This window comes from Trifolium pratense, linkage group LG2, assembly GCF_020283565.1.
Source record: "Trifolium pratense cultivar HEN17-A07 linkage group LG2, ARS_RC_1.1, whole genome shotgun sequence".
Lineage (NCBI taxonomy): Eukaryota > Viridiplantae > Streptophyta > Magnoliopsida > Fabales > Fabaceae > Trifolium > Trifolium pratense.
This window is the reverse complement of record NC_060060.1, coordinates 63,824,322-63,946,217: the sequence shown is the minus strand read 5'-3', so window position 1 is coordinate 63,946,217 and position 121,896 is coordinate 63,824,322. Positions and strand designations below refer to the sequence as shown.

Here is a 121,896-nt window from a genome sequence, read left to right as displayed (position 1 = left end):
AAAATATGAATAGGATACAAATTAAAACAGTTGTAAGCTATATATTAAAATATTGGTAGAAGAGTCCAAGAGATGAAAATTGAATTGTGACTTAAGAGATGAAAAATATATTATCGTGAGTTACAAAGTTAATTAGTGTGTATTTTTGTATTCTCCTTATTATAATATAGTAAGCAAAAATTATTATATTCACCAAAAAAAGTAAAGGCTAAGTAAAAGCTTGAGTGAGTGTATATTAAAAAGGCATAAGTATATAAATGTAGAATATGAAAAGTATAGAGATGACAATAATAATTATAATAATAACTAATAATAATAATAATAATAATAATAATAATAATAATAATAATAATAATAATAATAATAATAATAATAATAATATAGATGATGTGGCTAAATGAAACAATTTGATTGGTCTAAGTGGATTAGGGTTAGGAGAACTATTTAGGAATTATATATATAGATTCTACTGTAAGTGCTTTCCTATTCTTCACACTTGTTTTGTACCATTTGCTAAACTAACTACTCCTAAGTGCAATGGAAAAATACTTCTCTGCATATTCATTCTTGTGTATTTACTTTCTCAACAAGAACATACAGTATATGCCAATCTGGTATAACATATTGCTTAATGCTTAAATCATGCTAAGACAAAAGGTGATTTAGCATAGATAGAGCCTAGATTCCATTGTTACAATCTAGTGATTTGATTGCGATAATATTCTATGTGAAATCTCGGATTCGAATCCTAGTCACCACACTAGATTAAAGAAGACATTTTATGTGTTGATCATTATAGCTGAATAAAAAAATTAGAAATATAATCATGAATTCAAATTGTGTATAAAAATTAAAAATATTTTTTAAAAGATGTACAATTAATAGCATTTCATTAATAATAATGTGTTAAAAAACTTACTGCATTGGTATTGGTTTGAGACAAGGGAGTGTGCTCCTCTTGAAGTCTGAGGTTCAATTATCTCCTATGCTAATTTGTGTGCGCTAATTTAACTTCTTCAAAAAAAAAAATAATAATAATGTGTTAAACACATGTATGAATTTCTATCAATTGTGTGATGACCAGATGTTGTTATCCTTGCTAAAATATTAGCTAGCTCGTTTGTTTGTCTTCTAATAAACTCAATATTAGACTTTATAAAACAAGGGTATAAAAGATGTTTATAGTTTGTAACTACAATTACTAAGTTTTACAAAAGAAAAAATTTGTTTTAAAAATTTAACCTTTGATTATTTTTTTATATTTTAAAAATATTTGACTTTTATTTATTAATGTTTTTTATATCTTAAATTTATAGTAAGAATGAGAATTTAGTCAAAAATAAATTAGAATAAGAATGATTATTCACAAAAAAAAATTATTAGTAGAAAAAAAAATTAACGAGTCAATTTATCTAAACTCTAAACCCTCTCCATCAGCCGTTGGATGACAGCATCTACATCCAACCCGACACGTACTTGACATATTCACCCTTATCATCCCTGTCAACGTCACTCTGTTTTCCAACTATAGGGGTTTTCTGCTATATAACCCTAGCTAGTAGATACTTTCCACAAACAAATCATCACCACCCACGTGTCTCGACATTAACCTCCTAAACTCTGACAACCGTTAGATCTTTACCACTTACAAACAAATCCACTTTTTTAAAAATATTTTGATTCCATCATTTCTATCTAATTTTCCTCCCTTTGCAACAAAACAAAATATTCGACTGTGCCTTTTTTCTCATCCAAACAATTTTAGAAGAAAAAAAAAATCGATTGCGAATTTTTCATTTTTCACACTCTCGTCGGAACCCTAATTGAATTTGTCAGAAGTCGAATCTACCGGTGAGTTTTTCAATTGAAGTTTGTTGATTTAGTTTCGTTGTGATGTTGAAATTAATTGATTAATTATTACAGTGACGAAGTGATATTTTGTTTGTGTGAGTAGATGAGTGTGCGATTGAGGAATTTGTGAGATCAAAAGGGCTGGATTTCATCGCCGGATGGAGGGAGGTAGCGTCTCTACACTTACTTCTACTGGTACTGTACTGTTCATATCCGACCTTAGGTTTTTTTTTTTTTTTTTAATTTAAATTTTCTTTATTTTTTTGGGTATGATTATTGATTAGGGCTAAAGGTTTTGGTTATTTTCATTTCAAATTGTAATTTTTATTCGAAAAATGATTGCTTTAATTGTGAAGAATTGTTCAAGGGCTGATTTTTAATTTGACAAGTTTGTTAATCTCTGAGTTTATAATTGTCATAATTATAGCTTGGTTTGCTATTAAATTTTTGTGGTGCGCGTGCTGGTTAGTTAGTTGGATTTTTTACTTGAGTCAGAACACTTCAATTAGTTCTAGATTCTTTTAAGAATTGCTTGATCTAATAATTTTTTATAAACCGGCCATTTTTTTGGGATGAGACAAGGCATTGAAGAAGCCGTCAAATGTTTCTATGGCTTCTTCATTGAAGAAGCTTTCTCACTATATATACGACGACGGCTAAGGATTAGCATACCTGAATGATTTATGAAATCAAAATTACTTCGACTTTTTCAATTATTTAGGATTATTTTTGTAAACTGTTTTTCGCACATAGTATTCTCAAAACGATTTTGAAGATCATAGACAGTCGACTAAAGGCATTGTTCTCTTGTGTTTCATCCTGCAAAGTGCATCAATAGTAGATTCGAATATTAGATAGATATATTACCATCCAGTAACCTTAATTGTTTTTGATATGGTAGTTTTTATTTTATTTAATTAATCTATGTTAGGTAATATGTTCATTTTTGCTGGCAGCCTTGAAATTGGAATTTTGGGGTAACTATTAATTGCTTAGAAATACAAGTTTTTCTCCCCTTGTTAAACTGAGGTTCTGTGTTTTCCTGCTTTGTATTTGGGTGGTAAATTGTTGCGAGACAAGACAACAAATTTTCAATTTGAATAACTGTCTCTATCTTTGGGTATCCGTTTGTCTATGTATGTATCACATGCATGCATATAACTATATCAAGTTTTAGCACTATTCTGGTTGTTTATCTTATTCTAACAAATTTATTTGATTTAGGGATTCATCCATGGATTATGATGACAGTGATTTTGAAAACCAGAATCTCCATTTAGCCGGTGAAGGGAGCGCCAAGTTTCCTCCAGTATTAAGACCATACGCTCTCCCTAAGTTTGATTTTGACGAAAGCCTTCAAGGTAATTTAAGATTTGATAGTTTGGTTGAAACTGAAGTTTTTCTTGGCATTGAAAGTAACGAAGATAACCAGTGGATTGACGCATTCTCCCGTGGGGGTAGTAGCATAGAGTTCAATTCAACCACCGCTGGATCTTGCTCTATATCAAGGTATGGCAACGTGTGGTCTGAGGCCACTTCCTCAGAGTCTGTTGAAATGCTCTTGAAATCTGTTGGACAGGGGGAGTATATTCCTAGACAAACTGTTATTCAGGAATCGGATGCTTTTGATGAACTGGCCTGCTTAGCTAAGCAAATGGACTCCAATCCAAAACCTGATGATAGAAATGAATTTAAAGATAATGTTACAGATTTGCATCCACCTGATGGTACTCATACAAGTTTTTCTGAACTGAAGAAGCATGTAGGAATGGAGCAGTCTCAGACTGGAATTCCCCAAAGTCACGGAGGTGAATTATCCATCGACGGAAGTTCAGGTATTCTGGAACCAAATGATGTGTTCCGAAACATTGACTTACCTATGCCTGGGGGTAGTCCAACTATATTTACCGATGATAAAAGTAACATTACTAACCAAAGGGAAGTTGAGATTGTGGCTGATGAATCGGATCGCGGCAAAGTTCATGAGACATCAGCACTTGTGGTGGAAACTAATATTACCGAATCATCTATGCAAAATATGGTTGATGAGAATCAAGGTCCTCAGCTAACACAAACTAATAATCAAAATTTGGAATCTTCTATGACAAAGGAAGAAACTGTTGTAGAGACACAAACTCTGGATCATAATGCAGTTGATTTTGATGAACATCGTCCGGATAAATACCTTTTTTCAGTACCCCCACAAGATTCTTTGGAAGAAGGGAGTGTAGTTAAAGGACCTGAGACCGGGTTAAGTAGTTTAGAGGATTCCATGGGAATGGGAACTGTTGCAGTTTCTGACACGCAGAAAGAAGAAAGACGCAGTGAAGATACATGCACATCGCTGAAGGTTTCAGTTAAAGATGATTCTGTCTATGACGGGCAGGTGGTTGAGGCTAGCAATTCCATAACTGGAATTGCTCCAAATCTCCAGCAAACTGTGGATGTCATTGAGAAGAAAACGTCCAGTGTGAGCAATGTTCTTAAGGAAACCGAGTTATTGAACACTGGTGGTGACCACATGGATACAGGGATTTTATCTAACAAGGCAGATGTATCAACATTTCCTGCAGAGGAAAACAGCATTTCTGTTGTTAGTGAAGGAAATGATGACAACAGGGTTGGCGGAGGTTTTCCCGGTTTCAGTTTGGTGGCTTGTTCAACAAACTCTTCCATTGTGGGCGAGTCAACTCAAATATGTGTAAACAATGAAGCTGATAGGCAAAGTGACATAGAAAAGTTTGACCAAGATATTTCTGTCAATGAAGAGAATACAAAGATTCTTTCTGATTCTAGCCAAATGCATTCCGATGTTGCCCAATCCCATCTTGGTGATAAGGCAGTTGTTTCATCACCTCTTAGTGCAGGTAGTATGGAATCTGAATTGACAACTTCCCCTGTATCAATCGACGTCAAACCTGTCAGTAATTCAGGTATATTATTTTATTGGATTTGTTTTGTTACACCAAGTCTACAAAGTTGTACACTATTATTATTTGAAAAAATGTGAAGAACTTCACTAAAAAGGAAAAACCATAGTTACCATATTGATGCATCACTTCATAACTTTCTGGTTTACCAATTTACCAATGAATGGTTGTGGATTGAAAACTTAATACAATTGGTTTAAAAATAAAGCTGGATCTTAGGACAGAATTCTTAATAGCCCCTAATATTAAGGTGTTTTTTCATCTTATTTTCAGCTTCACAAGTTATTTCAGAAAACATTAGTTTGACATCCTGTGAGGTAATGAATGATCCACCTCCTAGTGAAGTTGTTTCAATTCACGGAGCCACTGGCGACAACGATATTCAAAGGGTAACAACTGTTGAATCATCTTATGCCGAGGGAAAAGAAGAAAATGCAACGGAAACAACAAAGGAAGCTGGAATATCTGCTCTTGCCGGGTCTTCTGAACAGGAAACTGCTCCTTGTCCTGTTAAGGAAACAGAAAAACTTCATCCTTCTGATACTTCTGGACATTTGATGGGTGACATGGCAAGTGACAGTATTCATGATATTGGGACTCATGGTGTCGCAAAAATTGGGGAACCGCAAAGAGCAATAGATGAGAAGGTTACCCAGGACTGCACAGAAGAGATTAGTATACCTCCAGTTCTATGTGAATCATCAGAGAAACAGGGTGATGGTGTCACAATTTCCGTCATTAAGGATGACAAGGAAACGTTACAGGAGATTCATGACAAGTCGTCCTCAAAAGAATTAGGTAATCAGAAATCTTTACCTGTCCACTTAAAAAAAATGTCTTTGAAATTATGTATTTTGTTGCAAGGTTCATTTGTTACTTCCTTACCATGGAGAAAGCATACATAATAAATTGTGGCAACTGTTCAAATTTCTCATGTTTTGTTGCGAATGATTTGATTATTACTTGCGTAATGTACTCATTATCAAATTCATGTCTGTCTGATTGTACCATACAACTTAAAGGAACACTGATTTTCTTTATCCATTCATTAAATTAAATGTCATGTTGAAGAGCATCTCATGATTTCCCATAGTTTCTTGTTGCTATGTAAAGCAAGAATTTTTATCCATAGGTAACTTCTATCTTCTGCTAATCGGTCTTTCCATTCAGTTATTGTTAACGGACTTGTGATCTAACACAATCATAACCTCCTAGTGTATGGTGTTTGCACTGTCACTCAAATTGATAGAGACTTGAATTATGAATTGGGCCTTGATTATGATCCTAAGCCCAAAGTAAGCGTGAGAAAGAAATAAGGGAGGATGAGCTGGCGAAAAGAAGGGATATGCTTGAGTTAGTTACTATATAGTGGGAAAGGGGGAGTGAGAGGGATTAGCTAAGAATTTTGTTATTTGCTTGGTAGGGTCACCTTTGGTGATTTGGGGAGCACGCTGTGCTTTGTGGGCTAGCAGCACTTTTGCTGTTAGTTTGTTATCTTCTTCTATTCAGTTTTCTATTGTAATCACTATTCCATTACTATCCATTAATACAGTACCTTCATTCATCGTCATAATATCATCGTTTCTTTGTTTAATTCATACACCTATCCATCAATTGGTCCGACCTGCCGGATCCAACGGAGAGCCAGTGATGGAGGAAGTTTGGACTATGAAAAAGCAATTACCAGATTTTATGGGAACCGATCCTGTTGGCTGGATTGCTGCGGCTGAAAGGTTCTTTGAGAAGAATGAAGTTCCTTCTCGCGATAAGCTTCAGTGGGCTTTTATGAGCATGGAGGATAAACAAGCCATGATGTGGTTTTATTATTGGTGTGAAGAGAACCCAGATGCAGATTGGAAAGCATTTTCCATTGCTATGATAATTCAATTTGGAACAGAGTATTTGACAGAAACACACGATGAGCCAAAGTTGAAGGTGATCGAGGCATTCACGGATGACCGAGAAGAAATTCGCATCAAAGAAACTGATCGCGAATCGGAAACGATCGTGATCGCAGAAAGGTTAGAAACAACTGAGACACAAAGAAATGAGAAAGAGAAACAAATGTTTTGTGACCTGACGATGGTTCCACCACCTTCGCCGAACTCCATCAATCCTTTGATTGCGATTTCAAAGCGTGGACAGCTGCCTGAGCCGCAAGACTCCGAAACAGTTGTTACTATTACGACGCAACCAAAATCATCAGATGTGAATCTTTTCATCGTGGTCGGAGGGGTTCCAGTCACCAATCGCGTCAAATCGTGGAAGTCAGAGATGAAGGTGGAGAGACGACGTCCTCATAGTTCAGATTTGCAACCGCCGTCAAAACCACCGAACGTGGAGTTTGAACCGAGCTTGGATCAATTTGCAAAAGTTAGTTCACGGCGAGAACTGCCGGCCAAACCGCCAGATCGAAGCGTAGCTTTGGATAGGGGTGGATATTTGAGAGAGGATGCAGAGAGAAGGAAGATACAAACGTTTTTGCTCAGGCCACAGCCTCCACCGAAACCACCGTACGCCGGTGACAATTCCTTTCATGTGCGTGGTGGTGGTACCGTTACTAAAGGCGAAGAGATCCTGGAGAAGGAAAGGGCAAAAGTGGTATTTGGTGAGTGGGGTGGTGTTCTCCTAAACTCAATGGGTCAGATGCACAAATCCTGGCCATACATCTTACACAATAACAACTTATCACACGTGTCTTCATCAGGTCAGCACACATCTCTTTCTTCTCATGAGTCACCAAATGGACACTCATTATCAGCTGTTATGTGTCACCAATACACAATACAATGTGAGTTGGGCCAACTCTATATGATAAGGGGTCAGGCCCAAATAAATGCTAGTTTGTTGATGAAAAAAATTAAAAACTGTGGCAGAGTAGAAACACAAGAACTGGTTCCTTTATGCAACAACACTTGGATTCATGGAAAAGAGGGTTCAGTTAGCAAAATTCCTAGTCTAATTTTATGGGGCCCAGACCATAATTTTCTATATTGTTCTTCTATCGATTGGAAAATCTTTTTGCTCGGTGAATATGAGCTTCTTATACAACAAGCTTTGGAAATTAATAGTGATAGGGTTCATGATATGCATATGTATAGAAGACCCTTAAGTGTTGATATCTCTTCATTAGTAGTTTTTGAGAAGATAATTGATATATTCAATGACTCTCTTAGAAAATTATTCGGCTCAAAGCAAGACAAAGATAAGGTGTTTGAATTTCAAGGATGGAGTAACATGATTTCCTGCTTACATGGTGATTTAGTTCCAAAGGAAAAAATTGATTTGTTATATGAGTTGTTTCAAAGTCAATCAACATGGAATAAAGGTGTCTACAAAATATTCAATGAGCATTCAAGTAAAAAAATAATTTACCTTGGTTTTCTCAAGGGTTCAGTCAAGGATTCTGATGGATTTGCAAATAAGAAGTTGAGGAGAGTTGATGAAATAGAGGTAGAAAATATTGTTGGAGTTGGGTATGGAAATGGAAATTTCAAGATAACATTCCTGCCAATGTATCTGAAGGTGTATGATCATGAACAAAGATTGGAAAAGTATACAAGGGCAGCTATTATAATTCATTACATGATGCAGCCAAGTTTGGATAGACATGATATTTCTATAGTGGCATATGGTCAAAACCATTCTGAAAAGACACACATTATGGTGGATGTTGCAAATGAGCTTGATTTTCTTCTAGCTTGGCCAAAAGGGAAGGAGGTAAATGTGTGTTCATGGAGCTCTTTGATTGATAGAAATGATTGGCTGACAACTATTCTAGGCGAGACACTGGCGCAATTTTGGAACACATTGATGGGGAGTTTAGAAGAAATGAAGACCGGGTTTCCTTTTGGCACGTCGTCATTGCGTGCATTCCGACAATGGGACCTAGGAGAATTAAATTTTTCTATGGCAACTGGAACTTGTGACTGCTGCTGGAATTATTTGATTATCTTTTATGGATGGTTCAACCTTGTATTTGATAGAGGCAAGTTGGATGGATGCAAATACGCAACCTTGAGGACAAGGTTGATTTGAAGGGGTCGGTATTGATAGAGACTTGAATTATGAATTGGGCCTTGATTATGATCCTAAGCCCAAAGTAAGCGTGAGAAAGAAATAAGGGAGGATGAGCTGGCGAAAAGAAGGGATATGCTTGAGTTAGTTACTATATAGTGGGAAAGGGGGAGTGAGAGGGATTAGCTAAGAATTTTGTTATTTGCTTGGTAGGGTCACCTTTGGTGATTTGGGGAGCACGCTGTGCTTTGTGGGCTAGCAGCACTTTTGCTGTTAGTTTGTTATCTTCTATTCAGTTTTCTATTGTAATCACTATTCCATTACTATCCATTAATACAGTACCTTCATTCATCGTCATAATATCATCGTTTCTTTGTTTAATTCATACACCTATCCATCACAAATCATCCATCAAATTGATTATTTTGTATATATGTTTTGATCATTATAAATAAACAATGAAATCTAAAACTAGTAACCCATTAACGGACTTGTGATATAACACAATCACAACCTATTGTATGGTATTTGCACTGTCCCTCAAATCATCCATCAAATTGCTTATTTTGTATATATATTTTGATCATTATAAATATACTATGTAATCTAAAACTAGTAATTATATATAGTAAATATATGATAATTTAAATTACTATAATTTAATATTATTTAATTTTTCACTTGAAAATAATTTAAAATCAGCATGGTCTTTAGGGTTTGATCTTATTTAATTTATTTATTTTTGTTTAGCACTCACATTAATATTTCTTACTACATATTGGTAGTTTTAAATTTTTAGTTTTTGTTAAATTTTTCAGGATATGTGTGTGTGTGTGTGTGTGTGTGTATGTTGAATTTAATCATTTTAATAGGCGACGGCGTATTTGGACAGAAGGACTGATTGATCATACAGTTATAGCCTAGTGATTAAATAAAATATTTTGAGAAAGTCATGTGTCAATTTGCAAAAGGGTCGACATTTTAGGTGTTATTATTTTTTCAATTCATCAAGATAGGAGAATGTATAGCTCTGGCAGGTATGGAGTCCTCTTAAAAAAGGAGAAAATCAGTGTGTAATCTCTTTGAATATGAGATTAATAAAACTCCTATCACAAGCGGATACCCATAAGGAGGGTAGAAAAACAAGCCTATCACATAAACGTTCTGGTCATAAATGTCTATGACTAAAAAGAAGTCTATAATTGCCACTTTTATAAGCATGCTATATTGCAACCCTTATTGATGGCTATAAATAACCTTGTCATGATGGAATTTCATTTTATGCTGGGTTATTTTGTTTGTAATGCGCATGTCATGCTCTTTCTATTGTCAAATTTATTCAGATCTGTCCATGTGGATTACATGATTGACTCTGTACTTGCAGGTGACATTTTACCAGGGAACAAAGATTCCATATCTTCTGCTCCTTTGTCCGACTCTTGTGTTGAGTTGCCTGAGACTGGAAGCTGTCCTGCCAATAGTATATGCAGTCCCTCTAGTACATTCAGAATCCCTTCACAAACTGAAAAATATGTGAATCGAGGTAAGGTTTCTGATAATCAGAACACCCCAGCATCTGAGTTAAAAAACAGTGGCACACATAATACGTTGCCTACTGCTCAAGTTCTAAAGAGGAATACTGCATCTAAAGATGAGAGAAGCTCAACTCCCGAGGTAAACTTTGTGGTTGTTGATTTATCCAAAAAGGACACTGCAAATCTCGCTACAAGTGTTGGCAAGAGACAATCAACCCCTGTTATCGCAACCAGCTTATCACCAATAGTAAGTCTTGTAGTTTATAATCCAAACTATCCGAAATTCTGAATGGCATTTTATTTATTGCTTATATTTTGCAACCGAGTTTCTTCTGGGATTTGCAAGGGGTTTTATTGAAAGGTTCATTATGTGATATATTTTGTTGTTTTTTATTATGAATGACAACGATCTTACAGACTCATTCTTACGATTTTTCTTCCTTTGGTTCATTATTGAAGGCTTTCGGGGAATCTCCTTCAACTTCTGGGCTAGGTCCTTCAACAACCAAACCTGTAGCAAATATCCCCCATGGAACTCCACAAATATCAGATGCAGAAGTAGCTTTAAGTGCTTCTAAAGCTACGCCAAAACGGAAAGCTAGGCAATCGTCTAATAAGGCAGTTGGAAAGGAATCTGCTAGAAGAGGAGGTCGTGTGAAAAATGCAAGTCCTGCTAGACAGTCTGAAAAAGGTGATAAATCAACCAAAGTTTCCCTCAGCCCATCTCCTGGTTTCAAGCTGATGCAATCAAATGAAGTGCAACAGTATGGTCATGTTGATTCCAATAGTGCAAAGGCATTTTCTCTTGTAAATACTTCAACGTCTAGCCTTCCAGATTTGAACACTTCTGTTTCTCCACCCCTCCTGTTTAATCAGCCTTTCACAGATCTGCAACAAGTGCAATTGCGTGCACAGATCTTGGTCTATGGAACATTAATGTGAGTTCAAGTGTTGGTTTTGTTGCATTCTATTTAATCGTAGTGGATACTAATGTTACGTGTACTTACAAATCAGCAGTCCTGCATTTCTTCACCTATTACCCATACAAGACCTCACCTAACATCTCCCTCTCCATAGTCTGATGGCTAATAGGAAAATTGGAGAATCATTGGTGATTGTATTTTTGCCCTGTTATAATTTGTATGTTTAAACCTGTTGCTTGTTCAATCACAGTGCGATCCAACTCCAAGGTGCATGGGAGACATTTAGATCTGCATGATGTAGCTATTAACTATCTAAGTTTTCTAGCATGATAATCAATTGACCCAATCATTGCTTTTACTTGCTGCAGTCAAGGCATAACACCGGATGAGGCACATATGATATCAGCTTATGGGGGGACAGGTAAATTTTATTTATTTATTTATTATGAATTACTTGCATATCTTTCTTTTCTTTCTGTTCTTTGTTCTTAATACAAGATATTGAGTTCCTCTACATTGTGTTGTCAGATGGTGGAAGGAACCTTTGGGAGACTGTCTGGCGTGTCTGCATGGAAAGACAGCGTAGTCAAAAATCTCATCCCATTACCCCAGAAACACCTCTACAATCACGATCTGGTAATTTTTTTGTGATTTTTTCCTCTTAATTTTTCTTGCTAGTTTTGATTATTTAATGTGATTGGTTAACTCTTTATAATTGAGATCTGCAGTTGCCAGAACATCTGATTCGACAGTTAAGCAAAGTGCACTTCAAGGGAAAGGTATCTCTTCACCTCTTGGTAGAGCTAGCAGCAAGGCTACTCCAACTATTGCCAACCCCTTAATACCTCTGTCATCTCCTCTTTGGAGTCTACCAACTCTCTCTTGCGATTCCCTTCAATCTAGTGCTCTTGCAAGAGGTTCTGTTGTGGATTATTCCCAGGCACTTACTCCATTGCATCCTTATCAATCTCCACCTCCGAGAAGTTTTCTTGGGCATAACACATCCTGGATATCCCAAGCCCCCCTTCGTGGACCATGGATTGGTTCTCCAGCACCTGACAACAGCACCCATCTTTCTGCATCATCTGCCTCAGATACAATTATGTCAGGTTCAGTCAAGGGATCTTCTTTGCCTCCTTCCTCAAGCATAAAAAATGTTACTCCTGGTCCTCCTGCCTCCAGTGCAGGCTTTCAAAGTACTTTTGTTGGGACTGCTTCTCAGCTTGATGCAACCAATGTGACAGTATCACCGGCTCAGCATTCTTCAGATCCGAAGCCCAAAAAGAGGAAAAAGGTTGTGCCATCTGAGGATCTTGGTCAGAAGCAGCCTTTGCAGTCTCTGACTCCAGCTGTCGGTAGCCATGCATCTACTTCCGTTGCTGTTGCGACCCCTGTTGGCAATGTGCCGATATCTAGTGCTGAAAAATCTTTTGTGTCTGTATCTCTAGCTGATCAACCCAAAAATGATCAGAGTGTTGAGAAGAGGATTCTGTCAGATGAGTCTCTTATGAAAGTTAAGGAGGCTAGGATACATGCAGAGGAAGCTTCTGCTCATTCTGCTGCTGCAGTGAATCATAGCCTGGAGTTATGGAATCAATTGGATAAGCATAAAAATTCTGGATTTATGTCAGATATTGAGGCCAAATTAGCTTCTGCAGCAGTGGCAGTTGCAGCTGCTGCAGCTGTTGCAAAGGCAGCAGCCGCCGCTGCTAACGTTGCATCAAATGCTGCATTTCAAGCAAAATTGATGGCTGATGAAGCTTTGATTTCATCTGGCTATGAAAATTCCAGCCAAAGTAACAAAATTTTCCTTTCTGAGGGTACTAGTAACCCAGGACAAGCTACGCCTGCTTCCATTTTGAAGGGTGCTAATGGCCCCAATAGCCCTGGTTCTTTCATTGTTGCTGCAAAGGAAGCTATTAGGAGGAGAGTGGAAGCAGCTTCAGCTGCCACCAAAAGAGCTGAAAATATGGATGCCATTTTAAAGGCTGCTGAGCTTGCAGCAGAGGCTGTATCTCAAGCAGGAAAGATCGTAACTATGGGTGATCCTTTGCCATTAATTCAGTTGATAGAAGCTGGCCCAGAAGGATTATGGAAAGCATCCCGAGAGTCTTCTCGGGAAGTTGGATTATTGAAAGACATGACCAGAGATCTGGTGAACATAGACATTGTCAGAGATATTCCCGAAACTTCTCATGTACAAAACAGAGACGTCTCATCTAGTGGAATTTCAGCTTCTATCATGATCAATGAAAAGAATTCAAGAGGACAAAAGGCTCACAATGTTTCTGATATAGTCATGCCTGTTGACATGGTTCCTGGAACTGGATCTGAGCCTGAAATACAGGCTCCTTTCTCTGTTAGTAATGGATCTGAAAATCTTGATGAAAATAAATTCAAGGAGGGCTCACTTGTTGAGGTTGTTTCAATGGTCCTTTATTTGTTTATTCCTTTATTTATTTGTTTTCATGCCAATGGCTTCATTTTTCTAATATCATCTTTGGTGCTTTATTAGGTATAATTAATCAATTTTACCATGTATTCTTTACTATTTTGAAGATTAACGTGATGCTCTTAAAATTAGATTTTTGGCTTTTGCTGATTTTTGCTGCTTTTGAATTAGAATTTTCACAGTAAACTGAAGCTATCATGTGTATCAGGTCTTCAAAGATGAGGAAGGTTATAAAGCTGCATGGTTCGTAGCCAATATTTTAAGCTTGAAAGATGGCAAAGCTTATGTATGCTACAATTCACTTTTAACTTTTGAAGGTTAGTTGAGCTTATATGTGATTGTACTTTGATAAGAATGGAAGTATCATATTGATTAGTTGACAAATTACAAAAATTGTGACTGTATTTCCAATCTTTGGCTATTAATGGAAAAACCAATGGATTATTGATTTGGCTCATGTGTGTACATTTAGGAGGATTTTTCTAAAGGAGATCTTCGGAAAGGAAATGTTTCAAAACTATATTACTGACTTGCTAGTATCTTTTATGAATTTGTTTATCATAAGCAATTGTTTATAACTGGGGCTTTGAAAATAAATTTTATGCATTGTGAATAAATCATTAAAATGTAGGTGTTTATAATATGTTCATGTTGTCTCCCATGGCCTGACTGTAAAAGATGTGATAGAACTATATAACTGATTGGTATTTTTCCGAATTTGTTTGTCAAAATGCATCAAATTAATTTAGAAAAACTTCAATTATGCACCCCATCCTTTCCCTCTTAAGTCTTATGCTAAAAAGATCTGCACTCCTTGTCTTGAGCTATAAATATGTATTATGGGCTGATCCATTTAAATATTCAATCTTATACACACATTTCTATTTATCTTTGACTCATTACCATTAGTGTATAGTTTTAAAATTTGAACTCCTATCAACCATGGAACAATAAAAAATAAAACAATTTTTTAGTGAATTTCAAAGCCAATAATATGGATTTTAGAAGTTTGTTCCATCTTTCAAATCTTGAAAGTGATAATGATGAAATGTTAAAAATTAGTTATCAATGATATTGGAAATTATAAACAGAGAAACATTCAGCAGGGATGATCATTCAGAGTCATTCCCCACCATCAAGTCCCTCAGGCCCTCTTATGTTAAAACAAATTAAAGTGTACATATTTACATCTCAAAGGAGAGAAGTGTAGACTGACATACGATGATTTGTGTGTGTGTGTGTGTGTGCCCTTTCGGATATAATTAGGACTATGAAAATAGATTTCGTTCATTTTGGATGGAAAAAAAAAGGTGTTCATAAGATGTTCATGTTAATCTCCCATGCCCTGCTGTAAACATCTGAATGCTATTGACTTGTGATAGTTATGACAGATTTTATAAAAGGAAACGTGGGCAGAAGGATACAGCTAATCATTCCCTTATAGGAATGTTTCCTTATTCAGCGAGGGAAGAGAAAGTAAATCTAGATCTGATTGATTAAATAGGAGAGTGTTTCCCTGCCATTGTTTTTTATGCATGATTTGAGTGGTGAATTTTACCCTAGGAGAGCTAAGGCCTCTCGAAGTGCCTCATTTATCATTTACAGCTTATTTCCTTACATTTTAGTCTTCTGTTTGTATTGTGAGCTAGATCCTACATGAACTCTAGCTATTTCCAGCAATAAGAATTTCTATTCACTACTATATTCTACTGTTTTATTTTATTGATCAATGTTTAATCGTAATCGAGATCGAGTCCTATCAACTTGTCAACCCCTCGTTTGGCCCTCTATTTTCTACTTAAAAGAATTAGAGAAATAAAGTAAAGAAGTAGAAAATAAGGAGAAGTTGGGCAAACACAATTTTTTACCTCTTTACTACTTTTAAGAAGAAAAAAAGTAGAAAATAAGTAGGGCCAAACGGACAGCAATCCTTTTCTATTGTGTATTGTGAGAATACTATTCATTCATTGTGAAATTAAGAAAAGTTGTTGTTTCACTTACAGGGCCTTTAAAGGAATGGGTGTCACTTGAATGTGAAGGAGACAAACCACCCAGAATACGCACTGCTCGCCCTAGTTTGCAACATGAAGGAACAAGAAAGAGACGCAGAGCAGCTATGGGAGATTATGCATGGTCTGTCGGGGATAGGGTTGATGCATGGATACAAGAAAGGTATCCGTTATGGCCATTACTTCTATACACTATTACCTTAGTATGTATATGCAATATAATATCATCGGTATGGAGTTTTCTAACATTGTTTTTAACAGCTGGCGTGAAGGAGTAATCACAGAGAAGAATAAGAAAGATGAAACAACTTTAACTGTCCACATTCATGGTATGTATATTGTTTTATTTACTTTTTTTATTGCGCCAAGTTTTGTTTTTACCAAACTATAGCAAATTAGCACGTGATTCTTGGAAATAACAAATTGATTTTGTTTTGTTTTTTGTAGCTAGTGGAGAAACAACTGTTCTTAGAGCTTGGCATCTCCGTCCATCCCTTATTTGGAAGGATGGGCAATGGCTTGAATTTTCCAAGGTGGGAGCAAATGACGATTCTACGCATAAGGTACTCTGTTTCAACTTCTCATGATGTCCCAACTGCATGCCTGCCTGTGCTAAGTTTTACAATTTTGTACACAGGGTGATACACCGCAAGAAAAGCGACCAAAGTTGGGTAGTAATGCAGTAGAGGTGAAAGGGAAAGACAAGATGTCAAAAAATATTGATGCTGCAGAGTCAGCAAATCCTGATGAGATGAACTTGCTTAATTTGACTGAAAATGAGAAAGTGTTTAACATTGGTAAGAGCAGCACAAATGAAAGTAAACAGGATGCACAGAGAATGGTGAGATCTGGTCTTCAAAAAGAAGGGTCAAGAGTTATTTTTGGAGTTCCTAAACCTGGGAAGAAAAGGAAATTTATGGATGTAAGCAAGCACTATGTTGCACATGAGAGCAGCAAGGCTAATGATAAAAATGGTTCGGGTAAAATTTCAAATTTTTCAATGCCTCAAGGTTCAGAACTCCGAGGATGGAGAAATAGTTCCAAAAATGATACTAAGGAGAAACTTGGAGCTGACCCCAAGCCCAAGACTAAATTTGGAAAACCACCACAGGGTGTTTTGGGTAGAGTGAACCCACCAAGAAACACTTCTGTATCCAATACAGAAACGGCCAAGGGTTCTTCAAATCATTTCAAGAATGCTTCACAGAGTGAAAGTCAGGCAGAGGTAGCAACCAACACTACAACCGATGGAGTGACACAAGTACCAATGGTATTTTCATCACTAGCAACTTCAACAGATACTCGTCCTACTAAGAGGACATTCGCATCAAGAGCAAGTAAGGGAAAACTTGCACCTGCCAGTAAGCTGCGAAAGGGTGGTGGGGGAAAGGCTTTAAATGACAAACCCACAAAATCAACATCTGAATCTGATGTACTTGAGCCCCGAAGATCCAATCGTAGGATCCAGCCAACTTCCAGAGTATGTTATGTCTCTATAACTTATAATTTTCTTTTAACCTTTATCCTAATTGTTAACCCATTTTTACTTTGTAAAGCCATAATATACCCCGTGTTTTAATCTTATGCTGTGTTTGACTTGTGGCAGCTATTAGAAGGATTACAGAGCTCTTTGATAGTCTCAAAGATTCCTTCGAGTTCTCATAATCGTAATATACCTAAAGGTGAGCATCCATGAGTGCTTTTGTTGGTAGTTGAGTTAAGTCTACTATATTTTAGCATTCTAACTGATGGCATGTAAATTGTAACAGGTAATCAGGGTTGACTGGAAGAAGTTTGCAATGGCGTACAGTTATTAGATGACCGACATACCCAGCATAGATTTGTATATTTATTTATTTTATAATAGGGAAAACCTAGGAATGGAAATTCTTGTTTTCTTTGTTTTAGGCAGAGACTATAGCTCAATAGATGGTTGGTCATATTGATTTAGTAATATTATTATTTAAATGTGATTTGATCCTTTAGTCTTATGGCACTGTAGGCTGTGCTGTATATGAAAGTTGCCATGTTTGTAGATGTTGATCAAATTTATGCGTGATTCGTCTCACGCCTTCTGGCTATTTATCGACTTCCATCCGCTCGAATTCAGCTCCTTTTCCTTTCTGAACTTTGCTAGGGTATCATTTATGCAAATCTGCAGACTAATTTGTGTTGGAATCAAAATGACTTGCTGGTGTGTTTGGCCTGACTTAATTTTAACTTTTTTCTACTTAATTTGAGAAGTCGGGCCAAAGAGATTTTCATAAAAGTCCTCAAAATAAAAAGTGGCTTATTAATAAAAACTTAAAATAAGTTACTTCTACTAAAGTTAATTTTACCAGCTTTTAGTGCATCTCTTCTTAACGTTTTGACTTGATCATCCTTCGAGACCCATCCATGCCAAAATATTGAATTTCATTTTTTTTTTTTATTTATAGTCATTTTTGCTTTTTGCAGGAAAATTAGTAGTGAAATTCCCATGCCATAAGTGGCAAACACATTTTCGTGAACTTATTAAAATTTAGCTGTTGTGTCACGTGTCAATTTTTTAAAAAAAATAATAATCATGTGTCAATTTTTTTTGATTATATTAGAATGTTTATTTTTATCGTTTTGGTTCTTAAAGAGAAGGAACTTTAAAAAATATAACATTGTTAAAATTTATATAAACACATTTAATATGAAGGATGATAGATTGTATATACTTTGTATTAATAATTTATCAAAAATGTATCAAATTATTAAAAAATAAAATTATCAAAAATCATCACACTTTAATCTAGTGGCGACGAGTTTCGGTAGTATGCATGAGGTTTTAGGTTCAATCCCTATTAGTAATATTGTGAACAAAAAAAATTATTTAAAAAACAAATTAATTTAGAAGAAATTTTAAATAAAACAATGGTTTTTCTAGAAATATTTTATCAAAGTTGAACAATTATTTTGAAAGTAGCTTTTATTTTAAAAAAAAATTTAAAAATCCAAACAACTTTAACTTTAGCTTTAAAGTTATATTTTTTAACTTTAAGCTAAAAGTAACTTATAGGTTGAAAAAAAGTCAGGTCAAACGCAACATTTACGGGTGTGCTTTTTCATACCGGCTACGGCTTTTTTTAGTCAATATTTTGATTTGATAGTATACTAATCTATACAATCTCATCATTTACTAGTCAATCTAATAAACTTCATTTGTCCATTATTAGGTTTTAATATATCACTCCCTCCTCAAAGTCTCAATTGCAATATTTATGTCAATTCACTTTAGAGTATCAATGAAGCATTAATTTGTTTTCAATAATATAAATTTATTTATTGTATTTCAACTTGCCTAACTACACTATTTTCAAATATCATGGATGGCGATGCTATGGCGTTGGTATATGTCTAAGAGGTCATAACAGAGATTTTATAGCAGCAAAAACATGCTGTCTAAGAGAGTCGATAGTTTGACTTGGTTATCGAGGTTTAACGGTGGTGTCTATCACGTTCTAAACTCAACTCACGTACCTCTTGAATTGGCGAACAACTGAACCCACCTTTCTTCACCCAACTATAGTGGATGATTATTAAACTTGATTGTAAGCAAGTTGTTGATGGCATCTCCCATAACATTGGTACCAATTATGAATTAGGAGTCATTTAAAATTTTTGTAAAGCTATACTTTCTATTTTCCCAAACTTTAAAGATAAGTTTCGTTAGGCGACAAGCGAACAATATTGCCCATATGTTACCAAGGGTGTCATTTTTTTATGTTCGTTCCCAGTGTCATGATCATATGTCATCTTGTTGTATTGAACATGTTATTAGTAATGAAATGAGTTAATTTGTTTTGTCAACAAAAAAAAATAGTAAATGGAAATAATTTCAACATTAAAACCCATTTCTTTTTCCAAAATAAGAATCAATTTAATTAATCATTTTTTTAATATTTGCATACAGTCCAAATAGTATATTTTTTAGTTCCAATGAACTTTTAGCTCCAATTCAATACCTTAATCTGGGAACTCAAATTCAATTTATACAACTTGTATGATAGTTTCGATAACATTTGATATGCTAAGACACAAGTTTGAATCCGCGAGAGTTCACTTCTCTGCACTTAATCTGTGAGTTTTACTTCTTGACATTTAAAACCACGAAAAAAATACAAGCTGTTCAAAAAAAAAACTTTTAGGAGATGATCTAAAACTCTATCACATTCTGCAACTATAAACTTGAATGTAATGTACACAAAGCATATGTATTATATTTATCTATTAACATTTGGCAACACATTGATGTCTCTAGAACCTAAAACTAAGCCACCCATTTATCCTAGACCCTCCTAATGATTTACAATTACAATTGGAGTGTGAAAATGGAGGCATGGTTGCATTTCATTTATCAACTGATGTTCTCCTGACGAAAACAAGCGAGTGCGGATTCTTAACAATTTTTTCCCCCACACAATAACCTCCCTGGTCCAAAATTGCTAACTTTATCATGTGTCGGTCGTACTACTTCCTTTGAACATTGATTCATCTTTGCAGTCAGGCAGTCAGTTGTCAATCTTTGTATCGAGTTCTTCATCCACATATTGTCTCTCACACACACAAGAGCTGGGAAATTCATGATAGTCACCTCGTCCAGGTCGCATCTCATCTGGTTCTCCCAGGAATCCTCTTTGGCATGCCTTAACCTTTCTGGCGAAGGTATGCCAATCCATCTGATGCCTTCCTGCGAATAGTGTGCTAAGCTTCTTTGCATTTGGTCTAATTGTTCTTTTGTGGCCCATATATCTCCTATTATTAACAAAAATAAATGTTTAACAAGAGGCTGTTTAACCAAAAATGAAGATTGAGGGAAAAAAGTAGACAGTAAAAGTAGTTAATATTGCACTAATTATAACCCACAGAAGCACATGTGCATGACAACTCAAAAGACTCTGATATACTGTATACTTTAGCATCAAGTTTGGAATTTTTTTTGTTTGTAAAAGGAGCCAATCCATATTCCATAGACAAGCTTTATAGAAACCCCTTGTAACAAGTTATACTTTTCATAGGAGAATTTTTGCTTTAGGCAAAGAAAAATCAAATCAACTCAGAACACTTTTTTATAAAGGACGAAGTGGAAAAGGAATGGTAAATAAGGAAATTTATAAACTTTTCAATTATTGACTATTGGGGTAAAACAAATTTTGACTTAAGATTAGTATGTTAGTGCTTAAATTCTACAATTTGAATATTAGCAAAGTAGTTGCATTTACGTCATACGAGATTTGAATTGACTGTTACCTATTTTACTATCCAATAACCATCACACTTGGAGAATGGTCATTACTCCTTAGCAGAGGGCATTGTGGGCTAAAGCTAAAATATATAAACTTAATTAACAAAAGTTATGGTCTGGGAACTGGATATATTATACTAATGCAGCCTCAACTTTCTTTGGAATTTTCAAAATATGCCCTATAATTGGACTTTGCTAACTCCAAACAATACCAAACATGCAATTGTTGTTTCCAGTGCAAAATCAACTGCTCCCTAAAACTGTTCAAGTTGTGAGTGCTAACATCTTAGAAGGCTCATAAAACAATCAACAGAAGAAAATTGTGCAGACAGTAGGACCATAACTCATTTGAACACATTACTTGAATAATTGTTAACACAATTATGTATCCAATACTATGTACTTTCGAGAACTTTGATCCTATAATATCTTGCTTTTTTTTTTTTAATATAAGACTGCTGGTGAAAAAGTAAACTTAACAAGTTTTCCTAAATTCAAACAAAATAACACAGCTCTCCCACCTATTCTCAATATAATTCAAGAGTAAACAATACAACATACTAACCACCTATCATAACAGAATAATCATCCCTATGGTTCTAAACAAACAAACAAAAGGAGGGCACCAGAGTAATTTTGTATAGTCTTACCTTCGCCCAGCTAGAATCTTGGCCATGTTGCCATTGTTGTTAGTGACAAATACATCGCTTTCATCGCAAACAATATAGTCTACAGCAGCAAGGCGGGATGAGAACGGAAGGAAAGGTTTCAGCTCTTCATTGGCAAGCATCTCCTTTGTGTAAATGTTAGGGAAAAGATCTTTGAGAGGCTGCATAGTCTCGTCCCCTCCATATATTTCTCCCGAGGCAACATAGAGGTACGTGTCGTTTGTAAAACCAAGTGCACGCAACATCAAACCCACTTCATGAGGAGTAAGAGGACATTTACCTCGCTTCCGTTCTCCATCTGGGCTCAAATCCTGTTTTATCATGAGGCAACGACTCAGTCTTTTCATATCGACATAAAGATAAATTAGCTTCAAATTTAAGTATTGCATAGCAAAATTATTTGTACTTAGAAAGTATATCAGGCTATGTGTCATTAAACAGTGTAGATTTCAACACATTCAGAAAGTCAGAACAGTTGAGAAAGAACAAAATGCCACACTCTTGCTAGTCGAATGGTTAGGGCTGTATCATTAGAAGACAATGGATAGTAGTCTTACAGGCAATGTTGTCCACCTTTTTCTGATTTCACCAAGCTCGTTTCTTTCTTTCTCTCCCCCACCAAAATAACAACCTGAAAAAGCTAGCATATCTGGTTCAAACCTGCAATAAATCAATAATGAATGAGGTTGTTAGTGGCAATTACCATGGATTCCCCGTGCATCCCAAACTCTTGCCATCTATTCCATATCAAACTTTGGAATGAAACAAGTTATTAATGTATTGTGATTATTGAGTGGCTTGACAGGGTTGTTTTTGAGGTCCCATTCCGTAGCACCACAAACCCAAAGTATAACTAAACAAACTCCCAAATATTTTGCATTTGTTCACATGATTAGATGACTTTCAATTTCAAAACATTGTAAAGAAGTTGTGAAGAAAAAGCAAAACATCAAACAAACCTCAAATGGACTGCTATGAAACGGTGTGCCATCTTTTGCATTCTCGTAACAATTGTTTGGCCAAGTTCTTGTATAGGTTTTGTAAATCTCAAAGCATGATAATTAACACGGCATCGTAGTTTTTGAAGCTCGTCATCAAGGTTATTTGCAAGTCTAAAATCAAACTTTGTCAATTGTACAACCTGCAACATTTCCTAAAATGTTAGTTACTCAATTACCTTACTCACCACAGCCAAATTAACAGAGAAATTGCAAGTTACCTGTCGTCTCAAAAGTATTGGCAAAACTTGATCAAGATAATAATCCGGGTCTGATTTCCTTGGGACACGCATTGTATAGGGGGGTTTTTCCATTGACCTCATCGTCTTATCAGGAACTCTTTTGACAATAGTAACGTCTTTTGCGAGATAAGATATGAACCAATCAACATCGAAAATATCGACGAAGTCACTGTAAATTTCAAGCAAAAGTGTCCTCATTAAATGAACCATTGAACTTGATTCTTATATGGACTGCATGATAGAATCTGCAAATTACCTGTCATCCTTCCAATAAGAATGATGATCCAACTCGGGTACAACCAGCGTAGCATTAAGAATTCGAGCAACAACTACAGCATCTGTTATCTGAATGAAGAATCAATCATAATTGTCATTTCCACAGAAAGAACTTATTCATTCTTATTAAAAAGAACTTAAATTGTCTGCATGACTAGGCAAGATAACCTAAGCAAAATCCCCATATTCACACAAAACAACTGACTCAGAGCCAACTAGATAAAACAAAATTGTATAAAACTCATCTTGTTCTATTAATCTATAGCTCTGAGCAACTAAAGATGTCAGATCCTAAACAAAATTTTCATTTCATGACGTATATCATATCATGAAATTCACGTCCTACTTACCCCAGTTCTTTGTTGATTTAATCCTCCACTAGCCGCAATAAGCAAGTAGCCATTCGACATCTGCTCACGCACAGCAGCTATTTATCCAGTTACCAAAATAAGCGAGAAACAAAAAAGTTAGTACATTACTCAACCCAGTCTAAAGAAGATCATCTGTGTACAAAATGGAGCTCTTCGGTCGGATATAAAGTTACCCAGTCTAAACAAATCAAAACACAAAATGGAGCTCTTCGATCGGATATAAAGTCTAACAAGAACAAAAATCATTTCGCTCGCACTCAATAATACAAACATATTTAGAATCATAAGAATTAGCAGTTCCACAAGTAATGTGGTATAATTAGACATAAATAGTACTAAAATGCATTTCAAAAACTAAGATAGAAGAATCAATGCAACAAAAACCAATGATATTATAATTCGAAATCGAGAAATAAACTCACGAGCATAATTGCGACCGGGGTCACTGCATCCATAATAATATTTAGACAATTTAGATTTCCAAATATCAATTGGTGTGCGGTAATTGGCAACCTACAAAAAAACATTCACATTAAGAAATCATCAAAATCTAACGCATTTGTGTGTGATTAGCATTAATCACAATAATTAAATTAAACAAAAAAAAAAGCAATTACCAATCTAGGATGAACCAATCGATGTGAATACCATTCAAGATCAGAAAGCATGTGACCAGTAAGAAGAGAAATTAAACCCAAAACAAAAAGCATAAAACCACAAACAAGAGACCAAGAGATCGTGTTGTTGTTGTTGTTGTTGTTGTTGTTATTCTTCTTCTGTTGTTGTTGAGAACCACAAACATGTTTTCTTTTGTTGTTTGGTAACAAAGCTAGATTTGTTGATAACATCCCTAACCTCCAAGCTTTTCCTATACTCACACCCATTTTGTGTTGTTTGTATTTAGGTTTGGAGTTAGGTTAGGAAGAAGAAGGGTTGGAGACACAAAACCCTCATTGTGGTTTTTAGTAATGTGAGAAAAGTGTGAGAGAGTGTCTAGTCTAGTAATAGTAGTAGTGTTGCTTGATTTGATTTGGTTGTGTTGTGTTGTGTTGTGTAGTGTAGTGAAGGCCCTGAAGGGAGTATGTATGAAGAGGAAATGGCAACAACACAATTACACAAACATAATAAACACAACAAACAAACAATTGTCCTTTCTTACAAAGGCAAAATTTATTATTTTCTGTTTTTTTATTTTATTTAATATATCATAATATAATATTGTATTTTATTACTAATAGTTAGTTGGTATGATGATTGACGATGGACTTGACAGGAAAAATCATGTTTGATCCTCGTAACATCTATCGGGAGGGCCTAAAATCACTCGAGTAAAAAATTGACTTACAGTCCCCGTGAGCTTAGCTTAGTTAGTAGGGCCTTATATGTACAGGAGTGGATTTTCTAGCTATCAGGTTACTTGACAAAAAAAAAAAACACTGACTTCAAAATCAGATTAGACAGATTAGTGGACCGAATACTGATGTATTTTATTTTTGATTTTTGAAGTTAGCTCTAGTCTTTTACGATGAGGTTAAGAAGGAAGGAATGAAGAAAAGGTATGATAGTGGTAGTGTTACTAAGATGGGATGGGATCAGATCCGTGAGTGTGTGTGTGTGGTGGTGAAAGAAACAAACAAGGACAAAATAATGAGAAATTAGTTTTGTTACTTAGTTCTTAGTACTAACTAATGCTACTAGTAGTAATTAGGTGGAGCTGGAAATAGGAAAAATGGAATAACGTGATGGCAATGGGAAGAATGTGCTGGTAGTAGTACTAGTATGTGGAAGTGGATGGATACATCAAAAATACTTTACTACTGCTTTTATTAATTATTATTTCTCACGGTTGAAATGGGCCGAGAATAATTGCCGCATATAAAGTGCCGACTCCATTAAATGAAAGATAAATAAACAATTAATTTCGCTCTAAATCATCATTATTTCTAAGTACTACTACTAGTGTTTAAACTATTTTTAATTAGCTTTTTTTCTTTTAATTAGGCTAATTATTTCATTAAGTTTTATTAATAAGAATATTTTAAAAAATGAAACTTATTTTAGAATTGAAAAACACACTAATTATTTATTATATTAACAAAAAAACAATCAAAGGTCAAATGAAATATATATATATATATATAAAAAGCCACTAGATTTAGTCTAGTAGTGAGGAATTTGGATAGTACGCTATGAGTTCGATTTTCAGCTCTTTATAAAGAAAAATGTATACAATGAAACGGAGATATTTAAATTGTTTGTAGCCTCGTAGGTTTTCAAGGGTGAAATTGGATCAAGAAAAACAATTTCACGGAGAAATGTCACCCTATGAATATGACAACCGTTTATAGGGAATATACTTTACTACATGTGCAGCATGCTTCTAGGGTGGGTGTGCTTCATATTATTATAAAAAAATTTAGTGGATCTCTTCAATTTTTTATATCATTTTTTTAATTTAATGGTCGGTAAATCACAAAGAGTAAAAACATAAAAAGAAAAAAAAGTGAATGAATAGTTAAAATTACTATAACATGAACAACATAAGAAAAAAATATTAGATAGGATTCAACTCCTTTTCATAGATAAGATATTAGAGTTCAAAAAACCTTTATAAAACAACTTTTTCCATTTATATCTACTAGAAGATACTCCTTTAAATTCGAAATCTTTCATATTAAAGATCTATTTTTTTATCATTAGTTCAAATATTTAGAGTTGGTGTGTGTTCATTTAATATTAGTATTTATTGTGTTTTTACTTTTTGTTTAAGGAAAAATTGTGATGTTGATGGATTAATCTCTGCAGTTACGCGTGGAGAATACCCTTGGTTTAAAAAAAAAATTGTGGTGTTGATGATGTGTTTATTTTATGCATAAATGAATTTGTTTGAGGACCAATGCTCTAGGACCATAAGAGATGGAGACGTCATTTCTCCATCCAAAAATTTAAAGCATTAAGTTAATGAATCATTTGTCTTATAAATCCAACATTCTTCTGATACACAGGGCCCGTTTGGATTAGTTTATTTTTGAGCTTATGCAAACAGCTTATACAATTTTTATGTATTATTATAAGTTTGTCAAGGTAGTTTATGATAAAATAGCTTATAAAATTACAATTTTCACTAGTGTGAACTTATAAAATAGCATAAAACCTAATTTATATTGCATAAGCTGTTTACATAAGCTCAAAAATAAGCTAATCCAAACAGGCCCATAGTCAGTGTAAGACTTAACCACTCACACTTGAAACCCAACACCAAATTCACAAGTAAATTATCAAATCGAGCTTCAAATTATTCATGAGTTGGCTCGGGTCATTGTCAGCCCTGCCCGAAAGGAGTGCATATTTTGACTCTTCGAAAATGAAACCAATGCATACACTAAATATGTTTTGGCTTGTGTAAGTGTGTTATGTCAATATTAGTACGAGTAGCAATTAACTTTGGTACTGTCACCAATCATTATTATGTGAAAACGAAATAAGGAGCTTCATGTTTGACCTTGCTTTTTTTAGATGTAGAAACTTTTTTAATCATAAAGCTAGAAATAATAGCTTTTTAACTAAAGTTAAAATTGTTTCGTAAATCTTTAAAAAAAAATTATAAAAAAAGTTAAAAATTGTTGTTTTTTATTATAATAGGGTTAAAAGATATATTTGATAATATATTATTATTATTTCTAAAATATAGAAACTTTTTTTTTACTATAACTTTTGAAATTGTTGTTTGGCCTAACTTTTTACTTTTAAGTAAAAGGAAGAGAAAAAAAGTTTGGCCAAACGGACCATAAGTAGCTATCGTGTGAACGTTGTTCAAAATTATTTTCGATAGAAGTGTTACACAAAGTATAGACATTTGTAAAATGAAGAACACAGACATATTGAAGCTCACGGTGGACGAAAGCACCTTGCAAGCTATAGTCAATTTTATTTGGAAGAACTTTAATTATAAACCACGGTTTTTTGAATGACTAATGTATTTTATCTTAAATATAAACCAAATATATCAATTTTATTTTTTATCTATTAATTATTTAATAAATTTAAAAAATACATTAATTAGTGAATATTTAATTATTTAATAAATTAATATAGACCAAATACATTAATTATTTAATATAGACCAAATACATTAATTATTTAATAAATTTAAAAAATGAATATTTATTTATAATTTTTTGATGGGGAATATTTATTTATAATTAAGACTGCAAAATATGGTATATAATGAAAGAAGAAGAAAAATAGGAAAAAAAAATAGTTGCACACCTCCATAGAAAGTGCGCTTGGTGAGAATGCGTTAAGCATAGAGACCAATAAATCTTTTTCATCATGGTGGTCCATTTAACCACAACAATTCAAATGTGTCTACCTTTTTTTGGTACAAAACAAATGTGTCTATCTACAATGGATGTTTCGGATTTTTATTACAACAGATGTTTAATAAATATTTGGTTCATGTTAACAAGTATTTTAGGAACTAGATCCTTACCCGTGCGATGCACGGGTGTGATGCGTTGTCTTATATTATAATTGGAGAAATTGAAACAATAAATATTATTAAAATAATAAAATAGAGAATCCGAGATTTAAATTTAAATATGTGATTTTCATATAGATCATTTTTTTTTTTGGATTTTTTTTAATAATTTAGTTGTTTCAATGCAGCGTTGTTTTTTTCATCGTCTTGATCATCAACAATTACAAATTAAAAGATATAAAGATTCCAATCATTTTAATTTTTTTTACATTATTTACAAATATCTACGGGTTTTATACTACTAACTTAAATGTTGTAAGTTTATTATCAAATTCATTATTTTATTTTTTTTGTCAAGTAGCTTAGGACTAAAAAATCTACCTTAAAGATAAAATAAGTGGACTAGTTTGTTTTGGATGTACTCATATATTAATATTAATTTAAATAAATAAATAGTACTACCTCCGTCCCTAATTATAAGACCCTATTTGACCACTACACGTACGCTAATGCGCAATTTTGATCACTAATATCTTTAATTATCTATCAATAAAAATTATAAAAATTTAATATTTTGAAAATACTCAATAAAACAAATTGAACAATATCTTATATGCTAATATTTACATTTATATATTATTAAAAAAATACGGTCAAAACAAGGTAAATGAATAGTATATTTTTGACAAACAAAGTCTTATAATTTGGGACTAAGTAATAATATTATTTTATTTTTTAGTAAAAAGAAAAGAAGAAAGGTACTACTAAGATTGCCAAACATTCCACCCGTTCAAGACAGACGCATCAAATGCACTCTTGCTTTATTATTCTCTCCCCCCACACAAAACAAAACCCTCCCTTCTTCAATTTATATCAATTCCTTCGATTCCATTCCCTTCATTTCATTGCTCATTTTCCGATTGTTAACCAAACTCATATTTTCTTCTTCTTTTATGAGACGGGAAAATAGATTCTAGGGACGAAACCGATAGAATCAAGTCTCAAAGTAGGAATTCTAACAAATTGAATAGAATTCGGTACAAATGAGATTATGCAAACATAAATGAGAGAGTTTTGAGAGAATAAGATAATTGTTCATTGATTGATTGATTATCAAATGAGGCTCAAAGCCTTTAAATACAACCCTAGAGGATAAAAATGTAAAATGACATAAAATAAACTATTAATTGATACTTAATTCCTGTCACAATACCCTCCCCTTCAAACATCCTTATCCTCAAGGATGAAAATTTCTAAGTACCATGCTTAGGAGGTAAGGTCTTTCATTTGAGCACAACTAAAGGGACATGAACACTTCCCCTTTCGATCATTTTCCTATGTAGAATAGCCACAACAAAATATTCTTGATAGTCAAACATAATCATAGAGATGAAACCATCTTCCTGATAATGCTGAGCACATTTGAAATTCAGCTCTAGAGTTTCACCGTCACTTTCTTTGTCCGTAGAAGCATCACTCAGAGAAGCAAATGACTTTGCAACTTGGAGATAGCTTGTGATATATAGCCCCATAAAAAATTCAAAGTTAGCATAAAACTCCACACCCATCACAGGGTAATAATTTCTCACCCTCTTATTGATAATTAAGGTAACCTCATTGACTAAACCCACATGGTTGCTACTGAAAAAACTGCAGAACTGGTAGCTTGGTATATTGTGATTCCAAGGGAGATTGGTATTTCCTCAAGACAGCACGTGCCCTTAAAATAATTCAGTTTCATATGAGCAGACATGAGAGCCCTCCAATAAATTGTCTCCCTATCATGGGGGTATTCTCTAAAGAAATGTTCAAATATGATCCATGTGTTGAAAACCAATCCTTCCACTTGCTTAACACTTTTAGAGCATAAAAACGACCATTGTAGATCATCTTCCTATGCAAAACGATCACCAATTTTGTGTGTTGAAAGATTAGCAACAATTTCTTAGTTAAACAGTGATAAGTATCATAAAGTGGTGCTAAACATGGTTTCCACGCAGGAGAATTATAGACATCAATCAACCACTTTTTTGCACTATCCAAATTAGCTTCAACCCACGAGTCTACATAAATCATAACCATCGGTAACAGAAAACCATAAGTTCTCGCTATCATATTATAAGAGAATGCAACACCATCAATTAATCTTACACTACGATCAAAATAACCTTGACGATCCACCAAAACATAACCATAATCATCAAGAAAAAGAGCATTCAAGTAATTCCAAATGTGAACGTGTAGTGCAATTGACAACTCATGGAACTGTTGCAGATTAAATTCATTTATTTCTAAAGAATCAAAACTACCATTATTTTTAATGGTATTAGCATGCTTTTGAATACAAGCATAAATATTTGGCACTTCAGTCTGCCAATTTGTACCCAAGAGTTATGCACCAGTGCACAACAATTTAATAGGAATTTGATCAAATTCAAATTTTGGAGTTTGATCTTGAGTGTTAGAATCACTGTCATAATAGAAATAGGTGAACCTAGTCACAAACTTGACATTGCTGAACATGGATGTAAGTTCAACAAGATTAGGTGTATCTTGTAATGAGGCTAAATTAACAAGTTGTGTTTCCAAAAAATAGCAAGACATATCAAACACTTGGAGGGTATAATCAGGGTCTTCAAGTAGATTATGGTAAGTACAATTTATAAACAAATTTGCCTCCACACAGTTCAGTAAATAAATCCACATCCTTCTTAAAAGCCATTTTGTCATTTCATCATAATAAATCCAAACACAATTAGAGTCACAACCATTAATAAGGAAATGGTATTGAAAAACCTGGAATAACACTTTCATCGACTGAAAATGTTGATATGGTGGTATTGGCGGTGATGTCGGAATCTCCGTGGCATTATAATTGTCGTTCGGTGGTGTGTTGAATAACAACCTTTCAAATATGACACGTTTAAGCTTTTCCAATCCAATATTGGGTCTGCAATTCTCAACTCCTTTACCAAAAACCATGGCAGTTTCATCCTCCATGTTGGTGCGAGGCTTGCTTGCAACTGCAATAGATTTTCACACGTTGTCGAATCTCGGGGTTTGGTCGTTGGCAAACTCTCCTCTATAGCAGCTTGGTGGATGTTTCTCGATGAAACTGAGGCGGCGACCTTGTCTGGTGGTTCCGGCAGCGGAATTATTGTCGGAATCGAAACGGGGAGAACACAGTGGGTGTGGTAACAATCGCTTAAGATGGACGAGGTTTTGTCAAGACACTCCATTTTCGTGTTGAGTTCCATGATTTTCTCTTTACCATGCAATTTATCAGTATCGTTGTCACCGAACTTCAATGGGTCGAAGGAAAACATAGTTGAATCGGTGAGGGATGGAGATTTTAGTGGAATTGTGGTTGAACTAGGGGTTTTCTGAATTTGCTCGTCGGTTTCTGGTTCATGAACATTTGTGTTGTGGTTGAATGTGTCTATACCTTGTGATTTAGGAGTAACTGTGGTGGTTCCGGTGGTGAGGGAATAAGCTTCTGCAGATTTAGAACCATGTCCCTCATTCTGCTTCTGCTCTATAGGACCTTCACTGTCCAGTTCAGTTTCTTCTTCATTTTCCTTCATTATCATTTGAATATTTGTGTGATGAAGCAATTGATGTTCTACAGTAAAAGGTTTATCACATATGAAACATATACCCATTTGCATCTTTTCTTCAGCTTCCTCAACGGTACAAATTCTCACCAATTTGTATTTTGCACCCATTAGCGCTGAATCGAAGCTCTAGATACCAATTGAGACGGGAAAATAGATTCTAGGGACGAAACCGATAGAATCAAATCTCAAAGTAGGAATTCTAACAAATTGAATAGAATTCGGTACAAATGAGATTATGCAAACATAAATGAGAGAGTTTTGAGAGAATAAGATAATTGTTCATTGATTGATTGATTATCAAATGAGGCTCAAGGCCTTTAAATACAACCCTAGAGATAAAAATGTAAAATGACATAAAATAAACTATGGCAAATGCTAAATAGTGCCACAGGGGCACTTGTTAAGGATTCAAATTTAGAAAGTTTTACTTGGAAATAATGTAGTCAATACAACAAAAAATTATATTTTGATGTTTTCCATGCACAACTTTTATTTTATTTATTCTTTTGGTTCCCCGGAGGCACTGATTAGAAAGACCCATAAACTATTAATTGATACTTAATTCGTCTCACATTTTCCCTCTTCGCACGCACGTCGTTACGTTACCTTCGTTCGTCAATCTCTGTCTCGTGTCGTGTGTGTCTCTAGCCTCTAGGGTTAATTTTCCCTTCTTCAACCTCTGTCAACGAACAAGTTCTTTTTCCACACTCTTCGTCTAGGGTTAATTCCCTTCAATTTACATTCAAAGTTTCAAGAAAGAAAGAACAACGACCACTAATCTCTTCGTTTAGGGTTAAAATTATCTTTGTAATCTCTTCTCTCGTTCATCAATTCTGTTCGATTCAGTTTCCTATTTGGGAATTTTTGAGAAAAACCAGAATTCGAATCAAAAGAAGGAAGAAATTTGTTCGAAATTACTTTTACGGTTGCTGTCTTCTCGGTATCTCTCAGGGTTCGACATTCACTAATCCACTTGACGGTAATTTTTTGATCTTTTCTTGAAAAATCAGTTGTTGAAATTCGATTAAATTGCATTCTGATGCATTTCAAATTAAATTAATTTTGTTATAGGTCACAAAAAATGTAGAAGTGATGTAGAATACTAACATGTGTTCGAATTGACATAACACTTTATTGATTTGATTCCATAAAGAAAAAATGCAACTCTGTGAAGAATGTGGATTTGGACCTTCCTTTCAATATGTCAAAGAAAACAAAGGATTTGACTCTCGGGTGGTCAACTCCTATGTAAAACATGTGCTAGGGTTTGTGTAACTTACCTTTTTCTTCTAACAATTTATATTTAAGTCTGAAATGGAAAAGTTATAATTGAAGGTTTATCCATTATACCACCACACTTGATATCTAACTGTTTTATTCTGATTTTCATTATCTGTTTCTTGAAGAATCTTGGAAGCAGTGATTATTTCTGCCCTGCATGTGAAGTGAAGTTTAATTTTGAATTATCTGATTCTGAAAAATCACATACAAAAAAGTCAAGTAAGTTTATAGACATGGTTTGTGTTTTTTCTCCACACCCCCTATTTGTATCCTAACTCAGGAATTCCATGTAACTTTCTTATCAAGCTTATCCCATTTAAGAGTCAACCATGTCTGCCATTTTAACATATTTCTCTAGGTTTTTGAATAAACATCATTTTGTTTTGCTTCTTGTAGTTTTTATTTTTGACTATATTGGAGGTTTTTGTATAGATGGAACAAAAACAATGGGCAGTTAGTACTTCCAAAGAAGGTCACTGTTCTCTGCAATGGTGTCTAAGGAATATATTTTCCAAGACTTCACTTGTAAGCATAAACTCCTTCGTAAGTGTTTTACGTAATTTTTTTTTTCCTATATTGTGCTCTGTTTATCATCATAGATTTTGTCTGTTATAGTTATTATCTAAATAAACTTAGTTTGTTTGTTTGTAAAACATGTGACAAGTAGTAACAGATTAGTATCTTTTTTAAATTGGTAATTGAAAGTTTATAACAACTACCCACAACCCACAATGCTATTTGATTTTGTGTTCTTCATCAATGGAATTTTCTTTTTTACTAAAATGAAAACCTGATGGGAATTTTTGATATGTAGTTCACTGTGATCAGTATTCAGTACTTCGTCACAAAATTACATCCAATGAATTTTATTTCTTGCTTTTGATGTTGTTGTGACCAAATAGAGATGCATCTACTGATGTTATTGCCAATGTTGCACTTTTGCCACATGAGGGTGTGAAGGTGATGGGCTCCAAAATTTGTCAAGTCTGCAAGAACCTTGTGGTATGCTTATAAACTTGTTACTTGTTAGCCTCTAAACTGTGGCAGGGTTGCGATGCATCTCTTATCATTTTTGTAATGCCAATATTTTTTTTCAGTAAATTTTCACTTTGTTGTCTATTGCTTTGTTCTCAAATTGAGAACCCAAAATCTGCACTACTCACTAACTCAAGTTGTTTTGCATATTATGTTGTGCAATACTCTTGATATATTCAAAGTTCATGTATTTTCATATCATCCTCTCTACCTCTTTTGTTTTTTTATCTAAATCTTTTTAAATCACAATACTTTGGTTTTTGTTTGTTTACAATGTTTGATCTACTTCTACTATATTTTAAACGTATAGCTTTTGTCTTTTCTATGATCACTTGCGCTTGCAAGTTATTATCTTTCACCTTGGAGTGAGACTACATTGATTAGAATTTAGAACCTACCACTTTTTATTTTCTAAAATTGTTGGAAAATATTTAGTTTCCTAGTTTGTTATTTCTAGGAGATTCTAAGCTTATCTATTATTTCCTTTTATGTTTGTACTCTTCCTATTTAAACCAGCCTTGAGCTGAGGAATAACACACAACAGTATTCACTTATTATTTTCTACATGGTATCGAGAGCTCCCGATTTTGGGGGTCTCGCTTCCGCAAAACCCTAGCCGCCGTCGTGTTTACAATCCGACCACGACAATTGATTTTGTGCGGCACTGTTCATCCGCGGTACTGTTCACCAACCGCACTGTTCACACATACTGTTCACGGAATCACTGTTCACGTGTACTGTTCACCGGCGTTACTTTTTCTTTGCTGCTTCCGGTACTACTTGGCTAAGATTATTAATTATGACGTTTTTTTATTCTCGACGACGATCATCCACTTTCAAATACCGTCGTGAATGCAAATATTGTCATCGTTTGGGACATACTATTTTTCAATGTTGGAAATTACATGGTCTTCCGCGACCTTCAAATCGGAAGAACAAAGGTGGAGGTGAGGGTCATACATTCCAAGCTAGTAATTCTGATCAAGAGCAACAGTCTTCTTCAATTCAGCTTTCATTCACGATGGAACAACTAGACAGACTGTACAAAATTCTTGAATCTAACACTCTTTCTGGCTCTGTTGCCCCAAAAGGTACTTCTGCCCTTTTTAGTGTCAGTCCCAGTCGTGCTTGGATAGTAGATTCGGGTGCAAGTGATCACATGACAGGTGATTCTACTCTGTTTTCTTCTTATAGTCCATGTGCAGGTAACCATAAAATAAAAATTGTAGATGGATCCTTTTCAGCCATTACGGGTAAAGGTTTGATTGTGTTGTCTCCAAGTCTAACCCTTAAAGATGTTCTTCATGTCCCAAATCTATCTTGTAGTCTCATGTCTGTCAGTAAATTAGCCCAAGATAGAAATTGTCAAACTAATTTTTTCCGTACTCATTGTGTTTTTCAGGATTTGAACTCGGGGAAGATGATTGGTAGTGCTAAGGAGAGTGGAGGACTCTACTACTTCGACATTGAACCTGAATCACAACTACCTTCCAAACCAATAAGTTCATGCTTTGAATCCTTTTTAGTTCTGAATAATAATAATGATGATGTTATGTTATGGCATTCACGATTAGGTCATCCTAGTTTTCCTTATTTAAAACACTTATTTCCCGAGTTATTTCGTAATAAGGATTTGTCTTTGTTTAAATGTGAAGCATGTGGATTTGCAAAACATCATCGTTCTCATTTTCCATTACAGCCCTACAAACCATCAAAACCTTTTTCTGTTATTCACAGTGATGTTTGGGGCCTTAACCGAACGAGTACACTTTCTCATAAAAAATGGTTTATCACATTTATAGATGATCACTCAAGAGTTTGTTGGGTGTACTTGTTAAAGGGAAAATCTGACGTTTGTCAGGCCGTAAAAGATTTTGTTAAAATGGTGCAAAATCAATTTTAAACAAATATTCAAGTATTTAGAAGTGATAACGGCAAAGAATATTTTAACACAATGTTGAGTGATTTTTTTCGTGAAAATGGAATTGTGCATCAAAGTTCATGTCCTAACACTCCCCAACAAAATGGAGTTGCAGAAAGGAAAAATAGGCACTTGTTGGAGGTGGCTAGAGCCTTACTTTTCGCAAGTAAAGTACCAAATTATTTGTGGGGTGAAGCAGTTTTAACTGCTGCATACTTAATTAACAGAGTGCCCTCCAAAGTTCTTAATTTTCAAACTCCAATTCATATTTTCAAAAAATGTTTTCCTAATGATCGTGTTTCAAACGATTTGACCTTAAAAATCTTTGGTTGCACTGCATTTGTTCATGAACATATGAATATTAGCAAACTCGAACCGCGTGCTATAAAATGTGTTTTTGTTGGGTATTCTCCAACCCAGAAGGGATATAAATGTTTTGATCCAAAAAACCAGAAAATGTTTGTCACCATGGATGTTACATTCTTTGAAAACAAACTTTTTTTTGACACGCATCTTCAGGGGGGGAATTTAAATGAAGATTCGTTTCAAACTGAGGACATGAGTTTTTTTAATAATTTATCTTTGCCGATATCACAAAGTTCTAAGACTTATACTTCTGCACCAACGAAAAATGGCCATGATTCTTTATCTAATCCTACTCCTGTTATGAGTAGTGAACTTGGTGAATCCGAGCCTAAATTTTCTCATGAAGAAAACAATGAGAATCTTGAAAACGATGATAATGGTGATCTAATTGAAATGCCACAAAATAATGAGTCATATAAAGATAATAGGTTTGAAGCAGGAAACAAGACTTGGAAAGGAAAGGTTTTTGTGAGAAAGAATCACAAAGAAAGTGATGAGTCCACATCTCAACACTGTCATGAATCTGAACCGGGGGATGATCAACTTCCTAAAAAAAGAAAAGGTAAGTCTATCTCTGTTTCTGAGAGTCGTATTTTGTATCCTGATATCGATGATCCTGTGGCTGTTAGAAAACCTGTTAGATCTTGCACTAAATACCCATTGTCCAATTTTATATCATATTCAAATTTGTCTTCTTCTTTTTCTGCCTTCACCTCAAAATTGTCTAGTGTAGAGATTCCAAAAAATGTACAGGTTGCTCTAGAAGTTCCAAAGTGGAGGGAAGCTGTACTTGAGGAGATGAAAGCTCTTGAAAAGAACAAAACCTGGAGTGTTATGACACTACCGGATGGCAAGAAGACGGTTGGATGCAAATGGGTGTTTACTGTGAAGTATAATTCAGATGGGTCAATCGAAAGGTACAAGGCTCGATTGGTGGCTAAGGGTTTTACTCAAACCTATGGTATAGACTACTCAGAGACTTTTGCTCCTGTTGCAAAATTGAACACTGTCAGAATTCTCTTGTCTCTTGCTGCTAACTTAGATTGGCCCCTACATCAGTTGGATGTTAAGAATGCTTTTCTCAATGGTGATTTAGAAGAAGTATATATGGACATTCCTCCTGGCTTTGAAGACAAGTTTGGATCAAATGTATGCAAACTAAATAAGTCTTTGTATGGATTAAAGCAGTCTCCTAGAGCTTGGTTTGAAAAATTCACTTATTCCATGAAGAAACAAGGGTACATTCAAGGACAAGCTGACCACACCTTGTTTACAAAGTTTTCCCAAGATGGAAAAATTGTTGTCCTAATTGTTTATGTTGATGATATCGTCCTTACTCCTTACTGGAGATGATATAGTTGAAATGGCAAGAGTAAAAGAGAAATTAGCATTAGACTTTGAAATCAAGGACCTGGGATCCATGAGATATTTTCTTGGTATGGAGGTTGCTCGATCAAAAGATGGTATTGTAGTTTCCCAACAAAAATACATTCTAGATTTATTGAAAGAAACAGGAATGAGTAGATGTCGACCAGCAAATACTCCCATGGATCCTAATGCAAAACTTTGGGAAGAAGGTAGTGTTCCTGTTGATACTGGAAGGTACCAGAGATTGGTTGGAAAACTGATTTATTTGTCACACACTAGACCTGACATTGCTTTCTCGGTTAGTGTAGTAAGTCAGTTTATGCATTCTCCTTTTGAGGAACATCTTGAGGCAGTCTATAGGATACTGCGATATTTGAAAGCAAATCCTGGAAAGGGATTATTTTTTAAGAAGACTAGTGAAAGAAATGTGTCTATCTTTACCGATGCTGATTGGGCAGGTTCGATTACTGATAGAAGATCAACCTCTGGATATTGTGCCTATGTTTGGGGTAATCTTGTGACATGGAGGAGCAAGAAACAAGGAGTTGTAGCAAGAAGTAGTGCAGAAGCTGAGTTTAGAGCTATGGCTCAAGGTATATGTGAAGGATTATGGATCCACAGAGTCCTAGAAGAGCTTAAGATGAAAATTGAGCTTCCATTGAAATTATACTCTGACAGTAAAGCCGCTATTAGCATAGCTCATAACCCAACTCAACATGACAGAACCAAGCATATTGAGATCGATCGACATTTCATAAAAGAGAAGTTAGATGCCGGAATCATATGTCTACCTTTTGTAACTTCGAGTCAGCAAACTGCAGATATCTTAACCAAAAGTTTGGCAAGACCCACCTTTGAGCATTTGATCGGCAAGTTGGGCATGACAGATATCTATGCACCAACTTGAGGGGGGTGTTGGAAAATATTTAGTTTCCTAGTTTGTTATTTCTAGGAGATTCTAAGCTTATCTATTATTTCCTTTTATGTTTGTACTCTTCTTATTTAAACCAGCCTTGAGCTGAGGAATAACACACAATAGTATTCACTTATTATTTTCTACAAAAATCAACATTGCATTGTAGTCTTGGAAAAGTGAAAATAATGAATCTAAAGAATGCTCTGCCTTTGATAAGGTAATTTAGGTTTCCATTACCTCTGTTTCAGGCTTGATTTTTATTTAAACTGACGATGTTTGATTCGAAAACGATGCTTCTACTCTTAAACTAAAATGTTTTCCTTTTAATTAGTCTGTGTTGTTTAATGTTACTGGAGATTTTATTGTGTGAATCAACTTATATTAGAGATATCCAAATATTAGTCCCTAAAATTAATCATTGTATTTTTTATTTTGCACGGGCATACTGTAAACTAAATGACGATCGTCTGTTTGCAGTTGACATAGAAGAGAGGGTGTGAAAGGCATAAGTTACTTGGGTTAGTATCTTTTACAAGCCTATCATGATTTCATTTTCACACTAATGCCTTTTCAGCTATGTTTGCAATTCTACATGGATTTAATGTTTGTTTTTTGTGGCTTATTGTTTTTTGATGCAGAAAAATTTGCATAGAAAGAAGCGCAGATAGTTGGAAGCAGATAGAGAGATGTTGGAGGATGACGAGCAAGATGACAAACCAAAAGTAAGCCCTCGTTACCTGTTAACTTTATATGGTTAAGGCTGGGATGTATTTGTTATTCCTCACTTTCTGTTCCGCTGAAATTGAAATGCATAAAATTGCAGGGTGAGGGGACAGATAAGAATGAAAAGGCTGGATTGACACATGCTGATCTTGCTTACCGACCTGCAAACGCAGGAAAGGCCACCACCAAGAGGGCACTAGACTCTGACAAGATTTTGAAGAAGCCTCAAAAGAAATTTAATAAATCTAATCCTTTGCGAAAGCCTTCCTCTTCAAGGACAGAAGAAATGCGGAGCTATTCCAGATGAAGGATAAAAAGCCATAATAGAGAGGTTCTGGAACAGGAAAGAAGGCGAAGAAGTCATTCAAAAGCAAGTCACGGTATCAATTAAAAAATCTATCTCATTTTTTAAACTCTTATCTGATCCTTTTAGTCATCGATAAAGATATTAATTTCGTTCTTGATCAACTCATAAAAATGTCTTTTGTTTCTGTTATGTGATTGATGTGAGGCTTTCTAGAGGGGAACATAACAAATAATGATATAATCCTTTTCATGATCTTGGTGCTAAAAAAAAGGTCTAAACATTTTTACTTAATATCCACCCTAACTCTCCCAGGTATTTATGTGCCTATAGTAACTATGATGTTCATAGTTGTAGTTTCCATGTGTTTTGGGTTTTATTTTTGTCTGTCCCCATATACTACCTAGGAGATGCTGCTTTGTTTTCCAACTTTACCCTTTTATCAAAATTCAAATACTTTCATACCCCTCCAATCAAAACAACATCTCGCATAACATATTAACCTCTAGGCAGCGATTTCCTTTCCTTTATTTCTCCAATTCTCTAACTGCTATTTTCTTCTTATTTTCTCGAAATTTCGGTTGCTGAAAATTTAGAAAGATGAGACTTCAATTTGAAGGAATTTTGAGAGGAAGAGAGGGATCGAAAGAGGGTGACTTGAGATTTGAAAGAGGTGATCTGAGATACTACATTTTACGTTGAGAATCATCTAATTCCCATTATATTTTTATTTTTTTCCATTTTCAGTGTGGAAAATTGACATAATTTCTATTGCATTTCAATCTTCTAACTTTAATTTGTTTTCATTTTCTCCAGAAAAGTGGTTTTGTTTAGCAATCACAAGTTTCATAACACTGGCAGGGTTGCAAAGCAGCTCTCTTGTAATTTTTGTAATGCCAATATTTTTTTTCAGTAAATTTTCTCTTTGTTGTCTATGGTTTTGTTCTCAAATTGAGAACCCAAAATTTGCACTACTCACTAACTCACGTTGTTTTGCATATTATGTTGTGCAATACTTTTGATATATTCAAAGTTCATCTATTTTCATATCATCCTCTCTACCTCTTTTGTTTTTTTATCTAAATCTTTTTAAATCACAATACTTTGATTTTTGTTTGTTTACAATGTTTGATCTACTTCTACTATATTTTAAACGTATAGCTTTTGTCTTTTCTATGATCACTTTCGCTTGCAAGTTATTATCTTTCACCTTGGAGTGAGACTACATTGATTAGAATTTAGAACCTACCATTTTTTATTTTCTAAAATCAACATTGCATTGTAGTCTTGGAAAAGTGAAAATAATGAATCTGAAGAATGCTTTGCTTTTGTTAAGGTAATATAGGTTTCCATTACCTCTGTTTCAGGCTTGATTTTTATTTAAACTGACAATGTTTGATTCGAAAATGATGCTTCTACTCTTAAACTAAAATGTTTTCCTTTTAATTAGTCTGTGTTGTTTAATGTTACTGGAGATTTTATTGTGTGAATCGACTTATATTAGAGATATCCAAATATTAGTCCCTAAAATTAATCATTGTATTTTTTATTTTGCATGGGCATGCTGTAAACTAAATGACGATCGTCTGTTGGCAGTTGACATAGAAGAGAGGGTGTGAAAGGCACAAGTTACTTGGGTTAGTATCTTTTACAAGCCTATCATGATTTCATTTTCACACTAATGCCTTTTCAGCTATGTTTGCAATTCTACATGGATTTAATGTTTGTTTTTTGTGGCTTATTGTTTTTTGATGCAGAAAAATTTGCATAGAAAGAAGCGCAGAAAGTTGGAAGCAGATAGAGAGATGTTGGAGGATGCCGAGCAAGATGACAAACCAAAAGTAAGCCCTCGTTACCTGTTAACTTTATATGGTTAAGGTTGGGATGTATTTGTTATTCCTCACTTTCTGTTCCGCTGAAATTGAAATGCATAAAATTGCAGGGTGAGGGGACGGATAAAAATGAAAAGGCTGGATTGACACATGCTGATCTTGCTTACCGACCTGCAAACGCAGGAAAGGCCACCACCAAGAGGGCACTAGACTCTGACAAGATTTTGAAGAAGCCTCAAAAGAAATCTAATAAATCTAATCCTTTGCGAAAGCCTTCCTCTTCAAGGACAGAAGAAATGCGGGAGCTATTCCAGACGAAGGATAAAAAGCCATAATAGAGAGGTTCTGGAACAGGAAAGAAGGCGAAGAAGTCATTCAAAAGCAAGTCACGGTATCAATTAAAAAACATATCTCATTTTTTAAACTCTTATCTGATCCTTTTAGTCATCGATAAAGATATTAATTTCGTTCTTGATCAACTCATAAAAATGTCTTTTGTTTCTGTTATGTGATTGATGTGAGGCTTTCTAGAGGGGAACTTAACAAATAATAATATAATCCTTTTCATGATCTTGGTGCTAAAAAAAAGGTCTAAACATTTTTACTTAATATCCACCATAACTCTCCCAGGTATTTATGTGCCTATAGTAACTATGTTGTTCATAGTTGTAGTTTCCATGTGTTTTGGGTTTTATTTTTGTCTATCCCCATATACTACCTAGGAGATGCTGCTTTGTTTTCCAACTTTACCCTTTTATCAAAATTCAAATACTTTCATACCCCTCCAATCAAAACAACATCTCGCATAACATATTAATCTCTAGGCAGCGATTTCCTTTCCTTTATTTCTCCAATTCTCTAAATGCTATTTTCTTCTTATTTTCTCGAAATTTCGGTTGCTGAATATTTAGAAAGATGAGACTTCAATTTGAAGGAATTTTGAGAGGAAGAGAGGGATCGAAAGAGGTTGACTTGGATTTGAAAGAGGTGATCTGAGATACTACATTTTACGGTGAGAATCATCTAATTCCCATTATTTTTTTATTTTTTTTCCATTTTCAGTGTGGAAAATTGACATAATTTCTATTGCATTTCAATCTTCTAACTTTACTTTGTTTTCATTTTTTTCAGAAAAGTGGTTTTGTTTATCAATCACAAGTTTCATAAAACTGGCAGGGTTGCAAAGCAGCTCTCTTGTAATTTTTGTAATTTTTGTTTATCAATCTACTCACTAACTCAAGTTGTTTTGCATATTATGTCGTGCAATATTCTTGATATATTCAAAGTTAAACTATTTTCATATCATCAACTTTTTTGTTTTTTTATCTAAATCTTTTTAAATCACAATACTTTGGTTTTTATCTAAATCTTCTACTATATTTTGAACGTATAGCTTTTGTCATTTCTATGATCACTTGCTTGCAAGTTATTATCTTTCACCTTGGAGTGAGACTACATTGATTAGAATTTAGAACCTACCATTTTTTATTTTCTAAAATCAACATTGCATTGTAGTCTTAGAAAAGTGAAAATAATGAATCTGAAGAATGCTTTGCCTTTGATAAGGTAATAAAGGTTTCAATTACCTCTGTTTCAGGCTTGATTTTTATTTAAACTGACGATGTTTGATTCCAAAATGATGCTTCTACTCTTAAACTAAAATGTTTTGCTTTTAATTAGTCTGTGTTGTTTAATGTTACTGGAGGTTTTATCGTGTGATTCGACTTATATTAGAGATATCCCAATATAATAGTACGTAAAATTAATCATTGTATTTTTTATTTTGCACGGGCATACCGTAAACTAAATGATGATCGTATGTTGGCAATTGGCTAGAAAGAGACTTCTCAGGTATTTCCACTTCTCTGGTTCTTGCTTATTTTTCTTCATCTGGCACTGGCATATCTGAGTTATGACCCAAACTTTACTGACAACTTGGAGGAGGATATTGATGATGAAGGTCATGAAGAGGAGGAGGATGAGTATGTGGCTATGTGGTTCACTTAATTGCCTGTATGGTATTCATATTTGCACAATATTTTTCTTGTTTATAATGTCATATATGCAATATTATTTTCCAGCGAGAGTGCAAATGAATATACAGATGATGAAGATGCCAGCTGGAAAGTTATGTAACCTATGTCATTATGTAACCTATATCATACCTCAGATTTTCCATGTTTTCCAGAAGATTTGTAAGCTGTCATTTGTTATCTTAGAGCACTTCTGTTATGACTGGTATCTATGGCTTCGTTGCTGCTGTTACAGATATAGCACTATACAAATTTATATCTAAACATTGTTCCTTAGATTAAAGTTACAAGAGAATACCCATTTTTGCATATGACCTTAATAGTTAGCTAAAGCTCCTTGTATGTGCGAACATGCTTCCAAATTCTATTATATATATATATATATATATATATATATATATATATATATATATATATATATATATATATATATATATATAGGGAGGGATCAAATTACACCGGTGTAATTTTAAAATAATTACACTCATTAACAACCCTTGATTTTATTTTGATCTAGTGGCTATTAATGAGTCACTTATAAAATCACAACATTCTATATTAATAAATTAAAAGATCTCTTTTTATCTCTCACCCTCCTTTTCTTTCCTTTTTGGTTTTTATTACACCTTTACAATACAAAATTACAAAGTCATTTTTGTCGCTACTGTTCTCAACATAGACAATGAAACAAAAATTACATAGACAAAATTCTACAAACTCTGTAGTACGTAACATTGCAGTATTATGATTATCTAGGATTAATTCCGGAAAAATAAAACTTCCATCGAAAAGAAACAAATGAAAGGCTTTCATAAAAATTCTCGTAGATTCGAGAATGAGATTTTCATCCTGTACGTGTCAAAAGATTTTATAGCCCACGTATCATTATTCTTTTCTTTTGATACAATGAGTGATACTGGACATCCCATGTGCATGGTTGAACATTTTCTCTTCACTTCCAAGTTGCCATCGTTTTTACTTTTCTCAGGTAGTTTACCTTCCCTAACACATACCAAAATGCAATAATTTGGCTTTCTAGATCGGATACGAATCCCAAATCCTTTTATCTTTGCAAACGATTTATAGAACTCTGTAGCCTCTTCCAATGAATTAAATTTCATTCCAACATGAGGCTCGATATTCTCATCAATAATTTGTAGCTCACCATGAATATTAGAATGTGTTTCTAATTTAGTATCATCAGAAACAGCCACCATCATCATGTCAGAAAAATTGATAGTATCTAAATCCATTGTTAGCAAACCTAAAAAGAAATTTGAAAGTAATAACTTAAAATTACTACCACCGAAATGTCCAGTACTCTGTAAGGCAATGGATAGATACAAGGTGTATTGTTCCCCAAAAAGGAAAGAAAAAGAGGGTAAGAGAAAAAAAGAGATCTTTTAATTTATTAATATAGAATGTTGTGATTTTATAAGTAACTAATTAATAGCCACTAGATCAAAATAAAATCAACGGTTGTTAATGGGTGTAATTATTGATAAAATTACACCGGTGTAATTTGATCTCTCCCCATATATATATATATAATAATAATAATAAGCTTTGTCAAGAGCAATACGATCATTCACTGTGGCTATCACTTCAACTTTTCTATAGTCAAGCCCAGTTTTTACAATTATTACCTCATAACTCATACTGTGTCACAAATTGACTATCTCAACACTGACATGCAATGCAGTCCTAACTGGTTGTTGAAGCAAGAACTGTCAGATATTGTCAAGTCTATCAGTAGGTAGTTGCGTGAGAAATCCATCAAAACAAAGGTACGTAGTTAAATATATAACCAAAAAAAAGGTAATTAAATATTTAAGCATTAAACTTGGTTGATATCCATTAAACTCAAGTCTAAAAAATTATAAGCATAGTTTGTCCTTGCAGGGTGGTGCCTTTTCTGTTTTGAAAGAACTCGTTGTTGTCTTGCCCAACTGTCTTGCAGACCACATTGGGTCACTGATTCCTGGAATTGAAAAAGCATTAAATGTAAGCAATACTCTCTTGAGTTAAACCTTTCTGTACTCTTACGTGGTTTTTGCTATTGATCTATATTTTGTCATTATTTTTCTTTTCAGGACAAGTTATCTACCTCAAATTTGAAGATCGAAGCGCTGATATTTACAAGATTGGTATTATCTTCGCATTCTCCTGATGTATTCCACCCTTATATCAAGGTAAGAGTATGAGGATTTGTTTGATTTACTCTTTGAATTGGTTTAACCACTTGTATTTTAGGGGCCCAATGGCGGTGCCTTGAAATTCTTTATTTGTTACGGTATTAACTTTTCTATTTTATGATACTCAAAATTTTTAAAAAAATTACGATAGTATGTATGATTTTACAGATTGGATGTTTGTTGTCCTGTTTCACATAATTTGGATTGGAAAGTTACAAAATTGAAATCCTAAAATCAAAACGCTACCCCCTTTCGTTTCCCTCTCCCATTCGTTTGCACGCAGACTAAACTTGAAATCCTAAAATCAACTTAAACACCATGAATCCTCCCCGCTGCACATCACTCACTCACTGATTCATTCTGTCGCATCAATTTTCAGTTTCGACTTCCTTTTGGTTTCAATCTCTTACTTTCCTCCTATCTGATTATCTTCGACTTTTATTTTTCTTCGCACATCTGAAATACTCCTCCTCATACGTGCTCTCCGTCACCGATGAAGGTAAGGACGACCCAAACCTTTTTTTTCCCTGTTGCATTATTTTGTCCCCAATTGCTATTTTTTAAATCTTTTTACGTTGTCCATATGGTTATGTTAAAAGTTATATCATTTTATTGATTTGCTTTCTACTCTAATTTGAAACCTAATTTCTTAATTGTTGCAAATGGTAAAGGGAAACGGGAAGATAGAGCATGGTTGAGATTTCCCAAAAATGATAAGAGATAGAATTTGTTATCGAATAATCGGGTGAGTATATCCAAACAAACCCATTCATTCTCTTTAATTTAATATTTTCTAATGTTGAATATTAATTGAATATTCATTCTCTTTATCGAATATTTTCTAATGTTGTCTCCTAGTTAATATTCACATTTTTTTAATTATGAATTTGGGGATCTTTGATTTTGTTTCTATGAAATATATGGTGACTAAACCCGTTCCTGGGAGTCAAGGAGAGCATGGTGTTATTGGATCAACGAGCAGAATTCCTTTAAATGATATTGCTAACGGTAATGAATCAATTTAAATGCAATTTTTTATAGTATTGTAATTATTATTAATTGAAATATACTTCTGCAACTGCTATTTCAACCTGCTGTAGTGATTTTGGACGTACCTTTTTTTTTGCAGCATGAACTGTGTTGGTTGTGTCTGTTTTATAACAATTGTGCTTTGAACCAAATCTGCCCTGTTTTTGCAGCATGGTTATTTTTCACTATCAGAATATAATTAGCCTTCTATGAAAGAAATTAAGTTATAGTTTTTATAGTATACACATTCTGCAGAATATAATTAGCCTTCTATGGTTATTATTCACATTCTGCAGCATGGTTATTTTTTATAGTATTGTAATTATTATTAATTGAAATATACTTCTGCAACTGCTATTTCAACCTGCTGTAGTGATTTTGGACGTACCTTTTTTTTTGCAGCATGAAGTGTGTTGGTTGTGTCTGTTTTATAGCAATTGTGCTTTGAACCAAATCTGCCCATGATTTTTGCAAGGGATTGTCTTGTTAACCCGAAAATGTTGGATGATGCCTTAATGCGAAAGCTAGTTGTTGCGTTAAATGCAATTGTGCTTTGATGAAAAATATAACATATGTTTACTATTGTGTTTTGATGACCCTAGTCCCTTAATTCAATTATGTGAATGCAATTAGAAGTGATTTTTCATTAATGTTTCATAAGTTTTGTAAGGGAATGTGAAAGTTGGAATCGATAGACACTTATACCCTCATAAAATCTCAATGAATTGATGTAAGTATTTTGTTTTTAATGATATATTAGTATTAATATCTTGAAATATTATTAGTTAAACAATTTAACTATTAAATCGTTAATCTTTGTTAGTTTATTTGAAACATGTAATCTTTTTCAAAAAGGTTTAACGGCGCAACTTGTTGTCCGCTTACCTTCCATCCATGTGTAATTATCTTGACTATATACATGAATGAAAGACAATGGATTATATAAAAAAAAAGGACTAAAATTAAAAATAGTAAATTTAAAAGGAAAGTTCATATAAAAGTTGTTATAAGTGGGATGACCGGATTTCGAACCTCGATCCACTGCATATATAATGCATTGTGCTTGCTAACTGAGCTAAACTCACGGAAACGACCAAAATATATTTAACGGTATGTTGTATCATAATATACGCTTGAGGCACACTACTAACACAATGAAGTGTGGGTCACCTATTTTATGAGAAAATAAGTATCATAGTACTTAAATATATGAGATGTTTTCAATAGGAGACTCACACTTCATATATAGAGGGTACTATATTCTAAATTATATGTTTAAAATAGGAGACCCACACTTCATTGAAATTATTTTAAATTAGGGGTATATATGGAACTAAATTATTAATAAAAGATATAATTTTGAATATGTTTGTAATATCATGATATATGTTTATAAACATTACTTAAATTATTTTAAGGGTTTGTCTAACATGTGCGGTATGTATGGAATACATTGAAATTTATAGGTTTATTAAATGAAAATAACTATTTACAATGTGTTTTCATGGTTTTGATGATTATGTCTTTTGTTTCTTATAAAAATTACTAGAAGAAGTATAAAATTGAGAGTTATCTAGATTTTTTTTTTTATTTTAATCAAAGAGTATATCAAGACTTAATAAATTTACTTTTACTCCGTTGAGCAACTTTAGGATACAACAAATGAAAGGTTTTTGTTGCAATTGCTATTGAGTGCATGATGCACGCTGAACATGATCATGATTCATTTGCAGTACTTAAGCCAACCAACATGTCAACAAAATCACAAACTTGGCGATGCTTCTTATTTGATACACATACCAATAGATTTACTTAATAACGGATCTTCAAGAATAATTCCTTATAATAATAATTGAATTAAATGATAAACAAACATGCCTTTGACTTATTATTACCTGTCTTAGTTTGTTTCATTTGTCACCCTGCCTGCAATGCCACATAAATCCTTTCTTTATATATCCACCTTCCAATTAATTTTCTTAATATGTACGTAAGTATGTTAAAGGACAATCATTTAAAACAAGACATTTGACTCAAGTGGTTAATGAGCTCTTAGATCTTAGATCAAAAAAAGTGGTTAATGAGCTCTTAGATCTTAGATCAAAGAATTCCCCTTACTGGGTAGATCTAAGTTCTAACATCTAAAATATTAATCATCTTCTTCAGTGTTTATAATCATCATTATCTTTAAGGTCAACATAAGATTGAACAAATAATATGCTACAAAATGAGTCAATTCCTAAATATTAGGATAAACAGAAGTAAATTGACAGATTGTTCTGTGAAGATTAATAACGCAGGAGCATCGTGCGTAGAAGTAGACAAGGAGGGTCTAAAGGAAATAGATGCCACAGTGAAAAAATTTCTGTATGATTTTAAAGGAAATGCTCTTGAAGCTAATGGGTGGGGAATGATGCTTCCAGCATACAGCATATCAAAGGCCAGCCTCAATGCCTACACAAGAGTTCTTTCCAAGAAAAATCCTGACATACTCAATAACTGTGTTCATCCTGGGTTTGTAGGCACTGATCTCAACTGGCACAAAGGCACAATGACAGTAGATCAGGGTGCTAGAGGACCAGTCATGCTGGCCCTTTTACCAGATGAAGGCCCTACAGGTTGCTATTTTGATTGCACTGAATTAGCAGAATTTTAAAGGATGATAGTGCATTATAATTTATTAGATGATACAAGTCGTAACCATATCCTTATGTTATCCAAACAAAATTATTGCGATTAAAGTTATTACCAATTACAGCCGACATTGATATATATTCTCATAGTTCTATACCAACCGAATAAAAAAGTAATATTACATCAAAAACATTTCCAACATAAACAGACATTAGAATGTGTTTGAGGGGAAAAAAATGCCTCGCAGGTAATCTAGTAACATTCATCCGTATGAAGCCTGCAGGTAAGCTCTATTGATCATCAACTTGTGATTTTCACCTAAAATGTAATCTAGTAATATTCATCCATATGAAGTCTGCAGGTAAGCTCCATTATTGATCATCAACTTGATATTTTCACCTAAAATGTATACTATAGGCCATGAGCACAATAATACTATAGGCAAACTTTTACATTGAAATCACCGTACTTGAAAACAACATTGAGAACGGTACAAATTACCAAATCAAAATAAATCCATGAATGGGGGACCAACCAATAATATATTTTAACCCAGCACATCAGCAAGATTTTAGGACAAGATACCTAGCAGCTGTACCTTTTATTTTTCTTTAAATTCACGGAACAAAAACTTTTCCCTCAAGAAAATAAATCCTGAATATCCACAATATCAGCAAGGACACCAGCTGCAGTCGTGTCATTTCCTGCTCCAGCACCTTGAATAACCAGAGGTTGGTCACTATAGCATCGAGTGTATATTTCCAACTGTCATTTGCATCAACATACAAAATGGTCAAGTCTTTGAAGTTATTGCTCTGCAAAGCTGAATTTGTAGTATATGGAAAAGCAAAGAAATTGAGAATGAAAGCATATTGTACAGGTCAACCCTCTAATATGGAAAAGAATCCTAATCAAAAGTACATGACAGCAAAAAAGTATTCTAATAAAAGAAGTTTACCACATTATCGCTTCCTCTTAATCTTCCTAAAGCAGAATTCTTTGGAAGCTCTTGAATACCGACTTCACACCTAGGAAAAGGAGAAAAAATAGAATTAATATAAAAGGTGCCGATGTATTTAATATTAATAATTTTGAGCAGTCAAGGTTACCAAAACATATGCAAAGATTGAATTGAACATGAAATAAGAGAACATAAAATATGAAGGGAGGAAAAAAAATAGATACCTTTGACCCTCAATGACACAGACATGAGACATATCGCAGAACATTTCCGTTTGAAGCAGCCTTCTCAACTCTCTCTTGAATATCTTTGTCTAGCAACAAGAGTCCACGGTCCAAAAAGTCTTCAACATTCATTACATCAGGCCCCATTTCTTTGGGATACAAGCTCTCAATCTTCCAAATTCATATAAAATTATTAACATAGGAGGAAAATAAGCAAAATATAGGAAAGGCGGGACATGGAAGTAGAATGTTAAAAATGCCTAACAAACCTGAATGCTATCCATATTAATCCGATGTCCAAGTATTCTAGCAAGAATCAAAGCCTGTTTCAATATCAAAAAGCAGAAAGTTTGCATTAGACCATCTTAAATTATTATTCATAATAATACATCCAACTTCATTCAAAAGTAGTGCAGAAAGTCCCATGATAAGAAATGGTCAACTAAAAAGTTTAAAAAACTCCAATATCACAACTTTGGAAATGAAACTGAAGCCTCATTAGTGGCATACAGCGCATGAATTTTGCTAACGTGAACCAGTGAAACAGATTTGCGAGGTTTTGGATAAAGCGGAACAGCTAATGAAACTAATTTTTGGAGAAGAAAAACAAACATTGAACCTTTCTAGCAACATCCATTCCACCAAGATCGTCACGCGGATCTGCAACAAGACAGTGCACATAAGTAGTCCACACGCTTAAAGGTAAATTATCAGAAACTAACTGTGTAGCAATTAGCAAAAGGAGCACACTCAACAATACAATTTCAAAAGTAGTAGTCAATAACCTGGTTCAGTGTACCCTAGACTTTTAGCAGCTCTTACAACTTTGCTCAGTGGCTTTCCATCTTCAACCTCACTCATTACATACCCCAATGTCCCTAGTAAGAGTATACAACATAAAATACAATATTAACATAACAATACCTTACATTTATGTGGAAGACTGCCAACTATGAATATGTGATCAAGCATAAAGAAATAATATCTAGAAGATGTAATCGTACGACGACGAAAGATATTATACCGCGATGAACAGGATCACCAGAAGAGATTATGCGGTTCAGGGATGCTATCACAGGAAGACCAGCCCCTACCTTTGAAAACATCACAACCAGATAAGTCATAGCACTTCAATCAATGATATTTCAATATTCCCATGAAGCCAAATAAGATTTTGTCGATAGGCAAAGCTTCCTATTCAAATTTCACTTCCATTAACTAACAACCTAACAAATATACACGGCCCATTCAAAGCATAGTTCTCATTTCGCTATAGTAAGAAATTGATCACTTTACATGCAAGTGTATTAACTGATTGATTGAAGCATAAAATCAATAAATACAACATTGAAAAAATTTGTCATAAAGTAAATAGATATAATATAATGACTAATTCAAAAACAATGGATGAGACAAACACATAGCAGAATCAAACATATATAAATTATAAATCCATACAACATCCAGAACTCATACAGGCTCTAATTTGGTTACTTTGAGATTAGAGTTTATGACAGAAATACAACCAATCAAAGAAATTCTAGAAACATATTTGCAGCTTATATAGCTCTTTACTGAAAATTCACACTTTCACGATCACGACTATTTTTATACAGTCCCACCATGTTGCGATAACAAGTTGATACATTTGTAATCTAGCCAAGGCAAGAATTAACATCACTTACAGTTGACTCATGTCGGATACGACGTGGATATGTCAGAAGTTTTTCAAAATCCTCCTGTTCCATGTAAGAGTTACTATTTAGATGAGGCAAACACAACAATATAACAAAGAAACAAAGTAAAGCGGGAGAAAATAAAACCATATCTTTTACTTGATAGAATAGTCATAACAAAACTCTTTTAGGGAAAATTCTAATTTACCATCTTTAACCAAGGGCCACGTGCACTTCGGTCGGTCTCAAAACTTTGAGACAGGCAATGTCCTAAACTTTTATAGATGCACATTTTCATTGTTGTATTTGATTTTCTGTCATATGTTAACAGAAAAAGGAACATTCAAATCATGTGACCACTTTTTTTTAGCGAATTTTATGATTAGAAAAGTCCACTTCAAGGAGGATCATATATGGTGCTGAAGCTTCAAAAGCATGATACCAGAATGACAAACTATGTTAATAGCTTAACAGAAAATCAAACAGAAAGACAAAATTCCACACATTATAAAGTTTAGGGATCATGCAGCATGATTTCTATCTATTAAGACCGAAATGAACATGACAATAAAATTACAGCGGATAAATTGGACTTTTTTTGCCTTCTACAACATGGCAAATTGTCAATAAGTGCCACTGGTTACCCGTAAGGCAAAATGAGACATAAATAGGATTTTTCTACTTGACATTTATGTATTTCCTACCCTATCATTTCAACAATCATTATGAAACAGTTGTAAATTTGTAATGATCTAACCATTGTAGATGTGAGAGGCTTTTTATTTGCCATAACAACACAACAACCCAGATCAACCACTTGTTTTAGCACCACACTTATAAACATATATTAAGGTCATCTCGTAATTGATGTAAGACTTCTTAACAACTTTCTCAAATAGGCCGGTGATTCTATTTATAGATATTGAAAAAACTTTTTTTTTTTGGGTAAGGAGATATTGAAAAACCATTTGAGACTAATTTGACACATTAAGATAAGTTACATGGGACCAATTGGGTGGTTTACTCTATTTATAGATATTGCTACAAGTAGTTTAATTTACTACTCTTTTTTTTGGACAAAGTTACATGAACTCTATGACTCACTTCGTGCAGAACCAACTTAAGCCTAAGATCAGGCCGAAAGGCGTAGTCGATGGACAACAAGTGAATATTCTTGTACTACCTCTTGTTGGTCCCAAGGAACGGAGAAGGCTAGGTTAGCCGATAAAATGGTTTTGTCGGGCTTTGGTAAAAAATTGCGGATAGCTTATAAGCTAGCTTTTAGGGGATAAACTAGCTTATTGAATTTGTAGTGTTTGGTAAAATTAGCGGTTTGACTAGCTTATAAGTGTGAAATGACATAAAAAATTAATTAATTTTTTTTTCCAAGTAAGATGATAGGTGTAAAATTGGAAGAAAATATGATAAGCTATAAGAAACATGCTCCAAGCGTCCTTGAGTGCATTGGAGCAAGAAAGTATTTAGGTCTCCTTTTTAATGATTGAATTGAGCAAAAGGCTATTTTGATAGAGTTTGGAAACATATTTGCAACTGGAGTAGTAAAATGATTTCTTACGTGGGTGGAGAAGTTCTTATTAAATCAGTGGTACAAGCCATTTCTTCTTACTTAATGACTGTATTTTTTCTTCTTAACTCCATTGAAGAAGATATTCAAAATCAAAAGGTGATGATGAATTCTTTCTAGTGGAGGTCCATTTGAACTATTTCTCACCCCTCTTCATTTTCTGCCAATTTTTAAGTTAAACAACAGATTGCATAAAACTAGTACATAAAGATTGAATAGCTTGATTTGGGGCATTCTCCTACTATGTTCTAGTGCCAAACTTCCTTGCCAGTCCAAATTATGAGCCTTAACATTGTGGTGACAACTAACAAGAAAATTATCAAACTGGTGTTTAAAGAGATTTACAACCTTGAATTACTGTGTCTATTGTGGCAAGAACAGAATTGGAACTTAAGCATTTAACAACAACATATGCATTAGATTCAATAATTACATAACCTATATTCTGATCTAGTGCAGGCTGGAGTCCTTATCTCACTCCAAAGGCCTTGGCTAAGGCAGGTTCCACAACCATATCTGCCGACTTGCAAGTATAAAACAACATTTCATTTTTCTGGTTTCTACTTTCTGATATCTGCAAAACAACTTGCATCTACACTAATTTTAGTTGCCTAGTGTCTGTGACTATTATCTAAACAGATTGAGGAGGTTGATGTTGTTGGGCCTAAAGTTGCCTCAGTGTCATTTGTCACCACTTTCAATATCATCAAAAACCTGACCTATACTTTGTTAGTATACCTTAAAGAATTTTAGCATTACTAAGTGTCGTGTTTACATGCTTAATATCGATAAAATTAGCAACTAATCATATACATTGCATGACTGCTAGTAACAAAAAGGAAATTAATAAAGAAAACTATTGAAAGCTCTATTGCATGAAATGATGAAATATCAGAAAGGAATCATAGCTCGAAGCATGTTCGTTTTAGATCTCAGTGGAATCAAGCGGAAAAAAGTGCTTCTTAATACACTATAAAAAAAATACAAAACTTGCTATCACTAAATCTAGTTTGAGGCATCTCAAAATGTAAAACAAATGGGCTAATGATCAAGTGTCAGTCATATTGCCCGGTAGCAAAAGCTGAAGACGACAACATTATTGAAGAATGAATAATACAACAGAATTGAACCTAAAATAATGTGATGACAGAACATGTGGCTTGAATTAGAGTAAGCAAAAGTAACACAATTGCAGCTACAAAAGACGTTATTTTCCAAGGAGTGCTGAAGTAGTCATGTATGAAAATTGCCTTATATTTATGAGAAGGATCCTCATAGAAGCAATTCAATTTTCTGCACAGCGAAATATAACTGCCATTGATATTTTCCTGAACCACATTAAGGCAAAGATTGTTAATCATTTTAGCAACTGCATTGCTATCACCCAATGTGTTAATCATTATTCCCTTGTCAACAAGCTTATCGACATCTTGACTTGTATCAATCAGGAAATCCAGAGGATCGTGTAATCAGTCACGTAAGTCTGAAACGGATAATGACATTGCTCAAACGCAATCACATTTCTTATCAGTGTCTCAGTCCAGTGACAAACTTCGAATCTTGGTATCGTAAGTGTGCCCTTTGCAAACTTTAACTCGAGTAAACTTGGGTAATCTTGACCAACATCGAGTTTTACACCTGCTTCTACTAATTGGCTTGCACTATATAAATGCTTCACTATTTGTTTTTCCCTCTTTGGTAACATATCAGGCGGCAAGTAAAATACTCGTAACAGATCAGTGAGGTTATGTAATTGAATACTAACTTGATCAGGTTTCATTATATATTGCTGATAGTGTTCATGAAAATAGTGGATTGTAAACTTATTGTTATTTGCTTCATTAGGCAAAATACTCTGCAGGAAATGAACCTTAAAATAGTGAAAAGCAACATCGAAAAACGAAGAAACCTCGCCATCGATGCAACTAGGTTCAGTTAAGTTGAACAAGTCTTCAAGAACAAACCAAGGAAGCTGATTTTCAAGTAATATCAGATCAAGCTTAACATCACACCTCAACCATGGTTTTGATAATAAAGGATATTCTTGCGGCCACTCAAGCGACCGAAGAAAATACTCGATTATAAAACAAGTGTCAGTTAAAATAATCTTAACAAAATCATCACTAGTTTGTTGAATGGCTTCTGAGTAACAACATCTAATGATTTCTTCTGATTTTTTTATGTATTCAATGAAATCACCTAAACCCTTTTGAGTTCTTTCTAGGAAACTCTTGAGGTACCTTAATTTCAGATCTTCCATTGATTCTAACCTCTTGTCACCATAGTGAAATGGGCCAATGGAAACAATGGTTGGAGTATATGCTTCTTGATTAAGTTTTCGGATTTTTTGAGGTACTTTGTATATACAACAACCTGAGACTAAGGGAAGTTCTACACTTTGTAACATGGTTTCCATGTGAATTATCAAATCTCTATTTTCATTCCCTCTTTGAATTAAACTATTTTGTGGTAATTGTAACTCCATTTCCTTCGTTACCCTAGCAACAAGTGTAGAAAACAAAAGACTATAAAAGTATGGTAAAGTGTAATGAAATGTAGAAGTACCTGTGTGAAGAACACAATTAGGAAGAGTCTTGCAGTGAAAATGTGTGAAATCTATTATAGAAAGAAAAAGAGCAATAACAAAGGGACCACTTGGGAGTCATACTTTTAGGCTGAGTCATACTTCAATTCAATTCAATTCCAAAAAGACCAAGTGTCTGTTTGGTTTAGCGGTGGTTACAATTGAGTTTAGTAGAATTGAGTTTGATAGAATTGATTTTGGTTAAAAGTGAGTTAAATGTAAATTAATGGTTTAATTAGTATTTTGGTTCCTTAAAGAAATTTTTGGTTTCACTTTGGTCCCTTAATGAATAAATGTTCCATTTGAGTCCCTTAATGATATATCTGTTAGTCAAAAAGATCCTCTCCGTTAACTTTTAACCAAATTTATAAGGTGGACTAACATCGTAAGCGGTCCACCATATACCTCAATAAATCTTTTAATTTTAACCACTTGATCTTAATTTGATCTTATTGTAAAAAAGACACCATTGGATTTTGCATGGCCATATGGAATCTAATGGTGCACTATCACCAACTAAATCATTTTTCTATCTCTTCATCTTCTTCCACACATTCTTCTTTATGTCCTTCATAAATTCATCAATAATTTCCAGATTTTCTAACAACTTTAATCTGATATCCTTCATATCCACCTTTAATAACATACCCATGAATTTATTTTCCCCATTTTGAGCTCTACCCATATCAGCACGCATAGATAACACAACAACTATAGCTTCAAGTAGAACCATGAAATAGGAACAAAAATGAACACAACAAACAGAAAAATGAAAACATAGTGGAGAAATCACAGCAAACCAAGCGATTTTAGCAAGCAAATTAACGAAAAAGAAGAACATGAAGCAAGGAAAAACTCGAAGAACACCATGAACACAACAAGCAGAATAACGAAAACAAAGGAAAACGATGACACAAACCTACTTCGGGTGTAGGAGGTTGATGTGGGATTTGGGATTTTGTAGGAGGTTGATGTTGAGATCTATGATTTCGAAAATTTAGGGTTTTTGTTTCAAGATTTGGGATTTGTTTTTCATGTGCCCTTGTTTTCCACTTTTTCTAATTCATATGTGATTTCTTGGTAAATTCTAAGTGGTCCATGGTGGACCAGACATGAATAACATTATAACGAATACGAATTTTATAAAATCTACCGTTGGATTGAAAGTTTATATCATATAGATCATTCATAGAAAAATTTAGAAAAATTGAAAATCATTTGATATGTTATTGAGACACATCAAGATTAACGGTTTATTAAATAACGTAAATCTTGATGGGTCTCAATAACATATCAAATGATTTTCAAAAAATTTAAAAAATTTATGGATGATCTATACGATATAAACTTTCAATCCAACAATGAATTTCGTAAAATTCATATTCAGTAGATCATTTGTCCACGATAGCATTAGCCGTGATTTCTTTCCATTTTCTCTTTTAGTTTTAGCAAATATCAAACTACTAAACAAATCTCAAATGGTCTTCCTTCCTCTCACTTCGTTTCATGAAAGACTTAACTCTTAAGCTAAAAAGACAAGACTTGGTGAGTGTTTGGTTTCACTTCTAGGCTTAACGTACGTTTTTTCTCATTCCTACCGTGAAAGTGAAAATTATTCATGTTTGGTTTGATCATCCAAAATCAATTCTAGGGAGCCAAAATCGATTCTCTTTAAAGTTAGGATTCAGAGCTTCTGCGTTTACTAGAATCAATTCTGAATTTCATTTTTAGTTTCCCAAGACTACCTTCCTTTATTACCCTTTATGTGTGCATGTTGTTGTTGTTGTTTAAGAGGAATAAGGAAGAGAACGATGAGCAGATGTGAGAATTTTTTTTTTATATAAGCAGCAGATGTGAGAAATTGTTGCTGCTTGCAGGGAAGAGTTTGCTTTCGGTGGTCTGTGAATTTGTTTAGACGGCGAGTCGGTGACCACCAAACGGTGGTGCGCAATTTGTATGATGATGATGACAGAGATCTAGGCCCTTTTATTTTTTATTTTTGACAAAATCTGGGCCTTTTTTATTATTGTTGTAACATGGACTATTTTTTGTACAAAGTCTGGGAGTATATAATATTGTTTTTTTACACCTTTTGAAGCTTGTTATATTAAAAATAACTCGTATAAATTAATATTATTTTAAATAAATGTGGAACAATTATAAAAAATAAATAAATAAATAAATAAATGTGTGAACTTTAAACTCCATGTTATATTTTTAGATAAGCTTAAATAATCATCTAGAATGAGATATTTATTAAAGGATAATTTGGTCATTACATTGTCAAAATCAATTTTAATTCAAACTATCCAAACAAATTCAACTCATAAGAATCACTTTTGGAAGAGGCTATTCAAACATAAATTAATTTAGGCTTAATTAGTATTTTGGTCCCTTAAAGAAATTTTTGGTTTCACATTGGTCCCTTAATGAATAAATGGTCCATCTGGGTCCCTTATTGATATCTCTGTTAGTCAAAAAGGTCCCTTCCGTTAAATTTTCAACCCCAAATATATTAGGTGGATCAACATTGTAGGAGGTCCACCATATACCTCAATAAATCTTAATATTAACCATTTGATCTTATTGTAAAAAAAAGAGACCATTGAATTTTGCATGTTCATGGATCTAATGGTACATCATCACCAACTAAATTATTTTTCTATTTCTTCATCTTCTTCTGCAAATTCCTCTCATATTCTTCATAAATTCATCATTCATTTCCAGATTTTGCATCAACAATTTCAGATTTTTTTATAAAAGTTCAAAATTTTAACTTCTCACAAAATCCCTGAAGGTGTGAAAACACAAGAAGGGGGGGGGGGGGGGGGGGTTGAATTGTGTTTTAGCCAAGTTAAAACTTTTTCAAAGTTCTTAACTTAACTACAACAGCAGCGGATAAGTAACACAATAAAACGAGATAAGGGAGAGAAAGAGATCACATAAGCAATTTATACTGGTTCCTCTCACAAAACGAGAGTAGTCCAGTCCCCTTGCACTTCCAAGGGATTTCACTATAATCACACAAGATTACAAATGCTCAAGCACACAAGCAAGAGACTTCACAACAATGCTCAAGCACACAAGCTTAAGACTTCTCACTTAAGCACACAAGCTTAAGATTTCTCACTTAAGCACACAAGCTTAAGACTTCTCAAGTTACAGAGATAATAAAGTAGTTGAAAGAATACAACTGCTCTTAAGAGAACCTTAATGAGCAAATACAATGAATACAAAGTATTTGGACTAAGAGTTAAAAACACTAGTTCAGAGGTTCAGAGCTTGTATTCGTAAATCAGAGTTTGTTCGAGCGCGTGTAAAATTGTTAATTACTTTGCAACTTGATTCTTCTAGTATATATAGGACTGAGAAAGAGTCGTTGCAAAGATGACCGTTGATGAAGATATCCTTTGTCTTCAAGCAACTTGTCTGATGCAGTTTGGTCGTTTCCAAAATAGAGTAAGAGTTTCAGACACTTTGACCATGTGTAGAGAAGACTTTCCTTATTCAGCTAATAAGTCTGATATCCCACGTTCTCAAGAGTGGACAGACAAAAAGAGATTAGCTGTTCTGATCAAGGTTGAAGGGTCCTTTTCTTCATTGGTAGGAGAGTTGACCTTCAAATGAGAATCTTCACAGACTTCAAGAAGATCTTCAGAGTTTGATGAAGCTCATACTTTAAGAAGTTCTGATTACTTCATCTTCTGATGCTTGTAACTACTGAGGACCATTATCTTCTGAAACCTTGTGAACTTCTGAATACTCATCTTCTGAGCTTTCTTCAGAGCTTATCTGAAGCTAAGTTCTGCACACCTAAAATAAATTTTTAGTCCTTCCAATTGTATATTAATACTTTGTTATCATCAAAACCTTAATGGATTTAGGGGCAAACATTTTTAAATCAATTTTGTTCCAACAATCTCCCCCTTTTTGATGATGACAAACATAAGTATTAATTGACAATTGTTGTTAAATTAACTTATCATGTTTCTCTTATGTTTATGAGGTTTGCAAGCTCCCCCTAAGATTGATACTCCATAAAGCCTAAGCTTTAAGTTTTATCCATGATATTTTAATTTAGTATAAGATTTAAGTAGTTTATAATAAAAACAAATTTCATGTTTTTCTTCAGAGCGAGAGGTTTGCAAGCTCTCCCCCTAAGTCTCATAAGGTTAAGTTAAAATTGCACTTTTAACTTATCCTTACTTGTGAAATTTATTTTCAGTTTTAAAATACTTAGTCTCCGCATTAAAATAAGTATTTGCAAAAACAGCTTTAATAACACAACAAACAATAGCGTGGTTTCAACTTTTTGAAACTTATCAACTTATCAATTAATGCGTAACTACTCCCCTTTTTGTCATTATCAAAAAGCAAAAGGTTAGAAAACCAAGACAGTCAAAGATAGAAATTGGTTGTTACAAAGGTGAATTTATTTCAAAAAAAAAAAAACAAAGCGCCAAAAACGCTATAAATAGTGAACAAGTTAGACAAACATTCTTCACAACAAAACGCAAACAATATTTAGAGAAAGAAAATCAAGAAGAATGAAGAGGTTTAGTGCTCGGATCGCTGAGTTTCGCAGAAAGAAAGACGAAGAACGAGAAAGAGAAGAAAGAGATAAAGAAGACAATAAGAAGCCACAAGAAGCTGAAATCATCATCATCTCGTCAGACTCTGAGTCTGAGGAAGATGAAATTGACGCTGACTATGCTGAATTCTTGGCTGGGTATGTTCCTGAAGAGGAACAAGAAGAAGAAGAAGAGCAGAACCCAGAGCCTATAGAGATATCATCAGATGATGCTGAGGAGAAATCTGAGATTTCTTCTGAGTACTATCCATCTGAATAGGATTAGGTCGTCTTTATGTTTTCTTCTTTTGCCAATGTATTCAAGCATATGCAGCTAATAATAAAAAATTTTCTTTAAAATCTGCTTGTTCTTGTGTTTCTGTCTATTAAGAAGGTGTAACAAACAACAAACAAAATTATGAAAAGATAATAGAACCAAAGCATAAACACACAATAAAGACAAGAACATAAGAAACAAAACCAAGATTAAAAATCATAAAAGTTAAGACCAAATGTTCAGAAGCTGAGAAACAAAACAAACAAAAATAATTAAAACAACATATAATAAGTGCTTAGAATCCTAGGGTTTCTTGAGGAGGGCTATGATGATGTCGAATTTATCATTGAGAGTGTCCACCTTAGAATCTAGCGTGTCCACCTTGGATTCCAGATTCTGATGATCAGCCCTTTGTTGCTCAATAGCTTCTTGTAAAACCCGTAGTTGATCTGCATCCACTGGAGCCTGTGCTACACCAGAGGAAGATTCACCAGCCTCAAGCATAAGAACATCTTCCTGATGCAAAGTTGCAGCCTCTTGAGCAATCTCCTCAGTGGCTTGAGCAAGTCGTTCAGATTCAGTCTTCTGAGCTTCTAAACTCTTAAACAGCTTTGAATCCACCCAGCAATTCTTAAACACATTCAGAAGCACCTCATTAGCAGTTTCTCTAGCAGTCATAGCAGCAATCCTGGCACGCTTAGTTTCCTCATGATTAAACATGGTTAACCTCTTTCGACTAACCCTTGCAAGACCTTCTCTCAACAGATTCACCACCTTCAGATCCCTCTTACTAACCACAGCCTTAATATCTTCGCCAACCAAATCCAGATCACGACAGACCTTGGCCTTGATAGCAGAAACTTCAGCATCCACATCAGAAGGACATACCAAGAACCTGTTTTTAATCTTGGACAACCTAAGAAGATCATTATAAAGATGATTGGAAAGGTTACCGAAAAGGTCAGAGGGTGTGGGAGAGATATAATGAATGGTAGAGTGTTTTGGTGATTCAGGAGCAGGGTTGTCAATGATAACAACATCTGCCTCTGAAGGTCTTGAGGCACAAGTATGGACATGCTCAGGAGAAATATGTTCAGCACTTGAGTTAGGGTTAGGTTCAGAAGCTGGTTCAGATGATGTGGGTTCAGAGGTTCGTTCAGGAGATTTGCTGGGAGAGGTTTGTTTGGTGGGAGAGTTAATGAGTGCAGGAGAGATATCTGGTTGAGGTTCAGATGATGGTAGATTTGATGGTGATTTTGGTTTGGGAGGTGATAATGATTTGTTGGTTTCATGAGTAAAGGGATGGTTATTTAAGGGGTCAGGGCTTAGGTGTTTTTCTAGTTCAGAGAGGGGGTTATCAGAAGATGAAATATTGATGGGTTTGGGATGGATAGTTCTAAGAGGTTTGGTAAAACCTATTCCAATTTCAGCTTCATTAAAGACATACTTAAGAGTCTTACCTTTAGATTCAGGAACTTGTTTCTTTCGCAGCTTGGCACCAAGAGTTTCTTCATCAGACTCAGTCTCATCATCAGATTGAGTCTCATCTGATTCACTTTCCTCCTCATCAAGAATGATTGGCTTTTTAGATGATGCTTCAGCAACCTTGTCAGCAGCATCTTCATGTTTCCTCTTAGTTCTCTGTTCAGCCATAGATTGCTCAACCTTAACTTTCTTTTGAGCAAGAAGATCTGGCTTAACTTGATCCTCTTGAGTATCAGCTTTCCTCTTGGATTTCCTCTGCTTAGGATTGTACATGTTCATTGGAGCCTTTGGAATCATCTCCTTAGTGACATCAAATCCTTCAGCCTTTAGATCCTTCAGATAATCCTGAATGATGTGCTCAGCATCCAATTCAGAGATTAGAGGATAACCATCCACATACAACCTATCTTCAAGACGAACTGAAAATTCTTGAGCAGGTTGAACCACTTTGGTGTTGATCAGATGCATCTTTGTCAGAAAACTACCAGTCAGGACTTCTGGAGTGATCTTGCAAGCCACAAGTTCTGGATAGAACTTCTTCAGACTTCCTACAATGCGACCTTGAAAGAGAAGATCTGAAAGCAGTCTAGGATAAACAATAGTTGTTTTCCTCTGAGATTTGCTTAAGAAGATGGCTTCACAAATCCTCTCAAAGAAATAATCGCCCAGATTTACTTTCTTTTCAGTCAGAAGAAAGTAGATCAGATGTCGATGAGTCCAGGAGATAGTATCAGTGCCACCCACTCTTGGACTGATAGAGGACATAATGATCTTGAATAAAACTCTGCATTCATCCGTCAAACCTTTAACCTTTCCCTTCAGCTCCATATCCACACATATCCTATGCAGAAGATCATTTCTAAACCTTGTATCCTTCTCATACTTGTCTAAGACCAACCCAGAGTTTTCCAAACCCAGGAGGGCGTTGAAATGAATCTTAGAGAATGTGAGATTTATACCACAGACGTTTGACCTAATCTGTGTACCAGTAAACTCCAGTAAGCCCATTTCTTTTCTGGTTTTACCCTTTAAGCTGGGATCCCTTTCAATAGCTGCAAGTTCTTCTTGCTTAGCTTCAGCCCTAGTAAACACTCTTGCTTTCATCCAGAATTTCTTCAAAAGATCTGGGTAGATAGGACCATTAAGCATCTCAAAGTATCTATCCCAACCTTGAGCAGAAAAGTAAGGCTTTACATCAAATCCATTTGCCTTAAGACTTTCAAAGTCGATCATCTTCTCAGGAAGTAGAGTTAGTTAAGATTCAGGGAATTCCATCTCGTTCCCAACGATTTGAAGATTCTTGAACATGAACGGAGGAATCTTAGTTGTTGGAGTTGAAGAAGAAGCGGCCATGATGAAGTTTAGGGTTAGGGTAGGAACTAACGAGAGAGAAAGAAGATTTTTGTTGGAGGTTTAGAGAGAGATAAAAGTGTAGGTTGTGAGAGTGAAAAGTGTGCAAGTGTATTGTGTAAGTTTATTTAAATGCGTACAGTTAACACAAAAATGGCAAATTTGGGAAGTTACGCTTATTGACAAAAATTTGAATACTAAAAGTCATCATTAACCACCCACTACCTGACACACATGAGCCACGTGTATTTTACGACTACAAACAATAAAATAGGCCAAAAAGCATAAAAACGACTACAAACACTAAAATTGGCCAAAAACCATATAAACAACCTAAAATAGGGCAAAAACCATAAAAATGACTACAAACACTAAAATTGGCCAAAAACCTTATAAACGACCTAAAATAGGCCAAAAACATTAAAAACCACTACAAACATAAAAACGACTAAAAACACTTAAATTGGCCAAAAACCATAAAAACGACTACAAACACAAAAATTGGCCAAAAACCATATAAACGACCTAAAATAGGCCAAAAACCATAAAAACAACTACAAACACCAAAATTGGCCAAAAACCATATAAACGACCTAAAATAGGCCAAAAACCATAAAAAAACGACTACAAACACTAAAATTGGCCAAAAAACATATAAACGACCTAAAATAGGCCAAAATCAAAAAAACGACTACGAACACTAAAATTGGCCATAACCCATAAAAACGACTACAAACACTTAAATTGGCCAAAAACTAAAGAACGACCCTAAAATAGGCCAAAAACATTAAAAACCACTAAAATACTAAAATTGGCCAAAAACCATAAAAACGACTAAAAACACATAAATTGGCCAAAAACCATAAAAATGACTATAAACACTAAAATTGGCCAAAAATCATAAAAACGACTACAAACATCAAAATTGGCCAAAAACCATATAAACGACCTAAAATAGGCCAAAAACCAGAAACACGATACAAACACCAAAATTGGCAAAAAACTATATAAACGACCCTAAAATAGGCCAAAAACATTAAAAACGACTACAAACACTAAAATAGGCCAAAAACCATAAAAACAACTAAGAACACTAAAATTGGCCATAACCCATAAAAACGACTACAAACACTTAAATTGGCCAAAATCTAAAGAACGTCCCTAAAATAGGCCAAAAACATTAAAAACCACTACAAACACTAAAATTGGCCAAAAACCATATAAACGACCTAAAATAGGCCAAAACCATAAAAACGACTGCAAACACAAAAATTGGCCAAAAACCATATAAACGACCTAAAATAGGCCAAAAACCATAAAAAAAACGACTACAAACACAAAAATTGGCCAAAAACCATATAAACGACCTAAAATAGGCCAAAAAACATAAAAATGACTACAAACACTAAAATTGGCCAAAAACCATAAAAACGACTACAAAAACTAAAATTGGCCAAAATCCATATAAACGACCCTAAAATAGGCCAAAAACCATAAAAACGACTACGAACACTAAAATTGGCCATAACCCATAAAAACGACTACAAACACTTAAATTGGCCAAAAACTAAAGAACGACCCTAAAATAGGCCAAAAACATTAAAAACCACTACAAACACTAAAATAGGCCAAAAACCATAAAAACGACTACAAACACCAAAATTGGCCAAAAATCATATAAACGACTACAAACACTAAAATAGGCCAAAAACTATAAAAACGACCCTAAAATTGGCCAAAAACCATAAAAACGACTAAAAACACAAAAATTGGCCAAAAACCAAAAAAATGACTACAAACACTAAAATTGGCCAAAAATCATAAAAATGACTACAAACATCAAAATTGGCCAAAAACCATATAAACGACCTAAAATAGGCCAAAAACCAGAAACACGACTACAAACACTAAAATTGGCAAAAAAAAACTATATAAACGACCCTAAAATAGGCCAAAAAGCATAAACACGACTACAAACACTAAAATTGGCCAAAAACCATAAAAACGACTACAAACACTAAAATTGGCCAAAAACCATATAAACGACCTAAACTAGGCCAAAAACCATAAAAATGACTACAAACACTAAAATTGGCCAAAAACCTTATAAATGACCTAAAATAGGCCAAAAAGCATAAAAACGACTACAAACACTAAAATTTGCCAAAAACCATATAAACGATTACAAACACTAAAATTGGCCAAAACTATATAAATGACTCTAAAATAGGCGAAAAACATGAAAAACTACTACAAACACTAAAATAGGCCAAAAACAAAAAAAAAACGACTAAGAACACTAAAATTGGCCATAACCCATAAAACGACTACAAACACTTAAATTGGCCAAAAACTAAAGAACGTTTCTAATATAGGCCAAAGACATTAAAAACCACTACAAACACTAAAATTGGCCAAAAACCATATAAACGACCTAAAATCGGCCAAAAACAATAAAAACAACTACAAACACCAAAATTGGCCAAAAACCATATAAACGACCTAAAATAGGCCAAAAACCATAAAAAAAAAAGACTACAAACACTAAAATTGGCCAAAAACAATATAAACGACCTAAAATAGGCCAAAATCAAATAAACGACTACGAACACTAAAATTGGCCATAACCCATAAAAACGACCACCAACACTTAAATTGGCCAAAAACTAAAGAACGACCCTAAAATAGGCCAAAAACATTAAAAACCTCTACAAACACTAAAATATGCCAAAAACCATAAAAACGACTACAAACAATAAAATAGGCCAAAAAGCATAAAAATGACTACAAAGGATCCCTCCCTTGTCTCCTCCTACGCCTTCTTTCCTCCTCATCACCACTACCATCATTAGACCTCCTTTTTAACTCATCAAATTTTTGTTGGAATTGTTCACCTTGTTCTCTTAACAATCTCTCAAAATGGTCACGCATGGCTCTCATTTGAATTGCCATAGCTGCTGTTCTAGGTGAAGGTGGACTAGACATGGTTGTGAAATATTTATAACAACAGAAAAAAACTCTAAAACAAAGGAGAAAATGAATAACAAAGGAGACAAAGAAAATTTTAGAGTGTGGCAAGAACACACAAAGAGTAGCAATTTCTTTTTTTTTTCTTTCTTTTTTTTATAATGATATTTGGAACACAAATAATAATGAAAAACAAGAATAAAGACACTTTACCACAATTTGGCCCCCTTTTTTTTTTTTGGAACTTGCTCTGATTACCACTTGATGGACACCATTTGATGAAAATTAGGATAGAATTTGACACAAACACTTTTAGGAACTAAATTGAAACAAAGTAAAGGAAAATAGAAGAAATGGAATAAGTAGAAGGGGCGCCACACTCTTTCTAATCCAAGAGAGAATGATAAGCCTATGGATGAAGATCACCACAAGAAAAGGATTCCTTGATAAGATCAATTTTGGTCCAATCCAGAACCTAAGAGCAAATGCTCTCAATTACACAATGTGTAAAACTTAACAAAATTCATTGATTTGGCAAGAGTTACATGCCTCCTTTATATAGGAAAGGCTTATGATGATGTAATAAGCAAAAAAATAACTCCTAAGAAAGCAAAAGGATTTCAACCACTAACTATCATGATAGTGGGGCTGATTTATTACAAGGAAAGTGCAAAATAAAGAAGAGATAGTGGTGCTCTTTTATTTCTTGGTGCACCACTTTCATATGCTTAGTGGAGGAGCTCTTTATTTTCCACTATCCATGCTTGGATGATAATCTTCAACTTTGGTTCTTTTTCTTCAATTTGGGCCAAGCCTTCAACTTGGGCCGGACCTTCTATGGATTTGATCATGAAGTGAACTAAGACATCATTGATTCTTCTTGCACAAGCCCTTTTCATAGGACCTCCTAAGCTTTGGATTGCATCACTTGTGTCTTGGATTATGTCCCCATCAAACACTAAAATTGGCCAAAAACCATATAAACGACCTAAAATAGGTCAAAAAGCATAAAAACGACTACAAACACTAAAACTGGCCAAAAACCATATAAACGATTACAAACACTAAAATTGGCCAAAACTATATAAACGACTCTAAAATAGGCCAAAAACATTAAAAACTACTACAAACACTAAAATAGGCCAAAAACCATAAAAACGACTAAGAACACTAAAATTGGCCATAACCCATAAAAACGACTACAAACACTTAAATTGGCCAAAATCTAAAGAACGTCCCTAAAATAGGCCAAAAACATTAAAAACCTCTACAAACACTAAAATTGGTCAAAATCCCAAATATCGACCCTAAAATATGCCAAAAACCATAAAAACGACTACAAACAATAAAATAGGCCAAAAAGCATAAAAACGACTACAAACACTAAAATTGGCCAAAAACCATATAAACGACCTAAAATAGGTCAAAAAGCATAAAAACGACTACAAACACTAAAATTGGCCAAAAACCATATAAACGATTACAAACACTAAAATTGGCCAAAACTATATAAACGACTCTAAAATAGGCCAAAAACATTAAAAACTACTACAAACACTAGAATAGGCCAAAAACCATAAAAACGACTAAAATTGAGAAGTTGAATGGATGAAAGTTGTAGTAAAGGGTGGAAGAATAGGGTTCACGATCAAAAGTTAGAATTTGGAAGAAAAAGCATTGATTGCGTGTAATGACATATTTAAGGGAAGTGTGTAATGAGTTCCCTAAATTAGCGTGCATTGATGGATAGGAGAGAGAGCGGTTTCCTTTTGCACGCCACAACTGCAGTAACTGCTATGCTTCTTCATGCAGGCAAATTCCCAATTTGCCCCTTAAAAATTCAAACTGATTTGCGTCAAGTGCCTTTGTAAAAATGTCAGCTAGATGTTCACTTGTACCAATATGCTTAAGTTCCACGCAATTTTCTTCCACAAGGTCTCTAATGAAATGATGCCTGATGTCTATATGTTTGGTTCTTGAGTGTTGAACTGGATTCTTTGATATATTGATTGCACTCAAGTTGTCACAATATAATGTCATGACATCTTGGTCGACATTATATTCTTTCAGCATCTGTTTCATCCACATTAGCTGGGAACAACTGCTACCTGCAGCTATGTATTGTGACTTGAGAGATCATGCGCCTCCTCAATGGCTGTCACCTTCATATCAAATCTTGTAGGCAAAGATCTGAGTATTTTTCCAACTAGCTCCTCATCTGAGATAGGTTTTCCAAGTGCATCAAACGAATTTGCAAAGTCAAGCACATTCATTTGAAAGTCATGAATGCTTTCTTCCTCCTTCATTCTGAGATTCTCAAAATTGGTTTTGAGCATCTGAAGCTTAGATAGCTTAACTTTAGATGTTCCTTCATGAGCTTTTCTCAGAATTTCCCAGGCATGCTTAGCAGTAATACATCTCTTGACCAGCCTGAACATGTTAGCATCCACACCATTGAAAATTGCATACAAGGCTTTGGAGTTGCCAAGTGCCAGATCATCCTCATCTTTTGTCCATTCATCATATGGCTTCTTTACATCAGTTTTCTTGCCATCCTTGTCAAGAACCATTGGTGGTTCCCATCCACATAACACATCCTTCCATGTCCTGCTGTCAATTGATTTTATGAAAGCCTCCATACGAGATTTCCAATAATCATAGTTCTCAGGACCTGTCAGTAAAGGGGGTTTAGACACTGACCCTCCTTCTTTATCCATTGTACCAGAAAGTAATTTCCCTGGAGCTCACCCAAAATAACAGAACAGGGTGCCTGCTCTGATGCCAATTGAAATTCTGGTATCACTAAAGTGATGTTACCCAAGATGTCCCAACAACTTCTTTATGAATAATGTTGTTTCTATTGTTGGCACATCTTATATAACATATAAAATACTGATAGAAAATAAATAAATTGCACAAGTAATTGTTAACCCAGTTCAGCCAACTGCCTACTCTGAGGGATACCAATCCAGGAAGGAAATCCACTAATAGTTCTAGTTACTAAGACCTCCAGCAAACCCTAGGATTTACGCCTTAAACTAAGACCTCCAGCAAACCCCTGGTTTACGCCTTATAACCTCGACACTACTCATGCAACTTCTGCCTAGGAACTCCTAGACATGAGATCCTATCTCACTTCCACTCACACAACACAACCTGTGTTGTTTAAATAATGTTGGGAATGATGTGGCAACAACTTACCAAGACACTACTTCACTTTTGCTTAAAAGCTTCAAGTGAATCACACACGGTAAACTCCGTACTTCGAAGCTTAGGAGTAACCTTAAAATAATAAACTCACTTCTTAACTCGTGTTATAGAATCCACAAGCAAGAATTACAATCAAATAAAAGACTCAACAAAGACTCAATATGTGTAACTAATACTTTTCAATGAGATACTTAGTCTTGAGCTTGGTCTTCGTATATATAGCATAATAGCACGCTCCTCTTGCTTTAGAATCAATAGGACGCTCCTTGAGAATCATAAAAGGTGATCTGATACTTTTTCAATCTTCATTAAGGATATATCAAGACTTTCCAAAAGTGTTTAAGGGACTTTAGAAGATAGGATAAGTCATCCAGCTATTCCATTAAGTTTGTCTTATCCTTAAAGCTCCTGATCAGATCAAATCTTCAATAAGCGTGTTTATCAGTGGATTTCCATATATAGCAGATGCTCTCATAAATGCGCGAGATTTCTTTTAATAAATATGATGTTGTAACATGTTTTCCAACATCTTGTTAGAATATTTGTTTTAGCAAAATTAAGCCAATTTCAAATATCCAACAATCTCCCCCTTTGGCAATTTTTGGCTAAAACAATTTCAGGCCATTACCTTTGAGAGATATAAAAAGCGCAATCCTTCAAGTCACCATGATTACACAAAAGAAGGAATGTTAGAGCATCTTTTAAACAAAATTTTCACATAGGTGAAAAAATATATGCATCAGAGGCAGCAGCAGCGGAGTTATCATCAAATAGCCTCGAGCAAAAATAAAACATGTTTAGCAAAGATGTTTTAACATGTTTGTCTTAGCGTGGTATCAGAGCAAATGATCAATCAAAGCATATGTCATCGAGCACATCTTCTAGCACATGTTCGTCCCATCAGGGCAACATCCATTTAGTAGCAGACTCCCCCTGAATTCATCAGCTTGTGCAACATCTCGGGGTAAAAATTTTACTCCCCCTGAATACTTGCTTACTGCTGCTTAAAACATGTCATAACAAAAGACACAACAACATGTAGCAGAAACAAACAATCAAAATGCTACTCCCCCTTTTTAGCCACAAAATGTGCCAAAACAGGAAAGTAAAGTATCCAAAGTGCAGAATTAAAATAAGGTACAGACCATGCACTCAGAAGGTGCTAAAATCCAGGGCACAAGAACCCACAAACCAAATAACAAAGTGCAATAAAAATAGTAAAAATATTACAAAATCATTCATCATCACTGCTATCAGAGTCTTCATCCTCATCTGTAGCAGTATCATATCCTTCGTCCTCATCTGCATTGTTTTGTTCACCTGCAGCAGCCAAATTTGCACTAGCTTTGACAGGGACCTCATCAGTTTCCAAGCCTTCAATCATCTTCAAGAACACTTTCTTTCTTTCCTCAAGCTCAGCCTGCTGTTTATCAATGTCCTGACATTGAACCTTCAAACCAGCAATAATGTAACGACCCAATTTTCATATTATTATTTTTATGTGTTAAAATATTTTATTTAACGTGGCATTTTAATTAAGTTAATAACTTGAGTTATTTATCGAGTACTTTAGTTATTAAGCGAGTAGAGAGAGTTAACGTGTTATTGGGCCAAGCGAATTGGGCTTGAGGCCCAATAGGCCTTGTGTGTGTGTGGAGCGCCCATAAGGGCATAGTGAGGAAGAGAATTCATTTCTCATGTTTCTTTTGTGTTCTTGAGAGGAAGAAGAGGAGAGTTTGGGTGAGCTAGGGCAAGAGCTTGGAGGAGAGATTCGAGGAGCAATTGTCGAGCTTTCGTCGGATTAAGGTAAGAGAGTAGATTTCATATTCGTGGGTGACTCGAGGAAGGGGAGAATGTCGATTTCTCCTCACCCGAACTTCCTCCACCCCATTTTCGTTTTAGTTTGGATGGATTTTCTTAATGGAAATCGATTCTAAGGTTCATAACATGTTTAACATGCTCTTACCATGATGTATGAACGAATTTATTGGATAAAAACGAAGTTTATAGATGATTAAACTCAAGAACTTGTGTTCTTGAGAGTTTTGAGTAAAAGTGTTAAATCTCTACTTTTTCGTAGTAAAAATGGTAGATCGGTGAAATGAACCATCCTTTTGTGTTTAGATATGCTTGTTATGCTTGAATATAAACTTATTTGGGGTTTATAACATGAAAAATGGGATTTTTAGGTGAATTGGTGTGGAAAACGCAGGTTTTGAACTGTCCTGACAGGAGGCGTTCGCTAGGCCTTCGCTTAGCGAACGTGTGGCGAACAGCTCGCTGCATGCTCGCCATGAGCAGGTGATCCTCTGGTGAGCTTCGCTAAGTCTTCGCTTAGCGAACAGCTTCGCTAAGCCTTCGCTTAGCGAACAGTACTGTGACAGCAACTTTTTGATAGTTGTTTTAAGTGCAATTAGGCACTTGTAACATGGATTTAAGGTATCCTAACATGCAATTAGGTGTTTATAACCATGATTAATTGTATTGTGATGATAGTTGTTGATTATATGTGTGGAATATAATTGTTGTTGATTGTGTTGATGATGTTTGTTTAAATGTCAAAGAAGTATATTAAGGTGTTAATCAACTTAATAAAGAAGGATATTAGGATTATGTTATTCTAATAAAGAAGTATATCGAATTATGTTATTCGATAAAGACGGATATTAAGGTATTGATTATCTTAATAAAGACGGACGTTGGATAGTGTTCCACGTTATTGTTGATGGGCTATATGCCATAATTGTTGATGGATATATTCATGAGTTTTGAGTGCATGCATCATGAATATTTAGGGATATTGGCTTGTCCAATAAAGAAGGATATCGAACTATATTTGTTTGATAAAGAAGGATATCAGAGGTGAAATACCCTGATAAAGACGATGGTACCACATGCATTAGAGGTGTCTAGAGGACATAACATGAATGTGAAGCATTAGATTGCATTAGGGATTATGTGTGCATTTTATAATAAATGATGTTTGACACATACTTGGTAAATGTTGATTGTTAATCCGTATGTGAGGAGCAGAGTCCGTCATGACTATAAAATGAACAACGCAGGGTCCGTCATGACCATAATCTGAACAATGTATTTGTTGATGTATTGGTATTGTCCGAGACGACGTGAAACTATATGTTTGGTGTATTTTGTGAATGATTGATTAGGTGATAAATGAAGTATATGCATGATATATGAATATGCATGAATGATAGTGATGTATATGTATAATGTATAATTATGCATGTTTTATGAAGAAGTGTTTGTAACACCCAAACCCATTATTTATATATTTCTACCTTTAGTAAAATCTTTTTCAAAATACGCAACGGAAAATCACATTTTAATTATTGAATATCGGTTCGAGTATTACACTCCTCTATCAAAATAATACTAATGTAATTAATTAGTAAAAACAGTGTTTATACAAATCTTTGAATCAAATAATGTATTTATTGATTATACAAAACGACCTAGACAATAGACTTTATATACAATATAAAACCCTTTCCCGTGTCACAATCAGAGCAGAGCTTCACCAACGACTCGACATCGAATACCACGAAACCTGTAAAATCTGGACCCCCAACGGTCCAGCACATAACACATAAGAGAGAGTTAGATAACATACTCAAAATATACAAGTGTAAGTAAATGGTACTTAAACACTTCTTCATAAAAACATGCATAATCATACATTATACATATATACATCACCATCATTCATGCATATTCATATATCATGCATATACTTCATTTATCACCTAATCAATCATCCACAAAATACACCAAACATATAGTTTCACGTCGTCTCGGACAATACCAAAACATCAACAATTATCACATAACTCAATTACAAATAGGGATATACATAAAGTTCCTAATGTAATCTAACACCACGAATACATTGTTCAGATTATGGTCATGACGGACCCTGCGTTGTTCATTTTATAGTCATGACGGACTCTGCGTTGTTCATTTTATAGTCATGACGGACTCTGCGCTATTCATTTTATAGTCATGACGGACTCTGCGTTGTTCATTTTATAGTCATGACGGACTCTGTGTTGTTCATTTTATAGTCATGACGGACTCTGCTCCTCACATACGGATTAACAATCAACATTTACCAAGTATGTGTCAAACATCATTTATCATAAAATGCACACAAAATCCCTAATGCAATCTAATGCTTCACATTCATGTTATGTCCTCTAGACACCTCTAATGCATGTGGTACCATCGTCTTTATCAGAGTATCTCACCTCCGATATCCTTCTTTATCAAACAAATATAGTTCGATATCCTTCTTTATTGGACAAGCCAATATCCCTAAATATTCATGATGCATGCACTCAAAACTCATGAATATATTCATCAACAATTATGGCATATAGCCCATCAACAATAACGTGGAACACTATCCAACGTTCGTCTTTATTAAGATAATCAATACCTTAATATACTTCTTTGACATTTAAACAAACATCATCAACACAATCAACAACAATTATATTCCACACATATAATCAACAACTATCATCACAATACAATTAATCATGGTTATAAACACCTAATTGCATGTTAGGATACCTTAAATCCATGTTACAAGTGCCTAATTGCACTTAAAACAACTATCAAAAAGTTGCTGTCACAGTGTTGTTCGCTTAGCGAAGGCTTAGCGAAGCCATAGCGAACCACACCAGAGGATCACCTGCTCATGGCGAGCATGCAGCGAGCTTGTGGCGAGCTGTTCGCCACACGTTCGCTGAGCGAAGGCTTAGCGAGTGCCTCCTGTCAGGACAGTTCAAAACTTGCGTTTTCTATTCCAAATCACCCAAAAATCCCATTTTTCATGTTATAAACCCCAAATGAGTTCACATACAAGTGCAACAAACATGTTTAAGCATAAAAGGACGGCTAGTTTTCCCGATCTACATCGTTATCATCGAAAAAGTAAGAATTTGTCACTTTTATACAAAACTCACATAAAACACAAGTTCTTGAGTCAAACACTCACAAATTCGTTTTTACTTATTTAAATCGTTCATACATCATGGTAAAAGCATATACAACATGTTATGAACCTACGAATCGATTTCCATTACGAAAAATCCATTCAAACTAAAACGAAAATGGGGTGGAGGAAGTTCGGGTGAGGAGAAATCGACATTCTCCCCTTCCTCGAGTCACCCACGAATATGAAATCTACTCTCTTACCTGGATTCGAAGAAAACACGACGAAGCTCTTGAATCCCTAGCTCTCCTTCTTGCCCTAGCTCCTCAAGCTCTCTCCTCTTCTCTCAAGAACACAAGAACATGAGAAAAATGAATTTCTCTCTCTATGTCAAGCCTTTAATGGGCGCCCCCCCACTCATGAGACAAGGCCCATTGGGCCTCAAGCCCAATAGCTTGGCCCAACTCGCGTTAACTCTCACTAACTCGCGCGTTAACTAAAACTCTCGATAAATAACATAAAGTTACTATCTTACTTAAAAACCACATCACCAAATAATTAAACACTTAAATAGTGAATAATAAATTTGGGTCGTTACAGTGTTTAAGTACCATTTACTTACACTTATATTTTTGAGTATGTTATCTAACTCTCTTTTATGTGTTATGTGCTGGATCGTTGGGGGTCCAGATTTACAGGTTTTGTGGTATTCGATGTCGAGTCGTCGGTGAAGCTCTGCTCTGATTGTGACACGGGAAAGGGTTTTATATTGTATATAAAGTCTATTGTCTAGGTTGTTTTGTATAATCAATAAATACATTATTTGATTCAAAGATTTGTATAAACACTATTTTTACTAATTAATTACATTAGTATTATTTTGATAGAGGAGTGTAATACTCGAACCGATATTCAATAGATTAAATGTGATTTTCCGTTGCGTATTTTGAAAAAGATTTTACTAAAGGTAGAAATATATAAATAATGGGTTTGGGTGTTACAAATAATCTCCTTTTTGGTCATAACACTGGCTCCAGCAGCAGATGTTCCAACATGAATAGTAACATTGTGATTACCAAATAGCTTATGATGAAAAGTAAAATCAGATTCCCTCTTCTTGGGAGTGTCTGGATATTGATCCAAGATGATTCCACATAACAGAGATGGAAATGCTATTGGCATTTTCACAGCAGTAGATCTGATATGCTTAATGGTTTGATCAAAGATAAAAGTGCCATAATCATAGTCAACCTTGGTTCCTACAGCATATATAAATCTACCCAGGTTGGTGGCAACATTGGTTGCATGCTTAGTTGGTACCCAATTAGTTGACCCTATCCTATTGAGGATGGCATACTTGACATTCAACTTACTAGTGGGTATCAGTTTCTTCTTGGGCCACACTTTGACCTTACCAGCAGTTATTTCAGCACTCACAACATCATTTGCAACCTCTAATTCTGCCTTAGGTTCTATAGACCTACCTAAGTAATTATTGATGACAACAGGAGAAAAATTGATACATTTACCTCTAACAAAAACTTTGTGGTAGTCCTTGCTCAGTGGGTTATCACATTCTTCAGGAATATTCACCAGAAATTCTTTCACCAGCAGTTCATAGCAGGGACTGAAATCACAGACTGTCTTCAGCAGACCAGCTTCCTTGATGTAGTCAAAGATGTCTTGACATTTTAGAGCATCTTTGGTCAATTCCCTCTCAACAGCTAATCTCCTCTGGTAGATGTAGTCCCATCTTAGTGCAAAGGCAGCACGATGGAAAGAGATGTTGTCACAGGGGGCTTCTTCAACACCTTGAGGAGCCTTCTTTGTAGTAGCCTTCTTAGGGTTTGGAGATGGGATGTTAGTAACATCTTCAGCAGCATCATAGTCTGAGTCACTAGATGACTCCTTCTTCCTTTTCAGGGTCTCCTTCTTCTTGCTGGGAGGAGAGAAAACTTTGCTCCAACCTTTGACTGGTCCAACACCTTTTGTTTTCACTCTTGGTGCAGGAGTCTTGCTTGCAGTGGGCACAGCCTTGCCTGTACAGCTCCTCAGCCTTTTTGTTATACCACCACTAGGTCTTTCAGCAGTCTTGGTGGTCTCATAATTATCAACATCCACTACATCTTTTTCTTTCTCTTTCTCAGCTTCTACAGATTTGTCAGCTTCAGCCTCTTGGTTACTCTCTTCAGTCTGAGTATCCTCTTCATCAGCAGAGGTATCTTCTTGAGCAGTTCCAGTTCCTTCATCTGAGGACTCAGATGTTGTGACAGTTGTCTCAACATCTTTTTCAGCAGCAGCTTCCTTCACAGGTTCTTCCACAGCAGTTTCAACTTCCTCATGCTCATTCAGGGATGTCTCAACATCTGGCATGACAACTTCTTCAGTAACAACAGGGGTTGATTTTTCAGCCACCATCTCAGCAATTGTTGGTGATTTATCAGCAGTTTCTGTTTCAAGCTCTGTAGGCGTATCTTCCATTTTAGTTTCAACAGATTTGAGATCCTTCTTTTCAGCATCAGGTCCCAAATTCACAGAACTAGGGTTATCAGTGGTTGGTACGATTGTTTCAACAACTTCAGACACAGGATTAGGGTTCTGAGGTTCTCCTTCGTTGGTTTCAGTTGCTCTCTCAGATGTGTTAACATTTGACTCAAAAACCAAATCAGACATATTCAGAGGGATCCTAGACTTGTAATCCCTTCTCTTCTTCTTAGAACTTCCTTTACTAGATTTATCAATAGAAGGAGAAGTATCGTCACTTACTTTTAGAGCTTTCTTCTTTTCAACTGATTTTCCCTTCACTTTCTTCTCAGCAACACTTGATTGAATTTTGGATTTGGAAGCACGAACAATTGTAACCGGTACAACATCCTTGATGATTAGAGACGATTCGATCTTTGCCTTTGATCGAGTAGAACGGCCAGACTTTGTAGTTTGTGATGATTCAGACATGTTTGGATGAATATTTTTGAAGTTTGAGAAGTTGAATGGATGAAAGTTGTAGTAACGGGTGGAAGAATAGGGTTCACGATCAAAAGTTAGAATTTGGAAGAAAAAGCATTGATTGCGTGTAATGACATATTTAAGGGAAGTGTGTAATGAGTTCCCTAAATTAGCGTGCATTGATGGATAGGAGAGAGAGCGGTTTCCTTTTGCACGCCACAACTGCAGTAACTGCTATGCTTTTTCATGTAGGCAAATTCCCAATTTGCCCCTTAAAAATTCAAACTGATTTGCGTCAAGTGCCTTTGTAAAAATGTCAGCTAGCTGTTCACTTGTACCAATATGCTTAAGTTCCACGCAATTTTCTTCCACAAGGTCTCTAATGAAATGATGTCTGATGTCTATATGTTTGGTTCTTGAGTGTTGAACTGGATTCTTTGATATATTGATTGCACTCAAGTTTTCACAATATAATGTCATGACATCTTGGTCGACATTATATTCTTTCAGCATCTGTTTCATCCACATTAGTTGGGAACAACTGCTACCTACAACTATGTATTGTGACTTGAGAGATTATGCGCCTCCTCAATGGCTGTCACCTTCATATCAAATCTTTTAGGCAAAGATCTGAGTATTTTTCCAACTAGCTCCTCATCTGAGATAGGTTTTCCAAGTGCATCAAACGAATTTGCAAAGTCAAGCACATTCATTTGAAAGTCATGAATGCTTTCTTTCTCCTTCATTCTGAGATTCTCAAAATTGGTTTTGAGCATCTGAAGCTTAGATAGCTTAACTTTAGATGTTCCTTCATGAGCTTTTCTCAGAATTTCCCAGGCATGCTTAGCAGTAATACATCTCTTGACCAGCCTGAACATGTTAGCATCCACTCTATTGAAAATTGCATACAAGGCTTTGGAGTTGCCAAGTGCCAGATCATCCTCATCTTTTGTCCATTCATCATATGGCTTCTTTATATCAGTTTTCTTGCCATCCTTGTCAAGAACCATTGGTGGTTCCCATCCACGTAACACAGCCTTCCATGTCCTGCTGTCAATTGATTTTATGAAAGGGGGTTTATACACTGACCCTCCTTCTTTATCCATTGTACCAGAAAGTAATTTCCCTGGAGCTCACCCAAAATAACAGAACAGGGTGCCTGCTCTGATGCCAATTGAAATTCTGGTATCACTAAAGTGATGTTACCCAAGATGTCCCAACAACTTCTTTATGAATAATGTTGTTTCTATTGTTGGCACATCTTATATAACATATAAAATACTGACAAAAAATAAATAAATTGCACAAGTAATTGTTAACCCAGTTCAGCCAACGGCCTACTTTGGGGGATACCAATCCAGGAAGGAAATCCACTAATAGTTCTAGTTACTAAGACCTCCAACAAACCCTAGGATTTACGCCTTAAACTAAGACCTCCAGCAAACCCCTGGTTTACGCCTTATAACCTCGACACTACTCATGCAACTTCTGCCTAGGAACTCCTAGACATGAGATCCTATCTCACTTCCACTCACACAACACAACCTGTGTTGTTTAAATAATGTTGGGAATGATGTGGCAACAACTTACCAAGACACTACTTCACTTTTGCTTAAAAGCTTCAAGTGAATCACACACGGTAAACTCCGTACTTCAAAGCTTAGGAGTAACCTTAAAATAATAAACTCACTTCTTAACTCGTGTTATAAAATCCACAAGCAAGACTCAAATAAAAGACTCAACAAAGACTCAATATGTGTAACTAATACTTTTCAATGAGATACTTAGTCTTGAGCTTGGTCTTCGTATATATAGCATAATAGCACGCTCCTCTTGCTTCAGAATCAATAGGACGCTCCTTGAGAATCATAAAAGGTGATCTGATACTTTTTCAATCTTCATTAAGGATATATCAAGACTTTCCAAAAGTGTTTAAGGGACTTTAGAAGATAGGATAAGTCATCCAGCTATTCCATTAAGTTTGTCTTATCCTTAAAGCTCCTGATCAGATCAAATCTTCAATAAGCGTGTTTATCAGTGGATTTCCATATATAGCAGATGCTCTCATAAATGCGCGAGATTTCTTTTAATAAATATGATGTTGTAACATGTTTTCCAACATCTTGTTAGAATATTTGTTTTAGCAAAATTAAGCCAATTTCAAATATCCAACAAATACAAACACTAAAATTGGCCAAAAACCATATAAACTATCTAAAATAGGCCAAAAACCATAAAAATGACTACAAACACTAAAATTGGCCAAAAACAATAAAAACGACTACAAAAACTAAAATTGGCCAAAAACCATATAAACGACCTAAAATCGGCCAAAAACCATAAAAACAACTACAAACACCAAAATTGGCCAAAAACCATATAAACGACCTAAAATAGGCCAAAAACTATAAAAAAACGACTACAAACACTAAAATTGGCCAAAAACAATATAAACGACCTAAAATAGGCCAAAATCAAATAAACGACTACGAACACTAAAATTGGCCATAACCCATAAAAACGACGACCAACACTTAAATTGGCCAAAAACTAACGAACGACCCTAAAATAGGCCAAATTAAAACATTAAAAACCTCTACAAACACTAAAATTGGTCAAAATCCCAAATATCGACCCTAAAATATTCCAAAAACCATAAAAACGACTACAAACAATAAAATAGGCCAAAAAGCATAAAAACGACTACAAACACTAAAATTGGCCAAAAACCATATAAACGACCTAAAATAGGTCAAAAAGCATAAAAACACCTACAAACACTAAAATTGGCCAAAAACCATATAAACGATTACAAACACTAAAATTGGCCAAAACTATATAAACGACTCTAAAATAGGCCAAAAACATTAAAAACTACAACAACACTAAAATAGATCAAAAACCATAAAAACGACTAAGAACACTAAAATTGGCCAAAAACCATATAAACGACCTAAAATAGGCCAAAACCATAAAAACGACTACAAACACAAAAATTGGCCAAAAACCATATAAACGACCTAAAATAGGCCATAAACCATAAAAAATGACTACAAACACTAAAATTGGCCAAAAACCATATAAACGACCTAAAATAGGCCAAAATCAAAAAAACGACTACGAACACAAAAATTGGCCATAACCCATAAAAACGACTACAAACTCTTAAATTGGCCAAAAACTAAAGAACGACCCTAAAATAGGCCAAAACATTAAAAACCACTACAAACACTAAAATTGGCCAAAATCCCAAATATCGACCCTAAAATATGCCAAAAACCATAAAAACGACTACAAACAATAAAATAGGCCAAAAAGCATAAAAACGACTACAAACACTAAAATTGGCAAAAAACCATATAAACGACCTAAAATAGGCCAAAAACCATAAAAATGACTACAAACACAAAAATTGGCCAAAAACAATAAAAACGACTACAAAAACTAAAATTGGCCAAAAACCATATAAACGACCTAAAATAGGCCAAAAACATTAAAAACCACTACAAACATAAAAACGACTAAAAACACTTAAATTGGCCAAAAACCATAAAAACGACTACAAACACAAAAATTGGCCAAAAACCATATAAACGACCTAAAATAGGCCAAAAACCATAAAAACAACTACAAACACCAAAATTGGCCAAAAACCATATAAACGACCTAAAATAGGCCAAAAACCATAAAAAACGACTACAAACACTAAAATTGGCCAAAAACCATATAAACGACCTAAAATAGGCCAAAATCAAAAAAACGACTACGAACACTAAAATTGGCCATAACCCATAAAAACGACTACAAACACTTAAATTGGCCAAAAACTAAAGAACGACCCTAAAATAGGCCAAAAACATTAAAAACCACTACAAACACTAAAATTGGCCAAAAACCATAAAAAACGACTAAAAACACAAAAATTGGCCAAAAACCATAAAAATGACTACAAACTCTAAAATTGGCCAAAAATCATAAAAACAACTACAAACATCAAAATTGGCCAAAAACCATATAAACGACCTAAAATAGGCCAAAAACCAGAAACACGACTACAAACACTAAAATTGGCAAAAAACTATATAAAGGACCCTAAAATAGGCCAAAAACATTAAAAACCACTACAAACACTAAAAAAGGCCAAAAACCATAAAAATGACTACAAACACAAAAATTGGCCAAAAACCATATAAACGACCTAAAATAGGCCAAAAAACATAAAAATGACTACAAACACTAAAATTGGCCAAAAACCATAAAAACGACTACAAACACTAAAATTGGCCAAAATCCATATAAACGACCCTAAAATAGGCCAAAAACCATAAAAACGACTACGAACACTAAAATTGGCCAAAAACCATATAAACGACCTAAAATAGGCCAAAATCAAAAAAACGAATACAAACACTAAAATTGGCCCTAACCCATAAAAACGACTACAAACAATTAAATTGGCCAAAAACTAAAGAACGACCCTAAAATAGGCCAAAAACATTAAAAACCACTACAAACACTAAAATTGGCCAAAATCCCAAAATATCGACCCTAAAATATGCCAAAAACCATAAAAACGACTACAAACAATAAAATAGGCCAAAAAGCATAAAAACGACTACAAACACTAAAATTGGCCAAAAACCATAAAAATGACTACAAACACTAAAATTGGCCAAAAACCTTATAAACGACCTAAAATAGGTCAAAAAGCATAAAAACAACTACAAACACTAAAATTGGCCAAAAACCATATAAACGACCTAAAATAGGCCAAAAACCATAAAAAACAACTACAAACACTAAAATTGGCCAAAAATCATATAAACGACCTAAAATAGGCCAAAATCAAAAAAACGACTACGAACACTAAAATTGGCCATAACCCATAAAAACGACTACAAACACTTAAATTGGCCAAAATCTAAAGAACGTCCCTAAAATAGGCCAAAAACATTAAAAACCACTACAAACACTAAAATTGGCCAAAATCTCAAATATCGACCCTAAAATATGCCAAAAACCATAAAAACGACTACAAACAATAAAATATGAAATTCTGGTACACAGTAGACAAGTGTTGTCCACGATGTTCAGACACTTGTCGTAACACTTGTCTCAGCAGTAAGAACAATAAAGCAGAGCATTAAAAATAGATACTGAAAAGCATAAACAACACACATAATTGTTAACCCAGTTCAGCCTAACAGCCTAATCTGGGGGATACCAATCCAGGAGGAAATTCACTATCAGCAGTATTAATTCAGAGCTAAACTCCCCCGTTTACAACTCCTCACTTAATCCCTACCCAATGCAACTTCTACCTAGGAACTCCTAGATATGAGACCCCGTCTCACTCCCCTCAACCTTACAACCAGTAAGGATTTCGATAACAACATAATGGAGACACTCTCCTTGACAAAGATGAAGACACACTTCAATAACATCACCACCTAGCCAACGACTAAGTTCACAATTTGGAGTTGCTTAAAAGCTTCCTCCAATTACAATACTCAACTCATTACCTACAGGTTTCTGAGTGAGGACATAGTGACCATCTCACAACTCGAGTGGTTCACTTTACACCAACTCTCCTAGAGAGTGGCTTAAAGACACGAAACCCTAAAAGACTACATCTTTGATATTCTATTTTTGCTTCAAGTTTCGGTTGAATAAAATAGGGTTAGCAGCACCCTTTAAATAGCAGAGCCTCGTGGGCTTTTCACAATGATCCAGCTCCAAGAAATCTTCTAGATGCAAAATATATATTTTTACCAAATCTTTCTTTGCATCAAATATTCCTCCCATAAATATATTTGTTGTAAATATATTTTAAAATTAAATCTTCTAATCTTCTTGAAGCACAAAGATTTATTTGAAATAAATCTTTTATATTTTCTGCAGCAATCTTCACAAGATATATTTTTGAAACAAATATTATATTTTCTAAAAGTTATTTTATTCCTTTAGAAAATAGAACTAGGGTTCAGCTGCCTTCTGAAACACATTGATCACGTGCGCCTTGTTGAGTAAGAAACCACGAAACAATTCTTCAATCAAATCTTCGAAAGATTGAGTAGAAAATAAAAACGCTAGCTGGCGCGAACAATCAGACATACAAGTGTTGTTACATCTGTCTCAACACTTGGCTAAAAGATGTTTTTGCAAAATGTAGCCAACATACAAAAACCCAACAATCTCCCCCTTTGGCAAATTTTGGCTAAAACAATTTTAGACCAGTCTTTAGAGAGATACAATCCATACTTTCCTTCAAGTCAACATGAGCCCACAACAAGGAAAGAAAGTAACACAACTAAGCTACTTCCAAGAGAGCTCTTCAGCTACGAATAACTTGTAGGTAGTAACAGAGGCATGCAACAGCAGGAATAAACACATATAGCCTCACAGAGCAGATAGAGAGAAATAAACTCTCAGAGTGGATTCAAAGATAGGAGAAATAAACTCCTATAATCAGAGTACATCCATTCAACAAAAGATCACCAGGGAAAAATAAATTCCCACAAACATAGAACTAGGAAAAATAAATTCCCAGCCACCAGAGAATAAAGCCAAGATGTCTCAGCATCTGGCATCACACTTGTCACTTATTCATACTACCACTCCCCCTGAATTTGTGCATGAAAGAGCACAAGCATACAATGTAGTCAACCATAGGAACTACAACATCCTTGTAATAGCAGAAGCATTCAATCAGAGTGATCAACACTTAATGGTTGTTGTAGACACACATGTGTGCATTCATAAATAAGCATGTACAAGTTACCCATATTTCTATGACTGTAACTAACTAACTAAGTCACCCATATTGCTATGTCTGTGACCCAGATCACCCATATTTCTATGATTGTGATCCTAAGCATAAAAGTCATCCATATTTCTATGATTATGACTAAGCACGATGAATCATCCATATTTCTATGACTATGATTATGATCATGCCCTATGCTACAAATTTAAATGCTTTTTGGAATTCTTGCATGCACATCACACAGAGCTGAAGGTAACATTTACTCCGCTCAGACATAGGCCTAGAAGATTAACACATCGCAGGAAGAATCGCAACAACAACATACACACCAGATGTCAGCACATCTGTCCACACATCACGCACATAGATCTTACATAGATCACACAGAGCTGAAGGTAACATTTACTCCGCTCAGACATAGGCCTAGAAGATTAACACATCGCAGGAAGAATCGCAACAACAACATACACACCAGATGTCAGCACATCTGTCCACACATCACGCATATAGATCTTACATAGATCACTACTCCCCCTTTTTAGCCACAAATTCTGACAAATAAAGTCAGTGTGCATTAAACAAAAGAACAGAGGCATAGAGGTACCATAATAGTATCAGAAGTGCAAGTTACATAACAGAGAGAACTAAACTCTCACAAAAGAACCACATAGGGAGAAATAAACTCCCACATACTGAGAAAAATAAAGTCTCACACATCAGATCAGGATGTCTAGACATCAGGCATGACATCACACATCAGGAACATGGCACTCCCACAACCATCAAGCACACTATCAGAGCATAAGCTAGCAGAACACATTATCAAGCTAGCTACACACTACTACTCATCCTGAATAGCATTACTCCCCCTCAACACATGCATATATATATAACCTACACTCCCCCTCAATACGAGCATAGAAGTATAAGAACATCAATACGAGCATAGAAGCATAAGAACAGCAACTTCACCAAATGTAAGAACATCGGTCCACACATTTGTCCACACACACACTACTCCTCCTTTTTAGTCATGATTTTGACAAACATCATACATATCAGAACACAGCGTAGCAAAAACAGAAATATCCAGAGTGCACATATTACAGACCATAGGCACATACAAGTGCTAGAAATCCAGGGCCTAGCCCACAAAAGATACGGAGAACAGAAGTAGTGAAAAGAGAACATGCGAACTTTCATCCACAATACCATAACCAAACTCCAACAGTATAGCATGAAGATCATAAGTCATAAGGTATAAACTTATACTATCTTCATCACATCAACCACAAAGTGCACAGAGCTACTACTACTGAAGATAACACCATGGGATACATACCTTATCATATATAAATCAGTAGTGGAGGAACCATATCATATCTACCACATCAAACTCCGAAGTAAACACTCATAAAATAGACATTTTCCCATTGTTTCCACAACATGACAAGAGCATGGGAAACCATTGTTCTTGGAAACAACATGTACCAACCGGCAGAGAAAACAATGTTAGGAACATGTGGTCCGACAAAAGAAATCTATAGTCAGAAGTCAAAGACACTCCTTTTTTGGCTTTGGAGTGCTTCTGATCTTTCAATCTCAAAGAGTTGTCTCATAATACTCTTAGAGATTACACCCATAAAGGTTATTGGTAGCTTCACCATAAACGTTGTAGCTTGCTTCATAGTTAAAAACATACTCACCAAAAATCCAACTTCTCATAGCATTATCTCCTTTAAAACACAAATTTCTATTTCTAGACATTTTCTTCAAAATGAATGAAACATTCTCTAAGAGGACAGAAGAGATGTCAAATTTCTTCTTGTCAAGTGACATGATGCCCATAACATCATCCTCAATATTTGGCTTATAGTCAACCACATTCTGGCATTTTGGTGGCAGATATTGTACACAATGTTGGAACACTTGAGATAACACGATGTTGAGACAGATGTTACAACATCTCGTACCAGAATAGACAAGTTATTCAACACAGATGAGTATTATTCAGTTTCAATCTCAAGAGACCTATACCAAAAGCATCTTCAACAATAGATATATTGTCATCACATAAGAACATCAAACTAGAGGTTTCAGAAATAGGTCTGAAACAATCACTTACCACAGTAGTAATCACCTTTGATCATCACATACCTGAGCATTATCGCATCTGATCATAACACATCTGAACACATATAATACTTCTCAGCAGAATGCACATCCAAACAATCGTACCATGCTAGTTCTCTTTTAGTCACACTTTGAGCAACAACTTTGGTCAAGCGGAAGATCATCAAGATCAGTTTCTTCTACCACATTCAAAACCTCAATACTCCAAACCACCATTAGTTGATCTTCAACCTCGTTAGATTGAGGACTCTCAGAACCATATCAGTATCAATTTGGGGGATTGCAGAACAGGTTTCAACAACACTAACGGGTTGGTCCAGGATGTTTCAACATCCGATATGACATTAGACTTATGTTAGGTTCCTTTGGGGGACTCAACCATAACTTTAGTGAGGGATGACAAAGTGTCAGAATCAACAACCTTGGAAGATGAAACATGCACAATTTCAACAACAATGTCATCAACAACAGCAACATTCATACTAGATTGACAGTTTGAGAGGTACATCTGACAGATGTTCCAACACTACCCATAACTTTTGAACTAACAAAACCTTTAACATGGGTAACAACATTTGATTCGACATTAGGGGTTTTGATAGGTTCAAGATACAAACATGTCATAGTATGAGATTTATTGACAACAACAAAAGGATCACCATTCCTACCATCACTTTTGAGATTCATCTTTTCGTCTTTGTTCTCTATTAGCCAAGATGTAGCATTTACTCCCAAAGACATAGAAATAATTAACATTTGGTTTTCTCCCATTCCAAAGTTCAGAGAGGGTAGATGAGAACTCATGACTAATTCCTTCAGAGGAGCATAAGTTAGAGAATTTAGCATTTTCAAATTCCTTCCGATGGTCACTTCTGATCCTGACAATTACACCCTCATTCTCTCTTTGGAGGCGTTGACAAAGGTCTTTGAAGACATTAAAATAAAATTTACCCAAGTAAATCTGGAGGAATCATCAACAACTATAAAGACATAATTCTTTCGACCAAGGTTTTCAACTTGCATATGTTCATCGAATCAGCAATCATCTCTTTTCTGGTCATGAAGTCAGAAGTTTTCTTGCCAGATGTTGCAACATTATGTGGGACATTTGTCCCTTCAACTATTCTATAGTGCAATATGAGAGGAGATTCCCTCTTACATACAACATTAGAGCTGATCAAAATACTTGGATGCTGATCAAGAATAATACTACAAAACATAGTGAGAAATGTTGTTTGCATCTTCACAGCCAAAGACTTAGCATGCTTAGTAGTTTGAAAAAAAATATAAGAGTCAAAATCCCATTTGGTCTTGATACCAACAATGTAGATAAAGTTAATCAAACCTAAAGCACTGTCAGATAACTCTACCTCAGCTTCAGGTTCTTCACTCCTGCCCAAAAACTTATTAATCACAGCAGGTGAAAATTCAACACATCAACCCATGTCAAAAACCTTCATGAATTCTTTGCTCAAAGGATCATCACAGTCTTCAGTTTCCTGGCTTCAAGAGCTCTACTAGACTCAGTAAAGTCAGTTATCATTTGCTGCCTAGTGAGAGCACCAGCCTTTTGCTGGACAGATGTACCTACACCAGCATCTACATGTGTCCCAGACAGTAAATTCTTATCACTAACAGTCAGCTCACTTGATCTTCTGGTCTTTGTCCCCACAACATAGATGAACCTAGCCAATTCTTTGGCTACATTACTGGAATGACTGGTAGGAACCCAATTAACAACAACAATCTTATTCAGAACTGCATATAAAGGAGATAGTTGAGATGCAGAAAGTTTCATTTGACAAGGCCATTGCTTCAGCCTATTCTCAGTGATTGTTCTACAAATTTCATTATCTGTGACTTCCAGCTCAGCTACTTCCTCATCACTTCTTCCCAAAAATTTGTTGATTATAGAGGATGAGAAGTGAACACATCTTCCTCTCACAAAAACCTGCCTATACTCAGGGTTTTTAGGGTCATCACAATTGTCAACAACATTCACTACAAATTCCCTTACCAGCTTATCAAAATAGTCACCTAGATCAGACACTTCTTCAAGATGTGCCACCAAATGTAGCTACACTTGTCTCCCTTTCAAAGTCTGAATCACTAGAAGGGGGTTCTTTTCTCTTTAAGCTCTTCTTCTTGACCTCAGAAGTTGGAATCACCTTGCTCCTGGTTCTAGGGGGACCAGTCACAGTTTTCTTCCCAACCATTTTAGCAGACTTCTCGGCCTCAGACTGATGGACAGATGTACTAACAGTTGTCACACCTTTACCTGTCCTACTTCTAGTCCTTTTACCAACACCAGTATCAGGCACTTTTGTCACAAGCTTGTCACCTGTAACGTTTTCATGCATGAAGACAACATCAGGATCACTCACTCCCTTACCTTCAGATAGGGACTTACTGCTTTCATCTAATTCAGAGTAATCCACAAGATTATTACTAGATTTTGCTACCACAGGAGTTCCTTCTTTTTCAGTAGCATCATTATGAACAGTGTCACTTGTGACAATTTCAGGTACCCTAGATGTACCTACACTTGGTACAACATTTGTCTCCAGTGCCATAGATGTGTCAACATCTGACACAACACCTGTCTCAGGTGCCACAGATGTGTCAATATTTGGCACAACATCAGTCTCAAGGACAGTTCCTTTGAGAGAATCAGCAACACATTCACTTGTGGTCTTAGTAGAAGCACCAACATCATAATTAACAACAGCAGGGGGCCACAAGAGAATCAACCATCAGTAGTTGATCAACTTTCAATACCAAAGAGCAATAATCCTTTGCTCCTAAAAATAATAACTCCTCCTTGCTAGAAACAACTGAAATGCCTATCCTAGGTGATTTGGATGACACTCCAAAGTGATGATAACAATTCACCCATTGGACATAGGTTGAAGTAGCTCCAATGTTCATAATCCCATGAAGCTCTTTTCACTACAACAGAACAAGAGTTTTATGCTCTCATAGACTTGATAATATCAAGTTAGAGTAAACAACCTCCATCCTATTTCAGAGAAATACCACCAGATATATTGAGAAAAATAAATTCTCATTATAAATATGTCAAAAAATTACACCTGACATGTCTTCAAGATCTCACAGCTTCAGAATAAGGATTCCTCATTAATAACTTCTCATAGCACTCTAGAGAATTATACATTCTCCCCTTCAATAGCTGCACATCTAGTGGTTGGTATACACAAGTTACTCTCCTCCAAACAGAATCTGTTTCATGGCCATAAACAAGATTCCATAAATCTGGCTCCTTTGATCAGAAGGATTCTCCAGATGTCAGAGAAAATGTCCTTGACATTTAAGCTTGACCTCCACATAAAGAATTTGAATGATATACATTTATCAAGCTTACACAGGAAAAGCAAAACACACATCTGCACTACCACTTACTTGGATCAAAAATAAACTCACCCAAGAAGTCAACCATAAGTTTCTAGTGTCAAAATAAATCCAACAAGATTCTGCATACTGCTGGTCAGATGTAGCAACATCTGGGAGGACATCAGTCCCCTTCTCAAGGAACACACCAAGAGATCCTTTATCAAAGCCACTGGAGGTTTGCTTTTAGGGTTAGAAGCAAAAATAAATTGCTCACAACTTCCTTCAGATCTCTCTTCAACAAACTCATATATGAGTGCCTTTATGAGTGGACTTGAGATCACCCTCAAGTATCGTTGGCATCTCCAACAAGTTAGTTGAACCTCTCCAGAGGAGAACAGAGTGTTGCACACTCACAACCACCAGGAGTTTTCCCATCATATATATGCAGCGGAATTCAAACCAGAAAACTCCTCAACAAACTTCAGGCACACCATAATGACCTTTGCACAAACTCCACACTCCAGGTGCACCAGGTTAACATAGGTTTGAAAATAAATCAAACCATACAGCAGCTCAACACCAAAGCTACACACCGTGCCATGAATAGTCCATCCTCCACTTCTAGGGACCATTCAAACAAATATGAACTTCTCCAAGTCCAAACAACTTTTCAGTATTCCTTACTTGTTCATAACTAGAAAGTATCTTCCCTAGGATCTCACCCAGATACAGAACAGGATGCCTGCTCTGATACCAATTGAAATTCTGGTACACAGTAGACAAGTGTTGTCCACGATGTTCAGACACTTGTCGTAACACTTGTCTTAGCAGTAAGAACAATAAAGCAGAGCATTAAAAATAGATACTGAAAAGCATAAACAACACACATAATTGTTAACCCAGTTCAGCCTAACAGCCTAATCTGGGGGATACCAATCCAGGAGGAAATTCACTATCAGCAGTATTAATTCAGAGCTAAACTCCCCCGTTTACAACTCCTCACTTAATCCCTACCCAATGCAACTTCTACCTAGGAACTCCTAGATATGAGACCCCGTCTCACTCCCCTCAACCTTACAACCAGTAAGGATTTCGATAACAACATAATGGAGACACTCTCCTTGACAAAGATGAAGACACACTTCAATAACATCACCACCTAGCCAACGACTAAGTTCACAATTTGGAGTTGCTTAAAAGCTTCCTCCAATTACAATACTCAACTCATTACCTACAGGTTTCTGAGTGAGGACATAGTGACCATCTCACAACTCGAGTGGTTCACTTTACACCAACTCTCCTAGAGAGTGGCTTAAAGACACGAAACCCTAAAAGACTACATCTTTGATATTCTATTTTTGCTTCAAGTTTCGGTTGAATAAAATAGGGTTAGCAGCACCCTTTAAATAGCAGAGCCTCGTGGGCTTTTCACAATGATCCAGCTCCAAGAAATCTTCTAGATGCAAAATATATATTTTTACCAAATCTTTCTTTGCATCAAATATTCCTCCCATAAATATATTTGTTGTAAATATATTTTAAAATTAAATCTTCTAATCTTCTTGAAGCACAAAGATTTATTTGAAATAAATCTTTTATATTTTCTGCAGCAATCTTCACAAGATATATTTTTGAAACAAATATTATATTTTCTAAAAGTTATTTTATTCCTTTAGAAAATAGAACTAGGGTTCAGCTGCCTTCTGAAACACATTGATCACGTGCGCCTTGTTGAGTAAGAAACCACGAAACAATTCTTCAATCAAATCTTCGAAAGATTGAGTAGAAAATAAAAACGCTAGCTGGCGCGAACAATCAGACATACAAGTGTTGTTACATCTGTCTCAACACTTGGCTAAAAGATGTTTTTGCAAAATGTAGCCAACATACAAAAACCCAACAAAATATCGACCCTAAAATATGCCAAAAACCATAAAAACGACTACAAACAATAAAATAGGCCAAAAAGCATAAAAACGACTACAAACACTAAAATTGGCCAAAAACCTTATAAACGACCTAAAATAGGTCAAAAAGCATAAAAACGACTACAAACACTAAAATTGGCCAAAAACCATATAAACGACCTAAAATAGGCCAAAAACCATAAAAAACGACTACAAACACTAAAATTGGCCAAAAATCATATAAACGACCTAAAATAGGCCAAAATCAAAAAAATGACTACGAACACTAAAATTGGCCATAACCCATAAAAACGACTACAAACACTTAAGTTGGCCAAAAACTAAAGAACGACCCTAAAATAGGCCAAAAACATTAAAAACTACTACAAACACTAAAATTGGCCAAAATCCCAAATATCAACCCTAAAATATGCCAAAAACCATAAAAACGACTACAAACAATAAAATAGGCCAAAAAGCATAAAAACGACTACAAACACTAAAATTGGCCAAAAACCATATAAATGACCTAAAATAGGCCAAAAATCGTAAAAATGACTACGAACACTAACATTGGCCAAAAACAATAAAAACGACTACAAAAACTAAAATTGGCCAAAAACCATATAAACGACCTAAAATAGGCCAAAAACATTAAAAACCACTACAAACATAAAAACGACTAAAAACACTTAAATTGGCCCTGAGAGGGAGGAGCGCCGTCCCTAGGGCTCACTTAGGGCGGCCGTTTCGGTCACCGCCTTCACCGAAAGAAAGGCACAAATGGGGGGGTGATTCCGTTGATAGTGGAGAGTGGATCGAGGTGAGTCGGCGACGTAGGAAAGAGTCTCGACAGGTTGAAAGAGTGCAGGACAGGAATAGACAGACCATTGAGCACCATCACAGATCGCTCTCTACACCTGGACATGATCCTTTTTGCGATCGATACTGTGTTCCCAGCCGTAACGGTTGCAATCACGTTAGATCAGGAAGAAGCAGGTCACGTTACAGAGGATTACGTACGCTCCATCGATCTGGAAACAGCTATATTGCGCGATCCACGTCCTCTTCTCGACTGCGTTATGATTCGGCACTTCGACGTTCGAAACCAGAGGTTATGGAGGATACAGGAGGGTGTCGCGATGTCTGTCATCGCGTGTGCAGGGATGCTGTCTGTGTTCGCTTGGAAAATGGCCATGGAAAGAGGATTCTCTCGCGATCTGCGTCCCGTAAGCGTCACGGTTCAGCATTCGAACGACGGCGGAAAGCCTCTATTGATCGGAGTTTGAGACCGGAGGTTAGGGAGAAGGGAGGAAGGTCTTGCTCTGGCTGTAATAACAATTGTAGGGAGGTGGTAAAAGATCGACGGGATAGAAGCCTTGGAATGGAGCAAGCAGGTTGTGAAAAAGCAAATCCCAATAGTGTTATGCAGGAGAAGGATGTTTTTGTGAAGAAGCAGGAGATAGTGTGTCATACGTTTGACCATAGAAAGGATTTGGTTAGTAACGTTGCCGCGAGTTCCGAGATTAATCATGGGAATGAAGTTCAATTGCTGAAAGTGGGAAAGCAAAACTCGGTGAGGCATGTAGAGCCTACAGGATGTGTTGGAAATAATAAGCCACCGAGGCAAATTAATAATTACGCCGGTGTCATTGATTCTAGCGCGGAGAAGGAACGAAGTGCCCCTTTGGAAGGAGTGCAAGTGGGGGAGGTGGTTATCACACTAGGGGCTCGACATAAGGATTTAGACAAAAATATCGACTCTACGAAAGGGGCAGCGAAGCCCTCTGATAAGGTTGAGAGGCCAGTTGATTTTGCTAAGGAACGTAGAGTCTTGATGCGAAGCTATAAATCGAAGCCCGGTGATGTGGAGTGGGCTCTCAAGGGGGTAGTGGCTACGGTCATTAATGGTGAGTCGATTTCAGTAGTGCAGAACAGAATTTTGGACGCGGGTTTTAATGATCTGGCTCTCATTCCAATGGGTGCCGATAAGGTTTTTGTTCGTAGCACTGAGAATGTAGATGTTAAGTCAACGATTAACAATGCTAAGGTGTTCTTCAAACTAGTTTTCTCGAATTGGAATTGCTGGGAAGCGGAGACTTCACCTTACCGGAGAGGTGCTTGGGTCCGTTTGTATGGTGTCCCTATTCATGCTTGGAATGAGCAATTTTTCCAACTGTGCGTTTTTGATAGTGGACGGTTTCTTCGAACGGATAATTGTTCTGTTGATAAGAACAGATTAGACTTCGCGCGGGTCTTAATAGCCACACCCGAACTTGAAATAATAAAACATAGTGTGACTGTTCTGGTGGATGGAATTCAGGTGGAGATTAAGATAGTGGAGGAATGGGGTTATGCTTTGGGAGAGGATCATTGTCTTTTTGATGAGGAGAGCGAGTCAGAGGCATCTCAAGCTGATTTTGGTGAAGGTCAGGCGGACCCGGAGGTCCATCGCAGTGTGGACATGTTAATTGATAAAATTAAGGAAGGACTTGAGGAGGAGGATCTCGGTGAAGTCCAAGGTATGCGGGACGACGAGTTCTTAGATAAGCCTGATGCTATACCAGATTCTGAGAGAGTTGAGACCCCATCAGTTCTGAGGAAGGGTTCTCGAGAAGTGTCCAGAGGTAAGGATGGTCAGGGAGAGGTGTCTTCCCCCTTGGTGGAGGCCCGGGTTAATTCTCCTTTGCGACCGCTTCTTAGCAAGCGCACAAATTCATGCCCTCCAGGGGCGAGATGCTCAGTAATCTCAGGGCCTTGGAGCTTGGACTGGCTGCAGGATCAGAATCATGGGGATGTGGGAGTGATCTTTTCAGCAAACAAGAGAAGTCGAAAGGTGCTTCACCAAGGATCAAAACTTAAATTGGTTGGGGAGCAGGACTCGAAGAGAAAGAAAGCAGGAGGGTTGCTTCGTCATCCACTCCATAGCATTAAAAAAGTCGCTAGGATGCCAAGCAATGATCACCGTGAGGTGTTAAAAGTCTTAAAGAAGAGTGTTCGTCAGCGTCGGGGCGGGGACATGATTAATCGTTCTTGTACTTTGAGTTGTCAAGCCTCGTCTGGAGACTTATCATCGTCGGGTTCTGTTAATAACGATTGGAAGAACTGGGTGGCGGTTCAAGGCAATGACCAATTGGCGGTGGATGACTTGTGGGGAATAGGGAAAGCTATCGGGGTGAAGTTTAAGGGAGATAACGTGAACATGTTCAGTATTCTCTCTAGGGCAAGCAAAGGAAAGAAGCAGAATTCAGGGATGATGTCTGGGGTGGGGGAGACTCGGATGGATAACGGGTGCTAGTGTTGTGGTCTTCTGGTTGTGAAGGGGTTAAGTGTTTTTTATGAAGATTATTTCTTGGAATATTAGAGGGCTGGGAGGCCTTGAAAAGAGGAAGGATGTGTGTAAGATGGTGGGGGATTTGAAACCTCTTATTCTTTGTATTCAGGAGACGAAGTTGCAAAATCTCGATGTTTTTCTTTGTAAAACTCTTTGGGGAAGCTCTCCTCACGGGTTCTCTGGAGGGCTTCTAACCTTGTGGGATTCTGATGAGGTGGAGGTTTGGTCAACTGAAAGTCGAGAACACGTTTTGTGGTGTCATGGTCGGTTTTCTAGGACTGGGGAAGAGTTTCATGTGGCGAATGTCTATGCGCCTTGTGATGATGGGGCTAAGCAACGTTTGTGGGATTATTTCTCGGTGCGGCTCGCTTCGTTGGTAGGGCGGAAGGTGTGTGTGGGGGGATTTTAACGCGGTCAAACACATTGATGAACGAAGGTCGGTTAGGGATGGACATCGATCCTCGGATCATATCCCTTTTAATAGATTTATTGAAGATAACTCTTTGATTGATCTTCCCTTAATTGGACGTACGTTTACTTGGTTCAAGGGGGACGGTGTTTCGATGAGCCGTCTTGACAGGTTTCTTTTATCTGAGGAGTGGTGCTTGTCTTGGCCTAACTGCAAGCAAGTAGCCAAGTTGCGTGGGTTGTCTGACCATTGCCCGCTGGTCTTGTCTGCGAACGAGGAAGATTGGGGACCTCGTCCGTCGAGGATGCTAAAGTGTTGGAAGGATATACCTGGTTATAGAGCGTTTGTCAGAGAAAAGTTGAATTCGTTCCAAGTTGAAGGCTGGGGTGGTTATGTGCTTAAGGAAAAATTCAAGTTGATTAAGGTGGCTTTGAGAGATTGGCACACGGCTCATGCTCAAAATCTTCCTAGCCGCATTGATACTTTGAAGGTTAGGCTGTCCACCCTCGATGAGAAGGGGGAGGAAGATGCTCTCTCTGAGGCGGAGTTAGCCGAGCTTCATGGGGTTTCGTATAATATTCATTCGTTGTCCAAGCTGCATGCCAGCATTTGTTGGGTTTTTGTATATTGGCTACATTTTGCAAAAACATATTTTAGCCAAGTGTTGAGACAAGTGTGCTGACCCCAAGTGTTGTGACAAATGTTGTGACACTTTGGAACAACACCTGACTCTGTTCTGCACGCGCCAGCTGGATGTTATTATTTTCTACTCAATCTTTTGAAGATCTGTTTGAAGAATTATGTCAAGGTTTCTTACAGAAGAAGGCGCACGTGTTTAATGTGTTTCATGAGACAGCTAAACCCTAGTTTTATTTTCCAAAGGAATTATATTTTTGGAAAATATATTTTTGCGGTTTCAAAAATATAACTATTGTTTTCAAAAATATATCACTGCTGCCGCAATTCTAGAAGCCCTAATTTTTCTTGAAGCCCAAGTCGTTCTACTGCTATAAATACGAAGGCAAGCATATGGTTTCAAGCATCTAAAATCGTGTATTACAAAGCGTGTGTTTTTAGGGATTTTAGAGTGTTAATTGTGAGCCTATCTTGTGTCTCATTGATGCAAGCTTAGGACCTGAGTGTTATTGAGTTGTAAGTGTGGACTTCTCCTAAGCTTTGAAGTACGGAGATTGTTCTATTGTGTTGTGTGGTTTACTCGCAAGCTTTTAAGCAAGAGTGAATCCTAGTTTTTAGGAGTGTGTCTCCAACCGTTGTAATCGTCTGAGTTGAATAGCAGCGCTGTCTGTGTTGCTAAGGTGGGAATTGGGACGGGGTCTCATATCTAGGAGTTCCTAGGTAGAAGGATCATTGGGTAGTGATTAAGTGAGAAGTTGTAAACGGGTGAGTTTAGCTTCGAAGTAATACTGCTGATAGTGGACTTCATTCCTGGATTGGTATCCCCCAGAGTAGGCTTTAGGCTGAACTGGGTTAACAACTCTCGTGTGTTATTTACTTTACTGTTTGTATTGTTTTATGTTATTTGCTCTGTTTATAGACAAGTGTTGGCGCACTAGTAACAACATCTGTCTACAACAGACAAGTGTTGCCACACCTTGAGCAACACCTGTCCACTGTGTGCCAGGAATTTCAATTGGCATCAGAGCAGGCACCCTGTTCTGAATTTTTAGGGTGAGCTCCAGGGAAACTTTTTCTGGCAAGGATGGACAAAGAAGGAGGTTTTGTTACCAGACCACCTCTTCTGGTTGGTGCTTCAAACTATGACTATTGGAAGTCCCGCATGATGGCCTTTCTAAAACAAATTGATAGCAAGACTTGGAAGGCAGTTCTGAGAGGATGGACTCCACCTGTGAAGATGGACAAAGATGGCAAACCAACTCTTGAGCTGAAATCTGCTGAAGAATGGTCCAAAGAAGAGGATGAGCTTGCTCTTGCAAACTCAAAAGCATTATATGCACTATATAATGGTGTTGACAAACACATATTCAGACTCATCAAAAAGTGTGTTTGTGCTAAGGAAGCTTGGACAATTCTTGAGACTGTTCATGAAGGTACCTCTAAAGTGAAGTTGTCTAAGCTACAACTCCTAACAACTAAGTTTGAGAATCTTAGAATGAATGATGATGAAACCATTCAGGATTTTCACATGACCATACTTGACTTTGACAATCAATTTGATGCCTTGGGTGAAAAGATACCTGAAGAAAAGCTGGTAAGAAAAATGCTCAGGTCTCTACCTAAGAAGTTTGACATGAAAGTCACAGCTATAGAAGAAGCAAAGGATATCACAGATATGAAGCTAGATGAATTGGTTGGTTCACTACAAACCTATGAGGTAGCTGCAAATGAAAAGATGGATAAGAAAAACAAAAGTATTGCCTTTGTTTCAAATGCTGAGGAAGAAGATCAACTGAGTGACACAGAGTCTGAACAAAGCATCTCTGATGCAATGGTTCTTTTGGGAAAACAATTTAATAAAGTACTGAAGAGAATGGACAAACGCCCTAAGACAGGTGCAGCTGACATTGGGCGCAACACTTACAGGAACTTCAGAAAGCCTGTAACAGATGAAAAATCAGCTCCAAATAAAGGTGTTCAATGCCATGAATGTGAGGGGTTTGGTCACATTAGAAGTGAATGTGGTACCTTTCTGAAGAAACAAAAGAAGGGGTTAACTGTAACTTGGTCAGATGAAGATTCTGAAGGAGAAACTGATACTGCAAAGGCTATACATGTATTGACAAGTGTTTGCACATCTGACACTGAATCCTGTGAAGAAGAACTGACCTTTGATGAACTGGCTGAATCATATAAAAAGCTGTGTCTGAAGAGTGCAGAAGTCTGCAGAGTCTCTGAAGAACAAAAAGAAACAATCACTAAGTTGGAAACGGAGAGAGCTGCTACTATGTCAAGAATCTCTGAATTTAGTACTAAATGGGAAGATAGTTTAAAGATCATTGAGCAACAGAAGGCAACTATCATCAACTTAGAAGCTGACAAGATCAAACAACTGACTGAGATAGCCCATCTGAATGAAGAGGTAACTGAATTAAACTCTCATCTTGAGAATTTAAAGAAGCATGTTCTTAGGCTATTCAAAGGAAGTGATCTAGATGAAATCCTAGAAACTTTGCCTGCCCCTAGTAGATCCAAAACAGGCATTGGGTATGAATACAAAAATATTAATAGGATTATGGATTACAACAAAGAAGGGAAATTTTTGCCTGAGTTGAGTAAACAACCGTCTCCAAAAATGCATGACAGGATGTCGCCACACCTGTCTCCTAGACAGCAGAGACAAGTGTTGCCACATGTGGCACCACATCAGCAAAGATGGCAGAGACCTAGGTTTATACCTAGACCAAGAAGCAGGTACCATTCATGGAGATGTCATCACTGTGGAAGGAAGGGGCACATAAGGCCTTATTGCTACAAACTATATGGTTATCCAAGTGAAATTCCACAAGAATCTGATCAATCCATCACTAAAACAAAGATGGAATGGAAGCAAAAAGATGATGCAACCAATACCAAGGAGTATACAGCTGAAAGCAGTGGGAAAAGTCTGATTGCCCATACATCTCTCAGAGCATCATCAAAAGAAGATTGGTACTTTGATAGTGGCTGTTCCAGACACATGACTGGTGTTGAAAAATATTTAAAGGAAGTAAAATCTTATGCCACAAGTTTTGTGACATTTGGAGATGGAGCAAAGGGGGAAATCAAAGGTATTGGAAGACTTATTGACCATGGTCTACCAAAACTTGAAAATGTTCTCCTTGTAAAAGGACTAACTGCCAATCTAATCAGTATAAGCCAACTATGTGATCAAGGCATGAAAGTCAACTTTACAAAAAATGAATGTCTGGTCAGCAATAATGAAGGAGACATCCTTATGAGGGGTGTTAGATCAAAAGACAACTGCTACTTGTGGATCCCTTTTGAAGAAGGTAATGTATCTACATGTCTCTTAACTAAAAATGAAGAGGTTAAGCTGTGGCATCAAAAATTAGGACACCTTAACCTGAAGAGCATGAAGAGAGTCATATCAGAAGAAGCTGTCAGAGGACTACCAATCTTACAGATACAGGAAGGCAATATCTGTGGTGAATGTCAGATTGGGAAGCAAACCAAAGTGTCGCACCAAAAGTTGCAACACTTGTCCACCTCTAGAGTTCTTGAGTTACTACATATGGATCTGATGGGGCCCATACAAGTTGAGAGTCTTGGAGGTAAGAAATATGTTCTTGTTATTGTTGATGACTTCTCTAGGTATACTTGGGTGAATTTCATTAGGGAAAAATCTGAGACTTTTGAAGAATTCAAAAATCTGTGTGTACAACTTCAAAAAGAGAAAGACTGTGGTATTGTAAGAATCAGAAGTGACCATGGTAAGGAATTTGAAAACTCTAAATTTGCTGATTTTTGTGCTGCTGAAGGAATAATTCATGAATTCTCTTCACCAATTACACCTCAACAAAATGGTGTGGTTGAAAGAAAGAATAGAACCTTACAGGAATCTGCTAGAGTAATGTTGCATGCCAAAAATGTTCCTTACAAGTTCTGGGCTGAAGCCATGAATACAGCATGTTACATTCACAATAGAGTAACATTGAGGAAAGGTACTGCTACAACATTGTATGAACTATGGAAGAATAGGAAGCCTACTGTGAAGTACTTCCATGTGTTTGGGTCAAAATGTTATATTTTAGCAGATAGAGAACCTAGGAGAAAATTGGATCCCAAAAGTGATGAGGGGATATTTTTAGGTTACTCAACCAACAGCAGAGCGTACAGGGTTTTTAACTCCAGAACAAGAACTATGATGGAATCAATTAATGTTGTTGTTGATGACAGTGATACAACAAGTGCAGATCCAGCTGAAGAGACAGATGTCATAACACCTGTCCCAACACCTAATGATGATCAAACTGAACCTGAACCTGATCAACATTCTGAGTCTACTACAGAGGTTCCTAGACCAAACAAGGGACCATCTACTAGAACACAGAAGAATCATCCTCTGGAACTTGTCATTGGAAATCCAAATCAAGGAATTGCAACAAGAAGATCAAAAGAAGCAATCTCCAATTCATGTTTCATATCAAAGATTGAACCAAAGAATGTTAAAGAAGCTTTGACTGATGAATACTGGATCAATGCTATGCAGGAGGAACTAACTCAGTTCAAAAGAAGTGAGGTATGGGATCTAGTACCTAGACCAGGTGGTATAAATGTTATTGGTACAAAGTGGGTGTACAAGAACAAAACTGATGAAAATGGTGATATTACTAGAAATAAAGCCAGACTTGTAGCACAAGGATACACCCAGATAGAAGGAGTAGATTTTGATGAGACTTTTGCTCCAGTTGCTCGCTTGGAATCCATAAGATTACTCTTGGCTGTGGCATGCATTTTGAAATTCAAGCTATATCAAATGGATGTAAAAAGTGCATTCCTAAATGGCTATCTAAATGAAGAGGTATATGTTGAGCAACCAAAAGGGTTTGTAGATCCAAGCTTTCCTAACCATGTTTACAAACTAAAGAAAGCACTTTATGGATTGAAACAAGCCCCTAGAGCATGGTATGAAAGGTTGACTGAATTTCTTGTCAGCCATGGATACAAGAAGGGTGGAAATGATAAAACCTTGTTTGTAAGAGAAGAGAAAGGGAAGCTAATGATAGCTCAGATATATGTGGATGATATTGTATTTGGTGGAATGTCGCGACAAATGGTGGAACACTTTGTGCATCAAATGCAATCTGAATTTGAAATGAGTCTTGTAGGTGAGCTAACTTATTTTTTAGGTCTTCAGGTCAAACAAATGGAAGACACCATATTTATCTCTCAAGAAAAATATGCAAGAAACATTGTGAAGAAATTTGGTATGGAAGGTGGTAGTCACAAAAGGACACCTGCACCTACACACTTGAAACTTACCAAAGATGAGAAAGGGGTTGATGTGGATCAAAGTCTCTATAGAAGTATGATTGGGAGCTTACTATATCTCACAGCTAGCAGGCCTGATATCATGTTTGCAGTTGGAGTTTGTGCTAGATACCAATCTGAACCCAAGATGAGTCATCTGACTCAAGTAAAGAGGATCTTCAAATATGTCAATGGCACATGTGGCTATGGAATTCTATACTCTCATGGTAATGATTCTACCTTAATTGGATATTGTGATGCAGATTGGGCTGGAAGTGCTGATGATAGAAAGAGCACCTCTGGTGCATGTTTCTTCTTGGGAAACAACCTAGTATCTTGGTTTAGTAAGAAGCAAAATAGCGTGTCTCTATCAACAGCTGAGGCAGAATATATAGCAGCTGGAAGTAGTTGTTCTCAATTGTTATGGATGAGACAAATGTTGAAGGAGTATAGTGTGGAGCAAGATGTCATGACACTCTATTGTGACAATCTTAGTGCTATAAACATTTCTAAAAATCCTATTCAACATAGTAGGACTAAGCATATTGATATACGTCATCATTTTATAAGAGAGCTTGTAGAAGAAAAAATTGTTACACTTGAGCACATTGCATCGGAAGAACAACTAGCAGACATTTTTACTAAAGCGTTGGATGCAAGTCAATTTGAAAATTTAAGAGGCAAACTTGGAATTTGCCTTTTTGAAGACAAATAGCAGTTACAGCATGTAATGCGTGTAACTACCTCTCTTCACTTAAAGTTACACGCTAATCAAGGAAGTTTTCATTCAACTTCCCATAACTTCTATCAACCACAATCATTACTTTTCATCCATCTTCTCTCTCACGCTAAAAACCTCTCCAACTTCCTCATCAACATTTCTCCAATCTTTACATTTCTCAGAAAATCTCAATTCCAAATCATGTCTAACTCTGCCAAATCCTCACCAACAAAGTCAGATGCTACTCCATCACTACAAAAGGTGGTAATCGATGCTGTACCTCTAACCACCATACCTTCCACAAGTCCAACGATGAGGAGAAAATCTGTTGCAAAGAAGGATAAATCATCTCGAACAAGTACAAATCCTTCATCTCCCTCCGCTTCGATTAAAGTTTCAAAGCGTAAGAGCAAGAAATCGAAGTCTGAATCAAGAAGAAGTTTTACAATGTCTGAACTGCATGTTGATCCACTTCCATCGAGTGGTGTTGCTACTCCTGTCGTAAAAGCTGCAGAGGTTAATGTTAACACATCTGGTAAGAACTCACTTAATCAAAACTCTGATGCTCCAAATTCTGTTGAAAACCTAGGTTTAGAGAAACCTACTGTGTCTGAAAATTTGGGGAAAAGTGTTCCTAACTCCCCTGTTGCTGATGATGCTAATATTGGTGCTTCTACTGAGACCAATAATCCTGTTGCTAATGAGTCCATTAAGAAAACTGCTCCTGAGACTCATGTTGCGCCGAATGTTGCAACACATGGCGCTGCGCCAAATGTGGTGCCAGATGTTACCACATCTTTGGCACAAGAGAACCTTGTGGACTATTCTGAGTCTGATGAGAGTCCCCCACCTAAGGATACTGATAAAGAAGCTGGTTCTGATAAGGTTGTGAATGAAACTCCTGAGGTAATAATTGTTAATGAAAATGAAACTACAGCTAGTGATAAGGCTATTCCTGCACATTCTGAAGCTAGTGTAGCTAGGAGGACTAGAAGTAGGGCTGGTAAAGCTGTAGAGACTGCTAGTACACCTGTCCAAACGCCCAAACCCTCTAAGGCTGGAAAAGCTACTGGTAAAAAGCCGGTGTATGGACCTCCAAAACCTGTAAGTAAGGTGGTTCCTAGAACTGAGACTAGAAAAAGGAAAGCTCCACCAACAAGTGATTCTGAGTTTGAGCCAGAGACAGATGTTGCTGCATCTGGCAGCACATCCAGGAAGAGTATAGGAAGGAAGAAGATCCCTCAAACTGTTCCCTATGCTCCTTTGGATAATGTTTCATTCCATCTGGAAAATGGGTCTGCAAGATGGAAGTTTGTATATCACAGGAGGTTAGCTCTGGAAAGGAATTTAAAGAATGATATTCTTGAATGTCCTCTTGTTGTTGAAGCTCTTGAGTATGCAGGTTTGATGAAAACAGTGGTTGGTCTGGACAAGTGCTATGACAGGCTTGTCAAGGAATTTTTGATTAATGTGGCTGCAGACTGTAATGATCCAAAAGGCCCTGAATATAGGCAAGTCTTTGTACGAGGAAAGTGTGTTCAATTCTCTCCAACTGTGATCAACCAATATTTGCAAAGGGATTCTGAAGAAGTGGCTCCTCTGAAAGCCACAGATAATGAAATCTGCAAGGTCCTCACTGGAGGAAGAGTTAAAGTATGGCCAAGCAAGGCTAAGTTGTCTGCAACTTCCCTCTCACCTTTCTATAGGATTGCTGCCCATAATTGGGTACCAACCACTCACTCAGGTGACATTGCAAGAGGATTGGGAAAGTTTATCTATGCTGTGGGTACAAAGGCCAAGTTTGATTATGGATCTTATTTCTTTCAAGAAACTTTAAGCCATGCCCTGACTTATGCTGTTGAGAAGCCAGTTGCTCTCCCTACTCTGCTATGCAATATCATTCTTGAGCAACACCCAGATATACTAAGGAGTACTGATGTTCCTTGTAAAAGGAAAGGGGTGTTGGTGATTGAGCAGAGGCTGCTGGATGGGACAAATGCTGCAGCAGGTGTTGGCACATCTGTCCAGGGTGGTGTACTTTCCAGGAAGCAGATGATTGCAGACTTGACTGAGACCAGCAGAGCTCTTGAGGCCAGGAAGCTGAAAATAGACCGTGTAATTGAGGCACTCAAGGCTGAGGAAGCTGCTGAAATGGCTGAAGGTGAGCTAGATGGACAAGAAGGAAAAGAGGCTAGTGAGTCTGAGGATGGTTCTGAGGATGTGATGGAGGACTCTGATGAAAGTTCTTCAATATAATTTCTGATGTTTTCCTTATATTTGTTTCTGATGTACTTTTGGTGTTTCTTTTGTTGTTCCTTTATGGGCTAGGCCCTGAATTTCTAGCACCTGTGTGTGCTTTATGGTCTGTAATAACTGCACACGGATATTCTCTATGCTCTGGTACACTATGATTTCCTATTCATGATGTTTGTCTAAATTGTGGCTAAAAAGGGGGAGTAGTGTGTGTGTGTGACAAGTGTGTGGACAGATGTTCTCACATCTGGAGACTGTTAACTGCTTTCACATCTGGAGACTGTTAACTGCTTTTGCATGTTTTGTTCGTATGCTCGTATTGAGGGGGAGTGTGAGTAATATGCATGTACTGAGGGGGAGTAGTGAATATTCTTTCTCTATCAGGAGTGTGTATGCATGAATTCAGGGGGAGTGTGAGTGAAATTATCTCTTGATCGCCTGAATGTATTTGACGACAAATGTTGTGTCAAGTGTTATGGCACCTGACTATTGAGTCCACTATCTATTATGACTGAGAATTTATTTTTCTCAGATGTTTATGGGAATTTATTTTTCCCTGTTGTTCTTATGATGAATGGATGCGCGTTAGACTATTAGGAGTTTATTTCTCCTACTTAGCATCTACTATTGGGAGTTTATTTCTCCCTTGTGTTGTTCCATGAGGCTAGTTGTGTTTTATTCCGCTGTTGCATTGCCTCTGATGCTACTTGACTATCTTGGAAGTAGTTTTTATTTTGTGTTACTTTCTTTCCTAGTTGTGTGATCATGTTGACTCGAAGGAAAGGTAATACTGTATCTCTCTATATACTGGTCTAATATTGTTTTAGCCAAAATTTGCCAAAGGGGGAGATTGTTGGGTTTTTGTATATTGGCTACATTTTGCAAAAACATATTTTAGCCAAGTGTTGAGACAAGTGTGCTGACCCCAAGTGTTGTGACAAATGTTGTGACACTTTGGAACAACACCTGACTCTGTTCTGCACGCGCCAGCTGGATGTTATTATTTTCTACTCAATCTTTTGAAGATCTGTTTGAAGAATTATGTCAAGGTTTCTTACAGAAGAAGGCGCACGTGTTTAATGTGTTTCATGAGACAGCTAAACCCTAGTTTTATTTTCCAAAGGAATTATATTTTTGGAAAATATATTTTTGCGGTTTCAAAAATATAACTATTGTTTTCAAAAATATATCACTGCTGCCGCAATTCTAGAAGCCCTAATTTTTCTTGAAGCCCAAGTCGTTCTACTGCTATAAATACGAAGGCAAGCATATGGTTTCAAGCATCTAAAATCGTGTATTACAAAGCGTGTGTTTTTAGGGATTTTAGAGTGTTAATTGTGAGCCTATCTTGTGTCTCATTGATGCAAGCTTAGGACCTGAGTGTTATTGAGTTGTAAGTGTGGACTTCTCCTAAGCTTTGAAGTACGGAGATTGTTCTATTGTGTTGTGTGGTTTACTCGCAAGCTTTTAAGCAAGAGTGAATCCTAGTTTTTAGGAGTGTGTCTCCAACCGTTGTAATCGTCTGAGTTGAATAGCAGCGCTGTCTGTGTTGCTAAGGTGGGAATTGGGACGGGGTCTCATATCTAGGAGTTCCTAGGTAGAAGGATCATTGGGTAGTGATTAAGTGAGAAGTTGTAAACGGGTGAGTTTAGCTTCGAAGTAATACTGCTGATAGTGGACTTCATTCCTGGATTGGTATCCCCCAGAGTAGGCTTTAGGCTGAACTGGGTTAACAACTCTCGTGTGTTATTTACTTTACTGTTTGTATTGTTTTATGTTATTTGCTCTGTTTATAGACAAGTGTTGGCGCACTAGTAACAACATCTGTCTACAACAGACAAGTGTTGCCACACCTTGAGCAACACCTGTCCACTGTGTGCCAGGAATTTCAGCATTAGTTGGCAACAATCTCGGTCGTTGTGGCTCAAGGAAGAGGACGCCAATTCCAAGTACTTTCATGCGATTCTGGCAAGTCGTCGTCGCAGGAATGCTTTGTCTATTATTCAGGTTGGTGGTGTTACGTTGGAGGGGGTGACTCCTATTAGGCAGGCGGTGTTTTCGCATTTTGAGTCTCACTTTAAGGCTCCTAATGTGGAGAGGCCGGGGGTTGACAACCTTCAATTTAAGCGTTTGAACCAGGTGGAGATTGGAGGTTTAATTAAACCCTTTACGGAGGATGAGGTGAATCAAGCTATATGGGATTGTGATAGTTATAAAAGCCCGGGTCCTGACGGAATAAATTTCGGTTTCATCAAAGATTTTTGGGCCGAGTTACGAGGCGACGTTATGCGTTATCTTTCTGACTTTCATCGGAATGGCAGGTTGACTAAAGGTATCAATGCCACTTTCATCGCTTTGATTCCCAAAATGGATAGCCCTCAAAGGTTAAATGACTTTCGGCCTATTTCACTTGTGGGAAGCCTTTATAAAATTCTGGCGAAGGTCTTAGCTAATAGGTTGCGGCAGGTAATTGGCAGTGTAATCTCCGAGTCTCAGATTGCGTTTGTGAAGAACAGACAAATCCTTGATGGTATTCTAATTGCAAACGAGATAGTGGATGAGGCGCGTAAGTCTTCAAAGGATCTGATGTTGTTCAAGGTTGATTTCGAGAAAGCTTATGACTCGGTGGATTGGGGGTATCTAGATGACGTCATGGGGAGAATGTCGTTTCCAACTTTGTGGAGAAAGTGGATTCGTGAGTGTGTTTGCACGGCTACAGCTTCTGTGTTAGTTAATGGTAGTCCGATAGATGAATTCCCTCTTCGGCGAGGTCTTCGACAGGGTGATCCGCTTTCTCCTTTCCTTTTTCTTTTAGCGGTTGAGGGTCTTAATGTTCTTATGGAAGCAATGGTAGCTCGAAATTTGTTTACGGGATATAGTGTTGGTGGTCAGGAGTCGATAGTGGTGTCGCATCTTCAGTTTGCTGACGATACCCTCTTGATAGGAGTTAAAAGTTGGGCAAATGTTCGGGCTCTTCGGGCTGTTTTAGTGCTTTTTGAGACTATGCCGGGTTTGAAAGTGAATTTTCATAAGAGCATGTTGGTTGGTGTTAATATTCCTGATTCTTGGTTAGACGAAGCTGCGTCTGTCCTGTGCTGTAAAGTGGGAAAGATTCCTTTCCTTTACTTGGGTCTTCAGATTGGGGGTGATCCGCGGCGTTTGGTGTTCTGGGAACCAGTGTTATCTCGCATAAAGAATCGATTGTCCGGGTGGAAAAGTCGCTTCTTGTCGTTTGGTGGTCGTCTGGTTCTGTTAAAGTCTGTCTTGACCTCTTTACCTGTCTATGCGCTTTCTTTCTTCAAAGCTCCCTCAGGATCAGACTTTGGATAAGTGGCAGTTGTAACACCCTAACCCATACTACCCTTAAAAACGTAATTTTAAAAACTTTTCAACAAGTGTAAAGGCAGAGTGCCACGCGGTAATTAAAACACAAGCATACACACAGAGCGTCATGAAGTTTAACATGAAAAGCAACAGCGGATTCAAACTAACCAAGCATGCATATATATATACATAAGCCATATTCATCCCTAAGGATGTCACTTATACAAGAACTAGCATATCAAAAAGGTAACACCGATATACGATGAAAGCCAAGCGAAATCCCCGACTCGATGTTACATTACCAGAGCATTTACTATTTACAAACTCTAGCCAAAAGCTAGCACTATAAGGAGAAATCTATGCTAAGTCTCCTCACCAAAAGGTACTTCAACACCACGCTAAACAGCAGTCTAAACGTTGGCACAGTCCTCAGCCTGAATATCTGAACCCCCAAAGGTCCAGCAAATAACACAAAGCAGAGAGTTAGAAAACATAATCGCATACCATACGAGTATAAGAAAGGCCTTACACTTTCGAACTATCATTCATATTCTAACTCACGCCAAAACGTCGTACCAAACAGTTATCAATTAATAAAGTTTAGCACAGTTCAACCAGATAATGTCACATACCATTTATCAAATATATGCGCATTTACCCTAATGTATCTAATGCCAATCATTCTATGTCATGCCATCCCTAGACACGACTAATGCATGTGGTACCAATTGCCTTTTACCCCTCATGGATAAGTTAAACAGTTTTACATCTTGCCGGATTGTTCGGAACTTACCAAACCTTCATATCCCTCATGGATAAGTTAAACAGTTTTATATCCTGCTGGATAGCAGCTCTAGATCTTATGGATTCATCTAATCCGATCCTCGGCTTCCTTATGGACTCAAAAATCCATTTAAATCTATTGGAACCCAAGTTTCCAATTCAACATATATATACATGAATGCATGTATGTTTACACATATCATCAATATGATATTTCTAGCTTGAAGCTACTCATTATGAATGCGGGAACACAATCCTAACACATTCACTTAACATTACAAATTAATGCCAAAACATCACATTGCTCACTTAAGTTACAACTTATTGCATACACGTTTATCAATCATATAACGATTAACAATAAGCATTAACAGTATCAACATGTATCAACAATCATGTAAGGATACTCTTAAACCATGTTACAAGTGCCTAATCACACTTACAAACATCAACAAAAATTGCTGTCATAGAGGCCTTCGCTAAGCGAAGCCTCAGCGAGACATGGCGAACCTCACCAGGAAGTCACCTGCTCATGGCGAGACTTGGCGAGCTTCAACGAACTATTCGCTGAGCGAAGGCTTAGCGAGCCTACGCGAACATCACCAGAGAATCACCTGCTCATGGCGAGCATTGGCGAGCTTCAGCGAACATGTTCGCTACAGCGAACTCCTGGTCGCTTAGCGAACTATACCAGAAAAATATCTGTTCTTGAGTTTCAATAAGGCGGTTTAACCTTGAATCAACTCAAAAATTCATCCAAACATGTTATAAATTCTTATAAACAGCTATTTCAAGCATATATGGTATCAAGGAACATTAATCATCCCTTCCAAACATCCAAATACCTCAAACAATCAAAATCATGCCAATTTCTTGGGTTTTAAGTAACTTTCATAAACTTCTTCAACATGATCCAAACACATACATATTTATCATGAAATCAAGCAAGTGATTAACACATACAAAGTGATGATGAAGAACATCACACTCACATACAAAAGCTTAATCAAAATTCTAAAAGAAATTGAGTGGGAGAGTTCGGGAATGGAGACATAGACAATCTCCCCTCTCCTTGCCACTCAAGATTCATGAATTCTAATCTCTTACCTTAAGCAAAGATGATGATCCAAGCCTTTCCTCTCCTCTCTTGCTCGGATTCTCTTAGCCAAAACCCTAGCTTAGCTTTGCTCTTGCTCTTACTCACTCAAAGCTCAAAGAAAATGAATTGTGAAACTATTCATGTGTTTGACTTGCTACTTATACTACTTCTATTGTCATGAACCAAGCCCAATTGGCTTAGGCCCATTGCCTCTCACGCCCATTAAGCCCAAAACAAAGGTTCTCGCGTCTAATAACTTACGCTCGGCTAAATAATTATTCGCCGCTCACTAAAATAATAAAAGCCAATTGATAAATAAATTATCATTTAATAAAATATATGAATACGAAAAATGGGTCGTTACAGCAGTGGCGTCCAGATCCTGATACAGGTTATACTGTCGGGGGAGTTTATCAGATTCTGACTCACCAGACCTCAGTTACGGTGCATGATTCGGAAAACCTTTTATGGCATCCCCAGGTTCCGTTGAAGGTTTCTATCTTTGCGTGGCGATTATTGCGGGACAGGTTGCCCACGAGAGCCAATCTGGCCATTCGTGGTGTTTTGTCTTCTACTGCTGATACATGTGTTTTTGGTTGTGGAGTGGCTGAGTCGGCCTACCATTTATTTTCGTCATGTAGCATTGCTGGATCTCTTTGGGACTTAGTTTGTGCATGGGTTGGCATTCCTCCGGTGGCTTTTACTACTTTACGTGACCATTTTGTCCAGTTTACAGTTTCCGCAGGTGTATCTCGAGCGCGACGATCCTTTCTACAGCTTCTTTGGCTTGTTTGTGTTTGGGTGATATGGACAGAGAGAAATCATCGCTTGTTCAAAGGCTCAACAGACACATCTCATCTTTTGTTGGACAAGATCAAGCTTTTCTCTTTTAGGTGGTTGAAGCCGACGAGTATCACGTTAGTTTCAAACTACCATAGCTGGTGGTCTAGTCCTTTGTTATGTTTGGGCCTTGTATGATTTGTTTGTGCTTGTATTTGCATTTCCTTGACTTTAGTGTAAACTTTTGTAGTCTACCTTGGTACGTCTTGTGCTGGGGAGACTGTTTGTGTTAATATATTCCATTTTGGCTTCTTCAAAAAAAAAACACTAAAATTTGCCAAAATCCATATAAACGACCCTAAAATAGGCCAAAAACCATAAAAACGACTACGAACACTAAAATTGGCCATAACCCATAAAAACGACTACAAACACATAAATTGGCAAAAAACTAAAGAACGACCCTAAAACAGGTCAAAAACATTAAAAACCACTACAAACATTAAAATAGGCCAAAAACCATAAAAACGACTACAAACACCAAAATTGGCCAAAAATCATATAAACGACTACAAACACTAAAATATACCAAAAACTATAAAAACGACCCTAAAATTGGCCAAAAACCATAAAAACGACTAAAAACACAAAAATTGGCCAAAAATCATAAAAATGACTACAAACATCAAAATTGGGCAAAAACCATATAAACGACCTAAAATAGGCCAAAAACCATAAAAATGATTAAAAACACTAAAATTGGCCAAAAACAATAAAAACGACTACAAAAACTAAAATTGGCCAAAAACCATATAAACGACCTAAAATAGGCCAAAAACATTAAAAACCACTACAAACATAAAAACGACTAAAAACACTTAAATTGGCCAAAAAGCATAAAAACGACTACAAACACAAAAATTGGCCAAAAACCATATAAACGACCTAAAATAGGCCAAAAACCATAAAAACAACTACAAACACCAAAATTGGCCAAAAACCATAAAAAAAACGACTACAAACACTAAAATTGGCCAAAAACCATATAAACGACCTAAAATAGGCCAAAATCAAAAAAATGACTACGAACACTAAAATTGGCCATTATCCATAAAAACGACTACAAACACTTAAATTAGCCAAAAACTAAAGAACGACCCTAAAATAAGCCAAAAACATTAAAAACCACTGCAAACACTAAAATTGGCCAAAAACCATAAAAACGACTAAAAACACAAAAATTGGCCAAAATTCATAAAAATGACTACAAACACTAAAATTGGCCAAAAATCATAAAAACGACTACAAACATCAAAATTGGCCAAAAACCATATAAACGACCTAAAATAGGCCAAAAACCAGAAACACGACTACAAACACTAAAATTGGCAAAAAACTATATAAACGACCCTAAAATAGGCCAAAAACATTAAAAACCACTACAAACACTAAAATAGGCCAAAAACCATAAAAACGACTACAAACACAAAAATTGGCCAAAAACCATATAAACGACCTAAAATAGGCCAAAACACGTAAAAATGACTACAAACACTAAAATTGGCCAAAATCCATATAAACGACCCTAAAATAGGCCAAAAACCATAAAAACGACTACGAACACTAAAATTGGCCATAACCCATAAAAACGACTACAAACACATAAATTGGCCAAAAACTAAAGAACGACCCTAAAATAGGCCAAAAACATTAAAAACCACTACAAACACCAAAATTGGCCAAAAATCATATAAACGACTACAAACAATAAAATAGGCCAAAAACTATAAAAAAACGACCCTAAAATTGACCAAAAACCAAAAAAAACGACTAAAAACACAAAAATTTGCCAAAAATCATAAAAATGACTACAAACATCAAAATTGACCAAAAACCATATAAACGACCTAAAATAAGCCAAAACCCACAAACACGACTACAAACACTAAAATTAGCAAAAAACTATATAAACGACCCTAAAATAGACCAAAAACCATAAAAACGACTACGAACACTAAAATTGGCCATAACCCATAAAAACGACTACAAACACTTAAATTGGCCAAAAACTAAAGAACGACCCTAAAATAGGCCAAAAACATTAAAAACCACTACAAACACTAAAATTGGCCAAAATCCCAAATATCGACCTAAAATAGGCCAAAAACCATAAAAACAACTACAAACACCAAAATTGGCCAAAAACCATATAAACGACCTAAAATAGGCCAAAAACTATAAAAAAAAAACGACTACAAACACTAAAATTGGCCAAAAACCATATAAACGACCTAAAATAGGCCAAAAACCATAAAAATGACTAAAAACACTAAAATTGGCCAAAAACAATAAAAACGACTACAAAAACAAAAATTGGCCAAAAACCATATTAACGACCTAAAATAGGCCAAAAAACGTAAAAATTACTACAAACACTAAAATTGGCCAAAAACCATAAAAACGACTACAAACACTAAAATTGGCCAAAATCCATATAAATGACCCTAAAATAGGCCAAAAACCATAAAAACGACTACGAACACTAAAATTGGCCATAACCCATAAAAACGACTACAAACACATAAATTGGCCAAAAACTAAAGAACGACCCTAAAATAGGCCAAAAACATTAAAAACCACGAGAAACACTAAAATAGGCCAAAAACCATAAAAACGACTACAAACACCAAAATTGGCCAAAAATCATATAAACGACTACAAACACTAAAATAGGCCAAAAACTATAAAAACGACCCTAAAATTGGCTAAAAATCATAAAAACGACTAAAAACACAAAAATTGGCCAAAAATCATAAAAATGACTACAAACATAAAAATTGGCCAAAAACCATATAAACGACCTAAAATAGGCCAAAAACCATAAACACGACTTCAAACACTAAAATTAGCAAAAAAACTATATAAACGACCCTAAAATAGGCCAAAAACCATAAAAACGACTACGAACACTAAAATTGGCCATAACCCATAAAAACGACTACAAACACTTAAATTGGCCAAAAACTAAAGAACGACACTAAAATAGGCCAAAAACATTAAAAACCACTACAAACACTAAAATTGGCCAAAATCCCAAATATCGACCCTAAAATATGCCAAAAACCATAAAAACGACTACAAACAATAAAATAGGCCAAAAAGCATAAAAACGACTACAAACACTAAAATTGGCCAAAAACCATATAAACGACCTAAAATAGACCAAAAACCTTATAAACGACCTAAAATAGGTCAAAAGGCATAAAAACGACTACAAACACTAAAATTGGCCAAAAACCATATAAACGATTACAAACACTAAAATTGGCCAAAACTATATAAACGACTCTAAAATAGGCCAAAAACATTAAAAACTACTACAAACATTAAAATAGGCCAAAAACCATAAAAACGACTACAAACACCAAAATTGGCCAAAAATCATATAAACGACTACAAACACTAAAATAGGCCAAAAACTATAAAAACGACCCTAAAATTGGCCAAAAACCATAAAAACGACTAAAAACACAAAAATTGGCCAAAAATCATAAAAATGACTACAAACATCAAAATTGGCCAAAAACCATATAAACGACCTAAAATAGGCCAAAAACCAGAAACACGACTACAAACACTAAAATTGGCAAAAAAAAACTATATAAACGACCCTAAAATAGGCCAAAAAGCATAAACACGACTACAAACACTAAAATTGGCCAAAAATCATATAAACGACCTAAAATAGGCCAAAAACATTAAAAACCAGTACAAACATAAAAACGACTAAAAACACTTAAATTGGCCAAAAAGCATAAAAACGACTACAAACACAAAAATTGGCCAAAAACCATATAAACGACCTAAAATAGGCCAAAAACCATAAAAACAACTACAAACACCAAAATTGGCCAAAAACCATAAAAAAAACGACTACAAACACTAAAATTGGCCAAAAACCATATAAACGACCTAAAATAGGCCAAAATCAAAAAAATGACTACGAACACTAAAATTGGCCATAATTCATAAAAACGACTACAAACACTTAAATTAGCCAAAAACTAAAGAACGACCCTAAAATAGGCCAAAAACATTAAAAACCACTACAAACACTAAAATTGGCCAAAAACCATAAAAACGACTAAAAACACAAAAATTGGCCAAAATTCATAAAAATGACTACAAACACTAAAATTGGCCAAAAATCATAAAAACGACTACAAACATAAAAATTGGCCAAAAACCATATAAACGACCTAAAATAGGCCAAAAACCAGAAACACGACTACAAACACTAAAATTGGCAAAAAGCTATATAAACGACCCTAAAATAGGCCAAAAACATTAAAAACTACTACAAACACTAAAATAGGCCAAAAACCATAAAAACGACTACAAACACAAAAATTAGCCAAAAACCATATAAACGACCTAAAATAGGCCAAAACACGTAAAAATGACTACAAACACTAAAATTGGCCAAAATCCATATAAACGACCCTAAAATAGGCCAAAAACCATAAAAACGACTACGAACACTAAAATTGGCCATAACCCATAAAAACGACTACAAACACATAAATTGGCCAAAAACTAAAGAACGACCCTAAAATAGGCCAAAAACATTAAAAACCACTACAAACACCAAAATTGGCCAAAAATCATATAAACGACTACAAACACTAAAATAGGCCAAAAACTATAAAAAACGACCCTAAAATTGGCCAAAAACCATAAAAACGACTAAAAACACAAAAATTTGCCAAAAATCATAAAAATGACTACAAACATCAAAATTGGCCAAAAACCATATAAACGACCTAAAATAGGCCAAAAACCACAATCACGACTACAAACACTAAAATTAGCAAAAAACTATATAAACGACCCTAAAATAGGCCAAAAACCATAAAAACGACTACGAACACTAAAATTGGCTATAACCCATAAAAACGACTACAAACACTTAAATTTGCCAAAAACTAAAGAACGACCCTAAAATAGGCCAAAAACATTAAAAACCACTACAAACACTAAAATTGGCCAAAATCCCAAATATCGACCTAAAATAGGCCAAAAACCATAAAAACAACTACAAACACCAAAATTGGCCAAAAACCATATAAACGACCTAAAATAGGCCAAAAACCATAAAAAAAAAAAAACGACTACAAACACTAAAATTGGCCAAAAACCATATAAACGACCTAAAATAGGCCAAAAACCATAAAAATGACTAAAACACACTAAAATTGGCCCAAAACAATAAAAACGACTACAAAAACTAAAATTGGCCAAAAACCATATAAACGACCTAAAATAGGCCAAAAACATTACAAACCACTACAAACATAAAAACGACTAAAAACACAAAAATAGGCCAAAAACATTAAAAACTACTACAAACACTAAAATAGGCCAAAAACCATAAAAACGACTACAAACACAAAAATTGGCCAAAAACCATATAAACGACCTAAAATAGGCCAAAAAACGTAAAAATGACTACAAACACTAAAATTGGCCAAAAACCATAAAAACGACTACATACACTTAAATTGGCCAAAATCCATATAAACGACCCTAAAATAGGCCAAAAACCATAAAAACGACTACGAACACTAAAATTGGCCATAACCCATAAAAACGACTACAAACACATAAATTGGCCAAAAACTAAAGAACGACCCTAAAATAGGCCAAAAACATTAAAAACCACGACAAACACTAAAATAGGCCAAAAACCATAAAAACGACTACAAACACCAAAATTGGCCAAAAATCATATAAACGACTACAAACACTAAAATAGGCCAAAAACTATAAAAACGACCCTAAAATTGGCCAAAAACCATAAAAACGACTAAAAACACAAAAATTGGCCAAAAATCATAAAAATGACTACAAACATAAAAATTGGCCAAAAACCATATAAACGACCTAAAATAGGCCAAAAACCATAAACACGACTTCAAACACTAAAATTAGCAAAAAAACTATATAAACGACCCTAAAATAGGCCAAAAACCATAAAAACGACTACGAACACTAAAATTGGCCATAACCCATAAAAACGACTACAAACACTTAAATTGGCCAAAAACTAAAGAACGACACTAAAATAGGCCAAAAACATTAAAAACCACTACAAACACTAAAATTGGCCAAAATCCCAAATATCGACCCTAAAATATGCCAAAAACCATAAAAACGACTACAAACAATAAAATAGGCCAAAAAGCATAAAAACGACTACAAACACTAAAATTGGCCAAAAACCATATAAACGACCTAAAATAGGCCAAAAACCATAAAAATGACTACAAACACTAAAATTGGCCAAAAACCTTATAAACGACCTAAAATAGGTCAAAAGGCATAAAAACGACTACAAACACTAAAATTGGCCAAAAACCATATAAACGATTACAAACACTAAAATTGGCCAAAACTATATAAACGACTCTAAAATAGGCCAAAAACATTAAAAACTACTACAAACATTAAAATAGGCCAAAAACCATAAAAACGACTACAAACACCAAAATTGGCCAAAAATCATATAAACGACTACAAACACTAAAATAGGCCAAAAACTATAAAAACGACCCTAAAATTGGCCAAAAACCATAAAAACGACTAAAAACACAAAAATTGGCCAAAAATCATAAAAATGACTACAAACATCAAAATTGGCCAAAAACCATATAAACGACCTAAAATAGGCCAAAAACCATAAAAATGATTAAAAACACTAAAATTGGCCAAAAACAATAAAAACGACTACAAAAACTAAAATTGGCCAAAAATCATATAAACGACCTAAAATAGGCCAAAAACATTAAAAACCAGTACAAACATAAAAACGACTAAAAACACTTAAATTGGCCAAAAAGCATAAAAACGACTACAAACACAAAAATTGGCCAAAAACCATATAAACGACCTAAAATAGGCCAAAAACCATAAAAAACAACTACAAACACCAAAATTGGCCAAAAACCATAAAAAAAACGACTACAAACACTAAAATTGGCCAAAAACCATATAAACAACCTAAAATAGGCCAAAATCAAAAAAATGACTACGAACACTAAAATTGGCCATAATCCATAAAAACGACTACAAACACTTAAATTAGCCAAAAACTAAAGAACGACCCTAAAATAGGCCAAAAACATTAAAAACCACTACAAACACTAAAATTGGCCAAAACCCATAAAAACGACTAAAAACACAAAAATTGGCCAAAATTCATAAAAATGACTACAAACACTAAAATTGGCCAAAAATCATAAAAACGACTACAAACATCAAAATTGGCCAAAAACCATATAAACGACCTAAAATAGGCCAAAAACCAGAAACACGACTACAAATACTAAAATTGGCAAAAAACTATATAAACGACCCTAAAATAGGCCAAAAACATTAAAAACCACTACAAACACTAAAATAGGCCAAAAACCATAAAAACGACTACAAACACAAAAATTGGCCAAAAACCATATAAACGACCTAAAATAGGCCAAAACACGTAAAAATGACTACAAACACTAAAATTGGCCAAAATCCATATAAACGACCCTAAAATAGGCCAAAAACCATAAAAACGACTACGAACACTAAAATTGGCCATAACCCATAAAAACGACTACAAACACATAAATTGGCCAAAAACTAAAGAACGACCCTAAAATAGGCCAAAAACATTAAAAACCACTACAAACACCAAAATTGGCCAAAAATCATATAAACGACTACAAACACTAAAATAGGCCAAAAACTATAAAAACGACCCTAAAATTGGCCAAAAACCATAAAAACGACTAAAAACACAAAAATTGGCCAAAAATCATAAAAATGACTACAAACATCAAAATTGGCCAAAAACCATATAAACGACCTAAAATAGGCCAAAAACCATAAAAATGATTAAAAACACTAAAATTGGCCAAAAACAATAAAAACGACTACAAAAACTAAAATTGGCCAAAAATCATATAAACGACCTAAAATAGGCCAAAAACATTAAAAACCAGTACAAACATAAAAACGACTAAAAACACTTAAATTGGCCAAAAAGCATAAAAACGACTACAAACACAAAAATTGGCCAAAAACCATATAAACGACCTAAAATAGGCCAAAAACCATAAAAAACAACTACAAACACCAAAATTGGCCAAAAACCATAAAAAAAACGACTACAAACACTAAAATTGGCCAAAAACCATATAAACAACCTAAAATAGGCCAAAATCAAAAAAATGACTACGAACACTAAAATTGGCCATAATCCATAAAAACGACTACAAACACTTAAATTAGCCAAAAACTAAAGAACGACCCTAAAATAGGCCAAAAACATTAAAAACCACTACAAACACTAAAATTGGCCAAAACCCATAAAAACGACTAAAAACACAAAAATTGGCCAAAATTCATAAAAATGACTACAAACACTAAAATTGGCCAAAAATCATAAAAACGACTACAAACATCAAAATTGGCCAAAAACCATATAAACGACCTAAAATAGGCCAAAAACCAGAAACACGACTACAAATACTAAAATTGGCAAAAAACTATATAAACGACCCTAAAATAGGCCAAAAACATTAAAAACCACTACAAACACTAAAATAGGCCAAAAACCATAAAAACGACTACAAACACAAAAATTGGCCAAAAACCATATAAACGACCTAAAATAGGCCAAAACACGTAAAAATGACTACAAACACTAAAATTGGCCAAAATCCATATAAACGACCCTAAAATAGGCCAAAAACCATAAAAACGACTACGAACACTAAAATTGGCCATAACCCATAAAAACGACTACAAACACATAAATTGGCCAAAAACTAAAGAACGACCCTAAAATAGGCCAAAAACATTAAAAACCACTACAAACACCAAAATTGGCAAAAAATCATATAAACGACTACAAACACTAAAATAGGCCAAAAACTATAAAAAACGACCCTAAAATTGGCCAAAAACCATAAAAACGACTAAAAACACAAAAATTTGCCAAAAATCATAAAAATGACTACAAACATCAAAATTGGCCAAAAACCATATAAACGACCTAAAATAGGCCAAAAACCACAATCACGACTACAAACACTAAAATTAGCAAAAAACTATATAAACGACCCTAAAATAGGCCAAAAACCATAAAAACGACTACGAACACTAAAATTGGCTATAACCCATAAAAACGACTACAAACACTTAAATTTGCCAAAAACTAAAGAACGACCCTAAAATAGGCCAAAAACATTAAAAACCACTACAAACACTAAAATTGGCCAAAATCCCAAATATCGACCTAAAATAGGCCAAAAACCATAAAAACAACTACAAACACCAAAATTGGCCAAAAACCATATAAACGACCTAAAATAGGCCAAAAACCATAAAAAAAAAAAAAACGACTACAAACACTAAAATTGGCCAAAAACCATATAAACGACCTAAAATAGGCCAAAAACCATAAAAATGACTAAAACACACTAAAATTGGCCCAAAACAATAAAAACGACTACAAAAACTAAAATTGGCCAAAAACCATATAAACGACCTAAAATAGGCCAAAAACATTACAAACCACTACAAACATAAAAACGACTAAAAACACAAAAATAGGCCAAAAACATTAAAAACTACTACAAACACTAAAATAGGCCAAAAACCATAAAAACGACTACAAACACAAAAATTGGCCAAAAACCATATAAACGACCTAAAATAGGCCAAAAAACGTAAAAATGACTACAAACACTAAAATTGGCCAAAAACCATAAAAACGACTACATACACTTAAATTGGCCAAAATCCATATAAACGACCCTAAAATAGGCCAAAAACCATAAAAACGACTACGAACACTAAAATTGGCCATAACCCATAAAAACGACTACAAACACATAAATTGGCCAAAAACTAAAGAACGACCCTAAAATAGGCCAAAAACATTAAAAACCACGACAAACACTAAAATAGGCCAAAAACCATAAAAACGACTACAAACACCAAAATTGGCCAAAAATCATATAAACGACTACAAACACTAAAATAGGCCAAAAACTATAAAAACGACCCTAAAATTGGCCAAAAACCTTAAAAACGACTAAAAACACAAAAATTGGCCAAAAATCATAAAAATGACTACAAACATAAAAATTGGCCAAAAACCATATAAACGACCTAAAATAGGCCAAAAACCATAAACACGACTTCAAACACTAAAATTAGCAAAAAAACTATATAAACGACCCTAAAATAGGCCAAAAACCATAAAAACGACTACGAACACTAAAATTGGCCATAACCCATAAAAACGACTACAAACACTTAAATTGGCCAAAAACTAAAGAACGACACTAAAATAGGCCAAAAACATTAAAAACCACTACAAACACTAAAATTGGCCAAAATCCCAAATATCGACCCTAAAATATGCCAAAAACCATAAAAACGACTACAAACAATAAAATAGGCCAAAAAGCATAAAAACGACTACAAACACTAAAATTGGCCAAAAACCATATAAACGACCTAAAATAGGCCAAAAACCATAAAAATGACTACAAACACTAAAATTGGCCAAAAACCTTATAAACGACCTAAAATAGGTCAAAAGGCATAAAAACGACTACAAACACTAAAATTGGCCAAAAACCATATAAACGATTACAAACACTAAAATTGGCCAAAACTATATAAACGACTCTAAAATAGGCCAAAAACATTAAAAACTACTACAAACATTAAAATAGGCCAAAAACCATAAAAACGACTACAAACACCAAAATTGGCCAAAAATCATATAAACGACTACAAACACTAAAATAGGCCAAAAACTATAAAAACGACCCTAAAATTGGCCAAAAACCATAAAAACGACTAAAAACACAAAAATTGGCCAAAAATCATAAAAATGACTACAAACATCAAAATTGGCCAAAAACCATATAAACGACCTAAAATAGGCCAAAAA

The 121,896-nt window shown here is 35.5% G+C and overlaps 3 protein-coding genes, 2 long non-coding RNA genes and 2 pseudogenes across 36 annotated transcripts; 3 read left to right on the top strand and 4 right to left on the bottom strand.

Annotated features, from left to right (window-relative positions):
- Positions 1-1,527: 1,527 nt before the first annotated feature.
- On the top strand, positions 1,528-17,822 carry LOC123911386. Of its 4 annotated transcripts, none has more exons than XM_045962784.1 (16): positions 1,528-1,851; positions 1,955-2,046; positions 3,076-4,784; positions 5,055-5,579; positions 10,183-10,580; positions 10,793-11,271; positions 11,625-11,677; positions 11,785-11,892; positions 11,985-13,675; positions 13,917-14,025; positions 15,712-15,880; positions 15,979-16,046; positions 16,165-16,280; positions 16,355-17,197; positions 17,324-17,399; positions 17,487-17,822. In XM_045962784.1, exons 3-16 carry the CDS (start codon positions 3,086-3,088, stop codon positions 17,498-17,500), a joined length of 6,348 nt encoding a protein of 2,115 aa, XP_045818740.1. In that variant the 5' UTR covers positions 1,528-1,851; positions 1,955-2,046; positions 3,076-3,085; the 3' UTR covers positions 17,501-17,822. The 4 variants fall into 4 exon arrangements, with proteins under 4 accessions (XP_045818740.1, XP_045818741.1, XP_045818738.1 ...); XM_045962785.1 differs by having other exon boundaries at positions 1,682-1,851; positions 1,955-2,019; XM_045962782.1 differs by having other exon boundaries at positions 1,702-1,851; positions 1,924-2,019.
- A 2,074-nt stretch (positions 17,823-19,896) lies between these two features.
- LOC123911385 (O-fucosyltransferase 29-like) lies at positions 19,897-24,686 on the bottom strand. The gene is made up of 9 exons (XM_045962780.1): positions 24,162-24,686; positions 23,967-24,057; positions 23,524-23,600; positions 23,154-23,242; positions 22,877-23,066; positions 22,617-22,798; positions 22,215-22,317; positions 21,640-21,968; positions 19,897-20,499 (listed from the first exon to the last, which is right to left on the bottom strand). Exons 1-9 carry the CDS (start codon positions 24,426-24,428, stop codon positions 20,256-20,258), a joined length of 1,572 nt encoding a protein of 523 aa, XP_045818736.1. The 5' UTR covers positions 24,429-24,686; the 3' UTR covers positions 19,897-20,255.
- A 7,540-nt stretch (positions 24,687-32,226) lies between these two features.
- On the top strand, positions 32,227-46,112 carry LOC123911382. Of its 29 annotated transcripts, none has more exons than XR_006810513.1 (17): positions 32,243-32,620; positions 32,713-32,906; positions 33,048-33,141; positions 33,355-33,447; positions 33,825-33,924; positions 39,006-39,046; positions 39,167-39,250; positions 39,352-39,631; positions 40,152-41,192; positions 41,313-41,396; positions 41,498-41,778; positions 42,299-42,592; positions 43,224-43,400; positions 45,123-45,207; positions 45,323-45,424; positions 45,514-45,612; positions 45,995-46,112. It is a non-coding gene; the product is annotated as an uncharacterized LOC123911382 (long non-coding RNA). The 29 variants fall into 29 exon arrangements; XR_006810517.1 differs by having other exon boundaries at positions 45,310-45,424; XR_006810501.1 differs by lacking the exons at positions 45,123-45,207; positions 45,323-45,424; positions 45,514-45,612; positions 45,995-46,112 and having other exon boundaries at positions 33,883-33,924; positions 42,299-42,399; positions 42,519-42,592; positions 43,224-43,577.
- Positions 34,289-43,044, bottom strand: LOC123911384. The gene is made up of 3 exons (XR_006810522.1): positions 42,974-43,044; positions 42,863-42,943; positions 34,289-34,351 (listed from the first exon to the last, which is right to left on the bottom strand). It is a non-coding gene; the product is annotated as an uncharacterized LOC123911384 (long non-coding RNA).
- Positions 46,113-48,871: 2,759 nt separating the features above from the next.
- On the top strand, positions 48,872-49,300 carry LOC123905212 (salutaridine reductase-like). Its single transcript, XM_045954839.1, has one exon. The coding sequence runs from the start codon at positions 48,872-48,874 to the stop codon at positions 49,298-49,300; it is 429 nt and encodes a 142-aa protein (XP_045810795.1).
- Positions 49,301-49,357: 57 nt separating this feature from the next.
- Positions 49,358-52,983, bottom strand: LOC123905211 (annotated as a pseudogene).
- A 1,596-nt stretch (positions 52,984-54,579) lies between these two features.
- LOC123911380 lies at positions 54,580-56,370 on the bottom strand (annotated as a pseudogene).
- Positions 56,371-121,896: the final 65,526 nt, after the last annotated feature.

Coding starts and splice junctions, on each gene's coding strand:
- LOC123911386 (XM_045962784.1), top strand. CDS start 3,086: ATGGATTATGATGACAGTGATTTTGAAAACCAGAATCTCCATTTAGCC. Junction 11,272..11,624: donor TTGGTCTATGGAACATTAAT/GTGAGTTCAAGT, acceptor TACTTGCTGCAG/TCAAGGCATAACACCGGATG. Junction 17,198..17,323: donor GGATCCAGCCAACTTCCAGA/GTATGTTATGTC, acceptor GACTTGTGGCAG/CTATTAGAAGGATTACAGAG.
- LOC123911385 (XM_045962780.1), bottom strand. CDS start 24,428: ATGGGTGTGAGTATAGGAAAAGCTTGGAGGTTAGGGATGTTATCAACA. Junction 22,799..22,876: donor CAATACTTTTGAGACGACAG/GTAACTTGCAAT, acceptor GAAATGTTGCAG/GTTGTACAATTGACAAAGTT. Junction 21,969..22,214: donor AAAGGTGGACAACATTGCCT/GTAAGACTACTA, acceptor ATGATAAAACAG/GATTTGAGCCCAGATGGAGA.
- LOC123905212 (XM_045954839.1), top strand. CDS start 48,872: ATGAGTCAATTCCTAAATATTAGGATAAACAGAAGTAAATTGACAGAT.